Below are 140,225 nucleotides of genomic sequence, written 5' to 3' on the forward strand. Positions count from 1 at the left end.
ATGGTTAGCTACTTGTAACAGACAGTTATCCATTTATAATATCAAGGAAGCATTGGACATGCTGGGCATTTGGCAGCATAGGTCAGCCAGTTTGTTGATGGAAAGCTGAAGTCCCCTGAAGTAGAAAGGTGCACCAATAAGATAGCTATTGTGCTCAGAAGTGGACCTAGAAGGTATTCTACAACTAGTTATTGAGTGATGAGTCCTATTTAAACAAAGAAAACACTTTAGGCACAAAGGATGACAAATATCACATTTTTAGCATAAACAAATTTAATATCTGCTTTTGTCGATAAGACTTCATCAGCTCAAATGGTCTCAGGACTTTGCCTTGTAATTCCTTTGATTCCAATTTAATCTCAACAAACAAACATCCCCCCTCCCCTGCCAAACCTATTTAACAGCCTTATTCTTTACCTGAAAGCAAGCCGCGGTGGTGCAGCAGTAGCGTTGTTGCCTCACAGCAAAAGGTTCTCCCGTTGGATTCTCGGCCGGAGTACCTTGTGTGTGGAGTCTGCATGTCCTCCCCGTGGTTGAATGGCATTCGAAAGACATGTGTAGAATGAGCGTGTCTTAGTTGAAGGCTGGGCATCGAGCTGGCGCCTCGGCACCGTAAAAATCTACTGCCAATCATTAGCGGACCGGAGTTCCACTGTGGCAACCCCTAACCAGGAAAAGCCGAAAGAAAGTACAGTTTTGTACCTACCATAAATGTAGATGTTCGAGTGCTCATACAGCTGCAGTCATAACAGATGGGTTATCCTGCCATCAAGCGGGTCCTCGGTCGGCCGAATTCCAAAGTCTAGGTCCGGCGTCGGTTGTCGTCGCTTCTTCCCTGACGTCAGTGCGTCAGGGGTATAAGAGGCAGCCAACGCCATTTTCTTCAGTTTTTCTTGCCCCAGATGTCAGGTGCCCCCAGAAGGAAGGCAAACAATGTTATGCAAAGATGCAATGTTGATAAATCAAAAACAGTAGTTGCAAGCAAATACACCATAAAAGAATACCCCAAAAAGGTTATATGAAAAGTGTTTGTCATAAGGCCTGTCCTAAGAGGGGTTGGAGGGAGGGAAACCTGGACTGCAGCTGTATGAGCACTCTAACATCTACATTTATGGTAGGTACAAAACTGTACTATGTTCATCGTGCATACAGCTGCAGTCATAACAGATGGGTAGAATCCCAAAGCTAAGTAAGGGTGGTAGGCACTAAGTGGAACTAGGAGGGGCTAGGATGCCCTGCAGCACTGCTGTGGCAAAGCCCGCTCTAGATTTTGAGTATAGTGGGAGGTGATAGTGCTTGGAGAAAGTGTGCACTGAACTCCAGGTGGCTGCTTCCAAAATGTCCTTGGTAGGGATCCCCCTGAGAAAGGCTGCAGAGGTAGCTGTGGCTCTGGTGGAGTGGGATTTGATGCTTGCAGGCACAGTTTTTCCATGAAAAGAGTAACAAAAGCGTATGCAGTGGGCTATCCATTTTGAAATTGTCTGTTTGGAAATAGCCTTTCCCTGAGCACCTGCAGCATAGGACACAGAGTTGCTCAGATTTCCTGAATGGCTTTATTCTGTCCAAGTAGTAACGTAGTTGTCTGTGAATGTCCAAGGAATGTAGTAGTCTTTCCCCTTTGTTTTGTGGATTAGGATAAAAGGTAGGCAAGTGGATAGTCTGATTCAAAGCTACACTGGATACTACCTTTGGCATAAAGGTAGGATTGGTTCGTAAGGAAACTCTGTCCTGATGGAAAATGATGAATGGTTGCACAGCCATGAGGGCCTGTAGCTCCGAAACCCTGCGTGCTGAGGTGATAGCCAGAAGAAAGGCCATTTTCCATGACAAGTACTGTAACTCTCTTGAAGAAGCTGGCTCGAAGGGAGGTAGGATTGGTTCGTAAGGAAACTCTGTCCTGATGGAAAATGATGAATGGTTGCACAGCCATGAGGGCCTGTAGCTCCGAAACCCTGCGTGCTGAGGTGATAGTCAGAAGAAAGGCCATTTTCCATGACAAGTACTGTAACTCTGTTGAAGAAGCTGGCTCGAAGGGAGGAAGGGGCAGCTTTTCCAATACGTAGTTGAGGTCCCAAGCAGGGACTGGTGGTTTCCTTTTTAAATTCTTTGCCCCCAAGAGGAACTGCCTTAAGAGAGGGTGAGAGAATAATGGAGGATCTGTATTGTATTGTGCAGAAATGGCTGAAGCGTGGATCTTGATGGAGGAGAAGGAAAGTCCATTGTTTAACATCTCAGCTAGGTACTGTAAAATATGAGGTATATTTGTTATCCAAGGATTCTGTCCCTTTTCTAGATTCCAGGCATAAAATAGTTTCCATTTGGCGGAGTAAGCCTTTCTAGTAGAAGGTCTTCTGGCCTCCAAGATGACATCCTGCACCTCCTTGGAGAGGAGAAACTGTTGGGAAATAAAGGAATTCTCCATGCAGCTAGATTTAGAGTTCTGAGATGGCTGTGAAGGGTTTTGTAGTTGTGCTGGGACAACAGAAGAGGGACTAGAGGTAGGATCCATGGTGGGGAATGCGTCGGGCTCCTCAAGAGTGGATACCAGTGTTGTCCTGGCCAGTCTGGAGCGAAGAGAATCATTCAGCCTCTCTGCTCTGGCTTTTAATAGAACGTTCGCAGCAGAGGATGAGGCGGGAAGGCATAGACTGTCATTGTTGTCCAATTGAAGGAAAGTGCATCCACTTTCCAGGCCTGTGGATGATAGGTCCTTGAACAAAATTTTTTCAACTGGCAATTTCTGTGGGTAGCGAAGAGATCTATGTCTGGCTGTCCCCATGCCCGAGTTATCTTTGTGAAAAGTTGAGGATGCAACTTCCATTCGTGTAGATCTGTCATATTTCTGCTTAGGTTGTCTGCCAGTGTGCTTTCCTTCCCTGGCAGGAATTGCGCCTGCAGTTGAATTTGCAATTCCAGTGCTGTGTTCCATAGGGTCATGGCTTGCCTGCACAGGGGGTATGAATGAGTTCCCCCCTGTTTATGTACCACATCACTGTGGTGTTGTTTGTCCTTATCAATAGCTGGCCTGGATGCAGTAGGTCTTTGAAGGTCATAATAGCCTTTTGCACGGCTAGCATTTCCTTTTGGTTGATGTGGAGGTGCTTCTCTTTTCGGGTCCATTTTCCCTGAATGCACTGATCTGTAATGTGTGCTCCCCAGGCGTAGTCTTAGGCATCTGTTGTGATGAGTTGAGTTGCTTGAGGTACACAGAAAGGAAGACCTGTGTTTCTTTGGCAAGCTTGAGTCCACCACAAAAATTCCTTTTGAAGGCATGGAATGAGTGGGATAATGGTTTCCAAGCTGTGGCTGTGTTGAGACCATACGTTTTTCAGGTACCATTGAAGTTTCCTCATATGCAGCTTTGCACATGGGATTAGTAGGATGCAAGATGCCATGAATCCCAGAGCCTGCAGGATTTTCCTTGCAGTTAGCCTGGTGTAAGTTGCCATTTTTCTGAAGTATTGAGACAGTTGCCCTTGCTTGTCTGGCGTGAGGTAGGCCATCTGGGTGGTTGTATCCATGCTGGCACCCAGGAAAATTATTTGTTGAGAGGGTATTAGTTTTGATTTCTTTTTGTTGACTGTGTATCCCAGGAAGTTCAACAGTTTTATTACAAATGCCAGGTGCTGCAGTAGTATGTCCTTGCTGTCCGCTTGGATCAGGCAGTCGTCCAGATATGGGTAGATTTGTATCCCTTGTCTGCAGAAGGCGATTACTGATGCCAGGCATTTCGTAAACACTCTGGGCGCAGTAGATAAGCCAAAGGGCAATGCAGAGAATTGGTAATGGGTTGAACCTGCAAGAAATCTGAGGTATCTTCTGCAATCTTGTCTGATAGGGACATGCAGGTATGCCTCCTTGAGGTCCAATGTCCAATGTTCAAAGACTCTTTGACCAGCATGGGAAGAAGCTGCTGTAATGTGAGCATCTTGAATTTTGGCACCTGCAGATATGTGTTTAGGATGGATAGGTCTAAGATAGGTCTCCAATCTTTGTCTTTCCTCGGTACCAGGAATAGTCTGGAATAAAACCCTTGACCTTGTTCTTTTGCAGGTACCTCTTGAATTGCTTTCATGTCTATGAGAGCTGAAACTTGTTTTTGTGCCTTTGCCCTTTGATTTTGTGGCAGGTTTGGCATGTCTCTCATTTTTGGAAGGGTGTGAAAGTGGAACCTGTAGCCTCTGTCTATAATGTCCAGAATCCATTTGTCTTTTGCAACAATATGCCAATTTTTTGGGAATAATGTCAATTTTCCGCCCAAAGGTGCTGCCATTAAAGCTTTGCTTGGCAGGTGTAGGGGGAAGTCATTGTGTCCATTTTCTAAAAGACTGATCTATCTTCTCCACCTCTTGGGGTTGGTGCTTGCCACTGTCTGGCTCTGAAGGATCCTTGAGGTTGCCCTCTGCCCCTTGGGCACCTGTATCTGCCCCTTTGAGGTCTGTCCGTGGCTGGAAAGGACCAATTTTTTGAAGGCCAGTTTCTGCTGAAACGTGGAGGCTGTACCTGCAGGAAATCTACAGTTTGCATTGATTTCGCTTTTTCCTCCATTTTCTTTAGCACCTCCTCAGCTTTAACACCAAACCAAACATCTTTTTGAAGAGGTGCATCTAATAATTTAGCCTTGACATGATCTGGTAAGGTTTGCTCTTTGAGCCAAGCATGCCTACGTATAACAGACCCCGTAACAGCAGCTCTACATGAGGCCTCTAAAGCATCAAAACCACACTGCAAGGTATGTTTACCCACTTGCTCTGCACCATGCAACAAATCCTGCAACTCTTAAATCTGGTTGTTCTGGTTGTCATCTTGCTTTTCAGCTGAGAAATCAAAAGCTGTTGATACTTTAACATATGGAACTGACAGTTTAATGCCCTCATGGTTAAAGTGGCCGAGGTGTACACCTTTTTCCCCCACCTTTCTAAAGCTCTGGAATCTCTCTCTGAAGGTAATGGATTTTTAGCAGTAGAGGCCTTAATTCCCTTGGAACCCTGTGAAATTGTTTCTGGGTCAGCAGTATGGCTTTTACATAGGAACTGGTGAGAATCAGGAACCCGGTAATACCAGTCTGGTTTAACAGGAGCTGGAGGCAAAGAATCAGGATTAAGGCTGGCTTCTGTGTACACATCATCCAATATATCTAAAACAGGAGGGATAGCCAGAGGCCTATGCTGGGGGAGCAGAAGAAATTCCGAGCCTTTTCTTGGAATCTGAGTAATCTTGGCCTTCCCAGTGAAAGTGTTCCCTCAATGTATGCAAGGTTTCCCCAAAAGAGACTCCTCTGCATCAGAGCCTTCGAATGGGGAATAGTCATAATCCTGGTCCTCAGATAGTTCTGAGGTAATAGAAACTTGATCTGAGGAAGGGTAGTCTTCCTCTAATCTGGGCTTTTTGTCAGAGGGGGGATGAGAACCCCTGATAAGAGTAATCAAATCCTCAGCCATTTTAAGCATCTATATTTTAGGCATAGTGCCTTGAGAGGGGGGTCTGAGGACCCTGATTTTTGGTTTTCATGGCTGCTTTAGATTTAGTGAAGACTTTAATAGAGGAGGAAGGCCTGAAGACCCCTTGAGAAATGGCAGGCCTGTCTAAATTCAGAGTTTCCCCGCCAGGAGTGGCGTCGGGATCTGTAGTAGGAATGGGGGCCGAGGAGCCTGCGACCTTGGGTACTGAAGACACCGGTAATGCATTGTCATCGGTACTCAGGGGCTGCATAGGCGCCTCGCTAAGTACCGGAGAACCGGTAGTAGGCCTTAGCGTGGTTTCAGTAGGTGGTGCAGACCTTGTATGTCTGTCCTTATCTTTGCGTTTTTTGCTCAAAACTGGAGTCGGAGTATCCGACGACATAATATAATTAAATTTTTTGCCAAAAAAGTGAAGGGCGAACTCCGCCCGACGCTTAATAGTGCGCTTATTGAATCTAGCACAAAAACGGCAGGCCAAAACGTCGTGGTCTGGGCCTAAGCAAGGTATACAGAAAGAGTGGAAATCCTTATGCGGTATTTGCTTCCCACATGAAATGCAATTATTAACTTTGTCTGACATCGGTCTGAGGCAAGAAAAGTTTCCCCAACAGGGTACTTAGCTTTCAAGAAGACTTCGGCTGAAATAGTTTCGTAAATCTCAGGAGCTGGCCGACCGGCACTTGCGAACTGCTTCAGCTTCGGGCACCGCGTGGCAAGAAAGACTGAAGAAAATGGTGTCGGCTGCCTCTTTTATACCCCTGATGCACTGACGTCAGGGAAGAAGCGACGACAACCGACACCGGACCTAGACTTTGGAATTCGGCCGACCGAGGACCCACCTAACAGCAGGATAATGTAAACGTTATGACTGCAGCTGTATGCACGATGAACATCAACATTCTTTACCTGAAAGCAAGTTTGCTGAAGTCCCCCCATCTATTATGGCAAAATTTTAGATTCAAAGCAAAAGTAGCTATCTTAAAAATAGTCATTAAGGTGCCTTGTTCAATCTATACTTCTTCCTAACAGCACCAGTCTTACAGTCTAGGTCCTTAGAGCATTAAAAAGGTCACGGAATTACCTCAGTAAATAGGTTATTGCGCAATATCATCCACCCCTTGTCAGTTGAAATTATCTTTGGCTTTTGTGATAAGGAATCCTAGCACTTACAATTAAAGAATTTCATCAACAAATACAGTATCCACAAAAGAGCCATTCTCCAAAAGGGAATTCAAAGACTAGGACCTTTCATTATGATGATCTAGGTCTAGTTCCACACAGGACTCTGCTACATGTAGAAATATTTCTTCTTAGATTACAAGCAAAAGACAAAGATGCCTTTTTCTTGTCATTTTCTTCCTTTGAGAGGAAACTGATGTGCTGAGGTGAACGTCTGCCATCTATGCAAGAATCTGAAATGGACCTTCTCCTGAAGGCAGAATTCCTTCTGGAATTCACTGGGCGTGAAATAGAGTCTGGAACGGAGACAGTTGTTGTGACTAGGATGCCTATTTTCCTAACCTTAAATATTCCTCAACATGCTCCTGCTTAACATAATTATCTTACTGCTAGTATATTGTCTAATACATTCCTGTCGGAATTGGATCATTATTGGAGTCAGTTTAGAATCTTCAATAATGACAATGTGAACTTAGCTCCCTCTAAGCAGTATCCACTATCTTACAAAACCTTTTTCAATCATAATTATCCCTACAGTGGGAGTCTTCAGGACTGCATCTCAGTTTAAAGGTAAAAAAAAAAGTCTTAATTTCTCCATTATTTCCTCAAGTCTGCCTCCCTTCTCTGCAGCTTCCATTCCCTGGATTTACGTACATGGTAGAAATACCCAACAATAGGAAAAAGGCTTTTAAGGCTTTGAGTCTACTTAACATACATGTCTGTTATACATTTTTACACTGCTCACACTTAAGGTAATTCCTCTCCATACACTACTCTAACCCCACATCAGTCAACCCCTACCCCAATAATCTAATTTTTGCAACCAGAAATATTAGAAGTATAAGAAGTAAAACTACTGAACTACATGCCTGGATTATCCAACATGAGCCTGATTTTCGCACTACAACTGGAACTTGGCTTGAACCTGGCAAAAACAACTCTGAAATTATACCCCCCACTCAACATAATACCATCTATAATGACCATACAGAGAGGAAATATGGTGGTACTGCTTTAATATATCCAAACTACCACATTTTCCACACACCAAAACAAAAAGAGAAAAATTAATTCAGCAGAGCTTCTTGTAATTTTCCCAAAAATAAACCAGTATAAAAACATTCCATCTATGTTGTTGCCTCTCATTTGCTCTTCAACCTATGGGTTTCAGATAGTACAGTTGTGTACTGTTGTAGTCATCACATTTGGGTCATCTGCCTGCAGGTAGCCCTCAGCCCGCCTGAATACCAGAGTTTTGGGATTTCTGCGTCTGATGCTGTCGCTTCTTCGATGACGTCAGGTTGTCAGGGGTATAAAACAGGCAGCCAGTTGTAGTCATCACATTTGGGTCATCTGCCTGCAGGTAGCCCTCAGCCCGCCTGAAAACCAGAGTTTTGGGATTTCTGCGTCTGATGCTGTCGCTTCTTCGATGACGTCAGGTTGTCAGGGGTATAAAACAGGCAGCCAACACCATTACATCAGTTTTTCTTGCTCCAGATGTCAGGTGACCGCAATATAGGAAGCAATTATATAAGTATGGAACACCCCCAGCAAAAAGCAAATACACATGGGTATAAGATATGCCAAACCAAAAAGGACAGGTAAAAGCAGAGAGAAGTCAGGGGCTGGAAGAAAGGTAACCAGGACTGCAACAGTGAATACACGCTAACATCTACATTTATGGTAAGCGTACACAACTGTACCATGTTCTTCATGTTTCACTGTTGTAGTCATCACATTTGGGTTGATTCCCAAAGCTAAGGAAGGGTGGAGGTAGTTAAGAAGCATAGGGCTGGCAATCAGGCCCTGTAAGACTGCTGTGGCAAATCCAGCTCTGGATTTATAAAAGATAGGCAAGTGGTAATGCTTGGTGAAAGTGTGTACAGAGCTCCAGGTTGCAGCTTCCAGGATGGCCCTGGTAGAGACTCCCCTGAAGAATGCTATAGAGGTAGATGTAGCCCTAGTGGAATGTGTTCTGATCCCCTGTGGGGCAAGTTTCCCATGGTGTTTGTAGCAGAAATGGATGCAGTGCCCTATCCATTTAGAAATGGTTTACTTTGAAATGGCCTTGCCCTCTGCCCCTGCAACAAAGCTGACTAGCAGCTGGTCAGATTTTCTGAAAGGCTTAGTCCTGTCCAGAAAGAACCTACGCTTCCTGTGCACGTCCAGGGAATGCAGGATCCTTTCCCCTTTATTCTGTGGATTAGGGAAAAAGTTGGCAAATGAATAGACTGGTTTAAAGCCACACTAGAAACCACCTTAGGCATAAAAGATGGGTTAGTCCTGAGGGATACCCTGTCCGCATGGACGATAATCAAGGGTTCCACTGTCATAAGAACCTGCAGTTCAAACACTCTTCTTGCTGAAGTGATGGCTAGAAGTAAAGCTGTTTTCCATGAGAGGAATTTTAACTCTGCTGTAGCAGCAGGTTCAAAGGGTGGAAGCGTGAGCTTTTCCAATACAAAGTTAAGGTCCCAGGCTGGAGTGGGAGCTCTCCTGGGGAATTTTAAATTTTTGGCTCCTCTCAGGAACTGTTTTATAAGAGGATGAGAGAAGAGGGCTGGCTCAGTATTATAATGAGCTGAGATGGCAGAGGCATGAATCTTAATTGAAGAGAAGGATAGGCCTTTGTGGAGCATTTCTGTTAAGAAATCTAGTACATGAGATAAGCTGGGCTCAGTTTGTGTCCATTCCCTGAGACTGGCTCAAGGAACAGTATCTTTTCCACTTTTCCTAATAGGATTTTCTAGTACTAGGCCTCCTTGCCTCAAGAATGACATCCAGCACCTGCTTACTGAGGGTTGCTGGTGAGGAGTTCAGGGGGATTAGACAGGCTGCAAGGTTCAGGGACTGTAGCTGAGGGTGCAGAATCTGGGTCACCTGCTGGGACAACAGGGAAAGAGTCTGAAACAGGTGCCATGCTTGCAGTACTGTCAGACTGCACAAAAGAGGGTACTAGTGCTGGCATGGCCAGTCTGGTGCAATCAGGATTGTCGTTGGCTTGTCCCATTTGATCTTTAGTAGAACCTTTGAGAGGAGGGGCTGACAGGGAATGGCATGGACAGAGGTTTTCCCAGGTAAAGGACAGGGTATCCACTTTCCAAGCTTGGCTTTGGGGAGTTCTGGTGCAATATTTGCTCAATTGATAGTTCTGAGGGGGAAGCAAAAAGGTCCACCTCTGGTGTCCCCCCTCCCCGTTCCTCAAAAGCTTGAATATTTTGGGTTCCAGCTTCTACTAGTGTGGATCCATGAGATTTCTGCTCAAGTCGTCTGCCAGTGAATGTAGTTTGCCTGGCATTAATTGAGCTTGTAGGTGCACTTGGTTGCTCAAGGCTATGTTCCACAGAGCCATGGCTAGTCTGCAGAGTGGGTAGGAATGGGTTCCCCCGTACTGGTTTATGTACCACATAACTGTGGTGCTGTCTGTCTTTACCAATAGTTTTCCTGGGAGAATAAGGCCTTTGAAGGCTGTCAGAGCATTCTGTACAGCTAACATTTCTTTTTGATTGCTATGCAGGTGCATTTGCTTTGGGTTCCACTTGCCCTGAATGCACTGCCCTGCATAGTCTGATGTGTCTGCTAGGGTTTGGGCGGCAGATGGTAGAGTAAAAGGGAGTCCCTTGCTGTGGTTGCAGGCCTCTGCCCACTAAAGGAACTCTGTCCTTGGGCAAGGAATGATAGGACTCATTGTTTCCAGGTCCTGAGAATGTTGACACCAGAGACTTTTTTTTTTTTTTTTTTTTTTTAGGTACCACTGAAGTTTCTTCATACATAGAATGCAAGATGCCACGAACCCTAGGGCTTGCAGTATTTTTCTTGCAGATAGCTGGGTTTTGGTGGCCAGTAGATTGAAGTAGTTTGTCAAATAAATTTGTTTCTCTGGAGTGAGGAGTGCCATCTGAGAAGTTGTGTTCCAGCTTGCTCCCAGGAATACAATCTGTTGGCTGGGTACCAGCTGTGATTTATTTTCGTTGGTGTACCCCAGTGAAGTTAGAAGTCTCTCTACAAATGCCAGGAGCTGAAATAGCAATTCCTGACTGTCCACCTGAATCAGGCAATCGTCCAAGTATGGGTAAATTTGAATTCTTCTCTGCCTGCAATACGCAATGGCTGGAGCTAGGCACTTTGGCTTATCTACTGGGCCCATGGTATTCACAAAGGGAAGTGCACAGAACTGATGGTGCATAGAGCCTGACCTGACGCATAGGTATTTCCTGCAAGATTCCCTTATGGGGGTTGTTCAGATAAGCTTCTTTTAAGTCTAGGGTTACTAGCCAGGAGTCCTTGGCTAGCCTAGGAAGCAGCTGTTGGAGAGTTAGCATTCTGAATTTTGGAACCACCAAAAAGGTGTTGAGAAAAGACAGGTTTAGGATAGGACGCAAAGTAGTTTTTTTTTCTGGGAACCAGAAACAGTCTGGAATAAAAGCCTTGTCCCCTTTGTTCTGCTGGGACAGGTTGAATAGCCTTGATAATGAGGAAGAGAAAGTACTTGCTTCTGGGCCTCTGCCCACTGGTTTGGGGGGAGGTCTGGCCATCCGTTTAGGGATGGGAGTGAGTGGAAGTGGAATCTGTATCCCTGGGAAACTATGTTCAAGACCCATCTGTCTTGGGTAATGTATTCCCAGTTTTTGGCATGCAAGGCAAGTTTCCCGCCCAAAGGTGCAAGGCTTGGAGGAGTTAAGGATAAGTCATTGTGCAATTTTACCATAGGATGGCGATTTTGGACGTGGGAGCACTCCATTGCTTAGATCTGTGCATAACCTGAAACTGAAGTCTTGGTGGTCTGCTGCCCCTTGGCTTGGACTGAGAAGGCCTGGAAGGGACTGGAAAAGACCAGTTTTTTGAAGGCCAATGCCTACTGAATCTAGGTGGCTGTACTTGTAAGAAATCTTTAACAGTTTGCATAGATTTGGCTTTCTCCTCCATCCTTTTGAGGACTTCTTCTGCTTTATTGCCAAATAGATGCTCTTGATTTAATGGTGCATCTAGTAATTTTGCTTTGACATGGTCTGGCAAGTTCTGTTCCTTAAGCCAAGCATGCCTTTTAACAACAGAGACAGCAGCCCTGCAAAATGCTTCTAAGGCATCAAACTCACATTGTAAAGTATGTTTACCAACTTGGTTAGCAGAATGCATTAACTCTTGTAAATCTTTGCATTCTGCGTACTCAGGAATCAACAACATTTTTTGTATAATTAGCTCCATAATATGCTGCTGATACTTTAACATATGAAACTGGCAATTTAAAGCCCTAATGGCAAGAGTAGCAGAGGTGTATACCTTTTTACCCCATCTGTCTAAAGCCCTAGAATGCCTGTCCTAAGGGGTAGGATTTTTGGCAGTTGTAGCCTTAATGCCTTTAGGTCCCTGGGAAATTGTCTCTGGATCCGCAGTAGGATTCTTAAAAAGGAATTTGTGCGATTCAGGCACTCTTTAGTACCAGTCAGGTTTCCTGGGAGATGGAGGCAAAGTATCAGGGGTAAGGCTGGATTCCAAGAAGACATCTACAATTTCCAGAACAGGAGGGATAGCTAGAGGCCTGTGCTGAGGCAAGCTTAAAAATTCAGAGTCTCTTTTCGGACTGGGAGTAGTCCTGGCTCTCCCAGCGGAAATGCTCTCTATGGGTGTGCAAGGTTTCACCGAAAAAAAAAAACTTCTGGTGTGGAAGCAGAGGGAATGGAGTCCTCTGCATCAGAATCCTTATAAGTAGATAAGGGTATGTCTTGGTAATCAGAAGGATCAGAGTTAACAGATTGCTAATCAGAAGACTCAGAAGGAAAAGCGGTTCTTGGTCTTTTTGGAGGGGGAAGGCTGGCTTCCCCTAATTAAATGTGGGCCTGAGCAAGCACTTTGGACATCGGTTTCCTAGGCATCGTGTGAATTTTAGGCCTGAGAAATTTGGTATTTTTGATTTGAAACAAAGTCGTCGGTTTAATATGAAAATTGGAAGGCCTGAATACACCCTCAGAAGCTGGTGCCTGCACAGCGGCTCCGGACCCATCCAAGGTAGAGACATCCGCAGGTTCCATAGTCGAAGAAGCATCTCACGGCATACCGAACTCCGAATGGGTCTCAGTAGAGGCCTGCGAATCTGTAGAAGCTGGTATCAGGGGCTGCGAAGGCACCTCACTGAGTACCTGTGGACTGGCGACTAGCTTAACAGAAGCATCGTCGGCAGCTCTGGACTTAAGCGGTCTGTCTCTGTCTTTATGTTTTTTCGGAATATCAGTAGTCAGATGGCTTATCGAAGCAAATTCGGAGTATGGAGATAGAGGGCGAAAGAATTTAGCTACAAAAATTGCCCTACGACGAATAGTTCATGCGCTGAACAAGGCACAAAACCGACAGCGAGGGGCGTCACGGTCTGGGCCTAAACAGGTGATGCAGGAAGAATGAAAATCCCTGTGAGGTATTTGCTTTCCACACGCAAGACAATTAACTTTTTCTGACATCAATCAGAGAAAGAAAAAAGGACCCCCAACAGGGTGCTTATCTTTTAGAAGACTTCAGGTCTGAAACTCGAAAAACTAAAATTTCAGGAGGCAGCCAACCGGCACTTGCGAACTGCTTCAGGCATTGCACGGCAAGAAAGACTGATGTAATAGCATCCGCTGCATGTTTTATATCCCCCGATGACCTGACATCATGGAAGAAAAAGCATCCGACGCAGAAATCCTAAGACTCTGGTATTCAGGCCGGCTGAGGGCTACCTGCAGGCAGATAACCCCAAATGTGATGACTGCAACAGTGAAACAAAGAACATCCGAGCATCGGATACAACTTGGATGTATACCAAAGTTGTAGTCAACAACATCTGAGCTCCTCCCCTACCCATGATGCCCCTCTCCTCCAAATCCCTCGAGTTTGCTGCAACCTAGCATATCACATAAAATACTAAAAGGCAAGAGACATTACTTAGAATAAAGTAATCAGCCAAGCAAGGATACTTCAGGAGCTCAAAGGGAAACAGAAGCATCTGTTAGGTCCTTGAAAATTCAGGGGGATGTGGGGAAGGAAGGTTGAAGAGCAAATGAGAGGCAACAACACAGAAGGAATGTTATGGTGAGTACACAACTTTACCTGATGTTGTTGCCTTCATTTGCTCTTCAACCTATAGAACAGAGTACCCAGCTACTAAACAAATTTGGGAGGCCCTCAAGGAAGGGTATTCTGGATCACAGCGGAACCAAAGGATGCCCTGGACCTGCAGATAATGTCCAGCTTGTAATGGAAAATAAAGGTATGCTGGCTGGACCACGTAGTAGCTGCACAAATTTCATCTATGGGAAGCTTGGACCAAAAGGCTGAAGTAGAAACAGATCTGGTAGAATGGGCTTTAATACGACTAGATAATGAAAAGCCCTTGGAGAAATAAGCAAGTTTGATAGAACTGGTAATCCAATAGGCTGGTGTAACACCTTGGAAGTTGGTTTACCTAATCTGGACTTGGAAAAATATATGAAAAGTTTATCAGATTTCCTGAATGTTTTAGTTCTGTCCAAATAAAGTGCAGAGTTCTATGCACATCCAATATATGAAGAAGATACTCTCCCACATTTTGAAAGTTAGAAAAGAACACCAGAAGATTGACGACTTCCTTTAAGTTAGGCGCAGAAGCGACCTTGGGCAAAAAAAGGAGGGATTAGTATGCAAGGTAACTCTGTCCTTACAGAAGATAAGATATGCAGGTTTGCAAGAAGAGGCCACTAGTTCCGAAACCCTCTTAGATGAAGTGATGGCCACCAAGAAAATAGTTTTCCAGGTAAGGAACTTTAAGTCTATTTTCGCTGCAGGATCAAAAAGGGATGAGACTAAAGCCTGAAGAACTAAGGTGAAGTCCCAAGGAAGGGCAGGATCCTTGACAGGAGGATGTAGAAGGATGTAGGAGAAAGGTACCAGGAAGGCCTTGCATAGTTTAGATTAGGCTAGGGAAAAACAGTTCTTCCCCACATGAAAGTTGGAAATGGCAGCAAGTTGTACCTTCTAGCCATCACTGGAAGTGGAGAAACCAAGCGGTTAGTTTCAAGTTCAGGAGATCTAGATGGGCGAGTCCTGAGGGATGGGACAAGAAATCTGGAAAAGCCTCCAGATTCCAGGGTGGACAAGCCAGATGAGACCCAAGAAAGAGGAACCACACTTGACTGGGCCAAAAGGGGGCAATGAGAATGACTTGGCGCTTCAATCTCTGTGCTTTCTGAAGAAATTTGGGAATCAGCAGAAAGGGATGGAAGGCATAAAGTAGACCAGGGGGCCAAGTATGGACTAGAACATCTCTTGGTGATAGTCTCTGTGGAGGGATCAGGGTAAAAACTCACTGCACTTGGTTGTGGAGGGAGATACAAACAGACTGCAGTAAGGTTGACCCCATCTCTGGAAGATCATATTTGCCACTGCAGAGTTTAAAGACCACTCGTGAGGCATCAGGATGGTTCTGTGGAGCTTGTCTGCTAGAATGTTCAGCTTCCCCGGAATGTGCCTTCGCCATGATAAAGCAATTTGGAGAGATTGCCCATTGCCACAACCTCAAGGCCTCTCAACACATGGGATAAAGACCTGGTTCCACCTTGGTTGTTGATGTCCCAGACTACCAACATGTTGTCGGTCTGAATTGCAATAGTTCTGGCAGGGAGAGAGGAATGGAGGGCTTGCAACGTGAGAAGCACTGATCTCATTTCCAGAACACTTATATGCAAATTGGTCTCTAAGGGGGACCTGTGCCTTGAACTATGTCTCAGACTGTGCCCTCCCCAACCAGAGTTGGGAAATGCCCATGGTGATAGTGGCCAAGGGGGGAGGAAGGATGAAAGGAGTATCATGCAGAAGGTAGTCTGACTGCATCCACCAGATCAGAAACTGTTTGCATGCCCAAGAGATCTTGATACGGTGGTTCAGAGGGTAATGCAGAAGTGACCACTGCACAGCTAGGTTCCACTGAAGCACTTTCACATGAAGATGGGCCAAGGGTATCAGAGTGACTGTTGCTGCTATGGACCACAAGGCCTGAAGAACAAGACTGTGGACACTCCTTTGCTCCAAGCCAATCTAACACTACTCTCAAACTGGAGAGTCTGTCGTATGAAGTGCTAGGGACTAAGGGGTGTCCAAGCAAGCTCCAATAAAGTCTATGACCTCAACGGGGACCAGTTGGGGTTTGTTTAGATTGACAGATATGCCCAAGGTTGAAGCTAGCTGAAGTAGGTATTCCCTGGCTTGAAGAAGTCGATGGCTGGTGGGAGCAGTTAGGAGCCAAGTGGCTAGGTAAGGAACCACTTGGAATCCTTGCAGTCTCAGGAGAGCTGCTACCACTGCCAAGCACTTTATGAACACCCTACGGGGCTGTGGTGAGACCAAAGGGCAATGCCTGGAATTGGTAGTGACTGGCTCCTAGCCTGAAGCAGAGATACCTTATAGAGCACCTGTTCATCTTGATGTGATAGCACATGTTCTGAAGGTCTACATACTACATCCAATCATCTTTCTTCACGAAGCAGAATGAACTGTAGCGTGACCATTCAGAACTCTGAGTTGGAAATTGACTTGTTGAGGAATGCAAGATCCACAATGGGTCCGAGGGCCCCTGTCTTTTTAGGCACTAAAAAGAATCTGGAGTAAAAGCTGGATGCAAGCTGGTCTGGGTGGAAGCTTTGGATAACTCTTTTGACAGCAGCTTCATAATCTGACACTGCAGCCTTCCACTGATTGGGTGGGACATTGGGGAGGATCTTCCTTGGGGAAGGTTTTTGGGAAAAGGGTATAGAATAGCCTCTGGATATGATCAACACCCAGTGATCTTTTGTGATGGCTTCACACGATGTTGGGTATACACACAAATGTCCCCCGACTGCCTCCAGTCAGGCAATCCTTCAGGATCTCTGAGTGGGCCTGTCCGAGAAAGAATCTAGAGAATTCAGATTCATCGGACCCCCACTGCCACAAGGGCAGCATCTGTTATTATAACCCCCCCCCCTTGCTTCTAACAGAAAGGTCCCCTGGTGAATCCTGGAAAGGATCCTGCAACTTACAGAACCACAACTTCTTATCTCAACCCTGGTTCCTGGAAAAGGGCAGCTGTGGGGTAGAGAAGTGTATCACGATGGCAGACAAGGTCTGGGAGAGTGTGTCTTTAACTGTCGGACCACAAAGGGTCAATCCATCGAAGGGAGCACTGACAAAAGAAGTTTGTAGCAAATTGGTCATATGATAAAATAGTTTCTTGATGTTCTAATACAAAAGCAAGGGGATGAAGTGCGCACACAGATGTATAGGAAAACTTGTAGAAAAAACAATTTGTTGCACTGAAATAGTATACAACCCCCACACATATACAGAAATGTGGTTAAGAGATGGGGGCTAAAGGCCTCCAGATTAACCAGCCAAGACTCTGCTTTTCAAAAGATGGTTAGTAAGTTGAAGACTAAATTTTTACCAGAGGTTACAAGGTAGATGAATGTAAGAGTTTGTATGACAATAAGGTCATAGAGGGAGGAAAGGGGATACGGAAATAACTGGGAATAGTGCTGATCAACTTCATGGAGGAAGAGTTGTCATATTCTCCAATAATAACAAGAAGATACAAGTCATCATCAATAAGAACTGGGTCATTTTAACAGTAGATGAGAAAATCACTAGTACTGTAGGAGCTAAACCTAAATACTCATATAAAATGCCAAGTCACTAAAAAGATTGCTCTGCTATGAGAATAGTAGTAATAGAATATAGTCTATGAGGAAGGGCATGTTTGCACGTAGGAATTGTAATCATTGCTCATTTATGGCTAATACCAATAAATTTATACATCCGACCACAGGGAAAGAGTATGTATTTGATCAATATGCAGATTGTAAGTCTCGAGACTTAATATACTTGGCTAAATGTATGAAATGCACAGCATTCTATATAGAGAGGATGAACAGAACCTTGAGAGAACGAGTGAGAGCGCACTTGTATGGGATAAATAGGGAACATGACAGTAACACGTTAGCAAGACAGGTCATAAATAATGATCTTTCCCACAAGTTTACATTTTTAGTCATAGAGTTAGTTAATAAGAGTGTTAGGCTTGGAAATCTTAACTACACTGAAAGCTAGAAATCAGACAGGTTATTAGACTACAAGCAGATTAAGCCTGTGGTCTTAGTGACAGAATTTCCTTAAAGTTTTTTCTCTTTGACAGACCTTTAACACACTGAACAGGTCTCTATTAAACTATTTAAGAGTAGCACATAGAAGATATGAATTTTATGTAATAAGATTTGGTTACATAATCTTATTAATACGTATTTTACATAGGCAGGATCCCATACATAAGGAATCACACATTTTTTGTTAGTGATGAGGAATTAGTTTAATGTGAACACACTGCTATCTAGTGGTCTTCGGAATAAATGCCATTTATGTTAGACTTTGTCAACGGGATTCACATGGAAGGTGATTGAGTATGTATGTACATGTATATATAGATTTTCTGAACATGTAAATTTGTTTACATGCAAATTTTTACATAATGTTTTTAATAAATGTTTTAATATATATTTTTTAAAAATATATTACTTAAAACGTTTATAAAGTTTTTGATATAGAAATGGGGCTAATTGTTAAAGTTTTTTATAGAGAATGTTCTATGTGCTTTTTATAGGGACAAGGTGCTGCATTTGAATATATCCTTAGTTAAGTAGAAGTCTGTGTACAAGACAGGTTCAAGCTATATTAATTGATTAAAATGTTTTATTAGTTAATTAATGTATTAGGATGATTGGCTGTTACTAAATCAGTAGAATGATTTTTTTATATTTAAATTAAAGCCACAGCATGTCTCGTTATGTCTGATGAAGTGTTTGATGTGAACGTGAAAGCGCTTACTTAGTATACTGTTTTTATTTTGCTTCTTGATTAAAGTTGCCTTCCTATACTGTGGTGTTGCCTCGAGAGTTTTTTTTTTTTTTTTTTTTAAACTACTGACAAAAGAATGTATAAATAGAACACAAAGGAGCAAAGCAATGAAGGAGTGAATATACCAAAGTCCCATCCAAAAATACACTCGTTGTAGAAATGCGATAAAATCCAAGACACTCGAATCACTATGAAACTGAGTAGGTTTATTATAATTGTTATACAGGTTAACGCTTTCGCTGGTGAGCTTCTTCAGACCTCATACATCAAAATGCTCATAAGGACAGATTTAAATACCCAAAAAGGGCGCGAAAATTAAAAAATCTAATGCACTTTCATTTTAATTAATACAATAAAAATCACTCATTAAAACATTGTTGACACCATCATATCAACATCTAAAAAACATATACACCTCAGTGTAATGCATATAAAAACATATATATCAGCATGTAAAAGTGTATGTGTGCATAATTGGGTACAATATGTATGAATATTGCAGTTCACTAGTAATCTGCAGCAAAGTTCTAAACAAACTGAATATATCTATATATTCATACAAGAGGAAAAATATGGGGAATATGTTGAAGGACCATCTATTACCAGTTATTTATTATGTCTCAAACTCCTCATTTTTAACAATGGTCTCAAAGGGACTTTGCCATTGAGCCCTGGTGGCATATCAGACCTGAGTTTAATGATCCACTGGGTTTCTCTAGCTTGTGTATAATTATCCACATCTCCCCTCCTAATGGAAGTGTATATCTGTTCTAAAATCCTGAACCTAAAACAGTGTTCACTACCTACATCATGTACGTGTCTAGCAAGTGCATTATGCAAATTCACTTTTCTGATGTGGTAGATGTGTTCACGAATCCTGTCTCTCAGGCAGCGATTCGTTTTCCCTATATAAAACGCTTGACAAAGGTCACACGAAGCCAGGTATACCACATTCTTAGTCATACAATCCCCTTGAGCCCTGATCTTAAAATCACCTAGTCCCAAGGGATGTGCAAATGTATTATCTGTAGATATAAAGGAGCAAAAATTACACATATTACAGGGTCTGGTGTGACCTTGTTCTGTGCATTGATTGTTCCCTTGTGATTTAGGGTAACACAGGAGACTTTTTAAATTCTTTTTGTTCTTATAAATGAATTTGGGTTTATCACCTGTAATTTCCTTGATCTTCGGATCCACTGAGAGGACATGCCAGTGTTTATAAAAAATGTCCTTAATGGGGCCTATATCCTTGGTATAATATACAGGAAATAGTGCTTGTTGTGTAATCTTATTACAATCTTCAGTCATTCTATCATCATCTATACTGTTCATATACATATCTGCTGTATTAGTGGAAAAATAGGGTTTAGCTCTAGTACCCCTTAGACTAGGCATATCAACTGTTATAGTCATCAAATCCGTATCATTGTAGCATCTCTCACTCAACATCTTCTTAAATTCAGTCATATCCATCTCATAAGTTGCATCCATGGGAGTGTATCTAGATATGCGTATTGCTTGTCCTCTTACTATGTTATAGACATAGCCCGGGTGCATGCTATGTCGATGCAACAGAGTGTTCCTGTGACATGGTTTACGGTATAACCCTGTGTTCACTAAGCCATTGCCCATTTTCTCAACATAGATATCTAAATAAGGAATATAGCAATCTGACCATTCCATCGAACTTTAGGAATCCTGTTGATGTATTTATATCTTCTAGAAAAGACTCAATTGTGCAGGTGTACCTGTCCAAATCAGGAACAGGTCATCTACAAACGCCTGTAAAGGAAACGATTCCTTATAAAATGACTCTCAAACAAATAACTGCCTCACCGCCATAACAAGATTGGCGTAGCTATTGGCACAAGAAGTGCCCATAGCTACGCCATCTCGCTGGAGGAAGATCTTATCTTGAAAGCAGAAATGTTGGGGTGCAACACAATGTCTAAAAGGCCAAGTAGCAACTCAATGTTTGTAGGCGAGATGATTCCAACTCTTTTCAAATAACTACCTAACATATCAATACCTACATGGTTAGGTATAACCGTGAACAAGGATTGAACGTCCATTGTCACAAATAAATCATCATCCAATGTGGTGGAAGTATTGGTAAACTGACACAAATCCAATAAGAACTGCTTGGTATCTCTAAGAATGTGACCATTGAGTCCACAACAGGTCTTAAAGACTTTCTATATAGATGGATAAAGGTTCAGTGGACCACCTTCCAGCTACTATTGGTCTCATGGTGGTGTAACGGTCTTTATGCACCTTGAAGACCCTGTATTACTGGTATCAATGGATGTTGCACATATAAGAAATCAAAAAGAACTTGGTTAATAATATCATTATCATAAAGAGTTTTCAAGGTAGTCTGTATCTTCTTGATTAATGAGTCTACCCTAGCATTAGTGAATGGCTCATAAAACTTCTGATCTCCCAGCATGGAAAACATGTCTTGTTGATACCTATGGAGTCAATCACCCCTGCCCTTGTCTGCTGGGCGTATGACAATGTCCTGCCTATTACATAAACTGTTCAAGGCTATTCTTTGCTTGTAAGACAAGTTGTATCTGGTCTTTTTATTGAAATCAAGACAGCCCTTATAGTTATACAAGTCATCCTCTACTAGTTTACTATAAGCGGCAACCAAAGGGTGTACCATAGGTATAAACGTACTGGGTCTCCTAAAAGATGGACCAGCTGCAATATCTTGTCCATTAAAAGCAATCTTCAAGGATAAATTTCTGATAAATAGTTTGAAGTCTCTGAGTGTTTCCTCATACTTACTATATGTAGTGGGAATAAACGTAAGTCCCTTTGATAATACTTGTAATTCTTCAATTACAAGTATTATCAAAGGGACTTACGTTTATTCCCACTACATATAGTAAGTATGAGGAAACACTCAGAGACTTCAAACTATTTATCAGAAATTTATCCTTGAAGATTGCTTTTAATGGACAAGATATTGCAGCTGGTCCATCTTTTAGGAGACCCAGTACGTTTATACCTATGGTACACCCTTTGGTTGCCGCTTATAGTAAACTAGTAGAGGATGACTTGTATAACTATAAGGGCTGTCTTGATTTCAATAAAAAGACCAGATACAACTTGTCTTACAAGCAAAGAATAGCCTTGAACAGTTTATGTAATAGGCAGGACATTGTCATACGCCCAGCAGACAAGGGCAGGGGGGGGGTGATTTTGACTCCCATAGGTATCAACAAGACATGTTTTCCATGCTGGGAGATCAGAAGTTTTATGAGCCATTCACTAATGCTAGGGTAGACTCATTAATCAAGAAGATACAGACTACCTTGAAAACTCTTTATGATAATGATATTATTAACCAAGTTCTTTTTGATTTCTTATATGTGCAACATCCATTGATACCAGTAATACAGGGTCTTCCGAAGGTGCATAAAGACCCGGTTACACCACCCATGAGACCAATAGTAGCTGGAAGGGGGTGGTCCACTGAACCTTTATCCATCTATATAGAAAGTCTTTTAAGACCTGTTGTGGACTCCAATGGTCACATTCTTAGAGATACCAAGCAGTTCTTATTGGATTTGTGTCAGTTTACCAATACTTCCACCACATTGGATGATGTTTTATTTGTGACAATGGACGTTCAATCCTTGTTCACGGTTATACCTAACCATGTAGGTATTGATATGTTAGGTAGTTATTTGAAAAGAGTTGGAATTATCTCCGCTACAAACATTGAGTTGCTACTTGGCCTTTTAGACATTGTGTTGCACTCCAACATTTCTGCTTTCAAGATAAGATCTTCCTCCAGCGAGATGGCGTAGCTATGGGCACTTCTTGTGCCAATAGCTACGCCAATCTTGTTATGGCGGAGTGGGAGGGCAGTTATTTGTTTGAGAGTCATTTTTATAAGGAATACGTTTCCTTTTACAGGCGTTTTGTAGATGACCTGTTCCTGATTTGGACAGGTACACCTGCACAATTGGAGTCTTTTCTAGAAGATATAAATACATCAACAGGATTCCTAAAGTTTACGATGGAATGGTCAGATTGCTATATTCCTTATTTAGATATCTATGTTGAGAAAATGGGCAATGGCTTAGTGAACACAGGGTTATACCGTAAACCATGTCACAGGAACACTCTGTTGCATCGACATAGCATGCACCCGGGCTATGTCTATAACATAGTAAGAGGACAAGCAATACGCATATCTAGATACACTCCCATGGATGCAACTTATGAGATGGATATGACTGAATTTAAGAAGATGTTGAGTGAGAGATGCTACAATGATACGGATTTGATGACTATAACAGTTGATATGCCTAGTCTAAGGGGCACTAGAGCTAAACCCTATTTTTCCACTAATACAGCAGATATGTATATGAACAGTATAGATGATGATAGAATGACTGAAGATTGTAATAAGATTACACAACAAGCACTATTTCCTGTATATTATACCAAGGATATAGGCCCCATTAAGGACATTTTTTATAAACACTGGCATGTCCTCTCAGTGGATCCGAAGATCAAGGAAATTACAGGTGATAAACCCAAATTCATTTATAAGAACAAAAAGAATTTAAAAAGTCTCCTGTGTTACCCTAAATCACAAGGGAACAATCAATGCACAGAACAAGGTCACACCAGACCCTGTAATATGTGTAATTTTTGCTCCTTTATATCTACAGATAATACATTTGCACATCCCTTGGGACTAGGTGATTTTAAGATCAGGGCTCAAGGAGATTGTATGACTAAGAATGTGGTATACCTGGCTTCGTGTGACCTTTGTCAAGCGTTTTATATAGGGAAAACGAATCGCTGCCTGAGAGACAGGATTCGTGAACACATCTACCACATCAGAAAAGGGAATTTGCATAATGCACTTGCTAGACACGTACATGATGTAGGTAGTGAACACTGTCTTAGGTTCAGGATTTTAGAATAGATATGCACTTCCATTAGGAGGGGAGATGTGGATAATTATACACAAGCTAGAGAAACACAGTGGATCATTAAACTCAGGTCTGATATGCCACCAGGGCTCAATGGCAAAGTCCCTTTGAGACCATTGTTAAAAATGAGGAGTTTGAGACATAATAAATAACTGGTAATAGATGGTCCTTCAACATATTCCCCGTATTTTTCCTCTTGTATGAATATATAGATATATTCAGTTTGTTTAGAACTTTGCTGCAGATTACTAGTGAACTGCAATATTCATACATATTGTACCCAATTATGCACACATACACTTTTACATGCCGATATATATGTTTTTATATACATTACACTGAGGTGTATATGTTTTTAGATGTTGATATGATGGTGTCAACAATGTTTTAATGAGTGAATTTTATTGTATTAATTAAAATGAAAGTGCATTAGATTTTTTAATTTTCGCGCCCTTTTTGGGTATTTAAATCTGTCCTTATGAGCATTTTGATGTATGAGGTCTGAAGAAGCTCACCAGCGAAAGCGCTAACCTGTATAACAATTATAATAAACCTACTCAGTTTCATAGTGATTCGAGTGTCTTGGATTTTATCGCATTTCTACAACGAGTGTATTTTTGGATGGGACTTTGGTATATTCACTCCTTCATTGCTTTGCTCCTTTGTGTTCTATTTATACATTTTATTTTGGCTGTCTACTACGGAGCATTAACTCTAAGCGGAAAGTGCCACTGTTTTAACTGACAAAAGAATGCCTTTTAGGTTTCCAAAAAGTCAAACAGCCGCATCCAGGAATGGCGGCTGACCACAATGCCTGTTCCAGCCGTCCATGAGGCACCCTCTGCTGCATTTGAGATTAACCTCATGGAAGTGTTAGAAATAGACTTGAGGGTGGCCATTCTTGAGGAAAAGAATTTCTGATCCTTGACAGACATGGGCCCTGGGGCTGGGCTAGAGAGTTCCTTAACCAAGTCCCGCTGTAGCCTGGTTACATGTGCCAGGTAATTCAGTGCTCACAAAGCAAAAAAGTCGCTTAAGCGTAAATCTGCTTTCCGAACCTGTCCAAAGCCCTAGGGAAAGGGCAGTGGAGCTCTGCTGGGCTAACTTTTTTAATGCCAGCTGCAACCACCATGACATCGACTGGAATCCCTTTTATCCAATGTGGTTGATCAGAAGGGGCACTAAGGATCGTACTGGGCTGCCTAGGAATCTGTTTCACTGTGTCCGGTTCTTTCTATGCCCTGTGGGTCACAAGGTCGATAAGGGGGTTCCGCAGGGTGTGGAACACCCAAGAAGTAGATGGGTCTGGCCCAAAGGCTTCCAGAAATACAGATTCCTCTGGATTAGGCTTTTGAAAGACCAACCACCCTTCTGGCGAAGAATTTCCTTGAGATCTCCAAAAGGGGCATCCTCTGGTGACGATTTGGGGACTCTTCTCCTTCACTGAGATCAGTGTCCTCAGTGAGGTATTCCAAAGGGGAATCCGGGTGTCTCCTTTAATATGTATACTTCCAGGGGACCTCTTCAGTGGGGTATTCTGGAGAGTTATCGGAAGACGCCAGGGGTTCCAAATGGGAAATAGACTGGAAGTCCTTCTGACAGGCTGTCCCAGAGGGAACAGAGTAGATGTCTCAGGCACAGATGCAGCTAAGGAAGGATCAGAGTCCAAAGCAGGCAGAGTCAAGGCTCTTCTGGGTGCAGAGAAAACACTCTCCATCACCTCAAAAGCTGAGGGACACTGGGGCACCCCATCCAGAGCTGTTGAACAGGAAGTTCTGGGAGCCCCCGCCACCTCCGGATCAGAGTGGGGAATTGGAGCACAGCTGTCAAGCGCCAAAGACCCGAGATGAAGACAGCTCTGAGAATTTTGTAGCCAACATCGTCCCCTCAGACCCGGTACAGAAGCTATGGCTCCTAGAATCACTACGCTCCAAAAACAGTCAAAGCCAGGTGAGACGGGGAGACCAGAGTCAAGGTAGCTATACCAGGCAGCTCAGACCAGATAATTCAGAAATCCAGTGTCGGATCAGAGAAGGAGCAATAGGAGTGAAGGCAGAGATGTTGCTTGCAGCTCCAGGAGGGAACGGAGCAGGCAAGATCCCCAGATGGATTTGTGCCTTGAAGAATTTCATTTCACCATCAGGACAGGCTATTGGAGGACCTAACAAAAGAAGCCACCAAAGCAGGCCTGGAAGAGCGCCTAGTCTGCTGCAAGAGAGGTGACATAGGGGAAAAACTACTGCTCCGTCGAGGAGGGGAGGCTTGAATGACTAATGGAGCCAAAGCAGTCGGCTCCGAGGACCTCTGAATTTTGGCGGCAGGATCCCCAGATTGGTGAGATCTGCTGGGGGATCTCTTCCTATCCTTGTGCTTCATAGTAGAGGGTTGAGCCCCTGAAGTGGAAGAGGTGGCGGAAGAGGAAGAACATAAAAGAAGGCCATTCAAAATAAGTTTGTTCCGGCTGTCAATAAGTGCCCATTAGTTAAAACTGGCAAAGATAGAGCAAGTAGAGGGGAGATGAGCCGCCCCTAAACAAACCAAACACTTGGCATGTGCATCAGAAATTGGGATCTTGGGCCCACAAGTGCTACATTTTTTAAACCCAGTGGGTTTAGGGTCAGCCATGGTCTCACAACAAAGATCACAAAGCCAGTAATACAAAAAACACAAATACGATCAAAAGCCTAAAGTAAAACACACCACTATGAAAAATTTTTTTTTTTTTTTAGAAGACAACAAAGTAAATATATGTAAACTAAACCAGTATACTCTAACTATTTCATATGGAAAGGGAAAGGGTAGGGAAGGGTTGAGGAAATAAAACCACAAAAAAAATATTTTTTTCCCTGACGAGGAACGGTGAATAAGAAGAAAGGAGGCTAGCTGAAACAGTAGAAACTAAAAACTGAGAAAATATGAGAGAAATCAATCACAGAGGAAAAACTATATCCCGGTGGAGCTTGGAATGAAAGGAAACCAATGCTTATTGAAATGCAGCAAACAAGATTAGAGGGATTTGGAGGGGAGAAGCTCAGATGTTGGAGCCTACAGATTTGGTATACGGCCAAGTCGGATCCAATGCTTGGATTCAAAACCCATAGGCTGAAGAGCAAATGAAGGCAAGATCAGCTCAAATACTTATTACTGCCCTTTACATCTCTGCTGGCATGAACACAGCTACACTGGAATACCTGTGAAGTGAAGAATTTAGTGTAGAAAGTGTAACACAGGTTATATCACACCATGACGGAACAACGAGTCCCCCAAGTAAGGAGAAACAGGAGACATCTGAAGAAATATGGACATGGGGAAGAAAAATATTTAATGTGGTGCAATAGTGTTTTTCTCCTTTGCATGAATAATCAATACAAAAAGCTCAGTACCAAAGATATTTGAACAGAAATACAGGCAAAGGCATCTGGATATGGAAAACTTTACAATACAAACAATAAGAACACAAAAAGAGGAAAAGTATGAGAGAGAATTAATAACGAAGTTAGAGAGAGAAACTAAGGTTATGGATTACATATGAAAATCAGTAGAAGCAGGAAACATCTGATCAGTTGCCATATGAAGATACTTTGCAGCCTTCCATAGAAAGCCAGTACAAAAGTTCAGCTGGAGTTGCACAGCAAGGAAGGAAAAGGAAACTGTGGCAACTCTGACACAGCCAATGTTATGGAGTGATAGGCCATTGAGTTCCCATATGAAAGAGCAATGGATGCACAAGATGAAACTGAAGAGAATGTGGCACAGGAAGATGCTCTGGAACTTTCTGTAGAATGCCCACAGGAACTGGATAACAAAGAATGTGCCCTCGGTTTAGAAGAAAATGATCCAAGAAGAGAGTTGCTTGATTTAATAGACATATTAAGATCAAAGAAAGAAATAGTCTACAGAAAGTCAATAAAATCCAAAAAGATAGAAGTTTGATGAAACAAATGAACACAGTAATTAGGGCTGTTCATAGAAATTCATGCGATATAATATAGAAATAAAAATGATATACAGTATACTCCCTCTTATCCAGTCTCATTGGGACCAGACCTGAAGCTGGATAAATGAATGGCTGGTTAATGAGAAAAAGCGTACAAATTAATATTTATAGGTTATAAATCAGGATTTGTGTTGGATGCATTTTTCTAATGAATATGAAGTCTAAAACTCAAATGTCTGTCATTATTTAGCTCAGAGTAGGCAGAAGTGTTGTTCTCTACTGTCTTGTGCTAGGACTACAACAGATACTTGATGGCTGGTTAAAGAGGAGGCCGGATAAAGTACAGTTGTGTACCTACCATAAATGTACATGTTAGAGTGTATTCACTGTTGCAGTTATTACACTTGGGTTATCCTGCTGGCAGGCTACCCACAGTCGGCCTGAATTCCAAAGTCCTGGTCCGGCGTTGGTTGCTGTTGCCTCTTCCCTGATGTCAGTGCACCAGGGGTATAAAAGATGCAGCCGATGCCATTTTCTTCAGTTTTTCCTGCCCCAGATGTCAGGTGCCCCCCAAAGGGTAGGCTGTAAAAGTTATGATCATAAAAAAGCATGCACATAACCTTCATCTATAAGCAAATACACCACATAGGTTGTATAGAATAGAATAGATAGGTACAGATAAAGTCCCAGCCAAGAAAAAGGGTTATGGTGGGAGGGTAACCTGGACTGCTCCAGTGAATACACTCAAACATCTACATTTATAGTAGGTACACAACTGTACTATGTTCATAGTGTTTCACTGTTGCAGTCATTACACTTGGGTTGAATCCCAAAGCTGAGGTTGGGCGGCTGGGCCTAAATAGTTTGGAGTGGCTATGAGGCCCTGCAGAACTGCAGTGGCAAAGCCTGCTCTGGATTTAGAGTAGAGAGGTAAATGGTAGTGCTTTGTAAAAGTGTGCACTGAAGTCCCATGTTGCAGCCTCCAAAATATCCTTGGTTGGTACTCCTCTGAGGAAGGCTGCTAAAGTGGCTGCTGCTCTGGTAGAATGTGGCCTAATGCCCTTGGGCATTGATTTGCCATGTTGTGAATAGCAGAAATGAATGCAGTGGTCTATCCATTTTGAAATAGTCTGCTTTGAAATGGCTTTTCCTTGGGAACCTGCAGTATATGCCACTAAGAGTTGCTCAGTCTTTCTGAAGGCTTTAGTCTTGTCCATGTAAAAGCGTAGCTGTCTGTGTATGTCCAAAGTATGCAGAAGTCTTTCCCCCCTTATTCTGTGGGTTTGGATAAAAGGTAGGCAAATGTATGGTTTGGTTAAGAGCCACGCTGGACACTACCTTAGGCATAAATGTCGGGTTTGTCCTTAGAGAAACCCTGTCCTGATGGAAAACAATAAAAGGTTCCACAGCCATTAGTACCTGTAACTCTGAGACTCTTCTTGCTGAAGTTATTGCTACGAGAAGAGCAGTTTTCCATGACAAGTATTTTATCTCTGCTGTATTGGCAGGCTCAAAAGGAGGCAGTGTGAGTTTTTCCAAGACAAAATAAGGTCCCATGTAGGTATTGGAGCTCTCCTTGGAGGTCTTACGTTTTTGGCCCCTCTGAGAAACTGTCTTAGCAGTGGATGAGAAAAAATAGGTGGGTCCGTATTGTAATGAGCTGAAATGGCAGAGGCATGGATCTTAATTGATGAGAAGGATAGGCCTTTGTCCAGCATCTCAGTTAGGTATTGCAAAATCTGAGGAATATTTGGTTCAAGCGAGTCAATTCCCGGCGCTTGGTTCCAAGCACAGAATCTCTTCCATTTTCTGCATAAGATTTTCTGGTGCTGGGCCTCCTGGCCTCCAAAATAACATCCATAACTGCTTTAGAGAGAGGTGTGTTCTGAATGATTACATTATCCGCCATGCAGCCAGATTTAGGGTTCTGAGTTGGCTGTGCAGGATCTGAGTGTTCTGTTGGGTCAGCAAATGAGGTATTAGAGGCAATGTCCAGGCTGAGCCTCGAGACAAGCTCTTTAGGATTGGGTACCAGTGCTGGCGTGGCCAGTCTGGGACAATCAGTATCATTTTTGGCTTCTCTTGTCTGACCTTTAGGAGTACCTTGGAGAGGAGAGGCAGAGGAGGGAAGGCATATACTGTAAGGGCTTTCCAGCTGAATGAAAGGGCTTCCACGTTCCATACTTGCTTGTAATAAGTCCAAGAGCAGAATCTCTGTAGCTGGCAGTTGAGAGGGGAAGCGAATAGATCTATGTCTGGGCATCCTCAATTTCCTTGTTATGCTGAAAATTTGTGGGTCCAGTTTTCACTAGTGAGGATCCATGAGGTTTCTGCTTAGTTAGTCTGCCAAAGTATTTGTCTTTCCTGGCAGGAATTGTGCTTGCAGATATACTTGATAAGGCAATGCTGTGTTCCACAAAGTCATGGCTTGCCTGCAGAGGGGGTAGGAATGTGTGCCCCCTTTCTTAGGTACCACATGACTGTAGTATTGTCCGTCTTTATCAGTAGTTGTCCTGGATGAAGTAGGTCCTCAAGGCTGTCAGGGCATTTTGTACAGCTAGCATCTCTTTTTGATTGATATGAAGATGCATTTGGTTTGTGGGCCATGTGCCCTGAATACATTTTCCTGCCATGTGCGCCCCCCAGGCATAATCAGATGCATCTGTTAGTCTCTGCCTGGCAGTGGGTAAGGTGAACGGCTGTCCCTTGTTGTGGTGACAGGCCTGTGCCCACCATTGAAATTCATGTTGCAGGCAGGGAATGAGAGTAATTACGGTTTCCAGGCTGTGGCAGTGTTGAGTCCAAACACTTTTTAGATACCATTGTAGTTTCCTCATATGCAGTCTTGCATATGGGATTAGTAGAATGCAGGATGCCAATGTAGCCCAAAGCCTGCAGAATATTTCTTGCAGATAACTGGGTCTTTGTTGCCAAGTCTTTGAAGTAAGAAGTCAGATGCCTTTTTTTGTCTGGCGTGAGATAAGCCATCTGGGCAGCTGTATTTAAGCTTGCACCCAGGAATATTATCTCTTGAGAGGGTACTAGTTTTGATTTCTTTTTGTTTACTGTGTACCCTAGGCAATTTAGTAATCTTTTTACAAACGCCAGATGCTGTAGTAAAATATATGTTTGTCCTTTGCTTGAATAAGGCAGTCAGCCAAGTAGGGGTATATCTGAATTCCTCTTAGTCTGCAAAATGCAATTACTGGTGCCAGGCATTTTGGGAAGACCCTGGGTGCAGTAGATAAGCCAAAGGGCAGTGCAGAGAATTGGTAGTGCAGTGAGCCAGCTATGAATCGGAGGTATCTTCTGCAAGATTGTCTGATTGGGACATGCAGGTATGCCTCTTTGATGTCCAAAGTTACAAGCCAAGCCTTCTTGTCCAGCATGGGCAGAAGCTGCTGTAGAGTCAACATTTTGAATTTTGGGACGTCCAGAAAAGTATTTAGAATAGACAGGTCCAGAATTGGTCTCCAGGTTTTGTCCTTTCTTGGTACTAAGAAAAGTCTTGAGTAAAATCCTTGTCCCTGCTCTTGCTGTGGCACTGGCTGAATAGCACCCATGTCCATGAGAGATGAAACTTGTTTTTGTGCCTTTGCCCACTGATTGTGTGGCAGGTCTGGCAAGCCTTTTGCCTTTGGAAGGGTGTGAAAGTGGAACCTGTAACACTGAGAAACTGAGAAACTATATTTAAGACCCATTTGTCCTGGGTGATCTTGTGCCAGTTTTGTGAAAAAAGTGCTAACTTTCCCCTAATGGTGCTGCCAAAAAAATAAGTGCTTGGCATTGGCAGAGGGAAGTCATTGGGACAGTTTTCTATAAGGCTGTGATTTGTCTTCTCCGCTTTTGGAGGTAGAAGCACCCCATTGTTTGGGCCTGTATGAGCCCTGGGGCTGTTGCCTGCCTCTAGGGCGTCTGAATCTGCCTCTTTGTGGTCTGTCTAACACTGGAAAGGACCAATTCTTAGAGGACCAGTTGCTGCTAAATCTGTTTGGCTGTACCTGTAAGAAATCCTTTACTGTCTGCATAGATTTTGCCTTATCCACCATTTTCTTTAACACCTCCTCTGCCTCAACACCAAAGTATCATGCTGCAATAGAGCATCCAACAATTTTGCTTTAACATGATCCAGCAGATTCTGTTCCTTTAACCAAGCATGCCTTCTAATGCAACAGCGGCCCTGCACGAGGCCTCCAGTGAATCATAGCCACATTGCAAAGTATGTTTTCCCACTTGTTCAGCTGCATGCAATACATCCTGCAAATCTTTGTTCTCAGAACATTCAGAATTTGTCAACATTTTTTGTTTTAACAAAGACATTAAGTATTGCTGATATTTGAGCATATGAAACTGACAATTTAAAGCCCTTACAGCCAAGGTAGCAGAAGTGTAACCTCCCCCCCCATCTGTCAAATGCCCTAGAATCTCTGTCTGAGGTGACAGGATTTTTGGCAAAAGCAGCCTTGACCCCTTTGGGACCCTGTGAGATAGTTTCTGGGTCAGCAGCAGGGTTTTTGTAAAGAAATGTATGGGAGTCTGGGACTCTGTAGTACCTGTCCGGCTTAACAGAGGCAGGAGGAGTCTGGAGACAGACCAGACTCTGAAAAAACATCATCTACTAGGTCTAGAACAGGGGGAATTGCAAGAGGTCTGTGCTGAGGAAGTAAAAGAAAGTCTCTAAGTCTTTTCTTAGAATCGGAATAACCCTGGCTCTCCCAATGGAAATGCTCCCTCATGGTATGCAGGGTTTCACCAAAAGAATAGTCCTCAGGAGGAGAAGCTGAAGGAATAGAATCTTCAGCATCAGAATCCTCATAGGGAAGAACAGAATATCCCTGATCAGAAGAGGAATCAGAGGAAATGGAAACCTGATCAGAGGAATCATATTCAGTGTCTTGCCTAGGCCTCTTATCAGGAGGGGGATGGGAACTCCTGATTAAAGTAATTAGGTCTTCGGCCATTTTGAGCATCTCTTTCTTAGGCATAGAAGCCTGTCTTGGAGAATGCTGTACTGGTTTCCTTGTCTTTAAAACGGTTTTAGACTTGTATAGGATGCTGAAGTAGGCGTTATATAAAGGTGTGTACGTCTGAAGACTCCCTCAGAAGCAGATGCCTGCTCAGTGGCTCTGGACCCATCTGAGGGATTAATTTCCGAAGGGCCAATACCTTGAGTATCCAGAGGCCTAGCTGTCTCCACGTGGGAGTCGGAAGTGGCCTGTGGCTCTGAGGTAGCGGGAGTCAGGGGCTGCGAAAGCACCTCACTGAGCACCGGCGACTGACCTAGAAGAGGCTTCATCGTCGGTTTTGGAGCTTGGATGCTTGTCCTTGTCTTTATCCTTGCGTTTTTTTATTAATTCCAGTCGTCTGTTGCTCCGACTGCATTATGTAGTTAAACCTTCTGCCAAAATAATGAAAAGCAAAATCGTACCGACGCTTAATAGTGCGTTGGTTAAATCTAGCACAAAACCGACAACTAGCAACGTCGTGGTCAAGGCCTAGGCAAGGAATACAGTAGGAGTGGAAATCCTTATGAGGTATTTGCTTCCCACAAGAAATACAATTGTTAACTTCTTCTGACATCAGTCCGGAGCAAGAAAAAAAGTTTCCCCAATGGGGTACTTAGCTTTATTTAAGACTTCGGATCTGAAATTTGATTTCGAAAATCTCAGGAGTCGGCCGACCGGCACTTGCCAACTGCTTTTGCTTCGGGCACCGCGCGGCAAGAAAGACTGAAGAAAATGGCGTCAGCTGCATCTTTTATACCCCTGATGCACTGACATCAGGGAAGAGGCGACAGCAACCGATGCCGGACCAGGACTTTGGAATTCAGGCCGACTGCGGGTAGCCTGCCAGCAGGATAACCCAAGTGTAATGACTGCAACAGTGAAACACGAACATCAGGGAGACTACTGTATTACTGTGCAGCTAAATAATTAATAGCAAATAAGTCTTACCACAAAAACACAAGGGAGTATGGGAAAAGAAGGGGAGAAATCAAATGCCATCATGGAAGTATCCAACAGAGAAAACTACAAAGCAATTAAGGCAAGAAGTGACACTGTCAGCAGAGTATAGCAGAGGGAACATTTCAACAAAAATGCTCACAAAGATAAGATTGTTAAAAGCAATGTGCAGCATCAGAAAAGATCAGGATCTATTGTGTACTACCGCAACTAACAAACTAAAAATATCAGCACAGATTGAAAAACTTAGAAGATATGCAGAAAAATAGAAAGGAAAAGTACAAAACAAGCAACTTACAGTAAACTCTCAGTCAACCAAAACTCAAGCAACTGGCAAAAAATATCAAAGAAATACAGTACAATTTTCATGTGCTGCACTTTGTCTCCCCCCCCCCCCCCACAGCAGAAATGTACTTTATATTTTTAGAGCTTTAAAAATGAAGACCGGAATACATTTCCTCTCTCCCCAACCTGAGGACAAGTCAAACCAAACAGTGTAAGGTACAGTATTAGTCATGCTTATTTTTAACAGCAACTCTCAAGCAACCAGAAACTACAGTTATCTGGCATCTACCAATCCCCATGGGTGCTGGTTAGCTGAGAGTTTACTGTATTGACGACTCAAAGTTTTATCAAGAATTGGGAAACAAGGCAAAAGAAATTGAAACACTACCAAAAAACAGAAGAAATAAGATATAGTGGATATAAAAAGTGTACACACCCCTGTTAAAATTCCAGGTTTTTGTGATATAAAAACAGAGACCACAATGAATCATTTCAAAACTTTTCCCACCTTTAAATGTGACATATAACCTGTACAATTCAATTGAAAAACAAATCTGTTAGGGGGAAATATATAAATAAAAAACATACAATAAGCTGGCTGCATAAGTGTGCACACCCTTAAACTAGTACTTTATTACAGCACCTTTCGATTTAAAAACAGCATTCAGTCTTCTTGGGTACACACCTGCCACCAATTAGAGAGATTCTAATTAACCCCAAATAAAGTTCAGCTGTTCTAGTAGGATTTTCCTGACATTTACTCAGTTGCCTGCTATACAAAAACCATGGTTCACAGAGAGCTTACAAAGCATCAAAGGGATCTCATTGTTGAATGGTATCAGTCAGGAGAGGAGTACAAAAAATGTCCACAGCATTGGATATACCATGAAACACAGTGAAGACAGTCATCAAAAAGTGGAGAAAATATGGGACAACAGTGATGTTGCAAAGAACTGGACGTCCCTCCAAAATTGATGAAAAAAGACAAGACAAAAACTGATCAGGGAGGCTGCCAAGAGACTTATAGCAACACTGGAGGAGCTGCAGGAATTTCTGGCAAGCACTGGTTGTGTACTACATGTGACAACAATCGCCCGCATTCTCCATATGTCTGGACTATGGGGTAGGGTCACAAGATGAAAGCCTTTTCTTAAACAGAAAAACATTCAGGCCTGGCTAAAATTTACAAAACAGTACACCAAGTCTCCCAAAAGTATGTGGGAAAATGTGTTATGGTCTGATGAGGCCAAGGGTTGAACTTTCTGGCCACAATTCCAAAAGGTAAGTTTGACACAAAAACAACACTTTGCATCACCAAAGGAACACCATCCTAACTGTGAAGCATGGTAGTGGCAGTATCATGCTTTGGGGTTGCCTTTCTTCAGTTGGAACTGGGGCTTTAGTCAAGGTGGAGGGAAATATGACCAGTTCTATATACCAGTCCTTTTGGCCTAAAACCTTCAGGTATCTGCTAGAAAGCTGGAGATGAACAGGAATTTCACATTTCAACACGACAATGACCCCAAGCATACATCCAAATCAACAAAAGAATAGCTTCACCAGAAGAAAATTAAAGTTTTGGAATGGCCCAGCCAGAGCCCAGACCTAAATCTAATAGAAAATCTGTGGGGTGACCTGAAGAAGGTTGTGCGCAAGAGATGCCCTCCGAATCGGACAGATTTGGAGACTTTTGCAAGGAAGAGAGTGGGCAAATATTGCCAAGTCACGATGTGCCATGCTGACAGACTCTTACTCAAGAAGACTGAATGCTGTAATTAAATCAAAAGGTGCTTCAAAAAGTATTAGTTTAAGGGTGTGCACACTTGTGCAACCGGCCTATTGTACTGTTTTTTTTTTTTATATTTTTCCCCCAACAGATTTTGTTTTTCAACTGAACTGTACAGGTTTATAGGTCACATTAAATGTGGGAAAAGTTTTCAAATGATTTATTGTGATGTCATTTTTTTTATATCACAAGAATCTAGCATTTAATAGAGGTGTGTACATTTTTTTTTATATCCACTGTACATTTTGGAGAAATATCTATGAAGATCCTGTGGAACATAATAAAGATGTTGAATGGACAGAATAAGTACAAGAAAGAACAAGTCGTGCAAATGTTATGAAATGGGGTGAAGTAACAGGCACAGAAATGGAAACAAATGAAAGCTCCTAATTGGAAAACCCCAGGCCCAGAAAGAGTACTATCTTCTAGTTAAAAGTATTAACATCTTTACATGAAGAGTTAGCCATTTGCAAGAGTTATTTATATGCACCCCAAACAAAGAGTAAACCTACAAGTTATCCTAAATACTAGACCAATAACTTGCCTTCCAACAACGTATAAATTAGATGCCGACAGATTACAATCATTTAGAAGAAAACTCAATCATGCCAATAGTACAAACGGGTGAAAGTCATATGGAACAAAGGATCATTTGTTATTAAAAATCATAATTGATAAACTGTAAAAAGGGAAAGAATCTAAGTATGGCATGGATAGACTACAAAAAAATGCATTTGACAGCATCCAACATTCATGGTTAAAAGAGTGCTTAAAATGTGCAAGATACACCATACACTGATAGATTACATTATAGTGATAATGAAACAGTGGCAAACTCTTTGCAGTTTGGTCATGATAAAGGACAAATTATGATTCCTGGGATAAAAATTCAAAGGGGGATATTCTAGGGTGACTCTCTGTCACCGCTGCTCTTTTTGTCTTGCCCTTAACCCATTAAGCTGTCTACTTAGAGTAAATCACAGCTACAATTTGGCTCCCAGAAAAAGTGTAAGAGACTTCTCTTCTTGTTTGCGGATGATTTAAAACTGTATATATAGTTCACAAGGAACTGAAAGCACAATAGCAAGCAGTCAATACCTTTTCAGATGATATAAGAATGTCATTTGGTCTTGATAAATGTGTATAAGCAACCTTTAAAGCAGGAAAGCTGAAGCACCAAGAAAACAGCTTGGGACAGCAATATTGTCACTTGCCCTGTGTTATGATTCAAGGTGAACAGGTGGGGTAGTTGGTTTATATGCTTTATTATATAGGAACACATTAGGATGGATAGCAGCAACAAAAATATAAATAAACTGATTAAGTGATCGAACATAACATACATGCATGCTTACATCTCAACAGCTCTCTACAAAATGGCAGTCTGGCTTGCACATGCTCAGTATTTATACACATGTGTAAGCCCATAGAAAGCTTAACGGTATACATATCTACTGATCTACGTCCGCCCTCATAAGTGAATTGCCCACAAAATGATATCTGAAAAAGACATGCAATTATACACACTAAGAAATAAACACAATGTTCATGTCCAAGTTGCTGTGCATCTGGAACATGGTCTAGAAATGCGACCTAATCTAGTGATATAGCAATTAGGACTGGGTTTAACAACAGGGTCAGTCATTGGTGAACAATCTGTTTCAGGAGTTTCGGGAATCTTCTCAGGAACAGGGATATTTGCTAGAATGTCCTCTTGAACTGGAGCACTGAATAACTCTGTTTGAGATCTACAGTCTCTTTCACAGGCAAGATGCTGCAATACAGGCTCGGACACTGGTACTAAATGTTTCCGATTCCACCTAAATTCTACTTGTGATTCCACAATGTACAATGTACAATCTCGTCTCTGGACATACACTTTTCATGACTCCAATCCGATCAAAACCTTTGGACGTCTGCATCCTCACGATCTCTCCCCATCTTGTAATGGATTGAGCAGTTTGCTAGACTTATAATAGGACTTTAGCGAACAACTCATTTTCATAAGTTGAGCTGTCACTGCTTTGCTGTTCTTAGCACAGGGAACCAACAGATTGCTACTTATTGGAAGTGTGGTTCTGGTTTGTCTCAACAAAAGCCATTGTGTAGGGGAACCACAATGTTTATCATGAGGAACATTTCTGAGATTCAGGAGATTTAGAAAAACATCGCTATTGCCTCATTTCGACTTCTCCAATAACCATTTTGTACTTTGAACTACACGTTTTGCCAAACCATTTGACTGTGGGTACTCAGGGCTACTTGCATCATGAATAAAGTCCTACTCTTCAACAAATCTTGAATTGCTGGCTTGTAAACTGTGTACCATTGTCAGAAACAACTTTGTGAAGATTACCATGGACTGCAAAATTTCGCTTCAAATTAGTAATGACAATACTGGACACTAGATTGGGAAGCTAAGCACTTTTCGCTTTCAGACACATGCTTACCACGACAAATACAACAGTTGACTATGAGACTAGGTGAGGGCACATGCCATGAGTTTGCTGACTCACCTTTGCGCATACTCTGGAATTTGCTAGAAAAGTGCTGCATACCATCAACATTAGCAACAATTAGCACTAGAAGATACTGGAAGCATGCATTTCTCATTTGTAAGCATATTTGGGTGCTTTTCTGTGAGCTCATGTAGTTGACAAACCCCAATGGCCTTATTCAAAGTCAAATCACTGCCTTGACACAAAATCTTTCTCACAGCATCATCTTTAATACCACACACAAGTCTTTCTTAGCAACTCATCCCTTAAAATCACCAAAATCTGCGCATTTTAGCCTTGTTTCTCAAGTCCGTAATACATGCTGAAAAGGTTTCTCTAGGCTTTTGATCCTTTGTGTAAAATAAGTGCCTTTCCATTGTAATATTAGCACTTGAATTTGCTTATTTGTGATCAGCACTTGTTCAGAACTTGTAAGCACTAAACCTACAAATTACTACAGCACCCAACCTTCCTCATTTCCTAGAGGAAAACAGTTTTGGTACTTACTTTCCCCACTTGCTTAGAGAAAAACAGTTCTTGTACTCACTTTCCTCACTTATCTAGAGGAAAATAGTTTTTACTCAGGCATGTCCAAGGGTCAGCTCCCAGTGTTCTCTCCTGTCTATCTGATGAATCTGGGCATCTTGGGGCAATGTAGAAAGTGCCTCATGTACACAGACAACCCTCTCCTCCTACCACCCAACACTACAACCTGTGAGAGATGCACTTATCTAGCCAAACTGGAGGTAAAGCTCTCCAATCAAGACTGAACTTGACAGTCAAGAGAAGGTAAACACTTGCACCACACCACACTCACAGTGTCACCAAATCTACACAACCAAAATCCACACATAGAAACACAAAAACAAACATTCGCGGAAGATCTTAATAATAATCTGCTCAAGCAACAGAGACCTCTAAAGCAGAAATGCAAGCAACATCCACCCCCCAACACAACCCAAATAACACATAGCCCGCAGACTCAGTGTGCCACTCAACCACAGCCAATAAGTCAAAACAACGTACCAAACACACTAGTCATAGGTGACTATTGTCAGGCACACTGATGTCCTACTCACCAGGCTAAACAAGGAGAAGTTTACTGTCAGCTGCCCGTCGGGTGCCAGGATCCGCCACATAACCCACCCACTCAGGTCACTCCACAACAAGTACAAATATGACTCTGTCATGGTCCATGTTGGTGTGAACGACCGGAAATGCATCTCTCTGGACTACATGAAGAGAGACATGGAAGAGATCTCCAATCTTGCAGCCCAGGCAAGTATGACCCTAGCCCTGAGTAGCATTCTGCCATCACCCAGAATGATGCCGCAATACAAGGACAAAATGATTGACTTCAACAACTGGCTAAGCTTCTGGTGCCATTCTAAACGGATCCAGTATCTGTCTGCCTGGGATGACATGGTCGACAGACCACGATGCTTTGCCGAAGATGGCCTGCATCTGTCACCCCTGGGATTCCGGATACTGGCCAAGGTTCTTGCCGCCCCTATAATGCCTTTTTTTGGGCAAGGTTCAAATGGCAAATTCACCACCGTAACAGGAACAAGCAAGCAAAAACGGAGGGTGATGCTACTCAATGTTAGAAGTTTAAATATCAAAATGCACTCACTCGACGCACTCCTTAAAATGGAGAACATTGATATCTGTGCAGTGACTGAGACCTGGTTCAAGGCTCCAGAGAGCACCCCTGCACTACCAAGCTATAACTCGTACCACACTTTTCGGCCATGTAACCTTGACCGGAACACCAAAGGCGGAGGTGTGTCCATATTCATTAAGGATATCCACACCTCCAGGCTAGTTGCTCAGCATAATGCAGCCAAGGTTATCCAAGTGCAACTAACTCTGGGCAAAACTACAATCCAAATTGTAGCTTGCTACAGATCACCCACCATGCTCCAGGATTCCCACTCCTCTTTTCTTGATGTACTGGAAAATATTGGGGTTCAAACAAACACCCGAATAATGGGCGATTTCAACTACCCCACCATTAACTTGGAAAACTACTCCTGTACCAGCTCAACACTTTCTGGAATTCATAAACTCCAATGCCCTGGATCAACTTATCCACACCCCCACCAGGGGCAACAATATCCTAGATCTAGTCATTACCAACATGAGTGACCACTGTTCCACACCTGAAGTCAATGCCTCATTGGTCCGATCCGACCATAAGCTAATTACCTTAGATATCCACATCCTGCCCCCACCCACCATTAAGGAAACCATGGTAAAAAATTTCTCCAAATCCAACTTCATGCTTATTAAGATAGAAGTGGTGAACTTCATGACACCCATGCAGATGGACAATACAGTTACGATTACTGAATCCTATACAATTGCACTTTATAAGCACTTACATGAGTGCATGGATCGCGCTATTCCAAACAGAACCAAGACGCTATCCTCCAAAAAAAGGAAGCTAATCTGGTGGTCCCCTGCCATAAACAAACTGTACAACAGAAGGAAGAAACTGTTGCAAAAAGAGAGTAAAATCCCACGAGTGGAGGAGCTCCCTGGTCAGCCTCAGTAAGAAGCTGCGATCCCTGATAAAATCCTCCAAAGCTAGTTATGAAAAGCAAAATCACCACGGATTCTAAAGACAGCCACAAAGCAGTCTATAGCTATGTCAAGAATCTCAATGGCAACACTCAGATCTGCTCCGAGTTACAGCACAATGGCACTAAATATACAGACCCAACTGATATTGCCAACATCCTGGCAGATGGGCTCTTTAGGGGGTGAGAGGGGGGTAAGTTAGCACTGAACCTATCTCTATACCAGAAGAATGCAAAGTTCCTGTAATCATGGCTGCACAGGTAAAAGCTACACTCTCCAAAGCCAAGAACACAGCATCCATGGGACCAGACAACATCCCAGGCTGCGTTCTACATGAACTACAGAACAAACTGGCACCCCACCAAAGTACCATGTTCAATCATAGCCTCACCTCAGGCTTTGTGCCTGCTGAATGGCACACAGCAATGGTTATCCCACTCCACAAGGGGGGAGCCACCACGGACCCCGGGAACTACCGCCCCATTAGCCTGACGAGCCTGGTCTGCAAGGCCATGGAACGTATCATCGTGGAACTTATAAACAAAGACATTGGTAATCTCCAAACTCTGGACCCCCCCCAGTTCGGGTTTGTAAAAGGCAGATCATGTCTCCTAAACCTGATAGACTTCTTTGAAACAGTCACCAAAGCCGTAGACGAGGGTAAAGTGGTTCACACAGCCTATCTAGATCTTGCCAAGGCTTTCAACACCATCCCCCACTCTGGGATTATAGATAAACTCACTAAACTAGGTATAAATCCCTATGTCACAAGATGGGTTGCCAACTGGCTCACTGACAGAACCCAAACTGTGAAAGTAGCAGACTCCAAATCAGACTTCATACCAGTGACAAGTGGAGAGTTCAGTCCTGGGTCCTCTCCTGTGTTATCTACTTCTCCGAAATACAGGCTAACACAGAAGATCTTTGGCTAACGAAGTTTGCAGATGACTGCAAACTAGGAGCCAAGCCATAATCAAAACTCCCAACGATGTGGACATCTTACAAAAGGGTCTCACTGAGACAGATGCCTGGTGAGAAAGCCATGGCTTCAAGCTCAATGCCAAAAACTGCACAGTCATCCCCTTTGGTAAAAACTCTGTACCCATAAACTACAACATAGGCGGTAGTATACATAACACCGAAAGTGTGAAGAGACCTTGGGACAGGTGGACAGTAGTCTCTCCTTTGATAATCACATCGCCACAGTAGTCAGAAAATCCTTCTACGTGGCACACCTCATCACAAAAGGTTTCTCATCCAGAAAAAAAAAAAAAAAAAAAAAAAAAAAAAAAAGAGGTCATTGTTCCCCTCTACTCATCACTCATTAGACCCATTATAGAGTACAACACCCCTTTTGGTATGTACCTCACAAGACATCTACAACAACTGGAAAGGCTGTAGAAATACCTCACAAAGAGGATTACCGGCCTCAAACTGATGCCCTACTCAGACAGTCTAAAAAACTCCAGCTTTACTCCGTTGCATATCACCTACTCGGAGGAGATCTCTGCCTAACATACAAAGCTATGTCAAACCCAGAGCTGCTGGACATGCTCCACTTAAAGAAATCCCAATCCCCCCGAGCTACACGCTCTAGGGACCTAAACCTTGTCACCACAATAAACAGAACATGTCGGAGGGATAGATTCCTGTCCCAGCGACTTCCCATACTCGAATAAACTACCTATCTATATCAAACAAAGCTCCTCATTAGCACTCAAGAAAACTCTTGATGATTGGATGGGAAATAGGAAATTCACCTCAGGGATCACCTCTGTGGCTCTGCTCAACAGTGGCACAGGAAAATTATTTTATTGGGTGGCAAAAGTGAGGGTAACTTTTTGGCTGGGCTTGTATAGGCCCCCGGGACGATATCCTAGTACCTACCTATGAACATTCATATGGGAGTTGCACATTTCTCTAAATTTACATTTTAAGCAATTATATGAACATGCACACACCAGGTACTGGTAATAAAAATTCAAATGCACAAACTCTTTGAAATACTGTACTTTGTGAAATATGCTTTGAAATGGCTGTATTGTCCAAAATAACAACTGCACTGTAATACCGCACAAACTTGTGAACACTTTGTATACTTCAGATAACTCAAACAGATTTAATGCGAAAAAGTAGCAGACAGGAAAAAAAAAAAATCTGGTTGTTTCCTTATTTTTATACATTTTATGCAATTCGGACATTTCAAACATTTTCTTAACTATATCAAATATTTTTATCAATAGGTCGCAGTTTCGGACATTTTAACTAGAAATTTGTTTGGAGCGTTCCGAGCGCCTCCTCTATATTCTTCGAGTAAGAAATCATTTAAGGAAGTTTTAGTACCTGGAATTCATTTCTGACCTGTTTTGCGAGTTGTACGTGCAGTAGGATGATCCATTCCTCTACATTCCTCCAACATTAACGGAGTGACTCTTGGTCTTGATTCTGGATCCCACTTTTGACACCAGGTCGCTCGTCCTATGTTATGACTCAAGACGAACAGGCAGGGTAGTTTGTTTATGTTTTATTATACAGAAACACATCAGAATGGCTAGCAGCAACATAAAATATAAACAAACTAATTAACCGACAGACCATTACATACATGCTTACATCTCAACAGCTCTCTACCACAAATGGCAGTCTGGATCGCAAGTGGTCAGTATTTATACATCTGTGCAAGCCCATGGAAAGCTTCTTAAAGGTATACATACATTCTGATCTACAAATGTGACATAAAAGAACTTAAGAGGGAAATGATGAAGGATCAACAAATGCAAATAAAACTTAGAAATATTTTAGAAGACTAAAATTAATACTGAAAACAACGTTGTCATCTAGGAACAAAGTCCAAGCTACAAACCAATTTGCTCTTCCTGTTCTAACAGACAGTTTTGGAGTTATCGACTGGCTTCAAAAGGTGCTGGATCAGTTGGACAGAAAAACAAGAAGGATCCTTCATGCTTATCAAAAGATTTATACAAATCAGTGTATACCAAGACTATATATTCCCTGTTCTAAAGGAGGTATAGGCCTCCTCGAAATTGATTACATGTATAGATCTGCAATCATAGGACTGCATATACATCTGCTGATCTCACACGATCCAAATGTAGTGAGTTTTAAAATATGAGGAGAATAAATTTAAAAGGACTTCCCTGCTTAGTTTAGCAGAAGCATATCAGTGTCAAGCATAAATGGAAATCAAACAAAGTAGTACATAAAAATCAGGCAGTAACTGAATGTTCCAAAAAAACAAAAGAAATAATATAAGGTGAAGGATCAGATGAGAAGGAAAGAATGTGAAAAATGAAAAAATATATAGTTTCAAGTATAGAAAACTCTTGGAACAACCTCATGCTGATCAGGACCAAATGCAAGAATAATTAAGCAGAGCTGACTTTAAACCAGCAGACGAAAGGTTAATACTGGTGGCCAAGATAGTGGATTACTTACACACTGGCTTATAAAGTCCACTGAACATGTGGGAGAAACAGGAAAATGTAGGTTTTGTGAAACAGAACTGCAAACAGGCACACATCTTGTTGCTCTGGTTGTGGTCTACTAATGACAGAAGGACTGTATACGGAAAGGCATAATAATGTGGCAAGACTGTTGCACTGGGGATTGTGCAAACATAATACCGAAGTAGCCGAAAAACACTGGAAATAAGAGCCACAAAGCATTATAGAAAGTGATTAAGTTTGTATCACGTGGGATCACCCATTACCAATAGTTCAAAAAATAAATGTGAGGAAACCAGATACAGTAGTCCAAGAAAAGACGACAAAAGTAGAAGTGATCATTGAAACTGCTACACCCAGTGACTACAGCGTCTTACATACAGAGAGTTGCACACAGTCATAAAATACCAGGATTTGCAGGCAGAGACGACAGCAATGTGGAAGGAGGACACCCCGACAGTTCCAACAGTAGCAGGAGCAATGGATCTTATAAAAAAAGATTTTACAATCATACTTGGATAGGTTGTAGATAAATGTAACTGTGTGTGAACTGTAGAGAGAGTCATTACAGGGCATATTGTGGGTGCTGCGAAGAGCATTTCCGGCAAATACCAAAAACTGAAACAATACTAATTTCATGAACTTTAATCATACTTTGACTAAGGAATGGGGTCCATTTCCATCATGGTATTAGAAACCCAAAAGACTTGGAGAAATTAATAAAATGAAGATAGTCTACATTAGATATCCATAACAATTCCGCCTAAAGAAACACATCTAAACTCCCCTGCATCTAGCATGAACTTGCACCATTTCACACAACCAATTAATAGACTCGCACATCATAGGAAGATATCAAGTCTTATTAGACTGGTTCCTAGTATGAAAACCTAGTAAATTCACCACCACAGGTACAATGTCAGACCCTCTCAGTGAATATCTTCCAATCTATACAACCAGACATCTCAAACATCTACTTAAACAGCACATTTATAAAACAACCTAAGTTTAACCCAGAAATATTCATTACTGCCTTATCTATTAACTGGAATGTACAAAAAAAAAATCCTCCTGTTAAGATGACTTTGTAAATGAATTCCTTTCCTAAATATCCTGAATTGCCTTGCACCTCTTAGAAGGAAGAGACAGTTGCAATTTGGCAATGTAAAGAGAGTGGGCTGCTAATGCAGGATAGGAAGAAAGTGGAAAGAATGGCAAAAATATAAAACATCACACTATCTCAAACTTCAGAATGCTCTGCAACTGTACAAAAAAAAATCAAACAAATGAATACAAAAAAAACTATAAACATTCAGAACAAAGCTAAACAACCATAAAAAAATCTGGTCAACCATTAAAAAATCTTGTATCTCAGCCAGAAATTAAATTTTTACCCTGCTCCCAATAACTAACCACTTGAAACTGCAAGAAAATTCGACCCTTACTTCAGATAGTATAGCGTCCTTAACCAAGAATTCCAAACATCTAATACCAACACCACCAACAGCCAAATATCATCATATCCACTTTCACCTGCAAAACTGTGTCCACTTCCTACATAAAACTACTCAAACTCAAATCCGCTGATCTCCCAAGCAAGTACCTTAAAAAGTAGTCAGCATTGGCTATCCTTAGGTTTGTAGGTGTGTACTAGGCCCTGGAGCCTTTACAAGCCTAGCCCATAGGATTACCCTGGCATCGTGCCACCTGACCTTAGTTTCTAGTGCCTCTGTCGAGTAAAGCCACTGGAGTGATCCCTGGGGTGAATGTTCTATTTCCCATCCACTCATCAAGATTTCTCTTGAAGAGGGCCAGTGAGGTGCTCTGCTCAACATGTATGGGAAGTCTATTCCATTGCATGTGCAGTCTATGGGGAGTCTACTCCATAGCATGTGCAGTCTCTGGGTTATGATCCTGTCCCTCCATGACGTTCTGTTGATTGTGGTAATAAGGTTGAGGTCTCTGGAGTGTGTAGTGTGGAGGGATTGGGATTTCTTTAGATGTAGCATTTCTAACAGAGCTGGGTCAGACATGGCTTTATAGGTCAAGCAGAGATCGCCTCTATGTAGGCGATATGAGACAGAGAATAGTTGAGTTTGAGTCTGTCCATATAGGACAAAGTGTTTAATGCCTAGTATCCTCTGAGAGGTACTTCTGTGGTCTCTCCAGTTCTTGCAGGTGTCTAGTGAGGTACATGCCAAATGGGGAATTGTACTCAATGATTGGCCTAATGAGGGAAGAGTAGAGGGAGACAATGACCTATTTCTTCCTGGATGCAAAACCCTTAGTAATGAGATGTGCCACATAGAAGGACTTTGACCACAGTGGTAGTGTGGTGGTCAAAAGAAATATTGCTGTCAGCCTGTGTTCCCAGTTCTCTTATAATGCCTTCTGTGTTCAGTGGACTACCATTGATGTGGCAGTACATGGGAACTCTTTTTCCCAAAGGAGAGGATGACATTTTTTGGCATGTTTCTGACACCAGTCACTTGTCTCAGTGAGTCCTTTCTGTAGGATGTCATCATCACTTGGGGAGTTAATAATGGCTCCCAACTTGCAATGGTCTGTGAACTTTGTCAGCCAGAGTACCTTCGTGTTGGACTGGACTTCTGTTTGATACCAAACAGGAGAGGACCCAGGACTGATCCCTGTGGAACTCCACTTGTGACTGGTCTGCAGTCTGAATTGGCGTCAGCTACTTTCACACTGTGGGTTCTGTGAGCCAATTTGCAACCCACCTAGTGATACAGGGGTTGATACCTAGCTTAGTGAGTTTTTCTATGACTCCTGAGTGGGGAATGGTATCAAAGGCCTTGGCCAGATCAAGATAGGCTGTATGAACCACCCTGCCTTCACCCACAGCTCTGGTGACTAACTCAAAGAAGTCGACCAAGTTGAGCAGGCATGATCTACCCTTCACAAAACCAAACTGTGTGGGATCCAGAGTTTGGAGATTCCCTGCATCCTTGTTTATTAGGTCCATTATGATGCGTTCCATAGCTTTGCATATCAGACTTGTCAGGCTAATGGGGCAATAGTGCCCAGGGTCTGAAGTCGCTCCTCCCTTGTGGAGAGGGATGACTGTAGCAGCGTGCCATTCGGTAGGGACAAAGCCAGAGGTGAGGCTGTGACTGAACAGAGCACACAGGTGAGGTGCCAGTTCAATCTGTAGTTCATGTAGAACACAGCCAGGGATATTGTCAGGTCCCACAGAAGCTGTATTATTGGCCTTGGACAGTGTTGTTTTAACCTGTACAGCAGTAATACTGGGTGCCTGGCAATCTACTGGTATAGTGATTGGTCCTTTGGTGGGGGGAGGGGTAAAGTTGGCACTGACTTTGTCAGCCAGTACATTGGCAATATCTGTTGGCTCAGTATAGGAGGTACCATTGTGCAGTAGCTCAGAGCAAATCTGGGTATTGTCGTGGAGGTTCTTTTAATAACTATAGAAGGTCTTGTTGTCTTTACTATTTGCTGCAATTCTGTTTTCATAGCTAGCTTTAGAGAATCTGATGAGGGATCTCAACTTTTTGTTGAGGCTGATAAGGGAGTTTTCCCAGCTTTGGGACTTCACCTGATTCCGCATCAGTTTCATCCTTCTGTTGTAGAGTTTGTTTATGGCAGGGGACCACCAGATTGGCTTCCTTTTTTTTGAAGGAGAGCATCTTGGTTTTATTGGGTTCCTATCAGGTAGTCGAACTTTTACAAGTTCGAACTACATATGGTTGAGACCATTTGCTCAAATTTGTAAAAGTTTGAGTGCCTGAATGGAAATCTCCATATGCGGAGGTTTCCATTCACTTCAATGTAGTGCGATCTTGGAGTTGGTATATTTAAGTAGAGGGGGGGTGTGAGGGGCACAGCCCCCCACATGGGGGGTGCAAGGGGGCTTGCCCCCCTGCTTACAACACTATTATTTTGTCAGTTTTTTGTTAGTTTTTTTTTTTTTTTACGTAGTCGAAGTTCTGTAACTTCAAACATAATGGTTTGACCATTAGGTGTTCGGAGTAATGGAACTTCGACCATCTGACATAGACCCAGCTCTATTCGGTATGGCAAGAGCCATGCATTTGTGTACGTGTTCGTACAGTGCATTGGTGTATGATTCGGCGGTCTTGCAACTATTCTCCATTTCCATGGGTGCCATGAAGTTAGCCACCTCTGTTCTTAGGAGCCCCAAAGTTGGCTTTGGAGAAGTTTGTCATGGTGGTTATCTTTGCAGGGGGGGGGGGGGTGCATTTCCAAGATGATTAGTTTGTGGTTGGATCTAACCAGAGCAGAGTTGACTATTGGTGCAGAGCAACGGTCGCTCATGTTACTAATGACCAGTTCAAGGATATTGCTACCTGTAGTGGGGGGTAAGAACGAGCTGGTCCAGGGCATTGGAATTAATGAATTCAAGGAATCGTTGGGCAATTGTATTGGTACAAGAGTAGTTTTCCCAGTTAGTGGAGAGGTAGTTGAAGTGCCCCAGTAGGTTGGACCCTAATATTCTCCAGGGTGCTTAGGAACGTGGAGCGAGTGCCTTGGGACATGGCTGGGGACGTATAACAGGCTACGACCTGAATCACTGTCTTACCCAATGTTAGCTGCACCTGAAGTATCTCTGATGCATTATGTTGCGCTACCAGTCTGGAGATGTGTGCATCCTTTATGAACATGGAAACACCACTGCCTTTGGAGCTTCAGTCCAAGTTCTGGGGCCGAAAGGTGTGGAATGACTTATAGCTTGGTAGTACAGGGTTTTTTTTTGCTGCTTTAAACCAGGTCTCTGTTAAAGCACAAATGCCGATGTTCTCCATTTTAAGGAGTGCTTTGAGTGACTGCATTTTGAAATTTAGACTTCTAGCACTGAGCAGCATGACCCTCAGATTGCATTTGTTTGTAGCTGTAACGGTGGTAATTTGGTCTTTGGAATACTGCCTAAAAAAGGCACTATAGGGGTGGCAAGAGCCTTGGCCAGTATCTGGAAGCCCAGGGGTGACAGATGCAGGCCACCTTTGGCAAAGCATCGAGGTCTGTTAATCATGTCATCCCAGACAGACAGATACTGGATCCCCTTAGAATGACACCAGAAACTTAGCCAGTTGTTGAAATCCATCATTTTCTGCTTGTACTGTGGCATCATTCTGGGTGATGGTATGATGCTGCTCAGGGCTAGGGTCGCACCCGCCTGGGCTACATAATCCAAGAGCTCCTCCACATCTCTTTTTGTGTAGTCCAGGGAAGTACATTTCAGGTCATTCACACCCACATGTACAATGAGAGAGTCATATTTGTACCTGTTGTTGAGGGACCCGAGTGCATGCGTTATTTGGCGGATCCTGGCGCCCGACAGGCAGCTGACTGTTACTTTCTCCTTACTCAACCTAGTGAGTGGGACATCAGTGTGCCGGGCATGCTGTTTGCCTTAGGGGCTTTGGTTGAGTGGCACACTGTTTAGGAGAGATGGGTCTCGTGATTAGTGCTGTGGTGGTAGAGTGCATTTCTGCCTTGGAGGTCTCTGCTGTTTGGGTAGATTTTTATTGAGAGCCTCCGCCAAGGTGGGTGTGTGGTTTGTGTTTTTATGTGAGGGCAATGCTGGTGTGTGTGTTCTGGTGAAAATCTGGCTCCGTTTTTTTTGCTCAACCCCAAGATATACTACGTGAGCAAGTACCTATTTATACCATACACCTCCTTACCCGCCCCCTTCTTCATTCCCTTCCTAACTGCTCTCCCTTGACTCTCTTTCTAAATATGCCATTGCCCTTTTTTTCTCACTTCATATTTCAATTCCTGTTTGTATTGTACTAACTTACCTTTAATTTATCTAAACTGGCTCAAATTTCTTTAAATATTACTTGGTCCATTTATTTAAAACTGTAGATGTTCTGAATTACTTCTGAAGACTGCAAAATTATTGTTCTTAAAACGTTTTTGTAATACTTTGGAGCTCTTCTCTCGGCCTCCTCACATACGCAGTCGTATTTTCCCGGGAATCAAATGCCAATATATAAATAAAATAAAATAGCTATATTACCAGGCAGGGCAAAGACATAAATGAGCACTTTGCTCAAAAGTGCTTTTTTGTAACCTCACACAATCAAACAATAACTTTAACCACCAAAAATTATGACATAAAAAAAGGATAATTTGAATTTCAACATACACTATACTTCTCCCAGTTTAATTTTTCCAAGTGTTATAGAGCTTCTTACATTATAATGGAAATGGACTTCATTACTAAGTCGGGGTTTGATTAGAGTTCATGAAATTAGACTTCATTACTAAGTCGGGGTTTGATTAGAGTTCATGAAATTAGTATTGTTTCAATCTTTTATGCAAGCCAAAAAGACTGCTTTTCTCAATACCCATAATGTGGCCAGAATTCAAAATATAGTTACTGAATCGGAACTTTTACATTCACACAAACTACTGATGAAAGAAAGACAAAACCATTCTGAATGGCAAGAAAGAAGTGAAAATTGTGCATGCCAGTACTGGTTTCAAGAGGGCTCATAACAGTGCAAGCAAGCACAGGTGTGCACAATATCATTGACGGATGAATTCTGGCCAGATACCCTGTGCTACAGAGCAGAGCAAACTTTTTTTATGAGGATATAAATTGGATTAATTTACTAACACCAGCATGAGCACTCTATTTCAAGGACAAGTCCAGCCATAAATAATGCAATAACCCTTCAGGACTTTCTCACAATAGACCCAAGCTCAGCTCAATGTGTACTCAACGCTAAGAACTCTGTTACAAGATGAAAAAAGGTACATTTAGTAAAAGGTACCTAGCATACTTTCAGTAATACTAGTCGCCTCTCAAAATAAGCATCTTATCATATGCATTTACTATTCACTGAATTGACAGACTCTATAAAGTAAGGCACTTCAAACCATAAGCATGTGTGAATGCAAAACTAAACTTTTCAGGAAAATAACGAAAGCATTAAAATGATTAGCGTCAAGGCCAGCATTACTGAGTATACCAGACGTCTAACCTTAAATATATACTTTTGTGCAGGCACATCTAAATCTATACTGTTTGTACTAAATGAGTATCAAGAACAGCACATAGATACAACAAATCTTGGAACATTCTTTACATTTGCAGCTTGGACTGCACCATGCACAAAATGGTGCTTTTCATGTTGGGAAGCAAACAAAAATAATTTATACCTTACCATTTTCAGATTTTCAGGAATTGGCATAGTGGTTAAGGTGTTTACCTCTCAGACAAGAGGTACAAACTTAACAGGGGAAACTGGCTTGGCTCAACATAGTGCACAAGGACTGCTAGCCTAATACTTGCCTACGAACCTATGAATGCCTAGTGTCCCCAAACAGAAGGCAACAGACTGGGTGCAGATGCAAACATCCTCATCAGTTCTTTCTTCAAAGGTGATAAACTAGCTACTGTTACTCTGTAACTCTCCCTCAAACATATCAAATATGTATTAAATTCAATCCTTTAGGACAAACGCAGAATAAAGTTATACTCTTTGTGAAGTGGTGTCCCCAACTATCCAGAAAGAGGGAGATATCAGTAGAAAGTCTCCAATAAATTCTGCACCCTACACCTCCAAGGCAGACAGACGCACGCACTAACCTTAGTTTGTAACCTTCTTCACTTAAACTGTTACATACCTGCACACAAGTATATTTAATACACACAAAGTTAGTAAAATGACTGCATCACAATATATGTGCTAGAAGCGCCATATTACAGTCAGATCTACCTTTGGTGTCTTGTAGAATCCATATCCCTTTCTAAAAGCATCAGTCTGACAGTTTAGGTCCTTACAGCATTAGAAATGTCCTGGAAAGACCTCAGCAGAGAGGGTAATACACACTATCATTCACCACTTGTCAGCTGAACTTATCTTTGGCTTTTGTGAGAAGGAATCCTAGTTATTTCTATGGCAGGAATGTTGTTTTACAGTTACCTAGGATAACATTTTAAAAGCCATTATAGTATTTGTACAGACAAATGCATCATGCATCACAAATACCGGAATATGCATGTGTACAAGACTGTGAGAAAAATCCCACTCAAACTAGGATCAAAACAAGCTTAATAAAAAGAAAGAACATGGTGTGTAAAGCAGTCCACCTTAACACTCTTCTGTGAAGTGCAAAAGCAAATCATCTTCAAAGTAATTGTGAGGCTTAAGCAACACAACAGGACATCAAGCTTCAAGGTCATCATCAGGCTTAACCCACACAACAGGGCATGATGAACTCAAGATCTAGCTGCCTACTCAGATGACACACTTGTAGGGTTTAGGTCTACAAAGGGCAAAAATGATTTACTGCAGTAAGAGAATGTTGCTTTAATTTTATATAAATAAAAAAATTCAACTGGCATATAATGGAGAGACACCAATCCTTAACAGCTACTTTACTGTTTGGTGACAATGTGAATAAAACGACCAAGGCTGCCTTTAAAGAGATTACAAAACTGCAGTTAAACACACCAAGTCACGGCCATACAGAATATGAACATGTAATGACCCTTGGGTCATGTTAAATGCAATACATTAAAATAGAGCATCTGCATCAATAGATGCAGTGGATTCAGTGACAGCACTGTATCGCTTACCACAAAGAACTGGCTCTGCACATATACAGTCAATAAATAAAAAACTGTGAAAAATATAAAAACATCCATACCATGAACTGGTTGGCAATCTAACATAGTCACTGTGAATTCGCTAGCAGGCAGTGATTCAAGAAACTCTGCTAGGGCTTTCTGTCCAGATACTGCATTACCATTCCAAATTAAACTAGCAGTGTCCATGTACAGCTTAGGTAACACCTACAAAAGCAGATAAAAATAAAAATCTGTAAGCAAATAGTCGAAAACAAGTCAAGTGTGACATTCACTATAATGCCAAATCTTCAAAGGATTCTTTTGCAACATGTTCACACATTGCTGAAGTCTGCGGTAGTGTTGGTTAAAAACCAACACCAGCTAAACACATCACTGTTCTTATAGACTATAAAATGGAGGGCACATCTAAAGGATACCACTCACTTTCTTCTGTCTGCATCACTCAAATCCATGCATCTGTCTGAATGCACTTTACCCTTGTACAAAATACATACACAAGGTCACAAAGATTCAGCGTTATTCAACCCAAGTGTCAATACGCAGCAACTACAGTTGTTTTAATGGTGTCTGTGATGTAAACTGTTTTCAACTAAAGTGGGATCATTTTGTATGTTTTCCATTTATATAAATGTAAGACTGCCTTTGTCATGTGTGAAAATTTAATAAAATTGTTTGGAAAGAAAAAAAGTGTTTTAATACACCAAGAGTTGAGAGAAAATATGCCCTTAAGAACTGTGTTAAGTACCTCAACTTTTGTACGTGTAAATAAGTGAGCTTTCATATATTGAAAAAAAAATACATTTATATTTATAGTCTAGGACACAGACATTTCTTTCAAGTGCATTATACCAGTACATTACGTCGGACATCTTACAAAAAACATTTGTACCTCATCATATGGCATCTCTTGAAGGAGAAAGACCGCATGAGACACAGTCGCATCAAGTAAACAAATCGGAGGAAGGCAGGAAAAACAAAGTAATCAATTCTAACATAGAAGGACAGTGAGAGGAACAGTACAGAAGAGGCAAGTCAGACATGTTAGAAGGACAAAGATTCAGAACAGCAAGGATAACCAAAGGATAAGCAAGTAGAAGCAAGAGCAGAAAGGAATGTGCCACTATAGACTGAAGAAATGGTGTGTCGAGACCCAGAATAGACCACGAAACTTCACAATATTTATTAAACATTAAGCATTTTCACCCAGGAATCTCACAAGCTTCATCAGAACAAATTAAAATTACAAAATACACCCGTTTTTAAATGCATTGTTCAGCGTTTTCTTTTTTGTTTTATTTCTTCTAGTGAGGAAATTTAATCAAATGGCCAAAGGACATTATAACTGTAACAGCAAAGGGGTGGTATATATTGCCACATGTGAAAAATGCCCCAGTTTTTCCATAGGCAAGACCGAGAGACCTATAAGAAGACGTACATATAAAGATTTATATTGTATGTCATGGCAGAAAGACAATGCCTTGTATAGACACCAAAGAGAGTGTGAGGGTAATAAATTTAAATTTTATATAATAGAACAGGTCACACAGGATTTAAGGGGAGGACCCTGGGAGGCCAAACACGAGTATAAAAAATTATTCTGTCAGCGAAAACTCGACGCAACAAAGAACCCAGTTTTAACTGAACACTCCAGTATTAGTGTTCTTAGACTAAGGGCAGCTAAATTATTGAGTGACCTTTTTATTTATGATACTCTTCTTGGTCAGTATTTTAAATAAATTCAACAGGAGGTTTTTAAACTAATAATATTCTTTTAATATTTTTTTTCATACAATAACATGTGAATTATCTAGTTTTAAATTCAACGCTTCACTGATTTTAAAAGTGAGTACACTGGTTTGTTTATATGTATTGAAATGTTTTCAGATTAAGAAGGGTTAAAAATGGGCATACTCATTTATTAAATGTTCGGTTTGATTGGCTTTAACTCTGACCAATGTATTTAAAAATAGGTGTATTTTGGAATTTTAATTTGTTCTGATGAAGCTTGGGAGATTCCTGGGTGAAGGTGCTTAATGTTTAATAAATATATTGTGAAGTTTCGTGGTCTCTTGTTCTGGGTATCTACACAGCATTTCTTCATAGTCTACGAGTCTATTGCGTTTTTTGTCACTAAACTGTATTCAAATAGCTAAAAACAGAAAAGAAATTATGAGAAAAACTGGGTGAATCAGAAGTGAGGAAGTGAGATGGGCCAATGCTTTAGGTAAGATTAGGGAAATATGATTCAGAGACCAGTGGGGCAGAGGTGGGTGCAGACCTTGCCAGTGGACCAGGATGCTAGAATTTGAGGTTGTTCAACTAAGCAGAATGACAGAGGAGCTCAGACCATGGTGCTTCAGTTGCATACAGATAGGGAAATAACAGAGTTAGGCAGATGCAGTGCAAGACAGAAGGAAAACTGTCCTTCACCACTATGAAAATTAGAAATAGCCACCAACTGAACCTTGATGGTGGATTACCTGCAACCAGAATAAAACATGCCAGCTAAGAAATACAGTACGGCATATAGGGGAGCTTTAAACAGGTCTAGATCTTTAGTAACAGCCAATAAGGAAAAGCTTTTCCATTTGCTAGAGTATACGTTTCTGAGAACATGAAAGAATGCGAACAACTCTCTTGCAAACCTTGGGATCTTTGGCCATCATTGGAATTGAGGAAACTAGGTAGTTAGCTTGAGGGCTTTAGGTTCTGGCAAGGCTGGCCCAACGAGTGAGAAATCAGATCTAGAATCAAGTCCAGTACCCAGGGCAGATGATTTAGAGGAGTCCATAGAAAGGGGAACCGTATTTGCCCTGGCCAGAAGGGAGCAAGGAGACTCACCATCAGGAGGCAAGGAGGACAAACATGCAGAACAGCATCTCTCGGTGCTTGTCAGTGTGGAGGAACCAAGGTAAAATAGCTGCTGCATGAGGGTGTTGAGAGGAATAGCAAAGAGGTTGCTGCAAGGCTGGGCTCAGTATCTGAAGATCTGAGCTGCCAATGAAGGCTTGAGGGACCACTCATAGGGTATTAAAATGCTCTGCAAAGATGTTGGACTTCCTGGGAATGTACGTTGCTAAAAGAAACCATTGTGAGGACATCGCCCATTGACAAATGCGCATACCCTTTTGACACACAGAGTAGGACCAAGTTCCCCTTGTCTCTTCATATACCAAACCACAGACATATTTTGTGTTTTGATAGCTATCACACCCTTGGGGAGAGGATCTTAAAAAGGTTTGCAATGCAAGCAGGCCCACTCACACCTCCAAGATGTTGATGTGAAGTAGGCTTCTGAAAGAGACCAGGTACAATGGATATCTTCCCTTCAAAATGCCCCCCCCCCCACCCCAGGAGGGGAACATCTGTGGTTAACCATGGGTGTTGGCTGAGGAAAACAAAACAACCTACAACAACATGACTGGAGGTCAGCCACCACACAATGTGTTGTTGACATATATACAACTTTCAGGCAAACCAGGAAATTCACTGGGTGTGCTGTCAAAGCCCACTGGACGAAAGTACAGTTTTGTACCTACCATAAATGTAGATGTTCGAAGATCCACATTGCTGCAGTCATAACCTGTGGGTAGTTCGCTGTCCTCGGTCGGCCCGAATACCAAAGTGTTAGGCTGGCGTCGGTCATGGTCGCTTAGATCTGACGTCAGTACGCTGTGGTACTAAAGCGCATGACCGATGTCATATCCTCAGTCTTTCTTGCCCCAGATGTCAGAAGGCCCTAAAAAGAAAGGCCATAGCCAAAAAAATAGGAAAACATCCAACCACCCATGTACAAACCATATCTACAACCCAAACCACACAACCACCCCAAACTACAGTGGGGAAGAAGGGAGGGAAAATTGGACTGCAGCAATGTGGATCTTCGAACATCTACATTTATGGTAGGTACAAAACTGTACTATGTTCTTCATCTCACATTGCTGCAGTCATAACCTGTGGGTAGAATCCCAAAGCAAAGGTAAAGGGAGGATGGCAAAATGATAAAACATTGGGAGCTGCTAACATGCCCTGCAAAACTGCAGTGGCAAACCCAGCCCTAGATTTTGAATAAAGAGGGAGATGATAATGTTTAGAAAAAGTGCGCACTGAACTCCAAGTAGCTGCCTCCAAAATATCTTTAGTAGCTACACCCCTCAAAAAAGCAGTAGAAGTGGCAGTAGCCCTAGTGGAATGAGGCCTGATTCCAGCCGGAATCTCCTTACCATGATGAGAATAACAAAAAGCAATACAATGACCAATCCACTTAGAAATAGTTTGTTTAGAAACAGGTTTCCCCTGAGAACCCAAAGCAAAAGAAAAACTGTTGAGACTGTCTGAACCCTTTAGTTCTGCTCAAATAATACCGCAACTGCCTGTGAATATCCAAAGAGTGCAAAATCTTTTCCCCTTTATTTTGGGGATCAGCATAAAAAGTAGGCAAATGAATAGACTGGTTCAAGGCCACATTTGAGACCACTTTAGGCATGAAAGTAGGGTTAGTACGCAAAGAGACCCTATCCTTATGAAATATTAGGAAGGGTTCAACTGCCATTAGAGCCTGTAATTCAGATACCCTTCTAGCAGACGTAATGGCCAACAAAAAAGCTGTCTTCCAAGACAAAAACTTCAACTCAGCTGTAGCTGCAGGTTCAAAAGGAGATAAAGTGAGTTCCTCCAACACAAAATTGAGATCCCAGGAAGGAGTAGGAGCTCTACGTGGGGGTCTTATGTTCTTTGCCCCTCTAAGAAATTGCTTGAACAAAGGATGAGAGAATAAAGGTGGGTCACAGTCATAGTGAGCAGAAATGGCTGCAGCATGAACTTTTACAGAGGAGAAAGACAAACCTTTGTCTAGTAACTCTGTAAGATACTGAAGTGAAACACTCAAATTAGGTACTGAAATATCAAAGCACTTTGCTTTGCTCCAAAGAAAAAATCTCCTCCATTTATCAGCATAAACCTTCCTTGTACTAGGCCGTCTGGCCTCCAAAATAACATTCAAAACTTGTTGAGGAAGCTGCGACCCTCCAGGGTCTAGAACAGAATATGCCAGGCCGTCAGATGCAGGGACTGTATCCTGACATTGAGGAAATGATTGCCTGCCTGGGACAAAAGGTGTGGACTTGATGGCAAAGGCCAAGGAGGCTCCTGTACTAAACTCCACAGAAGAGGGTACCAGTGCTGACGTGGCCAATCTGGAGCTATAAGGATCATGGAGGGTTTGTCCCGTCTGACCTTCAAGAGCACCTTGGGAAGAAGAGGCAGAGGAGGAAAGGCATAGACGTGAAGATTGTTCCAACTGAATGATAGAGCATCCACTTTCCAAGCTTTTGGATGAAACATCTTTGTGCAAAACTTTGGCAGCTGGAAATTTAGTGGAGAAGCGAACAGATCTATGTCTGGAGTCCCCCAAATCACTGTCAACTGTCGAAATACATGAGGATCCAGTTTCCACTCGTGGGGATCCACCATCTGTCTGCTCAAAACATCCGCTAAGGAGTTCTGTGCTCCTGGCAGAAACCTTGCCTGAAGAGTGAGGTGTAAACGGAGAGCAGTTTCTCACAAAATCATAGCTTGCCTGCAAAGTGGGTACGAATGGGTTCCCCCTTGCTTGTTGATGTACCACATGACAGTTGTGTTGTCTGTTTGAATCAACACTTGTCCTGGGTGAAGTAGATCCTTGAAGGCCATCAATGCAAATTGGACTGCTAACATCTCCTTCATGTTGATATGCAAATGTTGAAGTCTGGCAGGCCACATGTCTTGAACCCATTTTCCATTGAGGTGTGCTCCCCAAGCCTTGTCCGAGGCATCTGTCGTTAAGATCTGACTCGCCTCTGGTCGGGTCACAGAGAGTCCCTTGTTTAGGTGACATTCCTGAGCCCACCACAAAAATTCCTTTTGAATGCAAGGTATTATCTGAATGACAGTGTCCAAATCGTGGCAGTGTTGAGTCCATACACTCTTGAGATACCATTGTAACTTCCTCATATGCAGTTTGGCATTGGGAAGCACCAGAATACAAGATGCCATGAACCCCAAGGCTTGAAGGACTGTCCTTGCAGTCAGCCTGGACAGGAGAGACAATTGCTGGAAGTAAAGGGTAAGATTTCTTTGCTTGTCCGGGGTCAAAAACGCCATCTGAGAGGCTGTATTCAGTCTCACACCCAGAAAGCACATGTCCTGAGAGGGTACTAGACTGGACTTTATTTCGTTCACAGAATACCCTAGGCACCTTAACACTGCCATAACGTACTGAAGATGGTGAAGTAGCTTGTCTTTGTCTTGAGCAAGAATCAGGCAATCGTCCAAATAAGGATAAATCTGTATTCCTCTTAACCTTAAGAAGGCTATCACCGGAGCCAGAACCTTTGTGAACACCCTGGGCGCAATAGATAAGCCAAAGGGCAATGCAGAGAGAACTGATAATGTAAAGTCCCAGCCCGAAAACGCAGGAATCTCCTGCAGCTTGGCCTGATAGGAATATGAAGATAAGCCTCCTTGAGATCCAGAGTTACCATCCAGTGATCTTTGCCTAGCATAGGTAGAAGTTGTTGCAAAGTCAACATTTTGAATTTTGGAATGTCCAGGTATGTGTTGAGAATAGACAAATCCAGAATTGGCCTCCAAGTGTCTCCTTTCTTTGGTACAAGAAACAGGCGAGAATAAAATCCTAGGCCCACCTCTGATGGAGGAACCTGCTGGATAGCTCCCATTTGAAGAAGTAAAGAAATCTGTTTGTGAGCCTCTGCCTTTTGCTGAGGAGGAACGTCTGGCATGCCTTTGAAAGGGGGAAATGTGTGGAAATAAAACTTGTAGCCTCGGTTTATAATGTCCAACACCCATTTGTCCTGGGTGACTAAAAGCCAATTTTGCCTGAAAAGTGCCAACTTTCCTCCCAGAGGAGCTGCCAGACAGGAAGGATCTGGCAGCTGAAGATGCAGGTCATTGGGTCTGTTTACGAAAGGACTGGCCCCTGCCCTCACCTGTAGACTGTGCAGGGGAACTCCACGTCCTAGGCCTAAAAGAACCCTGTGCATGAGCTCTACCCCTACCACGTCTAGATCTGCCCCTAGACTGTAAATCAGAAGGGTAAGCCCATCCCTTAGAAGGCCAATTTCTGCTAAACTTAGGGGGCTGCACCTGTAAAAAATCTTTAACAGTCTGCATAGACTTAGCTTTGTCCTCCATTTTCTTCAAGACTGACTCCACAGGAGAACCAAACAAAACTTCAGACTGAAGGGGAGCATCCAAAATTCGAGCTTTAACATGCTCTGACAAGTTCTGATCCTTAAGCCACGCGTGCCTACAAATAACAGATCCAGTGGCAGCCACCCTGGAAGAGGCCTGCAAAGCATCAAAACCACACTGCAAAGAATGCTTACCCACCTGATCAGAGGCATGAACCAAATCCTGTAATTCTTTACACTCTATGCCCTCTGCTAAAGCATCCACCTTAGACTTCAATTGACTAAGAAGAAAATTCTGGTACTTCAGCATATGAAACTGGCAATTTAAAGCCCTCATTGCAAGAGTGGAAGAGGTATACACTTTTTTACCCCACCTATCCAGAGCTCTAGAGTCCTTATCCATGGGAACTGGATTCTTTACAACAGAAGCCCTGACACCCTTAGGTCCCTGGCTAATGGTTTCTGGGTCAGCCCTAGGGCTCTTATACAACTATTTATGAGCCTCTGGCACCCTGTAATACCTGTCTGGCTTAACCGGGGCAGGAGGCAAAGAGTCTGGATTAAGGGAAGCCTCAGAGAAAACATCCTGTACAACATCTAAAACCGGAGGTATAGCTAAGGGCCTATGTTGTGGTAAAAACAAGAATTCCCTAAGCCTCTTTCAGGAATCTGAGAAATCCTGACCTTCCCATTTGAAATGCTCCCTCATAGAATGCAGGGTTTCTGAAAAAGAAAAATCCTCAGGAGGGGAAGCAGAGGGACTAGAATCCTCTGCGTCAGAATCAGAATAAGGGGAAAAATCCTGAATGTCTTCAGCCGAAGACTCTGAATAATCTGAAGAATGTTCCAATCCTTCCACCTCTGGCTCCACCCTAGGCCTCTTATCTGGAGGGGGCATAGAACCTCTAATCAAGGTAATTAAATCTTCTGCTATTTTAAGCATGTGTTTTTTAGGCACAGAACCTGCAGAACTAGGACTGACGCCAGAGGAAGACAAACCAGGCCTAGCCTTTGAAGGTACCTTAGAGACAGAGGGAGAAGGCCTAACCACCTTATGCAAGGAAGGGAGTACAGCAACCTGAGAGGCCCCCTCGGCCTGACCCGACTCCTGAGAGGCCACATCTTGCAAAACTAAAGGTTCCCCCTGAGACTCAACTGAAACCTCGGCTGGATCCACAGACTCCACCGTGGTTTCTAAAGAACCGGCGTCCAGAACGGACGACTCATCCTGCTTGGATTTCAAAGATTTCTCTTTACAATATGCCGTCGGATCCTCCGACGCCCGCTACTGCGAAGAAGCGTAATTACACCGCTTACCGAAGACAAGCCTAGCACAATCTAACCTACGTTTAATGGTGCGCTTATTAAATTTAGCACAAAAGCGACACCCGACTACGTCGTGCTCAGGCCCCAAACAAGGAATACAAAGAGAGTGGTAATCCCTATGAGGTATCTGTTTCCCACAAGAAATACAATTATTCACTTTTTCTGACATCCGGATTTAACTGAGGCAAGAAAAGACAAAAATATTCCCCAACGGGGTACTTAGCCCAACTTGGTCTTCGGTCTGAAACTCAGAATACGAAAATTTCAGGACGCCGAACGGCACTTGCAAACGCTGCTTCTGCTTCGGACCATGCGGCAAGAAAGACTGAGGATATGACGTCGGTCATGCGCTTTAGTACCACAGCGTACTGACGTCAGATCTAAGCGACCATGACCGACGCCAGCCTAACACTTTGGTATTCGGGCCGACCGAGGACAGCGGACTACCCACAGGTTATGACTGCAGCAATGTGAGATGAAGAACATCAATGTCCACTGTAGAACCCTCATGAAAAATCTGGAACCAAGTGTATGACTGTGGCTACAAGATCTAAAAGGTGAAGCAAAAACTGGAGGCCTTTAAAAGGGTTAGAACCTGACTTTCTTGTATTCATATCAAACGCATTTGTGCAACAGGAAGCCTGCCAATGTGACTGGTGGTGTCCAAATGCATCAGATGAACTCAAGAATATGAACAGACTCTAGACAGAATAGCTGTGAACGTTTGGAAATCCTAAGGAAAAGCACCAATGGAGCAAGAAGTGCCTTGCTTAAATCAACTATGATCTTGGAAGTCACTGTGAAGAACCAGTCATCCAGATATGGAAAGACATGAAATTTGTGAAGTCAGAGCCAGGCTGCTCCCACTGCTATGCATATGGAGAACATCCAGGCAGCTGGAGTGATACCAAAGAGCAGGGCTCAAAATAAAAAAAAAAAAAAATGGCTCCCATCCTGAAGTGTAGGAATCTTCCAGAATGCCTTGCTCTCTAGTAGACATCTTTGAGATCCACTGGGCACACCTAGTCTTCCTTCCTGAGAAGAGGTAATAAGGACTGCAATGTGACCATCCAAAATTTGGTATGCTTGAAATAAAGATATAGCTTGCTTAGGTCCAGGACGGGCTTTAAGTACTCGTTTTCCTTTGGCATAAAAAGAGTCTTGAGCATATCCCGGATCCTTTCTGGTTTGGTGCGATATCCTGGATGGCTTGCTTTGACAATAGCTTGTTGATTTTGGCTGCTGCTTTCCTTTGCTGATCAGGTGAAATCCATCTTAAATTTGGGTAGGATAAAAAAGGGAATGGAGTAACCTCTGGAAACATAACACCAATGCCTCTGAAGTAATGGCCTTTCAAGATTCTGGGTGAAGAGATACAACTTCCCCCCCAACTGCCCCCAGAGTGCAGCAGTTAGGCAAATGCTCAGAAATCTTGAAAAGGCTTACCAGATAAAGAACCTTTGAAGCCTTGGTTCTGTAGACCACTCCTGCCTTGTGGGTGTGGTCCACTGCAGTTTCCTCCCCTGCTCTAGGGGGTAACAGACGCCTTCATCTGCAGCATTCTGTGAAAACTGCTGTGACTTGTGGAAGACCATTTTGTTGCCACTTCACCGATTCCTGGATAATGTTCTCTGTCGGGTAGAAAAACAGACTCCCACGGCAGAAACATTGCCTATTCTGTGCACTCCTGGTCAAAGTCTCTCTAACCTTCGGTCCAAATAAAAGTGGATCCATTAAAACAGGGAATTAAGAAAGGAGATCTTAAAGAACTCTTCAAAGTTACACTAGCACATCCGGCATGCGTAGAGGAGCCATGAACCACTGGCTGCATTGGAAGTCAACCACATGGAAATGTGGGGAAGAGAACATATACTGGCAACAACTTCAAAACTTATGGATCTCTAGAGATATAAAGACGTCACTGACAGACACCTCAGTAACCAGGTCACATTTGAGTTTCATCAAATGGGCCACACAGTTCAGCACATGGAAGACAAATGTGGGTGAAGTGCAAGTGCGCTTATCCAAGCGGTCCAAAGGATTGCCTAAGACAGACAGACACCAGACCAGATGACATTGTCGATTGGGATGGATCCAGTACCAGTGTCACACACCTTTGTCTCAACAGCGAGATAACAGCCTCTCAGTAACAATGAACACCAACACCAAAACTGGATGGGCGGAGAGAGAGTTCTTTTGAATTTCCAGTTATGGGGAATCTCCTGTTCCAACTGCTAGCTGGGTCAGATCCAATGACAAGACCGGAGGTGATCTATCAAACGAGGTGCCCATGGGGACTGAGGGATTCGAAATTCCTGACCCAGAGCTCTAGGGCTCAACCTCATGGTGCTGGGATGCCTCAGGAACTAACATCAAATGTAAAGCCATCAAGGTGGAAGCCTGTGATTAAGACAGACATGCTTGTCTGCGCCCACAAGGAGGCAAACCAGACCTGGGCCGGATCTGAAGACAACAAAGCTAGAGAGAGGTCAGAAAGAGGAAACAGGCAGAAATGACTAAATAAAGCCATGAAAATTTGGAAATGATTGAGCAAAGCCCTCTACCCTTGGAGAGGAGGGGGAGGGGTGATCACCAATTCCATCTGGGTCTTAGGGAAGGACCTCAAAAGTTGACCTAAATCAAAATTTCTAATACTCTTTGAAGACCTTCCAGACCTACATGAAGTCATAAATAGAGGCTTCTTGGGGCTAGATACAGAGTAGGCAAATTCTTGAGTTTGAAAGGGAGAGTCCCAATCACAAAGCAGAGATGGCTCCAGTGAGGATTCTGCTGGGTTAACAGAGTGTAAGAGTCCTGACCAAGATTGTAGCTGCTGAAAGCCAGTACCAAAGGATATCCCTACCCACAGAAGTTGTTGGATCCAAGAAAGAGAACAGGGTCAGATCAGAGGTTGGGGAGAATGGTGCTGAAGATGTACAGACTCCTAATGAGGAGAAACAGGAGTATCTGAAGGCCTTGGGATCTTCAGATCTGGGGGAGAAAGATATGGGGTATCTGCCTTAATGTTTCTTGGATTCCCCTCTCCTTGACTCTTTGATTTTCCCTCTCTTTCTCCATCTTTGGCTTATTCACTCTTTCTATGCGACTCCTATAGGTCTTTCACTTGAACCCGATCACTTTTCTTCTTGCCGGATTTCTTGCTAGGACAGAGAAAGGAGAAACAGTGCTGGGGCAGGAAAGGCAGGCAACTACCCCTTCTGCACTAATTTGGTCCTCATACCTCTCAACTTCTCAGCATGAGAAATCTGGACAAAGCCAAAATAATGGGGGGGGGGGCAAAGGCCCAAAAATAGGGGCGATTTTTTTAAATACTGCTCTTATTAACCTAGAAAGCTGCTAGAACAGGTTTTGCCTTAGCTTACATTTTCTGAATGGTATGAAATTTGAAACTCAAATGTCTGCTTTTATTTAGTGGCTTCAGTCCTCAACGGATTTCCCAGAAAACCACAAATTTTACGAGGCACAGACCAAAAATAGGTAGCAAAAACCTGGGCAGTTGAAAGGTATATGTTGGCCATCCTGTCCGCTAGGGCTGTAGCACCAAAGGCCAGACAGGCCAGACATTCTTCCTCAGGGTGGGGGCCACCCAAACAAATCATGCACTTGTAATGGGTGTCCTGTGGTAGTGGGCTTATACCCACAACTCAGGCATTTCTTAAAATCCTTGAGGAATCATCCATGGCATGACAAAAATACACACACGCACAGAAAAAAAATCACACCACTCCCTAGAATCTAATAATGACAAAAATAATAACAATAAATATAATGGATGCTAACAGCAGTCCTAAAAGGTAAATGAAACACACTACTACACTACAAGCACTATGTATAAATACCAACAGGTGAAAAGGGTAGGAAAATGTCACCACAAAAACACATTAGAAAATCTATAGCTTTGGTGTGCTTAAAGTCTAAATCTAACCCCAACTCTAGTTAAAAACATCAACAGGACAGGAGGAAACTGTAAAATACATCAGAATTTAGCAAAGAAAAATAATCATTGAGCAATTTACTGGAGCTTTTGGAGATGCACCTGGCCCTTAAGATTGGCAAATGAGATCTGAGAAGTAGTAGACAAAGTATATTATGGGATAAGAGGTAAAGCTTTGGTGCGGAGGGTTTTGGTACAGTCAATGTTGAATCCCAAAACCCCACAAGGTTGTGATGGATGGAAAAGATAACAATGGAAATGGAGGACAAGCAGCTTTTGGTAAAGAAATTCAAGAAACAAGTTTAGCCAAAGGCATCTCCAAATCCATCTCATATGAGGATTAGAAAAAAAAAACCCTTGCTCTTGTTCTGTGGGAGGAACTCTCTACTGCCACAGAGGTAGTCATTTACTTTAAGATAAACTCTGACAAGGCTGTATGGTTAAGTAAAAAAGGAGGCATTCTTGTGGAAACAAGGACGTCTCAGAATTTGACTGTATATCCTGTGCTTATGAGCTTCCTCATCAAATACTCTAGTTCAAATCACTCGGCAGCATTTGAAAAATGACAGTCTCCCTCACAGCTTGTGCAGAAGGGAGGAGAAGGCATGTAAAGGGAAGTGGGGGGAATGGTGTGCTCAGAATTGGGACATGCCCTCTTGCCTGGATGGGGAGTGTTGCGCTTCCCCCTTCCCAAGTGCCTTATCCACCACCTCTTCAATGGTCACTCTTGAATATCTGCATTTGAACTATTCACAAAGAAACTGAATATAGCCACTGTTTGAGGTGCAAGTCTTCTAAACTTTGAAAATGGAGAATGAAAGAGCTGATTTACATTTAGGTAAGTCTTGCCCCTTTCCACCTTTTCTTGAATACTTCCTATAAGGAAGGTCCTGACAACCACTTTTAAGTTCAAAGACACATTTATAAGCTGCCATTTAATGTCCACAGGCAACAGCTGATTCCATAGCACTACATTTCATTCAAGTACAGTTTTGAAAGTCTTACCTGTAACAGCAGAAGTTTGTGGAACACACTGCCTTGCTGGCATACTTGTAGCAGTGCCCAGTTATCCTCCCTCTCTCTGGCAGTCTATCAAACTCAGAGATCCTCTCACTGACTGACTGTGAGGGCGAAGGAACAATCAACTGACAGGACTAGGATTGCTCATCAAGCCCACAAGCAGGGCACAGTTTTCTAGGGTCTAGCACGAAGAGCAGATGAAAACACAAACTTTATGAACACCTACTTTTCTGAAAAAACACACAGACACACACAATAAAGCTTCAAGAAAACTTAGCAGCACCAAGAACAACACACTACATATACCCAACAAAAGGGGGATAATGGGAGGGTATTCTATGAATATTTGCTGTTACAGTTAAGTACGACTTGCGCAACTGCACTATGTTCAACAAACACACTGCTTTATTGGTATATGGGTAAATTCCCAAAGTTTAGCTAACCTGTCAGGAAGAAGGATAAGGGTACAAGAGCCCCTGGGGAACACTCCTCTTTAAAGCCTACTTTGGAGTTAGAAAAAGGTGTCTAGCTTCTAGTGCTCCATATATGTATGAACAGAGGACCAAGTTACTGCCTCTAGAGACCATTCCTTTCGAATATGCCAGTGGAGAGACAAAGACCCTGGCAGAATGTGCATTTAACTTGCCTGGATTCACCTTGTCATGGTATGTGTAACAAAATACAATACCACAGAACAACCAACATACAATGGCTTGCTTAGGGACAGGCAGACCTTTCTTTGCCCGAGAAGGAAATAAACAGCCTTTCAGACTTTCTAAAGGGTTTCATTCTAATCGAGGTAATACCTGAGCTGCCGATGCACATCCAAGGTATGAAGTATCCAGTCTTCCTTACTCTTAGTTTCTAGAAAGAACACACAGATTAGTACACTGATTAAGAATGAATTCTGTGTTGACTTTTAGGATTAAAGAAGGATTGGTGCACAATACAACCCTATCCCTCTTGAAAAATCAGGCAGGTGGTCTCACCATGAGAGCTTGCTCAGAAACTTGCCTTGCAGATGTCACAGCAATAAGCAAAACAGTTTTCCACGTTAAGAACTTGAGATCAGATTGTGCTGCTGGTTTGAAAAGCGGCAAGGTCACATTTTCAAGAACATAACTGAGATACCACAAAGAAGGAATATGCTTGAGAGGAGTCTCATATGCAAAACTCCTTTCATGAAATGTTTTACCAACAAAAAAGATGGGGATTCACAGGCAAGCAAGTACAGATAGTTACTCAATGCACCTTAATGGACGCATATGATAAGCCACCCTGAAGTGGTTCACACTAATATTTCAAATCTAGAGGGATAATAAACTCAATGGACTCTGTTCCATTTAGGAACCACTAAGAAAAACCTTGCCCATTTATAAACATAAGATTTTCTAGTAGGTGATTTTCTGGCCTCCTTTAACACTTGCTGCACATCCTAAATGGAGAATGGAGTCAAGAACAAATCATCCAGACTGTCTGTTGAAGCTTCTCCAAATTGGGTTGCACCAATCGCACTTGAGACTATATAAGCAGAGATACAGACAGAGGGGAAGTCGGTGAGAATTGCCCTTGGCCATTCATTAAAAGGGAGAACCAAGACAGTCTCAACCAATAATAGTCACCACAATTATCTTTGGTATTTTTTTTCTGAACCCCAAGTACCACCTTGTGAATCAGTGGAAATGCATACAGTAACATTCTCGCCCAAGGGAACAAGAAAGGGTCTGTCCTCCAAGTATGGCTGCAAGATGTCCGGAACAGAATTTCACCAACAGTCTGTTTTGAAAGGAGAAAATGGATTTGAGGAGCTCCTCACATCTGGACTAGATCCTGGAACATCACTGCCAGAACTGCCACTGGTGCTGGTTTGTCCAGAATCTGTCTGCCACAATGCTCTCCTCTGACAGGATGCAGGACACCTGAAGAGTCAGAGAAAGCTGGAAAGCCATCTCCCAGGCCATCACTGACAACCAGTACAGAGGGTATGACCTTGTAACTCCTAGTCTGTTGAGCTACCACATCACTGTGGTGTTAACCACAGCCACCAGCAGAGGACCCGCAGTCAACAGGTGGTGTAGGACTTTCATGGCATGAATAGCTACCAACACTTCCTTGATACTGATGTGCTTTCATGTTTTATTGGGCCCCCAAGTGGCTTGCACTTTTGCAGCCACAGACATAGCTCTCTGTACAGATCATACCGGCAATAGACGGGAGAAAGGAAGTCCTGGATTGATACTTGCCTGACCTCTCAGCCACTGTAACCTTGGTCTGATGAAGGGCATCACCAGCAACTGATTCCAGGGGATGAAGGTGCTGAGTAGAACAACTGCAGACATAACACTGCAGTTTTCTCATATGAAGGTGGGTCAGTGGTAGCATGAGAATCATGGATATCATCTGTCTATGAATTTTTAGGAATTCTCTTGCCGGGTGACATTCCTCTTGGAAAATCCTAGAAACATCATCTGGTAACACAGGATATTGTCTTCTGGAAGACGACTGGTTTCATGCCGAAACCAGTTTGTTTTTGGTTGGTGTAATAAATTTTGGGCTCACTCACTAATGTGTGCTGGTAGTCTTGTGTTTTCATTCTGGAAGAAGGGCCATTCTCTTGTGGAGTTGATTAAGCAACCAGAAAGACTAGTCATTGTGAGGGTGTCGGACAACTTCCAGAGGTTCAACTTGATCCCTTGATGGAAGAGTATGGCCGAGACCTTTTCAAGTGAATCCAAACACTTGGATGCAGACTCTGCACAGATCAGCAATCCATCCAAGTAAGGAAAAATGTGGATGCCTAGAGTCTGACAGCGGGCCACTACAGGAGCAAAGCATTTGCTAAAACACTTGAGGTGCAAGTGAATAGCCCAAAGGGCAATACAAAAAACTTGATAGTGAAATCCAAATGCAACAAATATCAGAAATCTCCTGAAGCAATGAACAACGGATGATATGCATCCTTCAAATCCAGGGGAACCATGAAGCTGGTACAGCAACAGAGGGAGCACTGCCTGCAAGGTGAGCATATTAAATATATGACCTTGACAAACATTCAGAAAAAAAGGTACAACACCGGTCTCTACTACAGCTCTTTTTTGGGGATCAGGAAAATTCTAGCACAGAAACCTCTATTTCTTTCCGAACTTGGGACTGGTTTCATACCTCTCAACGTCTAATTGCAAGAAATCTGGGCAAAGCCTAAAATAGTGGGGGAGAAGAGCCCAAAAATAGGGACAGATTTTAAATATTGCTCTTATAAACTTAGAAATTTGCTAGAATGATGGGAGTTGTGTTAGTGTGCATTTTCTGAGGGATATGGAGTCTATGGAGTCTGAAACTCAAATGCATGTAATTATTTAGCGAGTTTAGTCCTTAGTGATTTGCCAAAAAAAAAAAAAAAAAAAAAAAAAACAAATGTTTTGAGGAAAAAACAAATATGAAATAAAAGTGAGGACATCCTGGGAAAATCTGGACAGTTGAGAGTTATAACTAGTTCTATGACCAGAGTTCAGCATCTGCTAGACAATAGGAGGGAATAACACAGTTTGGTCAAGTGGATGAGTGGAAATCCCTTTGAATGGAGGCGAATATTCTTTCCACAGCCATCTTTATCCCCTGCCAAAAATGCTGAGCACCAATTTGTTGGAAACTACTGGCATCCAGGCCACCTTAAGCACAAACGTTAGGGACATGGCACCTGATGGGGGCTTAGGAAAGATGGGTGCAGAGCCTCAGCACATTCATAAGTTGGAAGGGGGATTATCCTTTTTGGGAAAGGAGTCCCTCTTGTTAATCTTAAAAGGGTTTGTCCAACGGTTTCCTTTTACTGCCTTGTTTTTTTGTTTGGCTGGAACTTCTGTTAGGAAGGCTGCCCAAAAATTATCCTTCTTAAAAAGGAGGAAAATTTGGGAATATGAAATATTTTCAATACCACTTGCATGACTGTACCTCTATCATTCCAGTGCTTAAGGATATGATTAGCTGTTGCACCAAACTCACAGTCAGACTCAAGTGGAGCATTCAAAATCTCATTTAACTCATCAGAAAATTTCTAGCTGTGCAACCAAGCATGACTCCTGATCACCTCTGATGCTGCTGCAGTTTTTACATTATCAGCCCCCTCCAAGGGCCACTTCAAAGCATGTTTCGACAATGGCAACAATATATTGTATGGACCTTTTACTTGGCAGGTAATGATGTAGCAAACTGGTCTAAGCTACGCATACTTCTCAACACATATTCCACATAAAACACTGGTAGTTAAATACTTTAAAGCCACCGTGCTGGACTGAGCCAGCTTCTTTCTCGGAGATTCTAGACATTTGCCTAGTTTAACTGAAAGAACAGGATCTGAAGATGGTCCTTTTTTTTTTTTTTTTTTTTTAAAAATCACTGGGAACACCAAAGCTGGGTCCGTGGACAAGGGGGCTTGGTGACAGATGTTTGTCAAAAGTATTGGAAAGTCCATGGGATGTGTGAGTTAAGACCAGTGAACTGCTAGAGTCCACTGTAGCACTCTCATATGGAACTTTGCTAGAAGAATAAGACAGATAGAGGTTACCGTATGCCCAAGGAGACAACAGAACTTCAGCTGAAAAAAGTTTGGGATCCTGAAGAATGTGAGATGCCTGCAGTGAAGGAAGTTGGTCTGGATGATGGAAGCATAACCGTATTCAAATGGCAGCCTATAAATTCCAACATATGCACTGATTGCAGGCTGGACTTTGATTTACTGTAATGACCAAGGACATACACAGCAGAAATAAGGAGTCTACAGCTTTGATGATAGAAGTTTTCATGGAAACCATGAGGAGCCAAACTTCCAGGTACAGAAAAACCTGAATCCCTGCAGCCTACCTTTGATGAACACCCAGGTAGCTGTGCTGAAACCAAAAAGCAGAGTCTGAAATGGTTAATGATTGGCCCTCCATATGAAAGAGCAGAAACCTTCTGGGGAGACTTGCTATCTTTATGTGATGGTAAGCATCTTTGAGATCTACCGAACACACCCAGTCTTCCTTCCTTAGGATAGGAAGAACAGGCTGCACTGTGGCCATCCAGAATACAGTCCGTTTGACGAAGTGGTTTAGAATTGTCCTGAGGTCCTCATTTTAAATTTGATACCAAAAAGAATCTGGAATATACCACAGAACAATGCTGGTCTGGTGGAACATTTTGGATGACTCTACTGGCCAGCAATTTCTGGATTTTGACTGCTGGAGTGGTAAAATGCAGTCCAATGGCAGACCACCTCGGTCCTGTTCACTACTAGCTAACTTCTCCTTGACCTTTGTGCCAAAAAGGGAAGAACCACGGAAAGGAACAGTGATGAAAGAAAAAGCAGTCCAAAAAAAAAATTGCACAGGATGAGATGTCTCATCAACTAGATTAGGCAACAGCCTCATGGAAACATTTGTGATAAGACTGTGTGGTTTACAACTGAGCCTCCAGAGTCTTCCGTCTCCCTAGGGGTTGCAGTGTCTTTATAACATTTAACACTTCAGCTAAAGGGTCACACTGAAATCTTTTTAAAGGAGTATGGTAGTGGACAGCAAGCAACATGGAGGTGGCTGAAATGCACACATGCTTTCCAAAGTGGACCAGAGCCTGAAACTCCCTGTTGGGTGGATGGACTGATGCAGTCTCCTTAGAGATATCTTTTTTTTTTGTGTCAGCAGCAACCACAACAGCATCAACTATTGGACACCTACTTCAGTGGGATCTGTCCTTAGGAGGGGCCAAAATCTTGTTTCCAATGAACTGGTTCCACCATATCAGGTTTCTTCCCAAAGTCCTAAGTCCTCTGTGACACAAGGTCTATTAGGGCATCTGGAGGAAAGACCGCTCTGGAAGTGGATGGGCCCACACCAAAGGCCTCCAGAAACACCAACTCCTTCGGGAAAGGGCCCTCTGTGGTCCAACACTCAAATAAATAAATACAAATAAAATCAAAAAAGCGTCATCCCAGGGGGGGTGGGATTTGGGGAAGCCTTCTTCATCGAAGTCAGTGTCCTCTGCAAGAAATTTAATCAGGGGAATATAAATACTTCCACTCGCACTTGCTCTATGCCTCTCCTGACAGGATACCTGGGAGGAGAAACAGAAGAAATGGGAGGCCTTGAATGCAGGGGAAACCTGCGGATTGAAGGCATAAGCTTTCCCAGAGCCAGCTGTTTTAAAGCTGCAACCCCAGAACTATGGGAAAAAGAAGGATCTAATACTGCTGCCGAAGCACCACTCTGAGTGGGAGATGATCTCTAAAGAGTTGAAAGCTGAAGCAGACTGACCAGATCCAGCACTCCTCAGATCAGAGGACCCAAGCAAAACACTTGTATCTGGTGCGGACTTGACTAGCTCCGATGCCAAGACAGGAGCCAAACTGGAGAGTGCTGAAGCTCCTAGGGGCATGGAGGATTCCAAAATATGGAATGCTAATACCGAACCAGGAGGTGTGGCTCTGAACACTCAGCTGGGACACATGCCTGGTTTTGACAACACTTGAGTCGAGAATGTCAAGGAAGGAGTTGGAGCCTGAGGTGGCCAAGCCAGAGCGGACAGGGGGATGGCAACCCTGTAATCCTCCGTGCCGAAAAGAGGAAAAACAGCAGACTGAGCAGATATCTCAGGCAAGACTGTCTAGGAGGCTGGGAGGATTTACAGTTGTATCTGGACCTGCAAAAAAGGATCACATCAGCTGCTCCATGTCCGACGGCTTAATGCTCCCAAATGATATGCTGTACTGGGCAGAGGAAGCCACTGAAAGTGGCTTAGAAGACTTCCTAATTGGATATGATCAGCAGAATGGCTCTGAAAAGAAGCAGAGTTCTGGGAGTGTGAAGGGGATGGCACAGACAGAATTCTGCTGACATGATAGGCCAGAAAGTGGAGTGCAACCTGCCCACCGAGGCTGAAGGATCCTTTGCCAGGAAGAGACTGGGGATACGGAGAGTGGGAGAAATGGATGCTTCTGACACCAATGGGACAGGACAAGGATGCCAAATAGGAGGTGCCCGAGTCAGAGGTGCTGAAGGCTGATGAACCTTAGTTTTTGGCGGACCCTCAGTGGATCTAGAGGACAGTGTGTAGTCTCCTCGTTCCTTGGATCAGAACTTAGAATTCTTGTCCCAGGACCACTTTCTCCCTCTTCTCTGATTTCTTACCAAGAGAAGGGGAAGAGGATGAGGTTGTCAAAAGCAGGAGCATCCCTTTCATTAGAAGTTTGGCCTGACATTCGTTAATTGCTTGGGCTTCAAAAACTGCACAGGCTGAATAGGCCACATCTAAAATGGGCAGTACCTAGACGGTATACACAGTGAGTATCTTGTGGTAGCAATCTGTGTCTTTATGCAACACACTTCTAACTATAAAAGACTTTTCTATCTCCAAAATTAAGTCGGACAACACTAGCATCTGTAATAACAGCAACTAAAAAAAAGCACTACCGCATCACACACTAAAAAAAAAAAAAAAAAATCACTCATCTAAAGGCAAAACTATCAACTACAGAAATCCTATTTCACTACCCAACCACACTAATACAGCAGAAAAAGATGTTATCTGTATGATCAATATTTTAATCATACTTTTGTTTTCTTTACAGAAAGCAAAAGGAAAAAGGGTGGGAACTCCCAGACAAAGCAAATGCCACACAAGAAAAACACTAACAAGTAACTATAACCTAAAAACTTAACATCTATACCTAACAAACGCACTAATAAAAGCTTACAGCTGCTATACCAAAAAAGATACAGTCAACAGAGCTGGAAACCCACGAACCACTCTTGATGGCAGCAAAGAGTAGAACAGGGTATTGTGGATGGAACAGGCAGAGGTCGTGGACTGAAAAATCTAGACATTGCCTGTGTCAGATAATCCATAGGCTGAAACTGCATTGAAAAGACATCAGACGGTTTGAACTATTATTGTAGTTCCCCTTCAAATAAATAGAATAAAGTAAGTAAATAAAAAGAACACTGTTGTTTTGTGTGCATCTAAGGGCCTAGATGTTTACAGAATAAACATTGACTTTAGATTTACTGCATGTCCACTGAAAACAAATCTGGCACAGAAGAATTCAGTAATATTCAGGTACTCCATCTGCAAACTCAGACAAATACTGTCTCCAGACTAGCACATTAAGCAGTGTCATTACTTGTGGTTAACTCTGTAAACTAGATGAAGCATATGTTAATTCTAACTATGAGAACAGACAGATATATTTTGGGTAACAATGACAGACAAGGTGATTAAACCAGTAGTCTTGATTGAAATAAGACCATGCTCGTCTTTAAACATATGCCTAAATTTAAATACTGGGCTGGAAACATGCAGTAAAGCATCAGCAGAAACATGAATCTAACTATTAGAAGTTTCTAAAGAGTACATTATAAGAATCATCTTAAAGAACAGACCTATAGTGGATATTTGGAAACAGACAAGTGTACTATCTACTCCTGCTTTGGGCAGACAAGAAGAAAGCTGCGAATTTGTTTTTACCCAATTCAAATACTAAAGCTAATCAAAAAAAACTGACCAGGTCCTAGTGCACTATTATTTCAGAGAGAGACATTTTAGCTATAGCACTTTTTGGACAATCTAGTACAAACTAACAGACCAAACCCAACCACCTTATTACCTTTTCTTGTTCCACTATCCCTGGGTATGGACGCAAATTCTTTGGTAAAGGGACGGTGGGGCGAACCATGGAAATTAATTTTTCATTAATACTAACACAGCAGCATCAGTCTCTGGATGTAAATTACATCCACACAAAGCTGAAAAATTAACTATTTCAGCAGGCTTCGATAACTCTTCAATTTCGGACATCACAAAGTAAAAATAAGTAGTAACAGCTTAGTTTCAAAGGCCAAGGGGGAGGTGAGAAACAGGAAGCGTCAAGATGTCATTTTTGAATAATCCCCTTTCTTTCCTTACTATTCTGAGAACGACTGTCCCCAGGATGACAATGAATTTGGCCATTTGTGATCAGCGCACTAACCTGGTTAACAAATGATAAACAGCTGCAAATTTAATTTCAAGACATGAATACTCAAGTATGAAAAGTAATAAACATTTCAGAAGCAAATAGTGCCTTCATAATCAAGAGAAGGAGCAAAGAGAAAGGAGCATACTTCCAGAGTCATATAAGAAGAAGAGCTTGATTTCTGGGCAGAACACAATGACCGAGAGTTAGCCATGGTGAAAGTGAAAGGTAGAGTTGCCACCATTTCAGACACAATAAGATTTTAGCTGAAACAGAGCTTTATATCAGACAAGCCATCAGTGACATTTTTGTTATTTTTTGGCTCAAGTTAAGCTCTGAACAGGTATACAAACACAAGCCATCACATTACTAGTACATCAAAAATCACAAAATATTTTTAAGTTCACAGCAGTAATCAAGTAGATTTGTTTTATGCTAATCTGAGAATTCTTGGTTTGACTCCTTGTCTAGCGGTTTATTTCCAATGGCAAGCCAGACAGGAGTGAATCAGCATCACAGTCAGAAGATTCAGAGTAGCAGAAGTAACTTCATTTGTACACAGGTGCTGGGAAGCATTAATAGCAGGTAGACAGGTGAAACAGGAAATGTAGGCATGGTTATAAACAGATAACTAAAGACAACCTACTAGGACAGCTACATTATTGGCAAATGACGTTATTAGTCCTTACCCAAAAAAGGTGTGCTCAAGAGCTCTTGCTAGGAAATGTCCCCATAGACTGGTACATGTAATGCTGCATTAGCTAAACAAAATTTTCCATCCTATACCATGCAGACTGGACATATTACAGCAGTTAAAAAAAGTCCTTTATGAAAGCCAGCATGAACTGCTGCTCACTTTTTTCAATGCACTGGGATCATACACCTCAAACTCACAGAGCAGGAAATCTGGACAAAGCAATAAATAAAAGTGGGACAAAGGCCCAAATATAGGGACAATTTTTAAATATTGCTCTTACAAACTTAGAAAGTTAATAGAATAACAGGTTTTATATTAGAATGGATTTTCTGAATGATATGAAGTCTGAAACTCAAATGTCATTATTTTTAAGCTTTAATCTTTAATAATGATTTGCCACTAATTTGCCAGAAAAAAACACAATTTTTTGAAAATCAGACCAAAAATAGAAGGCAAAAATTTGGACATTCTGTGAAAACCTGCACAGTTGAGAGGTGTGATAGGGATATCTGTTGCACATTCAGTACAAACTGAAGAATGCTTGGTACTGAAGTTATCCTGTGCCAGTCTGACTTTTAATCGCAGTTGGAAAAGCGCATATTACAAATACCTTGCCAAGGCCTTTGACACCATCCCCCACTCTGGAATCATAGATAAACTTACTAAGTTGGGCATTAATCCCTATGTCACCCAATGGGTTGCTAAATGGCTTACTGATAGAACCCACACTGTAAAAGTAGCCGACTCCAAATCCAGCTCCAGACAAGTGACAAGTGGAGTACCTCAGGGTTCAGTCCTGGGGCCGCTCTTGTTTGGCATCTACTTCTCTGAAGTAGATGTCAACACTAAGGGACTCTGGCTAACAAAGTTTGCAGATGACTGCAAACTGGGAGCCATTATTGAATCCCCAAATGATGTGGATACTTAAAGGGCCTTACAGAAACAGATGCTTGGTGCCAGAGCCATGGGCTCAAGCTCAATGCCAAGAAATGTATTGTTATCCCCTTTGGGAATAAACATGTATCCATGAATTACCATATAGGTGGCAGTACACTAAACACAGAAAGTGTGATAAGAGACTTAAGGGACACAGGTGGACAGTGGTCTCACCTTCGATAACCACATCGCCACAACAGTCAGGAAATCCTTCTATGTGGCACACCTCATCACGAAGGGCTTTTCATCCAGAAAAAAGGAGGTCATTGTCCCACTGTACTCATCTCTCATTAGACCCATTATAGAATACAATGCCCCAATTTGGTATGTACCTCTCAAGACATCTGCAACAACTGGAAAGGCCTCAGAAATACCTCACTAAAAGAATCACAGGACTAAAGCAGATGCCCTATGCTGACCGCCTTAAAAAACTCCAGCTATACTCTGTCGCATATAGTCTACTCAGAGGCGATCTCTGCTTAACATACAAGGCCATGTCAAACCCAGAGCTGTTGGACATGCTACACTTAAAGAAATCCCAATCCCTCAGAGCTACACGCTCCAGGGATCTAAACCTTGTCATCACAATAAACAAAACATGTTGGAGGGATAGGTTCCTGACCCAGAGACTCCCCAGACTCTGGAATAGATTGCCCATACATGTCAAGCAGAGTGCCTCTTTGGACCTCTTCAAGAGGAACCTTGACGATTGGATGGAAGAAAGGAAATTCACCCCAGGGATCACGTCAGTCGCCCTGCTAGACAGGGGTCCAGGAAAGTAAATAATGTGGGAAGAAATATTCAGGGAATTGTTATGGCTAGGCTTGTATAGGCCCTAGGGCCGATAGCCTAGTACTAACCTATGAACCTATGAACCTACAGATGCAACTCACATGCTCATATCCAATAAAAGCAGAGTTACAGGGCTGTATGTGATCATGTCTTTGACCCACTTTTCACTGTAATAACTCCAAACTGGGACAAACCTGGGGAAACAAGAGTCCCATGTAGGTTCTGGACAGCGCAGAATATTATCTTTCACGGAGACTTAGAAGGTGGAGTCAAGGAAGGCAATAGTCACCAAGTGTGGTACTCATCTTAAAAGGTGGGGTGTTACCTTCCTTAGGAAACGAATACAACCTGACAAGGAAAGAAAAAAAAAAAACTGGGAAAGGGACACCATGGAGGCTCTTTATCACACTCCCTGAACATACTTTTGAATGTCTTCAACCTGATAATGGGAAACCTGTTCAAAATAAACCTTAGCCCCCAAAGAGAGCAACCTCCCAGAGACAATGGTCTCCTTTGAAGTAAAAGTAAAAATAAAACTTGGACCCCCCCCCCCCCAGTTAAACTGGATATATTCAGAACTATTCAAAGGCTAACCTCCAGCTATTAAGTGAGAACCTTGCAAAATGTCAAGCCCCTATAAACTCTGAGAACACTTCTGCCTATGGACAACTGTTCACAGAAACCCTGTTCAAGCATGTAAACAGCTGCATAGAGACAGATGTACCCACCAGGAAGTAGTACAGAACTAACTCAAAAAACAAGCCACCCTGGTGGAATCAAAAAATCAAATTGGCTGTATAACAGGAGGAAGAAAATCATGGCAAAAATTAGGAGGTGCAGCACCCAGCAGGATAAAAATCACTCTCATTAAACTAAACAAACTAGATGACAAAAAGTCTACCAAAGCCAAATTTGAGGCAAGTTTGGCCTCCCAGGCCAAGGACAACCAAAAAGCATTCTTTAGTTATGTCCTCAACCTCAAAGGCAATACACAATTGAGTGTAGCACTCATTGTAAATGGAGACAACTATATTGAGCCAGAAGATATAGCAAACCTCCTGGCCAATAAATTCAGCTCCAACTTTACTCCTCTCTCTCTCTCCCTCAACCTTTCTTAGGGAAATATCAAATATAAACTCCCCTACTACCACTAGGGAACAGGTCTATAATGCTCTCTCTAAGACCAAGAACACTGCATCAATTGGCCCAGACACTATCCCAGGATGCCTTCTAAATAGCATGAAACATGACCTATCAGAGCCTCTGGAATTACTATTTAACTGTAGCCTCCAAACAGGCTTAGTTTCTCCTGAATGGAGAAAGGCAACAGTCATCCCTCTGCACAAAGGTGAGCCATCTACAGACCCTGGAAACTACAGACCCATAAAAGTCTCAATAGTCTTATATGTAAAGCCATGGAAAGAATGCTCATGGAGATGATCAGAGACAGAGTAAACCTCCATACACTGGATCCAACCCAGTCTGGTTTCATCAAGGGCAGGTCATGTCTACTCAACCTGGTGGACTTCTTTGAGAAGGTCACCAAAGCAATGGATGAGGGCAAAATCGTTCACACTACCTACCTTGATCTGACCAAGGCATTTGACACAATACCCCATTCGGGCATTGAGTTAGGTACAAACCTGTATATCACCCAGTGGATAGCCAACTGGCTCACAGACAGGACCCAGGAAGTAAGAATCTGGGAGTCCACCTCTTCAAAGAGGCCAGTCGCAAGTGTAGTCCCTCAGGGATCAGTCCTTGCACCGCTCCTTTTTGACATTTACTTCTAACAAGTCAAAGCCAATATCAGTGGTCTCTGGCTGACTAAATTTGCAGACGTTTGTAATTTAGGAGCAGTCACTGACTCTCACACTGACACACATGTTCTCAAGGAGGGGCTGACACAGACAAACAACTGGTGTCAGAGTCATGGACTAAAACTAAATGCCAAGAAATGCATAATAGTATGCTCTGTGAAGTCATCCATCCCTGGTAACTATCATATTGACAACACACCCCTTAGACTTGACCCAGCAGTCAGAGACTTAGGGACACACACAGATAGTAATCTAGCCTTTGATCATCACGTGTCTACAGTGGTGAGGAAATCATTCTATGTTGCACAACTTATAAAACAAAAAGGTATGGCATCCAATCCAAGGAAGTCATTGTTCCACTGTATTAGGCATTCAGACCCATCATGGAGTACAATGCCCCATTTGGTATGTACCTATCCAGGCATATCCAACAACTGGAACGTCCACAGAGGTTCCTCACAAAAAGAATACAGGGAGTAAGTAATATGTCCTATGCAGACCACCTCAGGGCCCTATCCCTGTATTTTGTCTTCCACAGGCTTTTGAGGGGAGATCTATGCCTGGCATACAGAGCACTGTCAGACCCTACTCTGATGGGCCTCCTGCATATCCACAAAACAAACAGTACCATAATTACCAGTTCTAATGACTTGGACCTTGCCTGGGACATAAATAGGACATGCTGGAGAGAGAGAGGTACGTTTCCCAGAGATTACCCAGTCTATGGAACAGGCTCTCCATCCATGTGAAGCAGAGTTCCTCCATAATCCAATTAAAGTGCAACTTGGACAATTGGATGGGAAACCGGAAAATCATCCCTGGTTTGGCACCTATGTCTCTGATGCAAACAGGTAACCTGTAAATGGGTTATCTCCCAACCCCATGCTAACACTTATCAAGGGTATCAGAACTTGTCAGAGATTTGGGATGCATGGCTAGGCTTAAAAAGGCCCTTGTGGTCGTTAGCTTAGCAAATATCCATAAACCTATATTTCAAGCAGAAAAGTCTGTCCCATAAGCAGGACATGCATTTTAGGGAAAGATTTTGAAAGGGCATTATTAACATGTATTGAGGTACCCCCTATTTTAAGAAATGCTCTGCATATGTTTGCAACCTGCTGCAATTCCACTTTCAGTACATTTGCAATAAGGGACAGTTGTGCAAGATCTTTCCATAACAGTAGATATCCTACTTATCACTGTTGCAGTATTCATTACACTTGGGATATCCTGCAGAGGCCAGCCAAACTTCCTGCCAGCACACCAAAACTTTTACCGTTCCTGGTGTCATACATCAGACATATGCCCTACGTGCAAGGTGTAAAGCACACATGTGACATACAGATGCCTAATCATCAGAAGTGAAGTGCCCCAGGAGAACCAAAGGAACCACAGAGAAGCAGCAACATACCCATCCAAGAAGGGGTTAAAGTAAGAGAGATAACTCTAGCCAGTAGTAGGGCAACAAAGGGAGAGAAGGGACAGGAGGGAGGGACCAAATAATGCAAGTGTGAGAAGCAGGACATATACTGTTATGGCAAGATCTTCCACAACTGTACTGTGCCCTTCCTTATGACTGGTGCAGTATTCTTTATACTTGGGAGAGTACAAAAAGCTACTGCAAAGCAAGGCAGGAAGAAGGCAGAGAATAGCACTCCACAAATCTATGAAGAATAGCCCTGGCAAATCCTGCCCTGCCTCTGGAAATGACATCCATCTTAAAATGTTTGGTAAAAGTGCGGACAGATGAAAAGTAGCAGCTTCCAAGATGGATCTAGCATCCAGACAATTGAAAAAAAGCACCAGAAGAGGCTACTGCGCTGGTAAAATGAGCATGAATCAGAGAGGAAAGCAGACTGCTGTGAAAAGCATAATAAAAGGTGAGGGCCTTTCAGGAGGTCCAGGAGGAGTTGGTTTGCTTAAACACTGCCAAACCCAATTTCCTGGCATGAAAGGAAACAGGTTGCTCAGACTTTTACTGACTGACATTTGTTAAATGGGTTAATCCAGCTAAGTCTGGGGCACATTTTCAGTGGAGACAAGCTCCAGAAATAATGCAAGTAAAATATTAAAGTAGGGTCACAAAAATATAGTACAAGTAAAAAATTTGTACATAGCAGTACAATGCATAGGTAAAATAACAGTTAAGTACAATTTCCAAAATTTGAAAACATTATATAGCATACGCCAAACAATTAAAAGGTTTAGAGAATATTACACAAAGGAGTACAGTATGAATAGAGTTTGTTACAGCAAGTACAAGGAGGAAGAGTTGATAGAGGAAAGCAGATAAGATGAGAAGAGAGAAGATTAGTTCAAATAGGGGTTTGACAAAGGCAAGACCACGTCTTCAGGAGAAAAAGTTTAAGCTCTTTCTTAAAAAGGTATTTATGCTGAATGCTTCTTATGTTGAGAGGGAGCGAGTTCCAAGCATGGGCTACAGAGTGTTTGTAAAGAGTCTTACCAATGTATTTGCTGGGTTTGTATAACTGACGGAAGAGTTTGGGAGTATGGAGGTAATGAGGGGGGTTATAGAAGGAGACTAACCTGGAGATGGAGGAACAGGATGAGGGTTCATATAGGAGTGTGTGCAAAATGTAGCTGGGGTATAAGTAGCTATTTGGAGAATTCTGGCCATTGGAGTGACTTAAGGGCAAGACAGTGGTGATTTTCTGATGCATTTTTTGTCTTATCCAAGTAATATCGGAGTCGTTTAAGTATGACAACCAAGGTTTTAAGAAAAGTATTACTTTATTCCAAGACTCGAGGTAGACACTTTCATACAAAACTTCATCAGACCATGAACTATACAAATGCTCTTAATTACAGATCTAAGCACCTGATTAACCAATTAAAACAATTCCAGTTGCAAATAATCAATGAATCAGTCTCCGTGTTAGCAGAAGGGGTTTTAAAGGAACACTGTCATTCAAGTCAAACCCTTTGTCAGCCTGTAGACTTATGATCCAGTGCAATTCCTCTTTTTATCCTGTTATGAATACTCTCTCCCCTGGGATTCACATTAAAAGTATGCAGTATCAAACTCAAATGCATGTCCTTTCTTTCTGCTTAACATGTTTATTCAAAGCACTGGTAGGCACATCCTGTCTAATGTCTCCTAAATGCTCTAATACCCTGTCTTTTAACCCCCTGGCTATCATTCCTAGTATGAATGGCCTCCCCAAACTACACAAGCATGCTCAGTCACCTCCAATGAGACTGACATTTGGAGGACAAGGGTGGATAAAAGAATCATTATCAATTTATGTGGAAAATAAGCTTAAGATGGCAATGATTCAGGCACCTGCACTGTTGCAGGACACAGAAGATTTTTTGGTCAGTTTGTATGGATGCTTGAAGGAGTATCAAAGTAGAATAGAGTTCCTATTAGTAACGTTAGAGGTCAAAAAAAGAAGTTATGTCTTACCATAACGTTCCATCTGTATTGTTGATCCTCGTTCAGTCATTACACATGGGTATTGGTTCCGACCTCGGAACCGAGCCAGCCATTTTCCAAGCTCGTGTCAGCTTCAAACTCTTGAGCTAAACTCCTACCCACAATCCCCCTCTTCCGGTTACCTCAGATTGAGTTTGCAAGTCAAAGAAGGTAGAGGCTACCTCTGGTCAAATAACCTAAGAGAACCGGATGGGGAGATCCACTAGAAACCACAGGAGGGGGAAGGAGGGAGGGTCGTAATGACTGAACTAGGATCAACAATACAGATGGAACATTATGGCAAGACATAACTTCTTTATCTGATATTGTTAATCCTCGTTCATTCCTTGCGCATGGGACAGAGTCCCCAGCTACCTCTATTCCTGGGAGGCTCTCATGGAAGGACATTCCTGAGCACCACAGAACCGAAAGATGCTCTTCCCCTGGAGGCCAAATCCAATTTTGTAATGGCTGATGAAGGTATGAGGCGTAGCCGAAGTTGCAGCTGCACAGATGTCATGTAAAGAAGCTCTGGCATAGAAGGCAGCAGAAGTTGCCATCGACCTTGTTGAATGAGCTTTCATGGTAGTAGGCAACGAGATATTACATTGTGTATAAATGAAGGTCACACAGTCCTTCAACCATCTAGCTAATGTGACCTTAGCAACAGCAGATCCTAATCTAGGTCCAGAAAAGGCCAAAAATAATTGGTCAGATTTACGAAAGAGTTTAGTCCTGTTTAAGTAAAAACAGGGTTTGCCTGTGGATATCTAGGGTATGTAGGCAATACTCTCCTCTGTTTGAATAATTGGGAAAGAAAACTGGCAATTCAATGGCTTGATTAATGGACATTTCAGAGATCACTTTAGGCAGAAAAGACGGATTAGTTCTCAGAGACACAAAGCTTGAAGCTCAGAAATACGTCTGGCAGAAGTAATGGCGACCAAAAACAAGGTTTTCCATGACAAGTACTTGAGGTCGCAAGAGGAGGCTGGTTCGAAAGGTGACATTGTCAGAGCTTGTAGAAATAATAAATCCCATGGTTGAATAGATGCTCTAAAAGGTGACTTCAGATGATTCACACCTTTTATGAAGGTCTTGCACAATTTATGGAACATAAGAGGAATCTTGGACACCCTCATGAAAATTAGAAAGTGCAGCCAAATGAACTCTAATGGAAGAGGCAAGATAGACCCGATTGAAAAAGGTCAGCCAGATAGTCTAGTATTAAATAAATAGACACTGATGATGAAAAGGGGTCTACTTGTTTATCTTTCAGCCAACAGGTAAATCTTTTCCACTTGCTCAGATAAGTAATTCTAGTGGAAGACTTACGAGAAGCAATGAGAATATCACGCACTGGTAAAGAAAGATCATTCTGCCTGGCAATCAAGGGAATTGGAGTAGCCAAGCCGTGAGTTTCAGGCTGTTCAAGTTGGGATGAATCAGGTTCTGTGGATGTGAGATCAACTCCAGGATTGGATGGAGAATCCATGGTTGATCTAGTAGGCAAGGCCAAAGGAAGGGGAACCAAATCTGTCGAGGCCAATATGGTGCTATGAGGATCACCTTGCTCTTCAACCGACGGGCTTTCTTCAGAAACTGGGGAAAGGGTGGGAATGCGTAAAGAAGACCCGAGGGCCAATCCTGGACTAGAGCGTCCCTGGGTGACTACCCAGGAGGGGGAATCAGGGTGAAGTAGTTGCTGCACTTGTAGTTGGTTGGGGATGCAAAGAGGTCGCAGCAAGGACGGCCCCAGCAGTGGAAGATTTCCACCGCTGTCAAGGGATTCAGGGACCACTCGTGAGGTTAAAGAATGCACCTGCTGAGTCTGTCTGCTATCACGATGGAACTCCCGGGAATATGCATTGCTAGAAGACAACGGTTGGTAGCCATCGCCCATTACCATATCCTCATGGCCATTCGACAAAGGGGGCAAGATTTGATTCTACCTTGCTTGATGATGTACCAGACCACCGCCATGTTGTCTGATTGAATCGCAATTGTCCCAGACGGCAGCAGGGGATGGAATGCTTGCAACGCCAGAAGCACTGCCCTCAGCTCTAGAACATTTATATGCAGATGGGCCTCCAGTTTGGGCCAAGTGCTTTGAACGGTCTGTCCCTAACATAGCCCCCCCACCACATCACGGAGGCATCTGTGGTCACTGTGGCCTTGGGTTGCTGGGGGAACAAGGGGAGAGACCATTGTGAGAGATTGAGCATCATCCACCAAGGGCAAAAAGAAGGGAAGATGAACAGACTGACTGAAGGAAAAGTCATTAATGAAGAGACAGCATGTCTTCGTTAGTTACAGATCCCTTTAATGTGGGATTATTTAGATGACTTTTACTTCTGCAGAGATTTTGCATATTTACTGATATTAAGTTTGAGTGGCCTTTTATGGTTGAAATTTTCTGAAATGGGTACTTTTGTCATTATTGGTTCATACACTGTTTCATTGCTTACTGAAAAAGTGTTCAAAACTACAAATTTAAAACACATTCTAACAAGTGTTGCTGTATTATACAAGGAATATAATTTAATGCAATCAGGAAGGTGAATCAAAGAACACATACATGTATGCATGGCCCTAAAAATGTGTAAGGACGCCATGGTTTGAAAACAGGTCAGAGGTAAGCTTAGTCCTTCACTAGCCAGATGCAAAACCAATGCGGGTTTTCATGCCATTTCAATGAATGCGAGTCACAAGGGCAAAGAAGTTTACTGCTCATGCTAAGTCTGTTTTCACTGCGAGATCGTCTTGCTTATTTAGAAAATGTCTCAGTGTTTGTACCATTTTATTTCAATTTCTGTAATCATTGCAGAAGTAAATAAGAAAACAGTATGCACGCTGACAGGTTTGTACACTATTTATATTAATTGAGGAGAAATAGCCAGGTAATGGAACACTGGAGTAGCTTGGTAGGGTGCTGCTGCTGGAGTGGTAGGAGGTTGTTGTAGGAGATGATTCTCTGGGGGGGGGGGGGGGGTCCAATCTATTACCCTGTCTAGGGTCCCATTTTAACCATGATCTAGCTCTGGTATTTTGCACTGTTACAAGAAAGTCTTTCGACATTGCACAGCTTATAAACAAATTCATTGTGACTAGATCTAGAGAGGTTACTGTTCCCCTTTACAAAGCCCTCATTAGGTCAACCATTTTGTATGATGCTCACTTTAGCATGTATCTGTCTAGAGCCATGCAACTATTGGATACCCCGATACCTTACTAAAAGGTAACAAGTGTAGGTATTGCATGGACCACCTCAAAGATTTAATCACTATACTCAGTATCCTACAGAGTGCTTACAGGTGTGCTTACAGGTGACCTGTGTCTGGCATACAAAGCATCCGCCGACCTAATACTAATGGACCTACTGAACAGAAAGTCAAATGGCATCAGAAATACTCAAGTCCAGGTATTTAAACTGAAAGTTGTGGAGAGATGGATATATATCAGAGGCTACCATTGTTCCAGAACAGACTAGCGATTCAAGTAAAACAAAACTCATCCCTGTCCATATTCAAATGCAACTTGGATCCAAGGATGGGTAATCTAAAATGTACTCCAGGACTGCCCCTTGTGCCACTAATGGATAGAGGCAGTTTGTAAATGCTGCATCCCTTACATGGGTCCCCTCAAATTACCTATGGTATGATCATAGTTACTCTCACTAGAGCTAACAAACAATTATCAGCCATGGGATAGGCAAGACCAATCAGAAAATGTTGATTCAAGCACCAAAAGGGAAATTGGCTAAGCTTAAAATGTCCTCTAAGTGAACATATGTTGTGGTAGTGAATAGTTTTAAAATAATTGCACTTTTTAGATCACTAAGTGCCCATCTCACCTTCCAACCCCCAACCCTCAATAGTTTCTGGCACCTCTGTACATCCCCCACATTATCTCATCAATTCTAGTAAATCACCACAGCAGCGTCTTCACTCGAGGATTTTTGGAGACTCCTACCCTTCTTTGAATCCTCGTTAAGCGTCTCCCTTAGGAGATTCCAAATGCTTTCTTTTGCATTTAATCTTTGCATGTGCCTCTAAGGAAGGGGAAACCAGAGAGACCCCAATGAAGAAAAAAGGGATCCCATAGCTTAGATCTAACGGCATGGTCCGTCACAGAGCTAAAGGATGCAAGCTGGAAGTACCAGATGGAAGACAGGATCTGGAGAGATGTGACTTAACAGAACCCAGAGACCCAGAATGAGAAAGAATCATCTCTGCAACAAATACAAATGCTGGGCAGATGGGCATAGTTCCTCTGGGATCCACAGATCCAAGACAGAGACTGGTTCCAAACACTGACCCCCCTTTGATCAGATGCTGAGATCAGAGCCGAGCTATCCAAGGCCAAGTGGCCCAAAGGGAGGGACTGCATGAACGGTAACAGCTGATCCACATCCTAGGAAGCTTCAATTTCAAAGTGCACTTGACTCTGAAGGAAATGGAGTACAGAACGTTGAAGAAGAAGCCCTTGTCTAATGCAGCTAAGCTGCTGGCACTGACCACATGGAAGGAAAAGGTGCAGTCAGACCTATGGCCTGGCACCAAAGGATGGGCTGGGGGAAGGAGAGACAAAGCTGTAACTGAAGGCAAGGAAACTCTACCCTCAGAGACAAGGAAGACTGGATGATCGCAAGATCTATATGTGCCTATAAGAAGGTAAATGTAACCTGCTCCAACTCAGAGGCCTTGACACTTCTAGCAGACCTAGATGAAGCCATCAAATATGGCTTGGGACGCTTAGAAAATGAAAGGCCTGTCGCTGAAAGGGAAAGGCCTGGAACTAAGTCAGGGACAACTCCATGAAAATTCTTAAGCAGGGCTCGTGGACAGGAAGTGAAAGTGAGGTTTGTCTGAGGAAGGAGCTGCTGATAAGAAGGGACTTAGAAGACTGAAAGTCAGGGAGTCCTAGGGCTCACCTAGTCCAGTACCCTAATAGTAGGTTATCAGAGCTGAAGACCGTTGGTGGCACATCTCATGCTGGAACTAGAACAGCAGAAGACCTTTGGAACTTTGGATTAGACTGAGCTTCCAACAAGGCAGAGGCATGTTTGCACTCCTCTTTTTCCTTATCAGTCCTCAAGTTTCTTCTCTCCTGTTTTTTTTTTTTTTTTGGGGGGGGGGGTGAAGAAAGGAAAGAAGCTGAAGCAGATACTAAGCCCTTCAATTTGTGAGGGCCTGACGCTCCGTCTAGGTGGGACATACCTAGACAGTACACAGACTAATCATGTGCATCTTGGAAGGGCAACTTTTGCCCACACTAGACATGTTTTTGAAGCCTATAGTCTCTATAGCTGCACCACAAACACACACACCAAACAGAACAATCTGTACAGTAATTAGCACTAGATATAATAACTAAAAGATTAAACTAAACCAGAAAAGCTAAGTTAATGGTTTTTTTTTTCTGTAATGTGAGGACAGGAAAAGAAGTGGCAGCAAAAAAACACGTGCACAACCTCTAACAAGTACAAACAGTAATGAATTTATCTAAAGAAACCCTACAACTAAGCAGAAAACTCTTTCATCTCAATTTTGAAAAAAAGATCTAAAGAAGCCACTGTACAAAGTTAGATTAATATTCGAAAGGTACTTCTCTAGAAATGGAGCTCCCAAGATCACGTATGAAGACAGTAGTGGCAAACAAGATGTGAGGGCAGTGCATTATGGCAGACGAGGCAGCACGTTATGTCAGTTACCTACATATACAAACTCCAAGATCGCACTACAATGGGGAAAAGGTTAAACTCCCCTATCCCAACTGTACTGTGATTTCCATACAAAAGTTTTGAATTTTCAGAAAGTCGATCATATGGTCTAGAGACTCTAGACCATATCAAGTTCAACTTTATGAAAAGTTTATCTTCTGAAGGGGGCCCATATAAAGTTTATCTTCTGAAGGGGGCTCATATCATACACACAGACACTATATTATATATATATATATATATATATATATATATATATATATATATATATATATATACACACATATATATATATATACACATATATATACATATATACATATATATATATATATATATATATATATATATATATATATATATATATATACATATATATACACACACACACATACACACACACACACACACACATACACACAATATATATATATATATATATATATATATAAAATATATATTTTTTTATATGTATTTATTCACACATTTGTGTGTGCATGTACACCATATTCATATACATTCATCCATACACACATTTTTTTAATTTAAAGCATAGTCTTCATTTGTTTTACTTTGGGACTCAGGTATTCTGTATGGTTCTAGGTTTACCTTGGGTCTCTTTCAACTAGTTTAAAAGTATTACACTGAAAGTCAAATACTGAGTACACAGTGCTGAAATGTTAAAATACTGAAATCAAAACCCCTAGGACCCATGTTATTGCTAGGGTCCAGGTTTAACTAACAGAGGAGCGTTATTTATTGACAAGATGTGTTCTGGTGCAGTGCACACCAAGTAGCTCATGAGTTCAATACTCAATACACTACTATTCAAAAAGGCACATACCCATACATATTGGATTTTGCATTGAGTATCATGACTTTCACTATACACTATTCAATAAGGCATCATGTACCCGTACCTACTGGATTTTGTTTTCAGTAAACTACTACTCAATAAGTTGTCATGTATTAATAAACAGGCCTGCTTTTATGCAGCAAATTCTCTCTCTCACACACATACATACATACACACACACTATAAGCAGACCCCGGACAAATAGTGTGGTAAAGACACATCGGATACACTGTGCAGATTTTGTAACTTTCACTTTTGGCACATAATCAACAGTTCACCTAAACCTCTTACTCAATACCAACTCTACTAAAATTCTACTAAACCTGCTGCTCATTTATGTACACATAATCAGGAATGACCATCAAGATGTAGTGGGATTATAGGAAACCGTAACAGACATCATCTTTAACAATAAATGCTTAACGACCAAAGCAACAACAATGTGGAAAAAAAAAAAAAAAAAAAAAAAAAATACAACCACAACAACACATACCGTCCTCCTTTTGTCCATTGTTTCGTAATAAATATGAATGAATTCTTCTGCTGCTTTGCATGCCTGATCTGCAAGTACCTTAAATTCCTAAAATAAATTAAGCGGAGTTTAGGGTTAGCAACAGTGCTTTGGGAGAAAAAAAGTAGTACACATTATCCAAAAATGGTCAATAATCTGATTACTACAATCGTCTGCAAGCCTAAAATTTATTACACAGTACAGTCTAAATTAGTAACGGAAGAAAACAAGGCACAGACACACGACTGGAAACATAAAATGTTAAAAGTTTAATGAGGTAAGTGCTTTCACACCAAATACTAGTGCTTCTTCAGATCATATAAAAAACTACATCAGAAAACACTTTTAATATATTCACTCTAATTCAAAGCAGCCAATAAACACCAAAGAAGGGTAAAAACTTGGCTACAGCTTGTATCACTTAGACATTGTGGTTTCAGCGCAGGTTTAATAGAAACCCTGTCATTTAGACCTGGATATTTTTCAGCTTGCCATAGAATAATCCAATGCAATTCTCTGCTTTCAGTGAAATGTTTCACATCACCTCCACGTACATTTTCAGAAATAATTTCAACAACTTGAAATCTAAAGCAGCGTTCATTTTCATTCTGCATGCAGTGTCTGGCTAGTGCATTTTTAGTGCCACCATTCCCAATACAATACATACACTCCCTGACTTGTTCCCTCAGTGACCTGCTAGTTTTTCCTACATAAAAAACAGTGGCAAACTATGCAAGTAGCCAAAAAAATCAAATTCCTGGTTTGACAGCTTTAACTTCAAATTAATACTCAAACTGGGTGACTGGATGAATAAAACATGGTGATGTATTAATAAATACAAAGAAATTGCATGTAAGACATTGTACCTACCCAACCACCACCCTAGTCTCTTATCTTTTTCTTTTGCATTTTTATAACAAAGCTGCCTTTTAAGAGAGATTTACTGTTCTTAAAAGGAAAACGTGGTCTGTGACCAACAACTTTTGAAATCTCATTGTCTAAGCTCAATATAAACCAGTTTGACTTAATGTTCATTATGCCAGTCATATCACTAGTATAAAATAAATACATGGGCACACTATTCCTATTACTAATGGCCCGGGAGACTTTGCTTCAAAGACTTGATTTGAAATATATGTCTTTGCCTTATTTACCCTTTGTGTAACTCCCATACCAATGTTCCTTTCAGCATTACATGCTTTACAGTCCCATTCATTAAAAATTCTTTAAGCATCTGGACATCTTGCCTGAAAATTTCATCACGATAGTTCAGTCTTGACACTCATTGTTTGACCCTTGATAATATTCCGAAACATACGGCTGGGATGCATATTATCCCTGTGCAAAATGGCATTCCTCCTACAAGACTTTGTATATAATTTAGTCAGGGAGCTCCTGATTGTGTCTATGCTAATTAGCACACCCAAGAAATCTATTTTGCTAGCAGAGAACTTTTATGTGAATTTTAGAAAGGAGGTAGTGGACTCCAAATAGCTAGTGAACAGCATGAGCTGCTCTTCAGCCCCCCCCCCCCCCACAAAAAACAAGTCATCTACAAATCTCCTGTAGAAGCTCACAAGTGGGGCATATTCATTCAAATTTAACAGGGAATTGTTCTACCACTCAGCCATGACTATGTTGGCATAGCTATTGGCACAGGGTGTGCCCATAGCTACGCCAACCTTATGTAGAAACAGATGTCCTTCAAAATGAAATACATTCTTTAAACATAAATTTCAGGAACATACAAATAAGATCGATTTTCCTTGGGGTATACTTGCCGTGTTTAACAAGGAATTCATGTACCACAGAAATTCCCAAAGAATGAGGAATGGCAGTAAATGCATGATGCAACATCCATTGTTACAAACAGAAAGTAAATTCTCAACTTCTCATGTACACTGTATTTGTATGTCTTCGAGAAACTGCTGCCTCTTAGGACCCGTTCTGGTCTCTCCAATGGAGGTCTCAGGTTCTTTTCAACAAATATAGAAAAGGGCTCCGTGAGCCAACCATTTCCTGAGACAATAGGTCTAAATGGTGGTGGCAATGCATTCTTATGTATTTTTGGGAGTTCATGGAAAATTGGAATCAGTGGGAACAACAGATAAATTCATTGGCAATAATACGACTGCAATAACAGTCAAACAAAGCAGCACCAACCTCAGCTTTCATGGTATCTATCACATCAAAATTAATTCTGGCATAAACACACTCATCTAACAAAGTAGAAAAAAATAGTATTAAAATGTTGTCTCTTTCGGCTTTTCCCGGTTAGGGGTCACCACAGCGGAACTCTGGTCCGCTAATGATTGGCAGTAGATTTTTGCATGCCGAGTTGCCAGCTGTGACGCACAACCTTCAACGAAGGTACGCCCATTCACGCACGTCTCCACACAGAAGACGCTCAAGCTGAGATTCGAACAGGACGTCTTACTGCGAGGCGACAACGCTACCGCAAAATAGTATTAAAATAATATTCATAATCCGTTACAACAACGGCGCCACCTTTATCAGTATTTTTTATCATTACATCACCAACTTGTTGCACAAAGACACTAGTGCTTCTTTCTCTGAAGCGCTCAAATTACAAAATTTTCTTTTAAGCATGCCACTGTTGGCAGCTTGCAACAAGTCATGTTCACACTTTTTACAAAATGTGTCCAATACTGGATGTAAATTTGGCTGAAAAGTGCTTGGTTTCATAAAACTAGAAGCCACTTCATCATTATTAGAATACATTTTAAGACTATATTGCGTGCAAACATTTTAATGTCAATAACTGTCTCTGTAAACTGAGAACCTTGTGCTAGAATAAAATTTAAACCACGACTTAAAAGCAACATCTGAGGAGCTGTTAAACATTTGTTAGAGATATTGTGCATTAAAGATTGGTTTTCTCTTGCCACATTCTCTATCGTTCTCTGGTCTTCCTCTTGCCAATGCCTCTTCCTTCCTCTGCTGTGCGAGCAATACTGACGTATAGGTTCCTTCTGCTTAATGGGCAGTGGTAGAGGGCTGGAAGTGGTTTTATGGGCTTTTTCCTCACATCTGGTGGTTTGGCGAGGCCAGGAGAAACTAAAGGGCCCCCAACAGTAGAGTGAGAAGTGGATGGTGTGTCTATGGTTGCAACAGTATTAGCAGCACAGGCAGTTTCAACACTAGTAACACTGTTCTCAGGAATTATTGGCCAAGTTACTGCTTAACATACTGTTTCTGGGCCACGTAAATACATTCCCTTGTCTGAAATCAGTCTCTCTATTCAACTTCTTTTGCTTTTGTATTTTTAGACGCTGTTCATATGAAATAATATTGTCCATCACACCATTCATTTTGGACAAAAATTCTACGTGGAGGTGATGTGAAAATTTTCACTGAAAGTAGAGAATTGCATTGGATTATTCTATAGCAAGCTGATAAATACCCATGTCTAAATGACAAGGTTTCTATTAAACCTAAACTGAAAGCACAATGTCTCTTTAAATGATACAAGCTGTAGCTTTTACCCTTCTTTGATGTTTATTGGCTGGTTTGAACTAGAGTGAACACATAAGTGTTTGCGGATGTAGTTTTTTTATATGATCTGAAGAAGCAATAGTATTTGGTGTGAAAGTGCTTACCTCATTAAACTTTTAACATTTTATGCTTCCAGTCTTGTTTCTGTGCCTTGTTTTCTCCAGTTACATTTTTTTGTTTGCTTGCAGGCACAGTTCATCCCTTGGGGATTTTCTTCTTTGTTTCTGACAATCTAATTAGTCTTCTAACATTGATATGCTGAGTGTGCCCATTGCAAAGTTCACATAACCTATAGAATGACTAGTTATGACAGCCTAATACAAACAAACCCTCCTAAAGCAAAGAACCCTTCAATGGTCTAAAAAAATGGTTCAAACAGCTTTTTTAAAATTATTAAAAACATTATTTTCTTACTTTGGCAAGCATTTTCAAAAAGTTCCATTATTTGAAAAAAAAAAAAAAAAAAAAAAAAAAAAAAGTTTACTGAAATAAGTTTTAGTTTATCGGTTCAAATAAGTTACTGGATTTTTTTCGTTGTTAACATTAGCTCCAGATAGGTCATGATTTCTGATTATATATGCTTGCTGCTACTTTTCTTGTGAAATGAGCTGTGTAGTTAGAAAGCAATGAACTGTGCAAGTGTCAGCATGTATGTGTACTAACCAAGTGCAGAGCATCAAGATACTTTCTACAGACAAAGAAGAAGGAAACACACAACGTTTGCATACACAAGGTGCAATTTAAAAAGCTAGGCAATTTCTTTTTTTTTTTAAATATAAAAAATATTTTTTAAACAGTAGCATTGTACAACAGAAATAATCCATCACTGGATGTGGTTAATCCTACCCACAGCAGACTTAAGTGATTGCTTAGACTTCATCTTAGCAAAGAAACCACACCAAACATTGGTAAACCCTGCATTACTCACAACCAATTGTGGATCATCCCTAAAACATTTTTCAGAAAGCAACATTTCTGCATTTTTTTCTATTTAGCTTACAAAGCTTTATATAAATACTACACAATACATTTGCGTGCTAAAACTGCAGACAATACAGATAGTAATGTACATACTCAATACACAAGATTGTGAAGGGGATTTCATAACTGAATAGACTATCGACGTTTCCTCTTCTGCTGTCCTCAGTTCATTTTTTTCCTTGAGCTGTGGGCACTGAGAGACAGAGCACAGGCATCCAGTAAAGCACACCATGGTATCGCATGCCATTCTAGGGATCAACTATTAGCAACTACACAATTTAATACAGGAAACAAGTAACTGGACTACATAAATACATATTTGCCCAAATTGAAGGGAGCTCTATCTACTGCCAGTGAAAGGGGGGGGGGGGTCCTCCAAGAACAGGAGATGATATAGGTTAATAAACACTCACTGCAAATGGGATGCCTTGCAGATCAATTAATACAATAAGTAGTAAAAATCTGTTATATTTACTATATAGTGGACCTCTTCTGTAGTTACAAAATAAACCCGGGGGGGCTTAATAAAATCCACCACCTAGTATTTGTCTACTTGGGATGACATGGTTGACAGGCCCCGATGCTTTGCCAGAGAGGGCCTCCACCTCTCACCCCTGGGATTCCAGATACTGGCCAAGGCTCTTGCCTCCTCATTCTAACTTTTGTAGGCTACTTCCCAAAAACAAACCTTCCAACATAAAAAAAAATCTGTCAAAAGGCAAACTGAAGATCATGCCGCTTAACACTAGGAGCCTTAACCTGAAAATGCACTCAGAGGCTCTCCTCACACTGAAGATGCCAATGTATGTGCAGTCACAGAAAGTTGGTTTAGGGCTTTGGAGAGTACACCTGGCTTACCAGGTTATACCTCATTCCACACAACATTCTGACCCCAAAATGAGATTGGGAAGACTAAGGGTGATGGAGTCTATCTTCATTAAGGACAGGCACACCTCCAGGCTGGTTTGCCAGCATGATGCACTAGAATTACTCCAGGTGCAACTGACAGTTGGGCATGACACCCATCCAAGTTATAGTCAGCTACAGATCCCCCATGACTCAGGACACCCACTCCTCCTACTTAGACCTACTCAACTCCATCAAGGTACCCCCCCCCCCCACAACACCATGACCCGTGGTGACTTCAACTACCCCATCATAGAGTGGTTGAATTATTCATGTATTAATGCACTCACCCAACAATTCCTTGACTTCAGTTCTAACACACTAGACCAGCTCATCTCATCCCCCACAAAGGGGGAAGACATGCTGGACTTGGTTCTCACCAACATGGGTGACCGTTGCACCAGTCCCATAGTATGTTCTTCCCAGGTGAGATCAGATCATTGGTCTCATTCAAAAAAAAAAAAACACACACACTTCTCAAAAGGTGATTACAACCCCTTAAGGGAGGGTAGCAGTAGCTTCACACCGCCGTCCCCTCAGCGAATGCAGACAACTATGCTGAACAGTATGCCAATGCAGTACATAAGCACCTGTACAACTGCATGGACTCTGCTTGAGGAGCAGGTTTAAGTTCTGCTGGATATGGCAAACACACACCTATCTAGTGGACATCCTCTATCAACAGGCTTTACAACAAAAGGAAGAAACTGTTGTCCAAGGGTAAAAAGAAGCAAATTCCAAATTGGAAAAACTCCCTCCTCAGCCTCAACAAGCAAATTAGATCACTAGTGAAAACCTCCAAAGCCAATTATGAATTGAAACTAGCCTCCGAAACAAAGAGAAACCAAAAAGCATTCTTCCGATATGTCAGGAACCTCCACTGCAAAGCTCAGGTTTGTTCCGAATTAGTACTCAAAAGTACCACTTACACTGATCTTGCTGACTTGGCCAACCTGCTAGCAGATAGGTTCAGCGCAAACTTCACCCCCCCCCTCCAAGGCCCATTCAATATCCCCCTGATACCAGTCCCGCACCGCTCATCTCTGTAGATAAAAAGTGTTAAAGGTCCTATCCAAGGCAAGGAGCACAGCTTCCATGGGATCTGATGGTGCAGAATACAGCCTGGGATACTATCTGCAGCAAGAACTAGCTTTGCCACTGAGCACCCCATTCAATCATAGCCGAAGTACAGGCTTCATTCCAGCAGAGCAGAGAACTGCCATTGTCATCCTCTTGCACAAAGATGGTACCAACTACTGACCCTGGAAACTATCACCCCATTAGCTTGACAAGTCTGATCTGAAAAGCCACGGAGCATATTATTGTAGATCTCATAAATAAGGACATAGGCAGTCTCCAAGCACTTGACCCCACCCAGCTTGGCTTCGTCAAAGGCAGATCTTGCCTTTTGAACCTGGTTGACTTCTTAGTCAATAATGCCCTGGATGAGGGAATACATATATACAGCTTACCTTGACTTGGCCAAGGCCTCTGACACAATCCCCCACTTTGGCATCATCAAAAGGCTAACACAACTTGGCATAAATCCCTATCTCATCAGATGGGTGGCCAAATGGCTCACCAATAGGAACCACAGGGTCAAAATAAGCACCCACACCGCCAACAGCAGACCTGTAACTAGTGGAGTTCCCCAGAGATCTGTCCTAGGACCCCTACAGTTTGGCATCTACTTCTCATAGGTCCACGCAAAAACAAGAGGCCTGTGGTTGACCAGGTTTTCAGATGACTACGTTGGGTGCTGTCATTGACTCTCCAAATAATGTTAACACAGCAACAAATGACTGCTGCCAAAGTCAAGGCCTTAAGTTAAATGCAAAAAAAAGTATCATGCCATTTGGCAAAAACATGGCCCCTACTGATTAACACATCAATGGCAAACCCCTAAGCACACAACCTGTGGCGAGAGACCTGGGTACTCAGGTTGACAACAATCTCACATTCGACCATCATGTAACAGCAGTGGTTATAAAAGCCTTTTACTCGGTTCATCTCACAAGTAATGGGACTGCCATCCAGAAAAAAAAGAGGTTATTACCCATCTGTACTCCTCCAACATTAGGCCAATAATTTAGTATAATGCCCCGTTTGGTATGTACCACTCCCAAACACCTGCACCAACTGTAAAGGCCACAAAAATACCTCACAAAGAAAATTCTTGACCTCCAGCACCTGTCCTACATGGACAGGGTCAAATCACTACCACTCTACTTGGTATCATACAGATTGCTCAGAGATGATCTGTGTCTCGCCTACAAGGCAGTATCAGACCCTGCCCTACTAGTGATGTTCCATATCCGCCTACAAGGCAATATCGGACCCTGCCCTATATCCACAAGTCTAACCCCTTGCATATTACCTGCTCAAAAGGCCCAAATCTAATATGAAACATCAACAAAAACTGCTGGAGAGAGAGCCAACAAATTAGGTCTAACTTTACCCCTCTACCCCTCGCCCCCTCAAGATATATCTGAACTGCCTCACCTCCAGCTATCACACAAGACTAAGTCCTAAAAGTGCTATCAAAAGCTAAAAATACTCCACCGATAGGTCCTGACAATACCTTGGATAAATCTTAAATAGCATGAAGCATCATCCAGCCACACCCCTAACAGTGTTCAGTCTCAGCCTCCATACAGGTTTTGTACCAAGTGAATGGAGAACAGCTGTAGTCATTTCCCTGCATAAGATAGGTTTTTCCACAGACCCAGTCAATTACAGAGCCATAAGTCTGACCAACCTCATACACAAAGTCATGGAAAAACTTATCATGGAATTAAACAATCAGGACATAGGTCTACTGTTTTTGGAAGTTTCCTGTCTCAGTCTGGATTCATTAAGGCAGGTTATGATTACACAAACTGGTGGATTTTTTTTGAAAAGGTCAAAAAAGCAATGAATGAATGCAGAATGGTACACACCGCATATCTCAACCTGCCCAAACCTTTTGACTAATTCCCTATGGAGGCATAGTATAAAAAATAGCTAAATAAATTGGGAATAAACCCCTAGGTCACCTGCTGGATTGCCAACTAGCTCACTGATAGTATGCAAGATTTATCAACACAGGGGAAGTTATATCCACACAGAGACCAGTCATCAGTGGAGTCCCTAGGGCTCAGTGCCGGGACCTCTTCTGCCTGGCATCTTCTTTTCTGATATGAATCCCAAAATGACCTAGCCATCCTGCAGAAAGGCTCATCTCAAATAAATAAATGGTGTCAAAATCATGGTCTGAAACTAAATGCATTACTGTATCCTTTGGGAAGTCGCTCTTAAGAGATGACCTTGTTCTTCACGATTTGAGAACTTATGTGGAAAGTGACCTAACTTTTGACCAGCATATGGCTATTACTGTACAAAAGTCCTTCTATATTGCACAGCTTACAAACAAATGGATTGTGTCTAGATCTAGGAATATCAGTATCCCCCCCCCCCTTACTCAGCCCCTTTTAGCATGCATCTCGCCAGACACATGCAACAACTGGAGTGCCCACAGAAATATCCTACTAAAATTATACAAGGCCTAAACAACATGCCCTAGATGGTGCAACTCAAAGAACTGTCGCTATACTCCATATCCTCAGACTGCTAAGATGTGGCTTATGACTGGAATACAAGGCAATCTCTGACCCATTACGGATGACTTACTGCACATCAGCAAGTCAAATGTCATCAGAACAATTCGGTCTAGGGATCTAAACCTCTTCTGCGACATCAATGGAATTGTTTGGAGGGACCAGTATATTTTGCAGGGATACCTGTGTTTGCTATGGAACAGACTCCTCATCAAGATAAAATAGTTCATCCCTGTCCATTTTCATCTGCAACTTAGCTCTATGTATGAGAAACAGAACATTTACCACAGGACTGCCCCATGTAATAATACTAATGTACAGATGCAGCTCCTAAATGCTTTATTTCAAGAATTGGTCCCTCAAATTATGTATAGTATGATCTCAGTTATTCTCAAGTAGGGATAATATAAAATTACCAACCATGGGATGGGTAAGGACGATCTATAACCAAATGGAAAAGGTTATTTGATTAACAAAAAAGAAAGAAACTGGCTAGGCTTAAAGTGTCCGAGGGCAGCTAGCCCAATAGTTAACTAGGAACCTACTGTCTCACCTGGAAAGAATATCTAGAGCCGCACTCTCCAGGCAGAGCAATGGAGAAACTGCCTAGTCTTACTTCACCAACCAATTATTCATAGTACAAGATGTGCTTTCTCAAGCTAACTAAGAAGACAGAGGTAACATTGGATCCATATCAAAATTAAAAGCTCTGTGTGTGTGTGTGTGTGTGGGGGGGGGGGGGGGCTAAACCATGGGTAGAATGGAAATCTAGGTCCCCATAATGAGAACCTCTACCAAACCTATAAACATAAAAAATAGCGCAGGATAGCAACTAACTCTGCCAAATCCTCCTTACTTATGAATAAAATAAAATAAATTTCTCTGTCTTCATGCCAAAGACATTTTGGAACACCAAAAAGAATTTCAGGCTCCAACAATAAACTAACTTCTTGGCCAATATTCACTCTACTAATAACTTCAAAGATTTAAAGCATCCTCTGCTGCCAACACATCTGCCAGCTCAGCTATTCCACCAATTCCTGCCCATAGGATATTCCTCTACCAACAACACTACACACCGCCTCTCAATTAGAATTACCACCATCACCAGACTATAGAGAAGTTCACTTCAAGTTTAACAAATATCCTCAGAAATATAGATAAAATGGTGGGCTCAGACAATGTAAAATTATATCCAGCGTTCCCAAGAATGGTCAACACTTTTAAAAATAAGGTCCTATACCATCTTTGTTTAAGCATGCCTATAATGCCACTGGCTAAAGTTCTCAACCCAAAAATACTTAGACTAATTTCAAATCTGTGCCCCATTGCTAAAATGCTTTTAAAACAAAATCTACTAACACAGTAAAGAACACATGCGCAACTATGGATTCCTAGGTTCAGACTGATTGTAGATAGCGGTTAGGGTATTACCCAAATCACAAAACACTACTTTTAACAAATGGGCCAGCCTTACTTACTGATGGGTTGTTAACATAAAGAATGAAATACCAAAGTTGTCTGTCATGTCCTACTTTTCAATACAATAGAATCCATAAACTCTAATCCTGGTTTAATGTCCTGGATGAATAGTTAATCGAAATTAAGAGAGCATTTCAGGTTACCATCAGCAAGAGGAACTTACTAGTAGTGCTCCCCAGGAGTCTGCTCTGAGGCTTATGTGTTTTTCTGTCCTCCTGAATAACCTAATCCTTGACTTTTCAAAAGTGAAAAAAGGAAAACTAGTGTGTGGAGATAAAGATCTGTACTCGGATATGAAAAAAAAGGCCAGTTGACAAAATAAACTGCAAGGAGGCTTTAATTCTTTAAGGAACTGGATAGCATAGATAAACTTGCAAACAATTCTAGAACAACTACTGTTGTGGATTTTTTGCAACACCACAAACTGTTTAAACCATTTCAGATTACACTTCTTGGTAATTTAATTAACCAGACTTACAAGTATAAGCACTTACGAATTCTCATGGACCAAACTAGTCATTCAAACTACAGAATGACAGAACTGTAGACAATGTGCTTCAAAAAGTAAAATCACAATTACAGAATTCCGTTTGTTCTCTGCTGAAGCAACTATTGCATTAACAAAAAGTTATTAAAATTACAATACACCTCGCTTATCTAAATTCTTCTATAAACACAGCTGTCCTTACTTTCTTCAACACTGCGGTGTAATGCAATTAGTCAAACACAGTGGACTCTCAACCATAACAGTCTGCCTATACCTGCATTTGCTACACCTTCTCACATTCTGCTGAGAGCTTGGATAGAGGACCTATACACATTACAGGCACAGCACCATATAATTATACGAGTATAGCACACACACATCAAAATATACATCTCTTCGAGATGTGGGGTCCAGCAACCCCATTATCCATCCACCTCAAATGTCATGCACCAAAACATCTGGCAATAGTGCCACAATTGTTTCCATATCTGGGAGGAGGGTCAAGCTGGCGGATACCGCCTAGCCACTTTGCTCAAGTGGGCAGACCCCCCCCCCCCCAAAAGTCTTTTGAGAAGTCTTATAAGCCATCACAATAACCCCCCTAACTCAAACATTAAAAGACTGCAGCTGGCAAAGGCAATGACTGACTAAGACCTCAGCACGCACCTTTCATTGTGTATCACCAATGTGATCCAAAAGGAAAGCTTTGTTGCTGCTTTTTGTACCGTCATAACCCTCATTGTCATGCTCTGTAAAGTATACTTTTCTGTTCCTTGACACAACCATACAACACCAGTCATAAAACAGAGGAGTAATAACATGCAAACTGCAACTAGGTTTAATGTGCCTAGCCATTACTAATAAAAAGCAAACTCAGAATGCAGTACACTATTGTCACATGGTCTCACAATACAAAGTAGTGCAACACACAACATCAAAATCCACCCCCACAAAACAAAAAACAGCTGCCACTGTTGCTCATCTGTGGCAAACTGATCAACAGAGGCTTAACTTCCAAGCAATAATATTTAAATGAGCTCCCTTCCATATAAATATGTAATGGAGGACCCACAAATGCTTAATGCTTCTTCACTGCAAACACTGTTACACAGATTCTGGCTGTTCCAAAAGTCTGGAACCCTCCTTTGGACTCTTATTAGCTCCTTGATTTGGGTGTATAACACCAAGGCTTTCTTTAGAAAGTGCATGAAATTTTATTTTCACACACAGAGTCTGCAGTCCCTCCCTTCATTCGTGTGGGTTTCCTCTGGGTGCTCTGGTTTCCTCCCTCATTTGTGTGCGTGCGAGTGTGTGGTATGGAAGATCTACTGCAGCCGGGCCAGTCAACTGGCAGTGTAAACCTTGGCTCTAGATGATGGTCAGTGATGAAGTGACACTCCCAACCCCATGTGCAAAAATGGGTGGTAGGTGGATGGATTTTCTTCTTCCTTCTCAAGTACTTTCGTGATGAACTGCCTATCAGCATTTTGTACTGATACAATGTTTAAACAATGCATGGGCATGCACAAGTACAATAGTGAGGTTTCTGTTCTTACTTACAGTGCTTCAGCTGCATGGTGTATCAGTTCAGAAGGTGCACACCCTAAAATGATCCAAGACTACTGGGGGCACATGAGGCAGGCATGTCATGACTTAAGCATCATGTCAGCATCTAGTACTCAACAGTAGAAGTCAGTGGTGTACCGAACATATTTAATGACTTAACACTATCACTCATGCAGTCTTTGCACGGTAAGTCATATTTTGCTCTATACCTTTGACCATATCAATGTGTATGCAATCTGGAGTAATTGCCACACTGCATTATCTGCAACTATGCAGAAACTAGTCTCCCTGACAAGTATTCAAGTTATCTGTTGATCACCTCACACACGTGAGATCATAATCAAAAACTCCCAACTGCAAAAAGCATTCAAGAGTAAATATCAATTTTGTAGGGGGCAAGCCCTATGCACCTACCCATTACATATATAGATATATATATATATATCAGCCCCACATCATGGAGAAAAGGAAAGCCCCTGGTATACTGGCTATTTGCCCTTCTGGGGAAAAGCCAGATGGTTGTGCACTACTGAGTACAAAATGAGTGCCAACTGCTGGTGTTTTGAAAACCAGCCTGGCCTCCAAGAAACCCTACGACATACATTAAAAGGACAAGATAATGCATCAATATTTGAAATATAATGGTAAAAAGACATACTTAGCACATCAGCACCGGGAAGTGATGCCTGATGGGAATAGTGTGTGTACAGACTACAGTCCTATCTAAATCAATGTGTTCAAACATGAACTACCAGGGATACGTGTGCACAAGGTTATCACACATTAAGCAAAGGTATTCAGGCATCAGCTAAGTTGCACAGCACACATGCACACTATATCCTTAAGTAGGCACAACCACACAATCGATACAGTATGACTGACAGCTATGACAACCAAAGGAATCTAATTTTACCACTTCATATCCATGAGTGTGTGTTTGTACCACCATATTTGAAGTCACATGATGGAAAATGCATACCCGAGGTATGTTTTTAATACTAGTTACATAAAGGATCAATTACATCAGTACCAAAATGCTAGGCTTTGAAGTAAAAAAAAAAAAGGTCCCTTGTACTCCAGCCTGAGGGGAGGACAGGGACTCATCCATTTGTAGGGAGATGCTTTTCTTACCTGCTACAAGTCTATGGCAATGAAATTCTGACCTGCAGCTAGCTACTCAGAAATATGCCAACAAATTGCAGAAATACTTTTTGTCAGTGAAGGGTAGAACACTGCTGCAGAAATGGAACATCTGCAGCACTTCAAATAAGGATACCTGTACAGTGTCTGACCTTGGTGAGTTCTACAGACTTAACTCTGTACGCCCGGGTAATGTTTTGCCATCTTACAATAACAAATCTGTTACTACTCCTTCCAAAACACAGAACCAAAAAGCACACCAACAGAACAGGGACAGAAAAATGTTACAACACTCAGTTATACATGCATGATTTTTGCTACTTTTGCTGTTGTATTGTTCAAATGCATATGATTTGCATTAAATAGTACAGCACGCAAAGGCAGTACAATGCTTTGCTAGCTAGCAATGTGTTATGTGGGATGGTGAACATGGTACTGCACTACTCTAGGCATCTACTCAACCTTATACACAATGGGTGGTGGGCAGGGAGTCCCCTTGATGGACTAGTGTAATTCTCATATGCACATGGTCATCTCTGCTTACTAAAGGCTGGTATACAAAGTGTAAGATGGATTAACACAGAACTAAACAGTCATTCCATGAGCATCTATCCCCCTCCAGGGACTCCCCAGATACCTGACCCCCCCCCCAATGTACTATGGGATGGTATGTAGAGTACTTGACAGAAGACTATGCTACATGTGAACTCACAAGGGTACCTAGTCATCCTTGTCTATCATGTGGCGGTGTGCAGGGTGCATGATGGAATGACGTGGTGCTACATTAGCATGCTTAGGAATGGTAGTGGCAGCAGCCTCCAAGAAGGAATTAGCGGAAACTTCATCTGTCCATCCGCCGAATAAAAAGTCTTGTACGATGGACAGATATGGGAAGCATACGTTTTCTTCAGCAACCTTTACACTCAGGTCGCTGAACTATTTCTCTCACTTTACAAGGCTTCAAAGGCATCTCCTCAAGGAGTTAGGAGATACTTTACAGTATCCTACAGCTGCGGGAGCCTCTAATAAGATGGCTTCTCAGCTTGCAACCTTGGCTTCCGTGGCCAACTCCTCCATACGGCTCATTTCTTATGCAGCCGATGAAGCGAGCAGGGTGGCAGGCACAGGGGTAGCCTTACACAGACACCGATGGATGCGCCTGTGTCATTTTGCAGAGCCCTTAGTCTTCCTTCACCAGTGCCCCCTTTGACTCGTCCCTGTTCAGGCCTCGGGTAAGAGGGAGACTCACCAGGTGTGAACAGGATGGCAAAACACTCCTTGCCATGGGAGTACATTTTTCTGCTCCATCTAGGCCCTTTCCTAAGGGCCAGAAGAGTGGGAAAATGTGGCTCCGGAAATCCCAGCGAGCTTAGTCCGACACGCATGGAGAATTTTCCCCCAGGGGTAGAGGGGGAAATAACAATGGAAGATGCCGACCTTGCGGCAGAGGGGGTCCGCAGAACCAGGACGACGGAGATACTTTCTCTGGTAGGCCCTTCCAGTGCTCCTGAAGGGAGGCCCAACTGTCCGACTCTGGAGACAGTGGGGGGGGGGGGATTATCCTTGTACCCAAAAGATATTATTTACAAGGGAGAAGGGAGGAGGTATCTGCTTTACTGAGAAAAATACTAAAGCAGAATATTAGTATAATGAAATAAATGAAAACTGTAAAAGGAGAGGTAAAAAAGCAAACAAAAGAGCAAATGAGTACAATACTACAGCAGGTGGAAAATATGTATAAGAATGGAAAATAAAACACAATAAAAAGTAAACATTTCCTGAACAAGTTGATAATTTGAAAAGGAAGCAAATAAGTTAATGTTGATTCAGTACTTTAAGTACTGGCCCCAGATGGTATAAGTTATAGAACGTACAAGAAATTAAAGGACTGGCAAACAAGAGTATTTTGTAAACATACTGAATAAATTGTTGCAGGAAGAGTTTGATTTTGAAGAGTTGCACAGTGGGAATTTAAAATTTGTATGGAAAAAAGATGAGAAGTATTACACAGTGGAGGCTTACCACACTAAACAACACAGACTATAAAATGTTTGTGGGAATAATACACAGGAGATTGGAAGCAATGATTAGGGATATTATGGAAGCAAGTATAGATGGTATAAAAGAGAAGTGAAGTGATGTCAAAAATTGTTATTGGTTGTAACAGAAACTGTGGTAATCTAAATGTAGTACATGAACTTATAGTAGGTGACTTCAGTAAGGCATTTGATACAGTAGGACAAAATGCTTTGTGGGATGTTTTGGAGAGTTACAGGATATGTAACAAAATTAGAAGTGTATGCACACCAGCATATCAGAATAAAAGAAAGACACAGTATTAGTGAATGGGTGGCCAAATAAAAAAACATGCATGATGTGTGGTATAAGACAAGGATATTCCATGAGTGGAATACTGTTTGCATTGGTGATGAATGCAATAGAGAGTGAAGTAGCTTATAAAATGAAAACTGCTAGATACGTGATGCAAAAGGAGGCAGTGATACTGGCAGTTCTGACACACACGCTATAGATGTAGTTGTTAAGAACAAAATATGGATGAGGGAAGTGTTTGAATGATGTTGAAAGGAAATGGGAATGACCCTGAATACAGATAAAAGTAAGTGTTTAGGTGATGTAGTGAAAATTGAGGGGGTGTATTTTTCAATGAATGAAGTGTCTGCTCGGAATGAAATTTGGGAAAAAATTTGTTATAAAGCAACGAGGAGCTGATAAAATAAATATATATTGTGTGTGAGAATTAGCATTCAGAGAAAATGTTTCTGTTGAATTCATTATTAATTGGAAAAAAAAAAAAAAAAAAGAAGCACATTTGAAATGTTTGCATGATCCTAGTAAAATACGAAAAGAAAATTGTGCAACTGGTGTTTTCTTTCACAAGGATTCAATAAGACCTAGAGAAAAGAGTTGTTCTGTATACGAGTGAAGATGAAGGTGGACTGGGGTAACTAAATCCCGTTGTTTATTCCTCTTTTTTAAACTTACATAGATTATTAAAGTGGGTAAAGAAGAGACTAGCGAGAATATCTCAATGCAAAAACATTCTGGAAGAGGATGAGAAGAAAAGGAAAAAATTAAAAATTAAGAGAAAATACTAACATGGAAAATAAAAACTGAGGATACAAGTGCTTTTTATGTTGTGTCAAATAAAAGATCCTTACTCTTTTTGATAAGTGCCACAGATCTTTTACATTCACCTCTTCAGGTACCATTAACTCGAGCAGATGGGACCTCAATTTAACGGCTCATCTAAAAGACGATACAATCAGGAGTGCAGCACCCAACTTATGCTGAACTCCTGTGTCGGCAAATCAATCTACCTGGTGTGGAACCAGGCCCAGAGATGCCACAGTACACCATTTCATTCCTACTGCCATCCCCGGACAAGGAAACCGCCATGAAAAACTTTTCATAGTATAGTACTAGGCTATCTGCCCTGGGGCATTTGTAAGCCTAGCCATAGTGATGTGGCTTTTGCCACCCCATGAAATGGTACAAAAAATGTACAGAATAAATCTAGAATACTGTGCCTCTGTCTAGTAGTGACACAATGAAGGTCCCCTTATATAATAGAATTAGTTTACTGTGCCCCTGTCTAGCAGTGACACAGATGTGACCCCTGGGATAAACTTACGATCTCCCATCCACTCATCAAGATTTCTCTTGAAGAGAGTCAGTGAGGGGCTTTGCCTAATACGAACTGAGATCCTGTTCCAAAGCATGGGAAGCCTCTGGGTTATGAATCTATCCCTCCAGCATGTCCTATTCATACTTGTGCCGAGGTTTAAGTCTTTAGCTCTCGTGGTCCTGATGGATTTGGATTTTTTCAGGTAGAGCATATCCATCAGATCCTGATTGGACATAGCCTTGTACGTCAGGCAGAGATCACCTCTGAGCAGGCGGTATGCTACTGAACAGAGCTGAAGTTTCCTTAGTCTGGCAGAATAAGACATATGTTGGAGACCCTTGATCCTTTTGGTGAGGTACTTTTGTGGTCTCTCCAGCTGTTGCAAATGCTGGGTGAGGTACATACCAAATGGGGCATTGTACTCAATCATGGGTCTGATGAGGGAGGAATATAGGGGTACAATGACATCCTTGGATCTGGATGTGAATGACATCCTTGGATCTGGATGTGAATGACATCCTTGGATCTGGATGTGAATGACATCCTTGGATCTGGATGTGAATGACATCCTTGGATCTGGATGTGAATCCCTTCATGATGAGGTGTGCAAGGTAGAATGTTTTTCTAACCACTTTGGCAACATGGGTGTCAAATGAGAGGTCGCTGTCTACTTGGGTCCCTAGGTCTCAGATTACTTTTTCCATACTCAGTGGGTTGCTGTCTGTGTGATAATTTGTGGGTACTTTGTTTTTTCCAAAAGGGATGACTATACATTGTTTGGCATTTAGTTTAAGGCCGTGACTACGGCACCAGTTGTCCGTTTCAGTGAAGCCTTTTTGTAGGATGTGTGTGTCTGCTGGTGTATCGACCATGGCGCCTAGTTTGCAGTCATCTGCAAACTTTGTCAGCCACAGCCCTCCCAGGTTTGCTTTAACATCTGAAAAATAAATGCCGAACAAGAGGGGTCCCAGGACAGATCCCTGTGGGACACCACTTGTGACTGGCTTTGAGTCTGACATTGCTCCTGCGATTTTAACTTTATGGGTTCTGTCCTTTAGCCAGTTTGCAACCCATCTAGTGACATAAGGGTTTACTTTTAAGCTGTTTAGCTTATCTAGGATGCCCGAGTGGGGTATTGTGTCGAAGGCCTTAGCCAAGTCCAGGTATGCTGTATGGACTGCTTTGCCCTCATCAATGGCTCTAGTGACTGTTTTGGAGGGGAAAAGTTTCAAAGCCCCCATGCTAAAGGATAATGCTGTCCAAGCTGCAAAATCCTTTACTAATACATTTTACAGGCACCTGCAAGAATGCATGGATTGTGCTATCCCAAGCAAAACCAAGACTCACTCCTCCAAGAAAAGGAAACCAGCCTGGTGGACGCCTGCCATAAACAAGCTACACAATAGAAGGAGGAAACTAGTACAGAAGAGAGTAAAATCCCAAGAAGGGAAGACATCACTGATCAGTATCAGCAAGAAACTACGATCCCTCATAAAATCGTCCAAGGCGAGCTTTGAAAGAAAACATGCCAAGGACTCCAAAGATAACCACAAGGCATTCTTTAGCTATGTCAAGAATCTAAGTGGCACTGCTCATATCTGCTCAGAATGACACAAAATACACTGAACTAACCGATATTACCAACATCCTGGCAGACAGGTTCAGTGCAAACCTCACCCCCCTCTCACCCCCAAAAGGGCCCATAACCATACCAGAAGAATGTAGAGCCCCTGAAATCAGACACTCAGGTTAAAACAGCCCTCTCCAAAGCCAAAAACACAGCATCGGTGGGACCGGACAGTGTCCCAGGCTGTGTCCTACACAAGCTCAAAGACGAACAAACCCCTCACCTAAACACACTGTTCAAACTCAGCCTCTCCACAGAGAACGTACCCATAGGAGTGGTGCACAGCAACGGTTATTCTGCTCCACAAAGGTGGAGCCACACAAGACACCTGCAACAGCTAGAAAGACCACAGGAGTACCGCACCAAGAGGATCACTGGCCTCAAACAGATGCCATATGCAGCTCAACTGAAGAAACTCCAGCTGTACTCAGTTGCATACCTCCTGCTCACAGGTGATCTCTGCCTGACATACAAGACCATGTCCAACCCAGAATTGATGGACATGCTCCACCTAAATAAAACCTTATCCCCTCAAGCCACACACTCTAGGGATCTAAACCTCACCACAACAATAAATAGGAAGTGCTGGAGGGACAGATTCCCATCCCAGAGACTTCCCATGCTTTGGAACAAGATTCCAATCTACATTAGGCAGAGCTCCTCACTAGCATTCTTCAAGAGAAACCTTGACGAGTGGATGGGAAGCAGAAAGTTTACCCCGGGGATCACTACAGTGGCTCTGCTGGACAGAGGCACAGGGAACTAATCTAAGGGGGCAGCGAAAGCCAATACATTATGGCTAGGCTTATAAATGCCTTCGAGCAGATAGCCTAGTACCTACCTATGAACCAATGAGTGTTGTGAGTAAGCTCATTTATTGTTATAAAGTTGTACAAAGTGTTGCCGCATGTCATTACTATAGAGGAATGCATCCACAGCCCATAGGTCAGTTTATTTTTGCAGGCTGATGGTCATGATGCACTGGACACAGCTTTGTGGGAGGTTGTGGAGGCTGCCCACCATGATACGGATATTGTGGGGGACGAATTGTTGCAACATCTGTAACAGACTGGAGTGTCACATATTAGCCTAAGCACACAAATAACATAACCAAAAACACATACCAAGATGTAGCTGTGATCTGGCAGAAATTCCACCACCACAGCCAAATCAAGGACTCTGATACGGATCTTCCAACAGACCCTAATACACATGCTGGTTGGGCAGACTGAGCCCTCTCCACCTACTGATGAAATGGATGAACCTGACCAAGCTAGCCCATCAAAAGTCACAATTTAGTGTCAGGTTCAGAGGCTCTGTTGACCAGGAGATAATGCGACACAAAGGAAGCATTATCTGCACATTTTATCATGGTGAAAAGATCTGGCCAATGATAGGAACCTCCTCAGATCTTGGCACCGTGCATCACCTCTGCAGTTTCTGTCCTACAGAGCTGTGCAAGCCACAGACTACATCTCATTGCTGGCAGCAACTGTGTAATCTTCAGTGGTGGCGAGTTGTAATAAAGCATTGGGAAGCGGGTTTCCTGACTTGCAGAGTCACTGATGGGCAAGGGAATTTGTGGACTACAATCAGTTACCTCTTTCTTCAAGCTTTATTTATAAGTTGGTATGTTATGTTTTAAATTATGTTTTTATCCAGCCAGTGTCTTTATTTTATCTTCCTTTGCTATCCTCCGCTTCATTGTGACATGGTTGTTACTATACAGCAAATTTGGCAAGGAGTAGTCATCACATGTCTTTTGTACATTACTGCAAACAGTAACATACTGCTGGTCCCTGGCGCACATGGTGGACAGTACCACTGGTGATACTGCTGTTCATTTCTGAAGCTCAAAAATCACCAATAGCAAGCCACTGCTGGATACAGTACAGTGTTTTACAAAGGGCAGGTCTCGTCCACTGCACTGCAGGGTACAACCTGATTAAATCACTCAAAAGGATTGCATGCAAAGTATTTTGTGTTGCAACCACAGACCAACTCACACGTTTGGCAGTAGGCCGCATGACCGCAGGGCACATTTGGTAAACAGCACAGACCAAGTCTATGATTCACAGCCAGAATCTGAACTGAAATGTGGAAAGACTTCTTAGAAAAATGAGAAAAGTACACTAACAAATGCCAACAATGATGACCATTCACTGTAGACAATTTACTACCTCAATATTAACACCCCTACACAGTGATGTTCTTTCAGTAAGCTTTGAAGTCAAAGCTTTTGATTTCTCCTGTAATGCAGAATAGATTCCACATCATGACATCAACAATGAAAATATTTTCCAAATTCTTTATTTTTGCTTAAAATCAGAATGAATGGAATAAATCTACACTATTTTGCATTAGCATCAAAGTACAATACGAAGTCTGCAATTAATTAACTGCACCTTCATTATCAAGGGATGATGGAGCCCTAAAGGAAAACTCTGCCATGGAACTCCTAAAATGCATTTCTGACTGAATCTTTATATTCTACACTATTTCAATAAATCAAAATAACAACATGTACTACTTACATTTTAAAATATTTTCTACAAAATGGCTGTTATGGGGCCTGCCATATTAACATGATCTTGCTTTACTGATTGGAAGTCTTGACCTCAGAATCCGATCTAAATCCTCTTTATATCAATTATGCTAGATACAAAGAAATAAGTATACAACTCTTGTGTAAACAAATGGCAGTTGTCCAAGTCACAGGTATCTTATTTTCCTGAATGTTTAAGAAATGTGTTACATTTACTTAAAAGACAGGTTACATTTTCTGTCGTGTCATTGCTTGCTTTACAGTGCAGCAAAGTATAAAGTACAGCCTTTTGATCTTGAATGTGTGTTATGAGAATTTTTCTTTTTACAAAGGTAAAAATGTCTTTGTGCATCATTTTCTCATTAATGTTGACATACTCCCAGCATTTACTTGATTCATTACACTGTAAAATACTAACACTTCACCCAAACTATAATCCTGGAGCATAACAAATCAGAAGTTACCCCATGTGCTATGCTTAAGAATAAAACAATGCTGTCTGTAAAGATGTGCACTTACATTTTGTATCTAACAAGTGGATCACTATCCAAAAAAAAAGCTGGTCAGCCATTGTGATTCAATACTATTTCTCTTTCTCTCTGCAACAAATGCTGTGGGGGGAAAAAAAAAAAAGGGCTTGTGTTTTTTCCCCCTTTAATAGCACCTGCTGACAACTGCAATAATAAGGACTACCCAATTAAGATGCACAAGCCTTTATTTAACAGAACTCAGTTTAAAAGAGTAGAGAAAAAAATAAGCTGAATGCTGCAAATGCAATCAACAGACCAGTTGTGCTATTTATATCTCAAATAAGATGAATCGGTAAAAAGCAGCGGACAGTACAAGTTATCCATGAATGTCACTTTAGATCTCAAAAACTACTGTTCCTCTAATGCTCCAAGCATAAACAATACAATCAAGAAACAGACGTAAAACAGCTTTATATATCAAAAGATTAGTTTCAAAGATTTGAATGAAGGACTTTCTCTAACAACATATTCAACTACCTCCTGCTTTCTTTCATTTCTTAATGAGATCAAACATACATAACTTAGGAAAGGCATTACTCAGTGTAATAACAACCACTACAGGGGAAGATGGAGTCACATTGGGTAATTACAAGAAGTTTGATTAGCAAATTTTGGCTCCAACTGCTATACAAAAGCGCAGAGGCATTAATTAGATTTTCCCTGAAATACAGGAAATAAACAAATTAAGGAAGTTCTTGGTACACACCCCATTAACATTAAAAGGTTGTAGAAGAGTGGTTTCATAGACGGTACATTAACCCCATACTGGATTTGTGGTCCAGCTTAATACTTGAATCCATCCATTCACAACCCCTTAGCTTCACATATGAATAATGCGTGGCATATTTGCAACACTTTGACAACAGCACCCTAATTTTTCAGATAACCTGAAATGGTAACATCCTCAGCTGCTTCAGAACTGGGTAATGACTACTTATATTTATCTGAACACCATGCTTAATTTTTACATTTTATTTCCAAAAAAATGCTTTTCTACTTAAACAGGTTTAATAACTTCCTGAAATTATTACAGAACCATGCATGTCACAAAGTGTTCGTACAGATTATTTTACTAAATGCCCAGCTCAAATGCATGGTCATGGTGTTGTTTACTTCTGCTTAACAGGGTGTAGGATGGCACAGGACCCTTCAGCCACTGCCTGGTGGAAGATACTCATTACAATATTAAGGGCGAATACAACACACATACATAAACCAATTAAAGTAATCAAGGCTTTGCATGTCAGCTAAAAGTATCAACTGCAATCCAATGACAGTGAAACTGCAAGTACATACAAAACCACTGTACAATCTGTAAGGACATAACACATAAGGGAGATGCTACTTACAATAGACAATTTATAGTAACCATTACAGTTTGGCTTAATATACGGAAAAGTCAGCAAGGGAGAGGTTCATAGATTAGTACTAAGCTAACTGCCTCTGCGATTCATTTTAAGCCTAACCAATTATCCCTTGTCAGACTCAAACCCTGCACCTTGTGTTTGTAAAGCAAACATCTTAACCATTAGACCACCCTCCAGCGAGTTGCTCATTAGCAAGATCTTCAAGTTTATTTTAAACTGGAGCTAAACAGATTAGATTTCTTTAGACAAGATGTTAAGGGAGCCTGGTGCATTTTTTTAACAAATTAAGGAGAACTGGTCAGTTGAGATGTGATGGACTAAGGAGTATCTGCAGTACTGTACTAAGCGTTTGTTAGTGGAGGATTGTATCTGTCCTTCAGCAAACTTGGAAGATCTAACAGATGCTGGGAGATAATTTGCATTCTGAATGGTGGTGCACTGATGTTTATTTCTAGTGGCTAGATTTATAATTCTGAAGATTTTACTTGTTATTGAAGTAAGTTAGCGCTGTAGCTGGACATTGAGGCAATTACAGTTGGAGCATTTTCCAATCTGGAGGATGAGTATGTTGACTGCCATAGTCTATCTAGCTTCAGTAGTAAGTATGTATATCAAGACAGACTTAGAAATATTTTTGTTCATTTGTGTTATATAATAGGAGTTCCTTAATGATCAGCAATGTATGGAGCGTGAATACTATTTACTATTTCAGGTGTTCCCAAGATCATTACACTGGATTTACTTGGTTTCATGGCAAATTTACTGGTAGCAAGCCAATTCCAGATAAAGAAAAAAAAGAATGCTGCAAATTGGTGGTCACATGATATACAGATTTCTGACCCACTATAAATGTGTTCCCAAGATCATTACACTGGATTTACTTGGTTTCATGGCAAATTTACTGGTAGCAAGCCAATTCCAGATAAAGAAAAAGAATGCTGCAAATTGGTGGTCACATGATATACAGATTTCTGACCCACTATAAATACTAAGTAGTCTGCATAAAACATGATGTTAAGCTGGGTAATATCCCGAGTGTTATTATCCTGTACAGATTTGGCGATTGTTTTTATGAGGACAGTCATAATTTGCTCCCCGATGGGGTGGACATTCCTGACTTAGTGAAAGACAGCCACACACACACAAACATCCAGCAAGGGGAGCTGCCTCCCCTTTGCATCCTCCACTTTACATAGTTTTAAGTACCCTGCAGTCCTTTTGGGGGTGCAGGGACATTAGCCCCTAACGGGCATCACACTGTTATTTTTATCTCATCTTCTCAAAAAAACTTGATTATCAAGGAATACATAAATACAATAAGGAGTTCTTACATTATAATGTGGGCCCGCATCACATTAGGGGCAGTGTTTATTACGGGACATCCTAGTATCTCCTAACATAAACGAAAAAATCACCAAAGCTTATAAGCCTGTTAGCATGTGCTGTGACTGGAAAAGGTTCCTGGATCAACTCATCTAACCAGATGAAGAATTAAGTAAATCATAGTTCTCAAGTTCCCAGACTTTTGTCTCATACTTTTGGTCTGTTTCTCATAAAATGTGTGGTTTTCTGGCAAATAACTGAAGATTTAAGACCATAAATAAAAACATACGTATGGGTTATGGACTTCATATCCTGCTGAAAATGCATGCCAATACATATCCTGTTATTCTAGCAACTTTCTAAGTTTCTAAGAGCAATATTTAAAATCTAGCCCCATGGACCTTTGTCCCCCCCCAATATTTTGCTCTTTGTCCAGATTTCTTACACCAAGCGGTTGAGAGTTATAAAGTAAATAGAAATAACAAACATGATGATGTCTGCATCTAGTACAGATGTATGCCATTTTACACCACAAGCTAGCCAAGTCTTTCATCATGCTGCCAGCCTCTCAAAGCTTCTTCACCACAATGCAAGGCGAAATATGTGATACTAATGCTTGTAGACTACACACGACTGTAAATTATTATGAACTTATGTTTCTAATCTTCAATGCCTGGGTGAACAAATTAAATTACTCTTGAAACAGACATGGTTTGACAATCAAGAGTAACGTAAATCACCCTGTAATAAGAAAAGGATGTTGACAGTCAGCAGTGACAGACCTCATAATGTATCTCATTAGTACACATTTACAGTTCCCCTGTCCACGTATTTCAAGTACTCCTTGATACAGCCTCCAAACTTTGCTCTGTCAACTTGCAGTAGAAAAAGAAAAAAATCCTATCGTTCCCACCAGGCTACTCATTACTGCTGTAGACTTAAAACCCTTGGAAAATCTGTTACGCTGACAACCTCTCTACTTGCTCAACAGATCACATGCAACTAACCCTAATTTAGAAGTGAAAAGTTCGACAAATCAATCACCGTCTAGTAATATCTCTTCTGCTCTTAACAGCAAATACGTCAATCCTAACAGATCAAAAATGCAATTTCTCAAGCGTAATGGGCAGCACAGAACACAAAGAAATACATGACCTTTAGGGAAATGCTCCAACGGAACGGGAGGGGGCTTCAAAGTTCAACAGAAAAAGCATATGCCAACTAAAGAGGATACTCAGCTCAAGCACTACATTTACGAACTAAACCAACTTACTACCGTAGACGAAGACATCTGGACTTCAAAAAAGCAGCTAAACACTAACAAAAAGTAAACCTAACACTTCCGTAGCCTAATGATTCAGCCGGCGATATTTAAAAGAAGCACAACACCGGATGTTCACGAATGTCGGGCGTAGTTTCTTTGACAGACAAATTTGATTGGCAGTCCCGAAACACAGCAACAAGCATTCACTGAAGCCTCAGAGAAGCTTACTTTGAAGTTGCTGATTACGTATATGTGTAAACCGAGCTGTTAGAGAAGGTGCACATTGTTACTGTTGATTATATATCTGGAACTCCTACAAATAGGAGTAAAGTTATAAAACACAATTCTTTGTATGCATGAAGTGGGCAATGGGCATGCTTGCTTCTGCGCACCCAGTGTGGTGCGTCTTTAAGAAATGACCGGTCATCTTCAAAGTTATGAGGCTCGCAGTGTAAATATAAATAAAGTACAACCCACATTAACTATGAGATTATGACAAGAGTATAAAACGGCTTGTACTTTTAAACGCGTAAAATGTTTTTCTAAACAGAGTGTCAAGACGCAAAGTAACCCATTCTCTACACACGGTGAAACTTAAGTCGCAGAGGAGTGACCACTAGGTTTACCACCTGTCCCACTTTGCGAGGGACAGTCCCTCTTTGGGCAGTTGTGTCCTGTAAAAAATGTGAAAAAATAGCAAATGTTCTGAGATTTTAGGACAAAAATATTTCCTATATTTTATGTAATGGTTGCATAAAACAGTTATTCTGTATCTGAAACACCTAAATGTTATAAGAAACAGAATAAGCAACTAAAATGCTACAAGAATAAGCTTTTATTTAGGCAAAACAGTGAAGTTCTATCCTTTGTACTGGCCCTGGGTATGTTTCGCACTGCAAAATCTGACGTTTGTACCAAAAATGTCCCACTTTGGGCATTTGAAAAGGTGGCCAGCCTAGTGACCACATGGCTTTGGTACATTAAGAACTGACTGCTTGTTCGATTCTCAGCTAGAGCGTCTTCTGTGTGGAGACATGCGTGAATGGGCGTACCTTCGCTGAAGGTTGTGCGTCGGGGCCGGCAACTCTGCACGTAAAAATCTACTGCCAATCATTAGCGGACCGGAGTTCCACTGTGGCGACCCCTAACCGGGAAAAGCCGAAAGACACAATAACAACAGTAGTATTTTCTTGAAGGCGGCCATGGTGGTGCAGCGGTTAGGGTTGTCACCTCACAGCAAGAGGTTCTCAGGTTCGATTCTCCGCTGGGGTGCCTTCTATGCGGAGTCTGCATATCCTCCCTGTGGTTGCGTGGGTTTCCTCTGGGTGCTCCGGTTTCCTCCCACATCCCAAAGACATGTTGTAGGTGGATTGGACACTCTAAACTGGCCCTAGGTGTGAGTGTGTGTGTATGCCTTCTGTGGAAGGTTGGGCACCGGGCTGGCAACTCGACACTGTAAAACTCCACTGCCAATCATGAGTGGACAGGTGATCTGCTGTGGCGACCCCTAACCGAGAAAAAGCCGAAAGAAGTTTGTAGTATTTTCTTGATGGATTGTATCTGTATCACCAAGGTTGTGTTTGAAATTGGTAACCCACCTTTTTTAAAACTGGCAGTTAAGCACGGTCGCATAATATTTGCACAAAATCCACCCCACCATAGGTCTCAATCTCTTAAGAAGCTAATGTGGAACACAGACCCTAGCAAAGTATGACAAACAGCCAACATGTGGAACACCCTATTTTCACACTGCACGAAAACACATAATTTCCGTGGGACCTGGTTGAAATGGGCTTTCAGCCAGAACGTAGGGTTACCACCTGTCCCACTTTGCGAGGGACAGTCCCTCTTTGGGCAGTTCTGTCCTGCAAAAAAAAAACTAAATATGGCAAATGTCCCAAGATTTTAGGACAAAATATTTCCTATATTTTCTTTAATAGATGCATAAAACAGTTACTTTTGTATCTGAAAAACCAAAATTTAAGTATCAGCATAAGCTACTCAGATGCTACGAGAATAAGCTTTTATATTGGCAAAAAGTGAAGTTATGTCCTTTGCAGTGGCTGTGTGTATGTTTTGCCCTGCAAAATCTGACATTTCTACAAAAAATTTCCCACTTTGGGCAGAAAAGGTGGCAACCCTAGCTAGAAGTATTAAGTTAGTGAATGCTGTACATTTTTAAAAATTCAATAAGTCACACCCCATTAAAAAATACAAAGTCAGCAGAAACCATTGTTAAAATGCAATATACTCTGTAGCAAATAGTTACATAACAGTAGGATCATAGGAGGTTACTAGGCTATTGGCCCTTGAGGCCCTTATAAGCCTAGCCAAGAGTTTAGCCCATGTTTAGACAAGTCAGCACCCAAAGCCCCTGTCCAGCAGGGACACAGGTGGAATCCCAGGGGTGTATTTTCTGTTTCCCATCCAGTTATCCAGGTTGTGCTTAAAATGGGATAATGAGGTACTCTGCTTGACATGGAGTGGGATTCTGTTGCACAGATGGGGAAGTCTCTGGGATACAAATCTGCCCCACCAACAAGTCCTATTGATATCACAGACCACGTTGAGGTTGCGCATACTGGTTGCTTGAGTGGAGCTTGACTTGCAGATATGCAGCAGTCCCATTAAGGTGGGGTCTGAGATTGCTTTGTAGCAATATGGGCAGTGGCTCTTTTATATTTGTATATTGCTTTGTATGGCAGACAGAGGTCACCTTTGAGGAGTCTGTATGAAACTGAGTAGAGGGACAGGACTTTTAGCCTATCTATGTAGGGCAGATGTTTGAAGCCCCGGATTCTCCTGGTGAGGAACCCCTGTGGTCTCTCCAGCTGCTGCATGTGCTTTGCGAGGTACATGCCGAAGGGATCATTGTACTCAATAATTGGCCTTATAAGGATAGAATACAGGGATGTTATGACCTCTTTGTCCCTGGATGAGATACCCTTACGTATGAGCTGGGCCATGTAGAAAGCTTTCCATACAACGAAAGCAACATTGTGCTCAAAAGTCAGGTTGCTATCAGCCTGGGTGCCCAAATCCCTCACTACTGACTGTGTACTTAGGATGTATTTATTTATGTGATAATATGTGGGGATGTCACTCTCCCCAAAGAGGATGATGCATTTTATGGCATTCAGCTTGAGACCATGTTTCTGGCACCAGTCATTTGTTTGGGTGAGACCCTCTTGGAAGATGTCCACATCAATTAGGGAATTGATGACTGCTCCCAGCTTGCAGTCACCTGCAAACTTGGTCAGCCATAGCTCACTGGTTTTGGCCTGCACCTCAGGGAAGTATATCCCGAATAACTGAGGCCCCAAGACCAATCCCTGGGGGTATGCCACTTGTCACGGGCCTACTGCTTGAAATGACTTCCCCTATTTTGATTAGGTGGGTTCTATCAGTGAGCCAGTTTGTTACCCATCTGGTAACGTATGGATTGATGCCTAGATGAGAGAGTTTATCAGCTATGCCTGAGTGGGGAATAGTGTCAAAGGCTTTTGCCAGGTCAAGGTAGGTGGTGTGCACCTTCTTCCCCTCATCCATGACTTTGGTGACAGTCTCAAAGAAGTCGACCAGATTTAACAGACACGACTTCCCCTTGACAAAGCCAAACTGTGTGGGGTCAAGTGTTTGGAGGATGCCAATGTCCCTGTTAATGAGGTCCATGATAATCCGTTCCATGACCTTGTAGATCAGGCTAATTAGGCTGATGGGTCTATAATTTCCTGGATCAGTGGACACTCCACCTTTGTATAAAGGGATGGCAGTGACTGTCCTCCACTTGGTTGGGGCAAAGCCAATACTCGGGCTTTGGTTGAATAGGATGCCTAATGGTGCTGCAAGTTAATGCCTGAGTTCATGTAGGATGCAGCCTGGGATGTTATCAGGTCCCACGGAGGCTGTATTTTTTGCCTTTGAGAAGGCAGTGATGACCTGTTCCCTAAAGATAAGGGGTGAAGGGCATGTACTGGGGATGTCTTGACTTCCTGATGGGGGGGGGGGCAGAGGGAAGAAGTTTTCGTTGAATCTGTCAGCCAGTAGATTGGCTATAACTACAGCATTTGTGTATGTGGTGTCCTTGACCATCAGTTCTAAACAGATCTGGGTGCTTCCTTTGAAATTACAGACATATGTGAAGAAGGCTTTATGATTGTCTCTAGTAGATGTGGCCAATTTTAACTCAAAGTTGGATTTGGAGGATTTCACTAGTGGTCTTATTTGCTTGTTCAAGGCGAAGGAGAAATTGCTTCCATTTGGGCACCTGCTCCTTCTTGGCCCTGGACAGCAATGTTTTCATTTTGTTATATAGTTTATTTATTGCAGATGTTCACCAGACAGGTTTACACTTCCTTGCGGAGGATGATTTTGTCCTGTCGGGTATTTCTGATTCCATGCATCTGTATAAATGCTCAGATAGTACTTTGGTGTAGATTTGGACATTGGACATTTGTGCCAGTTCCTACACTGCACTGGATGCCCCTATTTTTGACTGCATTTCTCTATTTTCAGGCTTGATTTACACCTTCACACACTTTTCTGCATCCTCTCCCCCCAAATGTGATTTTTAAAGCTGTCTAGTACATAGAAAACTATACTTTATGACCAACAGACCAGTGGACACATCTTATATCCCCCTTTTTCTGAAACAAAAATAAATGACCTTGTATGATGGAACTCTGCAATACAGTTCATTAAAGTCTACAGATTTTACATTGTCTTTTGATAATGGACTTACATTTACATACTTTTTGTCACCCTATCTTTTTAAAATATAATTGTGAGTAGTATCTCAAATTCCTACTGAAAGAAGGAAGAGTCATGTGCTATTTAATATTCATATTTTATGCTAATTAAATGTCCAGAATTTCAAGGGCCTTTATTCCTATTTGCGAGGTATGCTTGGTTGCAAAGCCTATCTATCTATATATATATATATATATATATATATATAAGAAGAGGAGGAATAGTGTGAGGGCTGCACCAAGGATCAAATGGTGGAAATTGAAAAAGGGTAATTGTGAGGTGATGTTCAGGGAAGAGTTAAGACAGGCACTGGGTGGCAGTGAAGAGTTACCGAATAGCTGGATAACTACAGCAGTGCTAGTAAGAGAGATGGCTAGAAAGGTGCTTGGTGTGACATCTGGAAAGAGGAAGGAGGACAAGGAGACCTGGTAGTGGAATGAAGAAGTGCAGAAGAGTATACAGAGAAAGAGGTTGGCGAAGAAGAAGTGGGATTGTCAAAGAGATGAAGAAAGTAGACAATCATATAAGGAGATGAGGTGCATGGCAAAGAGAGAGGTGGCGAAGGCTAAGGATAAGGCATATGAAGAGTTGTATAAAAGGTTGGACACTAAGGAGGGAGAAAAGGACCTGTACCGATTGGCTAGACAGAGGGACCGAGCTAGTAAAGATGTGCAGCAGGTAAGGGTGATGAAGGATAACGAGGGAAACATACTCACAAGCGAGGAGAGTGTGTTGAGCAGATGGAAAGAGTACTTTGAGGGGCTGATGAATGAAGAGAATAAGAGGGAGAGAAGGTTGGATGATGTGTGGATAGTGAATCATGATATGCAGTGGATTAGCAAGGAGGAAGTAAGGATAGCTATGAAGAGGATGAAGAACGGAAAGGCTGTTGGTCCAGATGACATACCTGTGGAAACATGGAGGTGTTTAGGTGAAATGTCTGTGGAGTTTTTAACTAGATTGTTTAATGAAATCTTGGAAAGTGAGAGGATGTCTGAGGAATAGAGAAAAAGTGTTTTGATACCGATTTTTAAGAATAAGGGTGATGTGCAGAGCTGTAGTAACTACAGAGGGATTAAACTGATCAGTCACAGCATGAAGTTATGGGAAAGAGTTGTGGAAGCTAGGTTAAGAAGGGAGGTGATGATTAGTGATCCACAGTATGGTTTCACACCAGGAAAGAGCACTACAGATGTGATGTTTGCTCTGAGAGTGTTAATGGAGAAGTACAGAGAAGGTCAGAAGGAGTTGCATTGTGTCTTTGTGGATTTAGAGAAAGCATATGACAGGGTGCCTAGAGAGGAGCTGTGGTATTGTATGAGGAAGTTGGGAGTGTCCGAGAAGTATGTAAGAGTGGTACAGGATAAGTACGAGGGTAGTGTGACAGCGGTGAGGTTTGCGGTGGGAGTGACGGATGTGTTTAAGGTGGAGGTGGGATTACATCAAGGATCAGCACTGAGCCCTTTCTTATTTACAGTGGTGATGGACAGGTTGACAGACGAGATCAGACAGGAGTCACCGTGGACTATGATGTTTGCAGATGACATTGTGATCTGTAGTAAGAGTAGGGAACAGGTGGAGGAGACCCTGGAGAGGTGGAGATATGCTCTAGAGAGAAGAGGAATGAAGGTCAGCAGGGCTAAGACAGAATATATGTGTGTGAATGAGAGGGAGGATAGAGGAATGGTGAGGATGCAGGGAGTAGAGGTGGGGAAGGTGGATGAGTTTAAGTACTTGGGATCAACAGTTCAGAGTAATGGTGAGTGTGGAAGAGAGGTGAAGAAGAGAGTACAGGCAGGATGGAGTGGGTGGAGAAGAGTGTCAGGAGTGATTTGTGACAGACGAGTACCAATAAGAGTGAAAGGGAAGGTCTACAAGAGGGTAGTAAGACCAGCTATGTTATATGGGTTGGAGACAGTGGCATTGACAAAAAGGCAGGAGTCAGAGCTTGACATGGCAGAGTTGAAGATGTTAAGATTTGCACTGGGTGTGACTAGGATGGACAGGATTAGGAATAAGTATATTAGAGGGTCATCCCAGGTTGGAAGGTTTGGAGACAAAGCCAGAGAGGCAAGATTACATTGGTTTGGACATGTGCTGAGGAGGGATGCAGAGTATATTGGGAAAAAGATGCTAAGGATGAAGCTGCCAGGTAACAGGAAAAGAGGGAGGCCTAAGATAAGGTTTATGGATGTGGTGAGAGAGGACATGCAGGTGGTTGGTGTGACAGAGCATGATGCAGAGGACAGGAAGAAATGGAAACAGTTGATCTGCTGTGGTGACCCCTAACGGGAGCAGCTGAAAGAAGAAGAAGAAGTAGAAGATATATATATATATATATATATATATATATATATATATATATATATATATATGTATATATATATGGGTCTACTTGAGTATACCGAATTTTCACTTACCCAAATATTATTTTACCAAGATGACAACACTGAACTTTCACTAAACTGAATCTACATACTACATAAATTTTTAACTGGGAAATGAGACACTTGGCCAACAATAAAACTGAACATACACCACACTATGGCAACTGTGGGATTGCACTACAGGGGGAAAATGACAAATTTTCACTATGTTGGCCAAGTGTCAAGTTTCCCAGTTAAAAATTTTGGTAGTTTGTAGTTTCAGTTTAGTGACAGTCCGGTGTTGTCACCTTGGTAAAATAAAATTTGGCTAAGTGAAAATCTGGTCTGCCCAATTAAAACCATATATATATATATATATATATATATATATATATATATATATATATATATATATATCTATAAAATCAATTTACCCAATCAAACATATATATATATACATAAATAAATACATAAAAATATGTAGCCAGGCAGCACAGTGGTGCAGTGGCTAGTATTGGTGCCTTACAATGCTTGACTCTCCAGTTTAGGTCTCAGCCGGGGTGCCTTCTCTGCAGGATCTATACATTCCCTGGTTGACTATCTGAAAATGAGACAGTGTTGTGGTTTCCTTCCAACTCCCAAAAAGATGTGATAGGTGGAATGATAATGTTCCCAAGTGTGTGTATGTGTGTGTGTGTGTGTGTGTGTGTGTGTGTGTGTGTGTGTGTGTGTGTGTGTGTTTCCAGTCCAGCATAAGTCTGTTATCCTTGCACCTCTCTTGAGTGTTGGGATGTAGCTCCTTTGTGACCCTGAATTAGATTAGAAAGGCAATCAGGACATGAACGAATGAATGCTCTGCAGTCTAAAATAGTGGCATTTAATTGTTTAGTATACCAATCATATGTAGTGTACTTGTGTGTGTGTGTGTTTGTGTGTGTGTGAGAGACGGGGGGGGGGGGGTGACATTTCCTTAAATTTCTTGAATCATTTTATTCAGAGATGTAGCCAGGTACTTACAGTTTGTACACAGAGGAGTCAAATTGCCACTCCCCTCCTCAGTTCAAGACTGACTACAAAATATACCTGTCAAGTGCCATTGAGAGAACAATAACTAACCCTGACTTCTTGGTTGCAGTATATTAATCGGACACATTACCAGTACTGATTTTGTTTAGGGCAATGCAAGGCAATAATCCTCTGCAAGTAGCCATGCTTGGTTTTGCTTACAGTAAAGCATTAGGCAAGCTTCTGTGCCACATTATAACAGCCACCCTTACAAAGTTCCACTCATACCACTGTTAATGTCCAGCACTGTTACAAAGGCTTCTGATGACTGGAAGGGGGCAGATGGGTTTCTCTTTACAAGAGCAAAATCTAGAAGAGGAGGAGGGGAAATTATCAACCTATCAGGCTGGCCATATTAATAAAGATTATAGAATCACTGCAGAGTCACAGCAATTTTATATAGCTGTAAGCCTTTTGGGCAAAGGGCCCAAGGCAACATGGCTTTACAACAAGGTCATGCTAAAAAATATAAGGTAGTTCTTTGATTGGGTAACTAGGGCATTAGTACAGAAATGGACAGCGGATGCGGCATTCTTAGACTTCATGGTTTATGAAGAAAGTAAAAAAAAAATAATAATCACACTTTTCTTAGCCTCCACACAAGCAATAGACACCTTCCATGCCCACCACTGGGGTTTTTAAGGAACGTTGAAGGAATAATTATTATATTGTTCTCAGTTCCCACTACAAGCTATGGCAATGTTCTGTGTACACTTCTGAGGTTTGATTGAGATGAAAAATTAAAAAAAAAAAATACGTATCTATATATATATATATATATATATATATATATACTGACAACATCTTCCCCATTACTCTACACAAGCTGCAGCAACCTTCTGGGCACACCTTTCAGTAAGACTAGTTTTAGATTATGTGGGATTCAGGGCACAGGCCACTGCTAAACCTGTGCCCAAATCCACCTACAGAGCTTAGGTCGTGGGCCAAGATGTTTAGAGTGCCTGGATGTTCCGTGATGCATTTTATGGGTAACCATTTGAAACGTCAGGACCCACAAGACCGAGTCCCAAAACAAGGAGACTGAATGGCTGAAAAAATTGGACTTAAGTGTAACAAGTCCAAGATGACCATTTCCTGGAATATTCCATTTTCAACAAGTTGTGGTGATTTTGGAGTTTATTGTTTATAATTTATTTATTTATATTTGTTTACCAGGGCAATGTACTAATCTCAATATACCATTTGCAGGCACAGCTCAACTGAATAGGCTCACATAAGAAATTAATAAAACATATTTACAGATACAAGGATATGCTAAAAACGATAGATACAAGGATATGCTAAAAACAAATATATATATATATATATATATATGTATGTATATATGGTTTCACTTCAAATTGTCGAAAACTCATTTAATCGAATTTCAAAACAGCAAGACCAAATCGTCGAAAACTCATAACATCGAATCTCAAATAATTGAAAACTACAAAGCAACTCGAAATAACATCCCAGACACTTACTATGTTTATGCAGGGAGGCAAGCCCCCCTGCACCCCCAAATGGAGGGATCCACCCCCACACCCCCCAAAAATTTAATATACCAACTCCAAGGTCGCACTATAGTGGGGTTAGGAAATTACTTTTTTCCCCCACAGTAGTGCGACCTTGGAGTTGGTATATTTAATGTATGGGGGGATGTGGGCAGCAGAGCCCCCCACATGGGGGGTGCAGGGGGGCTTGTCCCCCTGCATAAAAGTAGTAAAAACTCGGTGGGATGTTATTTCTAGTTCCTTTGTAGCTTTCAGTGATTTGAGATTCGATGTTACGAGTTTTCGACGATTTGAGTTTTTGATGATTTGGTCTCGCTGTTTTGAAATTTGATGAAATGAGTTTTCGACGATATGAAGTGAAACCATATATATATATATATATATATATATATATATATATACACACAAACATACATACACAAACACACATATATAAATATATGTATATATACACACACACATATATATTTATATTTATTATACTATACATTATATTTATATTTATTTTGTCTCTTTCTTATCTGCATCCCAACACTCTGGTGATGTGTGCGGCTAATTTTAAGGATACTTATTAAGCAATGTCACATCTCTGCTGTTATTATGCTATTTTTATAATTTTGGATTTTCCGTTAATGTATTTCAGAGATATAAGCTGTTTGTGTATTTGAGACATTTTTCTTTTAGCTGGTGGTCTCTCTGCTTAAGACTACAAATAAGAAGACAGGTTACTGGCTCTCCCATAACTTCAGCTATCCCAGTAAACACTCTCTGAAACAAAGAATATTCTGGTCGCTCCCACCTATTATTTTAGGCCTGGTGAAATGGCCCTCCAAGTGCCTATGTATGTCGCCATTATTCTGCAACTAGAGAGCAATGTTTTTTAGCTTCTACATCTCTTTATTAAACTATAATAGACACTTCTTGTAAATCCCTAATAAAATAAGTATATCCAGGCTGTAATCCAAAATGGGTTGATTTTCTGTAAGGCAAGTTTATTAAGGGCTTTCGGCTATGCACAGTGTAGCCTTCATTAGAATACATTACAAATCACATACTGCTTCATTAAATAAAAATCAATGACCAATCACAGACATAAAACAATTAATTAATTAAACAACTACCACTGCACTACTTGTTTACTCTTAGAACAACATTAATCTCTTTGCATATACTAGCCGCACATCACTGATATACACTATTGCCCTCACTATCCCTTTTCTGGCTTCCCTTTTTCTTCTACCTATTTTCCTCTTTGTTTAGACTGCAATAACACTCCATCTACCTTCTATTGAAGTTGACTGCTTAACCTTTTGCTTACTCACTCTTCTTTTTCCCTTTCCTTCTTAGACTCTTTCTTGACCCCATTTATTAGTTTCTCCTTGGATTTTTAGTGTTAGCTTGCTATTTGGTTCGTTTTTTAATAGAACTCTTCGGAGTTACTTTTATTACTTTCAGTTTCTTACATATAGTATTTCTTTCATTTCCACTGACAATATACTACCAATTCTATCTTAAATTAGAGTCCTACTCATACATGCTGTTGCTCTACTTTGCCTGCCATCTCTTACAATACAGGACATTTAAAAGCAACTTAGGGAATGTTTTTGTCTCTTTTTTTCTTGCTTTTCCAGCTGTGAATTTGGAATGATCTTTCTCAAGACAGCTCTAAAAAATACCTAACTGTGCCTGGTTATGTCACTGCAATCATCCTACTTGATATACTTCTCTTTCCTACTTCACATTTATTTATTTATTATTTATTTTACATTTGTTAACTGGGATAATCCAACTGGACCAGGTCCATTTTCAGTGGAGGCCCGAGGATAAAAGCCCCACAATTAGATTAAGAACCAAAAATAGACAGACAATGATAGCAAAGAGACATGCATAATAACAATAGTGAGCTTAAATTGCCCAGTAAACTATGAAATAATTACAAGTCTACAAGTCTAGACCTTATAATCTTGTGTTATTTCAACAGTAGGAAGATCAGGAAAGAGGCAAAGCGGAATAAAAAATGCTGTCATCTTTATGTTATACATGGGCAAATCCAGGTTTTCCTGAGGTGTGATTTGAGTGATTTTTTGAATTGTGTGATAGCAGAGGAAGAAGTTATAGAAGAGGGGAGGTTATTCCAGTTTTTAGCTATGGTATGAGAGTATAGAGCTTTCCCTGCAGTATTGTTGGCACTAGTTTTACAGAGGAGAGATTTATTGGTAGAACGAAGTGGATGATTAGTAGAATAGTGGGAAAGTAGTAGTTGTAGAGCTGGAGTTTTGTCAGGGTACTTCAGGATGTTGAAGGCACTGACTAGCTGTTTGTAGGTGAGTAGATGAGGAAATTCTAGCCATTGAATATCCCTAAGTGCCTGGCAGTGATGGGTTCTGAAGGTAGAGTTGTTAGCAAATTTGGCAACTTTGTTATAACATGACTCAATTTTGTCAAGGTCAGTTTTTTTTAATGTGGGTCAGGATTAATGCTGCACACATAAGGGTGGACAGTAGGTGAGTTTGAGCTAAGGTGATTCATGCTTTGTCTGCAAGAAAATTATTGTGTCTATAAAGAGTTCCCATTTTTTTAATGGACTTTTTGGATGGTCTGAGCAATATGGACATAAAAGAAAAGATTTTTGTCTATTTCTACCCCGAAGGAGCTTAGTATGGGCCATAGGAGAGATAACAGTGCCATTTCTAGAGGTGATCGAGAAAGTTAGGGGAGTAGATTTAGATTTATTAGGGGTGAACAGGAGTAATTTAGTCTTGCTGGGGTTTAGAATAAGTTGGATGTCAGTGATCCAGCTTTCAGCAGAGGTAAAGGATTCTTGGGTCAGCTGCTGTAGGGTGGTCAGAGATGGGGCTGAGCAGATAAGCGTTGGGTCATCTGCATACTGTATAAGTGTGGCCTGCTGGGTGGTGGTATGTAGAATGTGAAGATAGAAAAAAGTAGTGGGCCCAGGATTGAGCCTTGTGGTACATCTATGGTAACTGGAAATAGAGGAGATAATTCACCTTACCATTGGACAGATTGCTGTCTGTCTGAGAGATAGTTTTTGAAACAGGAGATGGCAGAGAGGACAAAGAATAGAGAGGTTACAGCATCTAATAGTTGTGTGTGTGAGACCATGTCGAAAGCTTTGGAGAGATCTAAAAAAATAGTAGATACATAATTATTATTGTTTCTGTGCTGGTTAACCTGATTAGTAAAAGAGAGAAGAGCAGTAGTTGTGCTGTGGTGTGGGCGGAAGCCGTGTTGACTGGTGGAGAGAAGCTTGTGTGTGTTCAGGAATTTCATAACTTGGGAGTGAATGCATTTCTCAAGAAGTTTAGATAAGGGAGGAAGTATGGCTATTGGACGGTAGTTTGAGAAATTATAAGAATTGCCACCTTTATGTAACGGTATACGATATCGTCCATAGTAGAGTGACATAAGCTTCTTGAATAGATCAGTTAATAAGGATTGAAACTGGGTAAGATAAGGATTCAGCAGCTATTTTTAGGAAGTTAGCAGGTATACTGTCAGCTGCAAGAGTGGTAGGTTTCAAGTTTAGGAGGAGTTTTTTGATTTTAGAGATAGGAACAGGTGAGAGAGTGAAGGAAGGCATGTCATCTGGACATTTACTAGAGGCAGATGAAGAGCTATTTCTGCCTAGTCGGGTAGACAGCATCTGGATTGAGTTAGTAAAGTGATAATTAAGTTGGAAAGCTATGTCATTATTATTATTGGGGGGAGGTGGGGGGAGGAGTGGTTGATTTTCCAGGTTTTAATACAGAATTGATAGCATGCCAAAATTTTGGGGGGGTCTTTTGAATGTCTGTTTTGGAGACCAAGGAAGTAGTTTTGTTTATCAAGTTTGGTTTATTTTTTAGCCAGATTCCTAAGTTGTTTGTAGTTTTGATTGGCTTGGTTAGAGCTATCCTTTTTCCATTGCTTCCAGGCATTGTCTCTAGACTTTAGTAAGACTCTTGTGTCCCTACTTATCCATGGAGCATAATTTGCCTTAGCCCTTATTTTCCTGATTGGAGAAACTGAATTGAGGACACTAGTGAATATATTGTTAAATTAGTCCACCGCCTGATCTAATCCTAAGGTTCATAGAGGTTACCAGTTGCACTGTTTTAATATATTGTTTAGATCCTGTGGGTTTAGTTTGTGAACATCCCTGATTTGTCTATATATTATAGGCTTGGGAATGTTAGTATGTTTCCTTAGGACTAATGTAGGGTGGTGATCACTAAGTCCATCTGGTAGGCATCCTGTATGGTAGTTTTGATTGGAGCTGTTTACTAGTGTCCAATCAATAATGGATTTCTTTTGGGATTTTGTATTTATTCTGGTGGGTTCTTGAATAAGCTGAGTAAATCCAAACAGGTTGATTTGGTTGGTGGGATTGTTAGAGTTACAGGCTAGCCAGTCGGTATCTAGGTCACCTAGTAGAATAGTCTCTTGTGGAAGGTTCTGTCTGACCCATTGAAGGATTTCTTCAATTATGGGGGTGTTGTTTCCTGGAGGGATATAGCTACAGAGAATGGTGATTTTTTTTTTGTGTGATTTATAGCTAGAACGGAGCCTAAGGTTTCAGCATTTTGAAATTTGGGTAGAGGGGTTTGTAGAGGTTGAGTGATTTTTTGAAAAGAATTGCTAATCCACCTCCCTTCCTACCTGTTCTGTCTAGCCTTAAGATATCATATCCTGGAGGGAGAATGCCTTCATTTTGGGTGCTAGGTTTTAGCCAGGTATCTGTTATGGTTAGTATATCAGGGGAATAGTGGGTTATAAATGCATATAGGTCAGGGAGTTTGTTGGAGATGCTTCTGGTGTTGATATTAATGGTCAGTAGATCAGATTTTAGTTTGTTTGAGAGTATGTTGTTACATGGTCCTGGGTTTGGGTATATGTCTTCTGAGATGAGAAGTGTTGTGCTTATAATCAGAATATGTTTAATTGTATGTGCTATATCTGTGATGGATCTGCGTGTTTTCCTAATGCAAGGATCCGGTAGGTAGGTCTTGTTTGTGTGCAATATAGTACAATCATTAAATAATGTACAACAGATGGTAAGGTTTATGTGGGCTTTAGTATGTGCTACAGTGTGTGTTGTATAATAGGAAGTGTTATCTAGTGGCATGTTGGTATGTATGGATGTGATGTATGCTAAGGTAGTGAGAGCTAACAAGAGAAGTGATAGTAGAACTTGCATTTTAGGGTGGAAGTGGCGTTTAGGTAAAGGCAGTGTTCTGATCCAGATATAGGAGGAGGTGTGGGGGTGTAGCTTTTTTGCTGCTATTACCTGTTTGTAAGACTGCTACTGTTTTCAGGATATTTTATGCAGTAGTTTGTGTTGCTAAATACTCATAAATATGCTAAGGTACTAATAAAAAGGAGCTGTGATCAGGGTAACATTATGCAAGCAAATAATTGGTCAAGCAGTTTAAGTATAACTGTACACAAGAAATAAAAACATTTCCCACAAGAAAAACACTTGGCACTAGCCCCAAAATAGGAAACATAACCCACACGAGATACTTGGAAGGGGCGTGCCCTCAAATTCAAAATGACTAACGGCCATCCCAGCTAGCAATTTGCCACGCATTTCAGAATGTGGATTAAAGAAAAAAAAAATGTAGACGATCAAAAATATAATTTAACAACAGAAAATGTTCTATTTCAGTCCATACCAGTGCACAAAGTCAGTTTATATCACAAAAAAGTGAAAGGTAATATACTTTGGCACCAATATGCTGTATGTTAGTGCGAGCACTGCTTTAAACAGTTAATTCTTTCAACAGTTTACCTCTAGCTATATCTATATATCCACATCTTCTCTCCTTCCCCACAGTCTCTTGCTCCCTGTCATCTGATAACTCCACCTTTTCTTTCTTTATTCCCCCACTCTCTTTCCCCTCTTATTGAAATTCACCTAACTAACTGCTTTTACTACTTCCAGACTTATATTTATATTCTTATAGGTTCATAGGTTGGTACTAGGCTATTGGCTCTAGGACCTATACAAGCCTAGCCATAACAATTCCCTGGATATTTCTTCCCACAATATTTAATTTCCTGGACCCCTGTCTAGCAGGGCGACTGACATGATCCTTGGGGTGAATTTCCTATCTCCCATCCAATCGTCAAGGTTCCTTTTGAAGAGGGCCAAGGAGGCACTCTGCTTGACATGTATGGGCAGTATATTCCAGAGTCTGGGGAGTCTCTGGGTCAGGAACCTATCCCTCCAGCATGTTGTGTTCATTGTGAGGACAAGGTTTAGATCCTGGGAGCATGTGGCTCTGAGAGTTTGGGATTTCTTTAAGTGGAGCATATCCAACAGCTCAGGGTTTGACATGGCCTTGTATGTTAAGCAGAGATTGCCTCTGAGTAGACGATATGCCACAGAGTATAGCTGGAGGTTTTTAGACAGTCAGCATAGGGCATCTGCTTTAGGCCTGTGATTCTTTTAATGAGGTATTTCTGCGGCCTTTCCAACTGTTGCAGATGTCTTGTGAGGTACATACCAAATGGGGCGTTATAATCTATAATGGGTCTAATGAGGGATGAGTACAGTGGGCCAATGACCTCCTTTTTTCTGGATGAAAAGCCCTTAGTGATGAGGTGTGCCACATAGAAGGATTTCCTGGCTGTTGCGGCAATGTGGTTATCGAAGGTGAGACCACTTTCCACCTGTGTCCCTAAGTCTCTCTTCACACTTTTGGTGTTTAGTCTACTGCCACCTATGTGGTAATTCATGGGTACATGGTTTTTCCCAAAGGGGATAACTATACATTTGTTGGCATTAAACTTGAGCCCATGGGTCTCTCACCAAGCATCTGTTTCTGTAAGGCCTTTTTGTAGAATATCCACACCATTTGGGGATTCAGTAATGGCTCCCAGTTTGCAGTCATCTGCAAACTTTGTTAGCCAGAGTCCCTTAGTGTTGGCCTGTACTTCAGAGAAGTAGATGCCAAACAAGAGCGGCCCCAGGACTGAACCCTGAGGTACTTCACTTGTCTGGAGCTGGATTTGGAGTCAGCTACTTTTACAGTCTGGGTTCTGTCAGTAAGCCAGTTGGCAAGTGACGTAGGGATTTATGCCCAGCTTAGTAAATTTATCTATGACTCCAGAGTGGGGGATGGTGTCAAAGGCCTTGGTGAGGTCCAGATAGGCTGTGTGGACAGCCTTACCTTCATCCACAGCTCTGGAGACTGATTTAAAGAAGTCAGTCAGGTTCAGGAGACAAGATTGGCCCTTCACGAACCCAAACTAGATGGGGTCCAGTGTCTAAAGGTTGCCAATGCCTTTGCTTATAAGTTCCATGATAATGCGTTCCATGCCCTTGCAGATCAGGCTTGTCAGATTGATGGGATGGTAGTTCCTGGCATCCAAGGTGGATCCCCCCTTGTAGAGTGGGATAACTGTAGCTGTGCGCCACTCAGCGGGCACAAAACCTGAGGTGAGGCTATGATTAAACATGACACTTAGGTGAGGTGCCAGTTCATTTTGTAGTTCATGTAGTACACAGCCCAGGATGTCATCTGGTCCCATGGATGCTGTATTCTTAGCTTTGGAGAGTGCGGCTTCTACCTGTGTGGCCAATATTAACGGAATTTGGCAATCTTTTGGTACTGAGATGGGCCCTTTAGGGGGTGAGAGGGGGGTGAAGTTGGCACTAAATCGATCTGCCAATATTCTGGCAATATCCTTGGGATCAGTATATTTAATGCCATTCTGTTGTAGCTCAGAGCAGATCTTAGCATTGCCATTTAGATTCTTGACATAACTATAGAATGCCTTGTGGCTGTCTTTGGAATCTTTGGCAATTTTATTTTCGTGACTAGCTTTGGAAGAATTTTCGAGGGATCTCAGCTTCTTACTGAGGCTGGTAAGGGAGTTTTTTGCATCCTGGGATTTTCCTCTTTTCTACAACAGTTTCTTCCTTCTGTTGTATAGTTTGTTTATGGCAAGAGACCACCAGGTTGGCTTCCTTTTTATGGAGGAGAGTGTCTTGGTTCTATATGGGATTCATGCATGAGTTGATGTGCTCGTACAGTGCCTTAGTGTAGGATTCAGCAATCAAACTTTCAGCTCCCGTCTGCATGGGTGTCATGAAGTTAAACTTGGTATTATCCACTTGGGAAGAAAACTTTATTTTTCATTCTGTATATTCCCAACATTGGAGGTATTACCGATGCTATTTAAATATTTTGGTCTGGACCTGAGGAGACACTTATGGAATTCATAGAGTACGTTAATGGTACAACTGAATTCCTAAAATTTACTTATAGTATTTCTAAGGAGAATTTACAATATTTGGATGTGATGATAGAAAAGGCACCCGAAGACAGAAAATTTATGTCTAATGTGTATAGAAAAACTACATTCTCAAACTCCTATTTGTTTTTTGCTAGTGCCCATCCTTTTATACAGAAGAAAGGAATTTTGAAAGGGCAATTTGTTAGGAGTTGTAGGATGACATCCTTAGATAGTGATTTTGATATAGAAAGTAAGAGATTGAAAAACATGTTTTTGGAAAGGAACTACCCCCTAGATTTAATAGAGGAAGTTATGAGTGAGATTAAAAATGAGAGGGGAGGCAGATTCAGCCCTATTTTAGGTGTGTTGGAACAGACTACAACTAATGAGGTGAACATACCACCCTCAGAAACCAACTGAAGTAGTCATTTTATTTTGAATTTCAGTAGTGACACCGAGCTGGTTAAAGACATTATTTCTAGGAATTGAGGGAGGTTTGGGGACTATTCTGACTTGGATCAATTGTTCAAGGACCCCTTGAAATTTACCTATAGAAAGGGGAGAAACATCAAGGAAATGCTTGAAAATCAAAAACTGAAGCAGTGTGGGCAGAAGAAAAGGACCTATAAGTGTGGGACTTTCTCCCAATGTTCACACATTATACAGGGAAAGAATGTGTATATTACTGAAAGGAATATAAAATTGGAGACCAGTGCATTCTGTAACTGTGACACTATGGGGGTCATATACATCGCCATTTGTAAATCCTGTGGAGACTTTTATATATGGAAGACCACTAGGAAGTTTAAGAAGAGAATATATGAACACTCAAAAAACTCCAGCTTTACTCTGTAGCATATCGCCTACTCCAAGGTGATCTCTGCCTTACATATAAAGCTATGTCAAACCCAGAGCTGTTGGACATGCTACACCTAAAAAAACCCCAATCCGTCTGTGTTACACGCTCTAGGGACCTAAACCTTGTCACCACAATAAACAGGACACACTGGAGGGATAGATTCCTGTACCAGAGACTTCTTATACTCTGGAACAAGCTATCCATCTATGTCAAGCAAAGTTCTTCATTAGCACTCTTCAAGAAAAATCTCGATGAATGGATGGGAAATAGGAAATACACCCTGGGGATCACTTCTTTGTTTCTGCTGGACAGTGGCACAGGAAAATAACTTTCTTGGGTGGCGTAAGCTATGGAACCTTGCTGGCTAGGCTTACTGGGCCCTTGGGCCGATAGCCTAGTGCCTACCTATGAACACCTTAATGACATTAGTAAGCAGGACAATAAGAATGCTTTATATAGGCATAGTACATCTTGTAATCATGCAGTCTATGTTTTTTTGTTATTGAGAAAGTGGAACACGACCCTCGAGGTGGTCCTTGGGAGACAACTATAGAGTTTAGAGTACTTTTCTGGCAGTTAAGGTTGGAAGCCAACTGGGACTCAGGTCTTAATGACTGAATTTCATTAGTCCCTGTCCTTAAACTCAGATTCGCTAAACGAGTTATTTTAATTTATAAGTTCCTTGCCAGTAGATGGCAGTGTTGTATTAGTTTGAAATAATTTGTATTTACATATTCCTTTCAAGTACATCTTAGTTTTGGTTTGTATACTTACATTTACTTTATAAATTTATATTTGATGGCCTGCATTTTATTAATTTTACTAATACTATTAAATTCCTTTTTTTGAGAGGATGTTAAATTTTATTGTGGTGTATTTATGAGACACAAGTTTTTATGAATGTAATTTTGATGTATATATTTAGATTTATTTATGGTTACAATTTAGGAATAATAATGTGTTGGACACATGATTTAATGGATTGATTACTTTATTAATTGGTAAGCGTGGAGTATATAAGGAGGTAGTTTAGTTTTTATACTTGTTCATTCTGAAGAAGCCATACAGACGAAAACGCAGGGTTTTATTGTGGCGTTAAACTGTTTTGCTTGCAACTACTAAAGAGTCTCTTCATTTACTGGGTCAGTGAGTGCTTTGTTTGGATTTTGTTGCTTTGTGCGGTAATACAAGGCACATTTCCTCCTTATTTTGTACCTTCTGTTAAAAGTTCCTCCTATAATGTAGCCTTACACCTACTGTTCTTCTAAAGATGTTGTACCTCAGCATTTGCCTGCAAGAGTAACTAGATGATAAAGTCCCATGAAAATATAATAAGATCATGTGATGCTATCAAGATCACAGGAGCCCCATCTTAGTCAAGCCAGGGCCAGATCCAGCACAAGGTGACCTAGGCAGCAGCCTATGTCCTGATGCTGTCTTGGTGGGGCCTTCTTGGCTTTAAAAATAAAATAAAAATAAAAAAATCAAAAACACTGATTACTCTGTTTTGTATCTTAAACAAACAAAAGACCCAGATTCCTAAATCAGCTAGGAAGTGACAGTAGTCACTTCAGCTCGGAAGCCTCACTCCACTGCTCTGTAACATCAGCAGTCATGTCAGCCCACCCCACTCTGTGTGGGAGATTTGTTTTCGTGTGTCTACCTTCAATGCCAGCAGCAGTGTCAGCCTAGCCTGCTCAGGGGGAGATTTGTTTTCATGCCTCTGCTTTCCACCCCTAAGTGGAAGATTTATTTCACTTGTTTTGATGCCACCTCTGAAGATTTCTGCCTGATGGAGATTTCAGTGCTGCATGGAATGCCTTTTGTTTTTTTCAGCACAGCCCATCAGGGAAGATTATGAAAGATTCTTAAGCAAAGACGCTGAGAAGTATTTTGTCCTTCCCATGTAAAATGTGTGACTTTCTGGCAAATGGTTGCGGATTGCAGTTAATGATGGGCATGAGTTTTAGACATTTCATCCTTCATAAAATGCGTAATAATCTAAAGATTTTTATTTTAGCCATTTTCTAAGTTTTCTGATTTTTGAGAATTTATCTTCTAGATGAGCTAAGACATTGAGATGGGAGAGGGGGTAGCAGTGGGTTCCACTTTATGGTTTTGAAAGAAGCAATCTGACATATATTTCTGGCACATTATTTTTGAATGCATACATTCACTTATTTTCAAGTAGATGTCATGCAAGTGATTGAAATTGATGATTGTGTGTGTATAAATACTTGGTTCCTGCAAACCACAGTAGTTATGGTGTAAAGGAAGGAAATTACTGTAGCAAATAGGAACATCATCTTATGAGCTATGTTTTTTGGGTACACAGCTTGGTTTTCTTGTTTTTTTTTTTTTTGACTGTTGCTTTATTATTTGGCTCTGAATAAACTAGACATGAAGTCTGAGTTTAATATTAATACTTTAATTGTGGATACATTTTAACTAACCTTGTTTTTTCACAAGTATATGGGTATGAAAAGGTCTATATTATATATTCTAACTTTCAAAACTTCGAATCCCATATGTTCAATAACATTTGAGTATATAATAAAACAAAATAAAAAAAAAAAACTTTCCTTAATGGTGCAGGTGGGGGGGGCAAGCCCCCCTGCACCCCCACCCCCCATAATTAAATATACCAACTCCGAGATCACACTTCAGTGCAGAAAAGGGAACTTCTCCCATTCTGCACTGAACGGCGCCATTACCTTCGAACTATTGAAATGTCGATCATATGATGTCAACCATATGACATTCGACATTTCAAGCGTTCGGAGTTCTAATAGGAACCCGGTATGAAATTCAATGTGTAGTGCTACAGCAGTCTGTCTGGTACTTAGTGCAGATGAGTAGGACTATGAGTTGTGCCTACTGTGCCGGGTTTGATTGCTTCAGCCTTCATTTTTCTACTGTGTGACTCTAACCAAGTCACTTCACCAGACAAAGCTCCTAGACTATCCCTGAAAAGGGGACACTAGCATCCATTTGTCTGCTCCAAGCTGTTTGCAAATGTGTTGCACATTTGACATTTGAATTCCTGCACTCTACACAAAAATGATAATTCATGCTTCCCAGCATGACTTGGAGTTTAATGGGTTGCCAGATGCACTTTCAATAGATGTGAGTTTCAAGGGAAGAGAAGTTTACTGTTACTCATGATCATTTTTTTCAGTGTGAGGCTGTTCCGTTTTGTTTAGCAAGTGGCTGTCAATGCTTTTGCTGTAAATTTTGAAATAACATTTTTAAATTAAATCCCAATCTCTGTGACCATTGTAAAAAAAAAGAATATGCACCTTACAGATTTAAATAGTGTTTTATGGTAACTGAGAAAAGAAAGACAGTCAAATAATAAGATACTGATAGGGCTGAGGGGTGAGCGTGGGGTAGGGATCCCAGTCCATTACCATGCCTAGGGCCCCACCTGATCTGACCATGATCTGGTTCTGAGTTACGTTTTTAACCCTTTTAAGAAGGGCCATTGTAAATATTCCCACTAATATTTATTCTGTGTTATGCTGAGTGTCTGTCTTATCAATGCAGATCCTGGATCTGTAGTCATGACTTGTACTCTCATATGCTGCTGAGCAATCTACATATAATGCCATGTTCATTTTCCTGTCTGTGTATACCTGCCTGTGATTTCATTCATGGAGCTTCCCTCTCTGGGTTTCCAAAGTAAAGGATGTTTCCCAGTTGGTCAAAAAATGCAATGCATAAATGAAAATTAAAGCATAACTCTGAAAAACCAAATGTTTGGAGTCCTGACTGAGGCCAAATTTTCATTCCTCGTTTTGTTTCTGCCTCAGACTAGGGGGTATGCAGGAAACACTGTAGTGATACAGCTTTGTGAAAAATGTGCTGACAAATATGTTTAACATGGCCTGGCAAGACAAAGTTAGTCAAAACTGCTGACATCTGGTGAACATGCAGATGACAATGCTGTGGAACGAAGCAATTCACTCATGAAAATGGCTTTTAGTGCATAGTAAATGGATAGCACCTTGAGTTGCCATATCAGCCATCCACTTCTCAATGGTGATCCATGGCCCGGCTTATCAGTGTGCAGATGCATGTACATAGTTGCATCACATAGCTGCAACATGGGTACAAGAGGAAGCCCCTACAAGGGCTACGCAACACAGTTCTGTGACATTAGGAGGTGATGCCAGCTATGCCAGTAGTGGGGCAGTGGATGTGTAACATATGCCAGCAGAGCTAGCTGGAATTTAGTAAAACATTATATGTTATTTGAATATCAAACTGATTTGTACAGATGATTGTGTTGAAAATGTATTTGTAAAGCTGCTTGTGTTAAAAATATATCAATAGTGTGCCTTGCTGAAAAGAAAAGAAATGCACATGTATTATTGTAACTGAATTAAACGTAAATGTTTTAACAGAGGATGCTGGAAGAGAAGAGGCTCATCACAATCCAGCTGCAGCAAACTTTGAAAAATAGTTGAAATTAAATTAGGCCATAAAGACTGTACCTTACAGGTCTGCTTGCAGCCAGCGAAAAAATGTCTGGGAAACCAAGTTTTAGGAAGCCTTCTTTATTGTCTCTACAAGGGAGCTAATTGCTACTCTGGAAGTCTATAGGTTTGAAATTGTTTTATGACTTGCAGGAGCTGCAGCAGATCTGAGCAAAGCTCGGTGTGTATGAAAACACTTAGGTGCTAAAATCCTGGCAGCTTCAGGTGTTGGTGATAGTGTGGGAAACAATCAGATGACCAGATATGATGTCATTCTGTAAGCTCTCTCAGAAATAATATTTAGATATTATATTGATAAATCTCTCATTCATAATGGGCAGTCTGTTTCTTAAAACCTGATGTAGAAGAATCCCTCACCTACTTCATCTTGCCTTGCTCTAGTAAGTCAACCAGGGAATAGTAATTCTCAAAATCGGTTTGGAAAATATAGTGAGAATAGTTAAGTATTGTTTTTCTGTAACTGTATAAATCTTTCCATCTGTGTTATTTGTAATATTTCCTGCAACTGAACATCTTGTATTTACTGTAAATATATATTTAGTATTTTAATGTACTTTTATTAATTATTAAATATATTTAAACTTTTCATTGTGGCTGGTCTTTTTAGAAAATATTTAAGCTTTGAGACTATTTGCATATATTTATTTAGTGATGACTGTGGCCAGTCCTGAAAGCCTTGCTGTTTGGTCAATGCTAACATTTGTATTAATATTAATTTGTGTTAGTATAACTAGGTATCCTTTAAAGAGCCTTACAGTAACTGACTGGTGGCAGTGAATCTACGTTATAGTCTGGTCAAAGATGATGGACTGGGGAATCTGGCCCAGCCTTTCCCAGGTTTGTGTGTGTGTGTGTGTGTGTGTGTGTGTGTGTGAGTGTGTGTGTGTGTGTGTGTGTGTGTGTGTGTGTGTGTGTGTGTATGTGTAAAAATATTAGAGTATGTGTGTGTCAGCTACTTGGAGCAGGGACAAACAGCACTGGTTTCAGAGAGAGGGTGCTGGAGGACTTGGCTGAGGACCTAACCCTGCAGCTGAGCAAATGAAAAGCCTTACTAGGGACCTGGGGAAAGACAGAGAGAAATCCAGACCCCAGGCTGA

At 41.6% G+C, this 140,225-nt stretch overlaps 1 protein-coding gene across 1 annotated transcript; it reads right to left on the minus strand.

Moving 5' to 3' along the window:
* Positions 1–26,645: 26,645 nt before the first annotated feature.
* On the minus strand, positions 26,646–115,988 carry NXT2 (nuclear transport factor 2 like export factor 2). The gene is made up of 5 exons (XM_044057283.1): positions 115,842–115,988; positions 89,839–89,925; positions 52,672–52,816; positions 32,998–33,004; positions 26,646–26,685 (listed from the first exon to the last, which is right to left on the minus strand). The coding sequence occupies exons 1-5, from the start codon at positions 115,857–115,859 to the stop codon at positions 26,646–26,648; spliced, it is 297 nt and encodes a 98-aa protein (XP_043913218.1). The 5' UTR covers positions 115,860–115,988.
* Between the last annotated feature and the right edge of the window lie 24,237 nt (positions 115,989–140,225).

This window comes from Protopterus annectens, chromosome 15.part0, assembly GCF_019279795.1.
Source record: "Protopterus annectens isolate FY-2018-M chromosome 15.part0, PAN1.0, whole genome shotgun sequence".
Taxonomy (NCBI): Eukaryota; Metazoa; Chordata; order Ceratodontiformes; family Protopteridae; genus Protopterus; species Protopterus annectens.

Excerpts from the sequence above, each read along its gene's own strand:
- NXT2 (XM_044057283.1), bottom strand. Across the intron at positions 52,817-89,838 it reads CAATGGACAAAAGGAGGACG|GTGTTACCTAAGCTGTACAT; the intron begins GTATGTGTTGTT and ends CTGCTTTTGTAG.